This window comes from Podarcis erhardii (genome assembly GCF_964252035.2).
Source record: "Podarcis erhardii genome assembly, chromosome: 17".
Taxonomy (NCBI): domain Eukaryota; kingdom Metazoa; phylum Chordata; class Lepidosauria; order Squamata; family Lacertidae; genus Podarcis; species Podarcis erhardii.
The window spans coordinates 14,078,046-14,209,887 of record NC_138515.1 but is presented as its reverse complement, the minus strand read 5'-3'; the positions used below and the strand labels follow the sequence as shown (position 1 = coordinate 14,209,887).

At 43.1% G+C, this 131,842-nt stretch overlaps 2 protein-coding genes across 8 annotated transcripts; one reads left to right on the top strand and one right to left on the bottom strand.

The window, feature by feature from the left end:
* Nucleotides 1–42,617: 42,617 nt before the first annotated feature.
* TTC39B (tetratricopeptide repeat domain 39B) lies at nucleotides 42,618–96,604 on the bottom strand. Of its 5 annotated transcripts, XR_014152064.1 has the most exons (20): nucleotides 96,281–96,604; nucleotides 76,691–76,720; nucleotides 67,215–67,319; nucleotides 66,605–66,736; nucleotides 64,170–64,246; nucleotides 63,578–63,645; nucleotides 60,167–60,231; nucleotides 59,352–59,457; nucleotides 58,980–59,045; nucleotides 57,001–57,109; nucleotides 54,977–55,044; nucleotides 54,824–54,883; nucleotides 52,842–53,003; nucleotides 51,819–51,910; nucleotides 50,776–50,896; nucleotides 50,025–50,136; nucleotides 48,382–48,499; nucleotides 47,427–47,543; nucleotides 43,754–44,956; nucleotides 42,618–43,517 (listed from the first exon to the last, which is right to left on the bottom strand). XR_014152064.1 is itself a non-coding variant. In XM_081845196.1 (19 exons), the coding sequence occupies exons 1-19, from the start codon at nucleotides 96,346–96,348 to the stop codon at nucleotides 44,860–44,862; spliced, it is 1,773 nt and encodes a 590-aa protein (XP_081701322.1). In that variant the 5' UTR covers nucleotides 96,349–96,604; the 3' UTR covers nucleotides 42,618–44,859. The 5 variants fall into 5 exon arrangements, 4 of the variants coding, with proteins under 4 accessions (XP_081701322.1, XP_081701323.1, XP_081701324.1 ...); XM_081845196.1 differs by having other exon boundaries at nucleotides 42,618–44,956; XM_081845197.1 differs by having other exon boundaries at nucleotides 42,618–44,956; nucleotides 76,691–76,725; nucleotides 96,289–96,604.
* Nucleotides 96,605–102,041: 5,437 nt separating this feature from the next.
* SNAPC3 (small nuclear RNA activating complex polypeptide 3) lies at nucleotides 102,042–128,039 on the top strand. Of its 3 annotated transcripts, none has more exons than XM_081845348.1 (9): nucleotides 102,042–102,386; nucleotides 107,469–107,543; nucleotides 111,159–111,243; nucleotides 117,474–117,578; nucleotides 118,116–118,265; nucleotides 122,705–122,787; nucleotides 123,515–123,679; nucleotides 125,768–125,875; nucleotides 126,182–126,342. In XM_081845348.1, the coding sequence occupies exons 1-9, from the start codon at nucleotides 102,139–102,141 to the stop codon at nucleotides 126,255–126,257; spliced, it is 1,095 nt and encodes a 364-aa protein (XP_081701474.1). In that variant the 5' UTR covers nucleotides 102,042–102,138; the 3' UTR covers nucleotides 126,258–126,342. The 3 variants fall into 3 exon arrangements, with proteins under 3 accessions (XP_081701474.1, XP_081701473.1, XP_081701475.1); XM_081845347.1 differs by lacking the exon at nucleotides 126,182–126,342 and adding an exon at nucleotides 127,700–128,039 and having other exon boundaries at nucleotides 102,060–102,386; XM_081845349.1 differs by lacking the exons at nucleotides 102,042–102,386; nucleotides 126,182–126,342 and adding exons at nucleotides 103,776–103,861; nucleotides 127,700–128,039.
* The last annotated feature ends 3,803 nt before the right edge of the window (nucleotides 128,040–131,842 follow it).

Genomic DNA, 131,842 nt, shown 5'->3' with positions numbered 1-131,842 from the left:
ACCACTGAGCCTCTTGGGCTTGCCGATCAGAAGGTCGGCGGTTCGAATCCCCGTGACAGGGTGAGCTCCTGTTGCTCTGTCCCAGCTCCTGCCAACCTAGCAGTTTGAAAGCACGCCAGTGCAAGTAGATAAATAGGTACCACTGTGGCGGGAAGGTAAATGGCGTTTCTGTGCGCTCTGGTTTCCGTCATGGTGTTCTGTTGCTCCAAAGTGGTTTAGTCATACTGGGCACATGACCCGGAAAGCTGACTGTGGACAAACACCGGATCCCTCAGCCTTTGACTGGACTTAACTGTCCAGGAGTCCTTTTTACCTTTATCTTTACCTCCTCACTTGATGATCCAACAAATGCTTATTTGACTCTGTCTGAACGTATTGGATTTCATCAGAGAAAAGCAAGCAGAACTCTCCAGCGGCTCCTTCTCCTCCTTCTCCCCTCCCAAAAAACTGATTCTGAGGGTCAAGGGACTCTCTTGCACAGCGTGGAATGGTTTTCAGCAGACCAGTGCAGAATGGGCAAATTTGAAGAATTTGGTGAGCCTTCCTTGCATTAGCAGAAGAGCCTTTTTAGCCACATGACATGGAAAGCTGGAGATATAAAAAATAAATTTCAGGAGCCACAGAAAGAGGGGGAAGGAAGTCAAGTTTTGAAATGTCAAAATGATTGTAAAATTATGAAAAGTATAAATTTGAAAAGTATAAATTTTATTCTTATTAAAAAAAGTAAAACAAAAAGTTGACGAAAAAATACCTTAAAAAAAATATCAGGGAGGAAATGTCTAGTCTACACCTTTAGTGGGATTACTTTCCAAGTATCTGTTCCAATTATTCTTAGCTAAATCTAAAGGATTTAGATTTCATAAAAACTTGACAAGCAAAGCAATCGCTTATTTTTAGCACTACTTTGCTGCAATCCACAACTTTTTTGTGTGAAATTGGTATGATATGGGGTATTATTTGACATTATTATCTATCTCAAATTGTGTGTGTGTTTCACTTCAAGCAAAGTATTTTTCTCCTCATTTTTATGTTAATTAAATTTCGCTCTTCCATAATCCCTGCCTCCCTTCCCCACACTTTCTCTGGGCAGCTTTCTCTCCCCCAAACCCTGCTGGGCCCAAAGGGCTATAACAAACTAGGAAGGCTTCACACCTGCCCAGAAACCCCAGGAGAAAAACAACCTACACACTTGGGCCTGACCTATGAGTAGCAGGGGTCAGCTGGTGAGAATGCGGCTAATTTTTAAACGAAGCCTAATGACAGGGCAAGGCAGCCTGCTGATGAGAAAAAAAACCTTCCCCAAGCTTTCGATAATGTGAACAACCCCCTAAGCTGAGAGCCCAACAAAGTCATCGCTTCCTACTTTTGACACTGACTGAATACGACAAAGGTCACTGGGGGGGATGGGGGCAAGGATGAAAGAAGTGGCGTTAAAAAAAAGGTGTCGCTGATGACAGGCTGAAAAGATACCCCTTGCCCACCATATCAACTCAATGACAACCAATTAGTTAGACTAAACCTGCTGGATTTTGCAGATGTAAGTAGGATCTAGGCTTCTCTCATTCACCACTGGCTTTCAATGAAGATCCCTTCTCTGCCAAATCCCCTTTGGTTCACTGATTATACGGTACCCAAGTCGCAGGAGTTACAGGTACCGATATACCAAAGGAGCAGAAAATATTTTTTATGTGTGGAACAACAGCCCAGAGCTGGAAAAAAAGACAAAATCCCTACCAGAGAAGAATGGCAAACCAAGCTGGTGGACTATGCTGAGATGGCAAAGCTGACTGGAAAACTCAGAAACCAAGAGGGTGAAAACTTCATAAAGGAATGGGGAAAATTCATAAGTTACCTTGAGGTTTACTAGCTTCATTTACGCACTGAATGTATATAGCCATCCCAAATGAGCTTGCATTTAAGGAAGAGGGCCTTCTTGGTAGTGGCACCCGCCCTGTGGAACACTCTCCCATCAGATGTCAATGAAATAAACAGCTATCTGACTTTTAGAAGACATCTGAAGGCAACCCTGTTTAGGGAAGTTTTAAATGTTTGATGTTTTACCGTGTTTTTAATATTCTGTTGGGAGCCACCAAGATGATAGATTTTCATGAGGGCTTTTAAAAAAAATGCAAACTGATGTGGAAACATGGAGAACTGAATTTAGGGCTTATCCTCACTTACCTTCCCTCTGCACTTTCCGGGCGTGGCCTGCGCTTTAAAGCTCTGTTTCTGAGTGTACCTGGAGCTTTCCTGACAAAAACTAAGTCTTTACTGCTAAACTGGAGCAAACAGCCATCCGTGGTAAACCCAAATTGCCGTCCTTTGTGCTTCAGCTTTAAAGAGCTGCTTTGTGTGTGGCAAAATGAGAAAAGAAGAAAAGAAATGTTCAGACACAGAGCTTTAAAGTATGGATCTGGGCCTGGAAAGGGCAGGGCAAAAGATAAGTGAGGATAAGCCCTTTTAGATTGGAATAATGAGCAATGCGGGAAAACCACATTTGAGAGAAAGACCCAACCCTAGCCTCATCCTCTTAGTTCATGGATCTCATGCAATAAACTATTGGCGAAGGGTCATAAATAAAACCTATTGACCTTTAAGACATCCCGAAATCCAACATTTTTAACCTGAATTAAGAGATCTCTGCAGTGCTGAGTCTTCATTTATGAGCACAGAAGGAGTAAAAGCTAAGTGCTGTTGTTGTGCAAGTGGAGCAACCATGTAAGGCAAATAAATGTTTTCTTTTTTTTATGTGCCATCTTGTGTGGGTTTATGGGTGTGAGCAAATATACTCTTAGCCTGAAAGGGGTTTTGCAGGGCTTTCAGATTTGTGCTACTTGTTAAAACATCAACTAGTGCAACATGGAAAAAGAAAACAAATCTGTGATTTGCCAAGTTCTTAATAGGAAAAAAAAATCCAGGAAAAAATTTAAATACCGCACTGAAGAGTTATTAGGAAATACGAGCAAGTGAAATGCTTTTCATTTAATAAGTAACCTGTTTGAAAATACCATTTCATTATAGTCTTTACAGCCAGCAGTGAGAGACTGTAACAGTACTCCAACCAGACAAACAATGTTAGCAGAATTAAAATGCTAGAGTTACCCTTTTTTCCCTTATAGGTTATTAGTTGCTGGGAAGGTATCACATTTTGTATTCATTGCTGGAACAATGTGGAACCATGACAAAACCCTTCTGAGCATACAAAGACAAGCATTTCTTGGCAGCGAGGTTTGCTTGCCTTCGCCCCCAGCTAAGCCAAAGGTTTTTATGTAGAGATACAAGCATAAAAACAAATCTCTGAGTATATTTTGGCAGCCTCACCTCATTCCTGGGGCAAATACAGCAGACATCTGCAAGCCAGGAAACAAGGAACAGCAGCTCCTTACAAGAGAGGATTCCACAAGGAGGAGGAAGAGACTTAAGTCCAGGCCGCTTGGGAATTTCTAAGACCCAAGTCCACAAAATTATCACGTTTGGATGTTTTGTCTAAGAAGGCTCATGGTAATTTGGAGATGAGCAATGGTTTAAGTACTTGTCCATGAAATCATTGGATGCAGCCCAATTACATTAAAATCATCTTATCAAGCGCAGCATCAGGGCCCTAGTAGCATGTCTGCTGGTCTGACATCTTTTGCACATTGCTCATGTGTTCATTTATTTGCTGATAAATTCACTCTCTGGCCTAAACCACTGAGCCTCTTGGGCTTGCTGATCATAAGGTGGGCGGTTCGAAGTGCCACAACAAAGTGAGCTGCCGTTGCTCTGTCCCAGCTCCTGCCAACCTAGCATTTCGAAAGCACGCCAGTGCAAGTAGATAAATAGGTATCGCTGTGGCAGGAAGGTAAACAGTGTTTCCATGCGCTCTGGTTTCCATCATGGTGTCCCATTGTGCCAGAAGCGGTATAGTCCTGCTGGCCACATGACCAGAAAGCTGTCTGCAGACAAATGCCGGCTCCCTCGGCCTAAAAGCGAGATGAGCGCAGCAGCTCCATAGCCTTTGACTGGACTTAACTATCCAGGGTTCCTTTACCTTTACCTTATGGGTACCAGGCCCATAGCAGAACTGTCAAAAGTACCCGCCTGTCACAATTGCTCACTTTGTTTCAGCCCATGGTTTCTCTCAAAGGTCGTAGCAATGATGGTGAAGGCACCCAGAGTGGCTGGGCCAACCCAGTCAGATGGACAGGGTATAAATTTTAAAATTAGTAGTAGTAATAGTAGTAGTATGGAATAGGGCATCCCTACTTTTCTTGGAGAAATGTTGGAGGGTATGAGATTGACATGGGGGAATACCCAGTGGCTGGTGTCAATTGGCTGATGACCAGCAGCTTTTGACCACTGTGCTATTTTCCTTAGAAGACAAGAAAGGCGAACCCAATGACCAAGTGCTTTAGAACTCTGAATCCCATCAGTCCCAGTCACATTGGGAGTTGTAGTCCAACAACCTCTGGGAGGAGCCACAGGTTTCCCACCCCTGTTAAGATTGAACTGTGGTATGTGGCAGTAGGGTCCTGGTGCCACACAGTTTAGGTCATGAGGGCAGTTCATATAATTCCCTCCAGACCATTTGGAGGCACTAAGTTAAAAGAAAAGAAAAGTACTATATATGAGCCTCTGAAGGACAGAAGATACCATGTGTGGCCCTAAGAGGATGTCCTGGGAACAGACACTCTGCTGTCTGTTTTAAGGGATCTTCTGGAAAGGATTGCATCAGGATGAGAATTGAAATCCCAGTTATGCTGGTTCACACCATCCCATATAATTTATTACAAATCCAAAATCCTTTTTGGGGGAGAATCCAATAGCTGGACATCCAAAACAATGCTTATTTTATCTAATAAAGTAAAAACGAGATTCTGTTGCCTCAAAAAAAAAAAAAATGGACTGAAATGGAAATTTGTCTGGATGACATCTACCCAGCCATTCTGTGATGTGTGTGTTTTCTTTTTTTCTTTTCTTTTTTTTTAAAAAAAGACCTGAATAATCCTCTCCAATATGGCACACTCAGGATCCCTTATAACAGATGATTAGTCATGCTGAAATTGAAGGGAATATTCATGGAATTTATTCCATATCATGTTTTCCTGCATACATTTTATAGTTCATGGGTAAAATCACAAAAAACACATTCACTTACTTCACAGCTGCTTTGATTAATGTGCTTGATGATCTATGGCTGTAAGTAGCTGTTCCCTCTTTTCAATAAATATACATTTCCCTGAGCAGTGTAAATAACTTTGGCATTTTTTTCGCATGAGATTTTTAATAACACACTGTGTAGGCACGATGACAAAATCTTTTAACAGCATTACACTTTTGGTTAATTTGTAACATTATGAAAACGCTTCTCAAAGAAGGGAGTCTGCTTGAAGAAAAACTCCCTTTCTATATTTGTTCAGTGCTAATCCACAGAAAAATCCACTGACAGAAGCCAGACAAAAGACAAATTACATGGCTGTTGAGTAGTTTATTTTTCCAGATGGTCAACCTTCCACTATAGTTCACGGCTGAATAAAAGTCTAACAAACACAGTTGAAAACAGGCCCTTGCCATGTCATCCAAGTCAATTTAATAAATAGGGGGGAAAAGCACAACCTGTGCTTCTTCTAAGCAAATTATCTGCAAGTTTGAAAAGCACTCCTGAATTGTACTGGAGTCGAATCACACCAGCAGGACAGCATATTTGGTCTGTTCTTAACAAAACCAACTTGTAAAAACTTCTATCCGTTTCACTTGTTCCTGTGATTTGGTTGTCTTATTTGTTGGCTCATGAAATATACGCTGGTTTTGTTTGCATAAAAAATAAATGTCATCTTGCTCCTGATTCATTTGGTCGGGATTCTTGTCTGGGTTCTTCTTATTGCCTATTTTGAAACTTTTTAAATTCAAATGAGTTTTCATTTTTTTATTACAAGGTTTAGTAGGGTTGTGGAAAGGCTATGAATAGGTTGGTCCTTTCGGTGTCCAAACCAAGTGAGGGTTCTCCCTATTAGATTTCTTTTTTCCCTTTTTCTTTTAGTGCAGTGAGCATTAACCATCATGAAAATCAAATAAGAAAACCAATTTCTGCATTGAGAGCAATTCCCAAATTATTATTTTTTGTACATTGAGGTACATAAATGTAAGAAGGTAAAGGTAAAGGACCCCTGGATAGTTAAGTCCAGTCAAAGGTGACTAAGGGGTTGTGGCTCTCATCTCGCTTCAGGCCAAGGGAGCCAGCGTTTGTCCTAACCCTAACCCTAACCCAGTGTTTGTCCACAGACAGCTTTCCGGGTCATGTGGCCAGCATGACTAAACCACTTCTGGCACAATGGGACACTGTGACGAATGCCAGAGCCCATGGAAATGTTATTTTTGTGTATATATTTTTCTAGCCCCACATAACCTCAAATGGGACACTGATCCCTACATATTGATGTATTGTATTTAACTGAAATAAACCTATTTTTGAAGATTGGTCATATTGATATCACGGATGTGGGTGGTGCTGTGGGTTAAACTACAGAGCCTAGGACTTGCCGATCAGAAGGTCGGTGGTTTGATTCCCCACGACGGGTCCCTGCTCCTGCCAACCTAGTAGTTCAAAAGCACGTCAAAGTGCAAGTAGATAAATAGATACCATTCCGGCGGAAAGGTAGCTCTGGTTCGCCAGAAGCAGCTTAGTCATGCTGGCCACATGACCCGGAAGCTGTACGCCGGCTCCCTCGGCCAATAAAGCAAGATGAGCACTGCAACCCCAGAGTTGGCCACAACTGGACCTAATGGTCAGGGGTCCCTTTACCTTTACCATATTGATATCATTGTCTAACAAAAAACAACAACAACAACCCAAACATGTAGAGACAGGCTGTTCTCATATTCCAGGGATGTCCAACAGGATGATCGTGATCTACTGGTAGAACTCCAGAAGGTTTTGGTAGATCATGGTCGAGCACTGGGTCTTTTTCCTTAGCGTTGGTAAAATCGAATCCGGCCCCACCCTCTATTGTTGCATGATCTGCAGAACGGAAGGTGGAGCTTACTCAGTGAGGCTGGTTTTTTCCCCAGCAATGTGTTGATGAACCCCTAAAAGGGGGGGGGTAGATCACATGCAGATGACACAACATTGATGGCAGAAAGTGAGGAGGAATTAAAGAACCTTTTATTGAGGGTGAAAGAGGAGAGTGCAAAATATGGTCTGAAGCTCAACATCAAAAAAACGAAGATCATGGCCACTGGTCCCATCACCTCCTGGCAAATAGAAGGGGAAGAAATGGAGGCAGTGAGAGATTTTACTTTCTTGGGCTCCATGATCACTGCAGATGGTGACAGCAGCCACGAAATTAAAAGATGCCTGCTTCCTGGGAGAAAAGCAATGACAAACCTAGACAGCATCTTAAAAAGTAGAGACATCACCTTGCCAACAAAGGTCCGTATAGTAAAAGCTATGATTTTCCCAGTAGTGATGTATGGAAGTGAGAGCTGGACCATAAAGAAGGCTGATTGCCAAAGAATTGATGCTTTTGAATTATGGTGCTGGAGGAGACTCTTGAGAGTCCCATGGACTGCAAGAAGATCAAACCTATCCATTCTTAAGGAAATCAGCCCTGAGTGCTCACTGGAAGGACAGATCGTGAAGCTGAGGCTCCAATTCTTCGGCCACCTCATGAGAAGAGAAGACTCCCTGGAAAAGACCCTGATGTTGGGAAAGATGGAGGGCACAAGGAATCATAGAATCATAGAGTTGGAAGAGACCACAAGGGCCATCGAGTCCCACCCCCTGCCAAGCAGGAAACACCATCAGAGCACTCCTGACATATGGTTGTCAAGCCTCTGCTTAAAGACCTCCAAAGAAGGAGACTCCACCACACTCCTTGGCAGCAAATTCCACTGTCGAACAGCTCTCACTGTCAGGAAGTTCTTCCTAATGTTTAGGTGGAATCTTTTTTCTTGTAGTTTGGAACCATTGCTCCGTGTCTGCTTCTCTGGAGCAGCAGAAAACAACCTTTCTCCCTCCTCTATGTGACATCCTTTTATATATTTGAACATGGCTATCATATCACCCCTTAACCTCCTCTTCTCCAGGCTAAACATGCCCAGCTCCCTTAGCCGTTCCTCATAAGGCATCGTTTCCAGGCCTTTGACCATTTTGGTTGCCCTCCTCTGGACACGTTCCAGTTTGTCAGTGTCCTTCTTGAACTGTGGTGCCCAGAACTGGACACAGTACTCCAGGTGAGGTCTGACCAGAGCAGAATACAGTGGCACTATTACTTCCCTTGATCTAGATGCTATACTCCTATTGATGCAGCCCAGAATTGCATTGGCTTTTTTAGCTGCCGCGTCACACTGTTGGCTCATGTCAAGTTTGTGGTCAACCAAGACTCCTAGATCCTTTTCACATGTACTGCTCTCAAGCCAGGTGTCACCCATCTTGTATTTGTGCCTCTCATTTTTTTTGCCCAAGTGCAATACTTTACATTTCTCCCTGTTAAAATTCATCTTGTTTGTTTTGGCCCAGTTCTCTAATCTGTCAAGGTCGTTTTGAAGTGTGATCCTGTCCTCTGGGGTGTTAGCCACCCCTCCCAGTTTGGTGTCATCTGCAAATTTGATCAGGATGCCCTTGAGTCCATCATCCAAGTCGTTGATAAAGATGTTGAATAAGACCGGCCCCAAGACAGAACCCTGTGGCACCCCACTAGTCACTCTTCTCCAGGATGAAGAGGAACCATTGATGAGCACCCTTTGGGTTCGGTCAGTCAGCCAGTTACAAATCCACTGAGTGGTAGCATAGTCAAGACCGCATTTTACCAGCTTCTTTACAAGAATATCATGGGGCACCTTGTCAAATGCCTTGCTGAAATCAAGGTAGGCTACATCCACTGCGTTCCCTTCATCTACCAGGCTTGTAATTCTGTCAAAAAACGAGATCAGGTTCGTCTGACATGACTTATTTTTCAGAAATCCATGCTGACTATTGGTGATCACAGCATTCCTTTCTAGGTGCTCACAGACTGTTTGCTTAATGATCTGCTCCAGAATCTTCCCTGGTATTGATGTCAGACTGACTGGGCGGTAATTATTTGGGTCCTCTCTTTTCCCCTTTTTGAAAATCGGGACAACATTTGCCCTCCTCCAGTCTGCCGGGACTTCGCCTGTTCTCCAGGAATTCTCAAAGATTACTGCCAGTGGTTCTGAGATCACATCTGCCAGTTCTTTTAATACTCTTGGATGCAGTTCATCTGGCCCTGGAGACTTGAATACATCTAAACTAGCCAAGTATTGTGTTTCCTCTGCTGAATCATTTGCTCCAAATTCTTCAGGTCGGGCATTGTTTTCTGAGGCAAAGAAGGCATTGAGGAGTTCAGCCCTTTCTGTGTCCCCTGTTTGCATTTCACCAGCTTCTCCTCTGAGTGACCCCACTGTTTCTTTGTTCTTCCTTTTGCTACGAACATACCCATAAAAGCCTTTTTTGTTGCTTTTAACCTCTCTAGCAAGCCTGAGTTCATTCTGTGCTTTAGCTTTTCTGACTTTGTGTCTACACGTGCTGGCTATTTGTTTGAATTCCTCTTTGGTGGTTTCCCCCCTTTTCCATTTTTTGTACACATCCTTTTTTAATCTTAACTCAGTTAAAAGTTCTTTAGATAGCCACCCTGGCTTCTTTAGGCACCTTCCATGTTTCCGTCTCATTGGTATTGCCTGAAGTTGTGCTTTTACTATCTCCCTCTTAACAAACTCCCAGCCATCATGAACTCTCTTCCCTTTAGTATTACTGTCCATGGGATCTCACCCAGCACTTCCCTAAGTTTTATGAAGTCGGCTTTCTTAAAGTCAAGAAATTGAGTCCTAGTATGCTTGGCTGCTCCTAGTATGCTTGTACCAAGGAGAAGGGAACGACAGAGGACGAGATGGCTGGATAGTGTTCTCGAAGCTACCAGCATGAGTTTGTCGACTGTCCTCTGGTCCAGTATTGGACCACTTCGACCGGATATCCCCAGCCGATGTGGACAGACTCCTCCGAGCTGGAAAGCCCACCACCTGTCCTCTCGACCCGTGCCCGTCTTGGCTGATTAGAGCGTGTCCAGACGAGGTGCGGGCCCTCCGGGGGATATCATCAATTTGTCCCTTGGCACGGGGACATTCCCAGGGGAACTGAAGGAGGCAGTGGTGCGCCCACTCTTAAAGAAAACATCATTAGATCCTTTAGATCTATCCAATTACCGCCCGGTTTCGAATCTTCCGTTCCTGGGTAAGGTGATTGAGAGAGCGGTTGCTGAACAGCTTGGTGGGTTTCTGGATGAAACATCGGCTCTGGATCCATTCCAGTCCGGCTTCCGCGCTGGTCATGGGACCGAGATGGCTCTGGTTGCCCTAACAGATGATCTTTGTAGACAGCTGGATTGAGGCGGGTCGGGGCTGCTGATTCTTCTAGATCTGTCAGCAACTTTCGACATGGTCGATCACGAACTTCTGGACCACCGCCTTGCTGACGTGGGGATCCAGGGCACAGTCCTTCAATGGCTGCGCTCGTTTCTCTCTGGTCGGGGACAGAGGGTGGCGCTTGGGGGGGAATTGTCATCGCGCCACTCCTTGGTGTGTGGAGTACCTCAGGGTGCGATACTCTCCCCGATGCTTTTCAACATCTTTATGCGCCCCCTTGCCCAGCTTGTCCGGAGTTTTGGGCTGGGTTGCCATCAGTATGCCGATGACACCCAACTCTATCTGTTGATGGATGGCCATCCTGACTCGGCCCCAGACACACTGACCAGATGTTTGGAAGCTGTGGCTGGATGGTTACGTGGGAGCCGGTTGAAGCTAAATCCTTCAAAGACAGAGGTCCTGTGGCTGGGACGGGACGATATGGGATTGGGGGGGCAACTCCCATCTCTTGCGGGGGCGCAATTAGTGCCAGCACCATCTGTTAAGAGTTTGGGTGTAATCTTCGACACCTCCCTTTCCATGGAGGCGCAGATTGCAGCTATAACAAAGGCGGCATTTTTCCATCTCCGCCAAGCTAAGCAGTTGGCTCCTTACCTCTCTCGCCCTGACCTAGCCACTGTGATCCATGCGACGGTCACCTCCAGACTGGATTATTGTAACTCGCTCTACGTGGGGCTGCCCTTGAGACTGACCCAGAAACTCCAGAGGGTGCAGAATGCTGCAGCGAGACTCCTTACGGGGTCTTCGCTGCGAGATCACATTCACCCGGTGCTATACCAGCTGCACTGGCTCCCGGTGGAGTACAGGATCAGGTTTAAGGTGCTGGTTTTAACCTTTAAAGCCCTATACGGCCTAGGACCCTCGTACCTACGGGACCGCCTCTCCTAGTATGCCCCACAGAGAATCTTACGGTCCTCAAATAAAAACATCTTGAAGGTCCCAGGCCACAGAGAAGTTAGGCTGGCCTCAACTAGAGCCAGGGCTTTTTCGGCTGTGGCTCCGACCTGGTGGAACACTCTGTCACAAGAGACTAGGGCCCTGCGGGACTTGACATCTTTCCGCAGGGCCTGCAAGACAGAGCTGTTCCACCAGGCCTTTGGCCAGGGCACAGCCTGACTCCCTCCCTTGGCAATCTTCGCGGAGCTCTGGCCCAATGGTGGTCAGGGGCTTGAATTTAATTAATTTTATAATGAATGATTTTAGAGTGTTGTTTGTGCTGTACTTTTGTACTGTTTTATTGTTGTTAGCCGCCCTGAGCCTGGCTTCGGCTGGGGAGGGCGGGATATAAATAAAAAAAATTATTATTATTATTATTTGACCAAACTGCGGGAAGCAGTGGAAGACAGGAGTGCCTGGCATGCTCTGGTCCATGGGGTCACGAAAAGTCGGACACGACTAAACGACTAAACAACAACAACAGATCACTGCGAGTTTTTAATTCTGTAAGTAGATGACAGTCTCTTGGGAGTTGGCCACCCCTGCCATATTTGAAAGGATCAATCACAGAAATATAGACACAACACGTAGGCTGATAACTGTTAATTCATATGTAATAGAATAATGATATCATTCAAAAGATAGAAATAAATCTATTGGAGTTCATATATACAATGTAAAAGACTAGTGGCACAGAACATCAAGCCATGCGTTCTACATTCTGATACGACAGTGAGCACTGATCCATAGCATGAATCTTACTTGCATATTTTGTGAAACCTATTGGCTGATGAAGACTATACAGTTTAACAATTAACAATTCAAAACATTCCCAAAATTATTATTATTATTGTATGTAATTTTTATTAGTTTTCCATTGAATAATATACATTCATATCATTGTTATCCACTTTACCTCCATGGCTCTTTAGAGCCCCACAACTTCCTTCCCTCCCTCCTCGAGGCTTTCAAAATCAACCTTTATATCATTGCATTTTATACATTTTCCCATTCTAATTTCATTGATTACAAAAAAAATAAAATTTAAGTTAGAATAAAAAGGGAGAAGGTTTCTCATGACAAGTCTTCAGACAACCCTCCTAGTGTAGTTAATAAAACATTCCAAAAATGAAAATCAAGACTAAGCTAAAAACAGATGAACACACACACCAACAATCTAAATATATGAGTGGGCTTGTCTAAACAAAAATGCTTTTAGCAGGTGCCAAAGAGAATGCAGTGAATCTCAAACCACAGGGTGTAGGCAAACTCTCTTAAATCTCCATATGCATTTAGATTTAAGCAAATAAATATTTGTTGAAAAAGATTGAAGCAAAATAGTCACAGCATGAAAGAACAAGACGCATGAAACCTAGTATTCTAAATACACTGCCTTCTGATCCAAGTCTGTTATCCTAGTCATTTGAAGAATCATAGATGGTAATTGACAAACCTAGACAGCATCTTAAAAAGCAGAGACATCACCTTGCCAACAAAGGCCCATATAGTTAAAGCTATGGTTTTCCCAGTAGTGATGTATGGAAGTGAGAGCTGGACCATAAAGAAGGCTGATCGCCGAAGAATTGATGCTTTTGAATTATGGTGCTGGAGGAGACTATTGAGAGTCCCATGGACTGCAAGAAGAACAAACCTATCCATTCTGAAGGAAATCAGCCCTGAGTGTTCACTGGAAGGACAGATCGTGAAGCTGAGGCTCCAAGACTTTGGCCACCTCATGAGAAGAGAAGACTCCCTGGAAAAGACCCTGATGTTGGGAAAGATGGAGGGCACAAGGAGAAGGGGACGACAGAGGACGAGATGGTTGGACAGTGTTCTCGAAGCTACCAGCATGAGTTTGACCAAACTGCGGGAGGCAGTGGAAGACAGAAGTGCCTGGCGTGCTCTGGTCCATGGGGTCACGAAGAGTCGGACACGACTAAACGACTAAACAACAAAAGATGGTAATTATCCATCTAGAATTAAAACCTTATCTTCCACCTCCATTGAATATCAAGCTACCAACAGGCTACCAAACACTATGATGAGTGTTTCACAGAGATTGCTTCTTGCTATGTAGGGCCCCTCCTGGCTTTTAAGTGAAAATAAGTTTTGCCCCCTCCCTTCGTCCATTTGTACACACACCTCATTTACACAAGTCTTCCGTTCACTTTAATGGCTCTCAACTCTACTCTGCCTGCATTTCCCCTTTTCCTCTAAGCAGCTGTGGGCCATAGTTACCCAAGAGTAGTTATTGATTTTGGAGGGTGGGGGGTATTGATCATTCCGGGGGGAAACGTCTCAGAAAATATCAATGCAGGATTTCCAGGCAGGAAAACAACAGTTGACAACAAGTCTGCAATTACTATCTGGTTTATGTTTGGTACCTGACGCATGTTGGCAGCCTTGGAAGTGATCAGAGAAAGAAAAAAGTCTTGCAACAAATAGCTTGCAGTCTAACAAGGGAACCTCAGCAAGCATTTCAAAATGTAGATTTCACATTCAATGGGCAGCAGTAAATGCATGTAGCTGATGGAACTGGGGTGTTTCCAGATCACCTATTTGTTGAGCATTCATTCTGATTTCTTTTTCCAGGGAGATTTGATGATGTTGGCTACATAGTGAGTATTAATTTGTATTTGTTTCTGAGCAGCTTAGTTGATGATGCATCAAAAGCTCTACGCGGGCCTGCCCGTGAAGCTGTCCCAGAAACTCCAGCGGGTACAGAATGCTGCAGCGAGGCTCCTCACGGGGTCTCTGCCATGGGAGCATATTCACCCAGTGCTTTTCCAGCTGCACTGGCTCCCGGTGGAGTACAGGGTCAGATTTAAGGTGCTGGTTTTGACCTTTAAAGCCCTTCACGGCCTAGGACCCTCGTACCTCCGGGACCGCCTCTCCCGGTATGCTCCACGGAGAGCCTCAAGGTCCATAAATAGCAACACCCTAGTGGTCCTGGGCCCTAAGGAAGTTAGATTGGCTTCAACCAAAGCCAGGGCCTTTTCAACTCTGGCTCCGGCCTGATGGAACGCTCTGCCTCATGACACCAGGGCCCTGCGGGATCTGTTTTCCTTCCGCAGGGCCTGTAAGACAGAGTTGTTCTGCCTGGCCTTTGGCTTGGAGCCAATTTGATTCCCTCCCCCTCTTTCTTTTTTCTTTTTCCTTTCTCCTCCTGTGATGAGGCTGCATTTTAATATTTTAATGTTTCAATATTTTAATGTTGTATTTTAATCTTGCTTTTAAGTTGTATTCATTCAACTTGTTTTTATTATTGCTTGTTAGCCGCCATGAGCCCGGCCTTGGCTGGGGAGGGCGGGGTATAAATAAAAATTATTATTATTATTATTATTATTATTATTATTATTATTATTATTAAAAGAAGTGTTCTACACTTCCCAGTGCATTTTCCTGTCACTTTCCTTACTGCAAAATGTCCAATATTGGGAGCAATTGTTGTGCAAGTTCTGCCTATCAGCTGTCACCCCACAACCTGGATCTGCGGATATGTGATTGAACCCCACACGGAAAAAGTGACCCTTCATCACAGTTGCATTCAGCATGTTTTGTTTTAGGAATTCAAGCCATCTGACGTGATTCTTTTACAAAATGATCTGCAGCACTGAAAGAAGCTAAAGTTACAGTACAGCAGCCACACGCTGAAATTTCAGATTGCAATCTTCGTTGTTGTAAATAAATCACCCACATTGATTCATGAGCTCAGTGAGTTTTATTTCATTTCAGGTCTTAACAGGACTTCTGCCTGATGTATAAAAGACACAGTGAGTCACTTTTCCTATTCTACATGACATTTCCTTAAAACTTTAAAGTCATGTCTCCTGGCACCTGGGTAACAGTAATTTTACTGACCACAGTGATGTTTGTTCAAAATCAAGATAATCCTTTGTTACCCTTCTATCCATTCGTTTCATTTGCGGACAAACGCTGGCTCCCTCGGCCAGTAAAGTGAGATGAGCGCCGCAACCCCAGAGTCGTCCATGACTGGACTTAACGGTCAGGCGTCCCTTTACCTTTACCTTAAAGATCCCGATATATGAGATTCCTAGAATGTGTGTGTGTGAAACACATGCTAGCACTGGGCAAACAGAACCTGCATGAAGATTGGCTGTGCTGATTTATATATACATTTTGGACTCACAGCTGTCCATGGAGGTGCAGGTCAATTCTGTGTCCAGGGCAGCTGTCTACCAGTTCCATTTGGTACACAGGATGAGATCCTACCTGCCCATGGACTGTCTTGCCAGAGTGGTGCATGCCCTGCTTATCTCCCGCTTGAACTACTGCAATGCGCTCTACGTGGGGCTACCTTTGAAGCTGACCTGAAAACTACAACTAATCCAGAATAAAACATAAACTCCTACGGCTTCATTAAAAATAACCCCAGTGTAGGACATTTCCTAGGAATCCTCCCTCTGTCAGTTATTATTAAGCAACAAGGAAATGTTCCAAATGTTGCTGACAGTTAAAACCTGCGCCAATTACTTGGCGAATATCACCAATCCCACCCTTCGGAGAGCTTTCACCATGGCCCGTTTTCAAACCCTTCCTACGGTCTATCTGTCAGGCAGATATGCAAAAATCCCAGTAGAGCAGCGTATATGTCCTTGTCATATGAGAACCAAAGAGGATCTCACTCATTACATGTTGTATTGTCCCATCTATTCGGCCTTCAGGGATGCGATGTTACAAACTATTCCCAAATCAATAGTCAACTCTGAGGACCAAGTAAAGTTTTTACTGGTGGACGCTGATCCACGGATTTCTCACGTGGTAGCGGTCTTTGTGGTGAAGGCTATGAAAACTAGGGTATGGTTCCTGGATGAAATGGTGAGGTCCCTCCCATTGCTCTCCTAACCTGTTGCTGTAGCTTCTTTCCTGAATGGTGGGGTTTTTTGGGTAGTTTCCTTTGCTGGGACAGCATGGCATGAATTTTAGCTTATTTTTATAATTTTATTGTTTATCTTTTTAATAATGTTTTATGGTATTTTGTGTAAAGGCATGGACCTCAAAATTTAATAAACTTGTTGTTGTTGTTGTTGTTGCTGACTTTTAAACTGAACAAGAAAAAAAACCCTAGTTGCATGGAATATTTCTTTTTCCACCGGTAAGGACAGAGCTATCTCTGTTCGCTTTTGAGAAGACATACAAATAAATGCAATCCAGGCCCAAGCAGTGCCACAGAATGAGAGTTGTCAAGATGTCTAGCAGAGGTGCGAAAGATGGCTTCTCCTTACACTTGAGATAGGGAAGACAACTGAGCTTGTCTTCAGGATAAATCAGCAGCAGTTTTAATAATAATAATAATTTATAATTTATACCCCACCCATCTGGCTGGGTTTCCCCAGCCACTGTGGGCAGCTTCCAACCGAATATTAGAAGCAATACAGCATCAGACGTTAAAAACTTCCCTAAACAGGGCCGCCTTCAGTTGTCTTTTAAAAGTAACATAGTTGTTTATTGCCTTGACATCTGATGGGAGGGCGTTCCACAGGGCGGGTGCCACCACTGAGAAGGCCCTCTGCCTGGTTCCCTGTAACCTCACTTCTCACAGGGAGGGAACTGCCAGAAGGCCCTCGGCGCTGGACCTCAGTGTCCGGGCTGAACGATAGGGGCGGAGACGCTCCTTCAGGTATACTGGACCAAGGCCGTTTAGGGCTTTAAAGATCAGCACCAACACTTTGAATTGTGCCAGGAAACGTACTGGGAGCCAATGCAGATCTTTGAGGACCAGTGTTATATGGTCTTGGTGGCCACTCCCAGCCAAGTGGATCCCAGCCACATGATCTAAAGCATCATGTGAGCAATTCATTCTGGAACCCTCATCTGAAGCCATACTGTAGACTATGCACAGGGCAATGTGTATTTCTAATAAACCCAAAGGATAGTCACTGGTAACATTCAATGAATGTACAATATGTGTGCCTGTGCATAACCTCCAACATTTATCTCATAAAAATAGGGACATCCTATTCCATCATCATCATCATCATCATCATCATCATCATCATCATCATCATTTTATTATTTATACCCCGCCTATCTGACTGGTTTGCCCCAGCCATTCTGGGTGGCTTCCAAAACATATAAAAACATAATATATTTAAAAAAAAACAAACATTTCCCTAATACAGGGCTACCTTCAGATGTCTTCTAAAGGTTGTATCGTTACTTATCACCTTGGCTCGGGGGTCACATAACTCTATTCCCACCAACATTTCTCCGAGGAAAATAGGGACGTCTTAAGGAAAAGCAGGACATTCCGGGATCAGATCAGAAACCGGATCTGCTTCTGTAAATTCAGAACTGTCCCTGGAAAACAGGGACAAATGGATGGTCTGCCTGTGCAAACAACTGTTTGAGATGAACATTTTTTACAGTTATTATTCACATGTAAAGTTCAGTGATTGTCGAGTCTGCGTATCTGTGTGCACGATAATTCAGCTGCGCAAATTAGCAACTTTCACACAAACACTTCGCATTATAGAGAGAGATTGCACTCGTGATCTGTGGAAGGTAAGAATGAGCCACCAGGGACTTCATAAAACCAGCAAATAAATATGGGGAGAGGTCTCCCCTCAGTTGGGGTTGCCATATTTCCAACAGTGAAAATCCAGGCAGAAAAGTTTTTTGGGCAAAGTTGTTGAGCTTTCGTTTCGGTTTCGTTTGTTTTGTTTTATTACATTCGGTGTACAGTGGACGCTCGGGTTGCGAACAAGATCCATGTGGGATGCACGCTCGCAACCTGCGGCATTCGCAACCCACAGCGGCGTGTCTGCGCATGGGTGGGTTGTGATTTGACACTTCTGCGCATGCACAAAGTGTGATTTAGTGCTTTTGTGCATGCGCGACCCCCGAAACCCAGAAGTAACCCGTTCTGGTACTTCCAGGTTTCGGCTGGTCCGTAACCTGAAAAAAGCGTCTGTAACCCAAGGGATGACTGTATTTCTGGGAAATTCTGGATGTATGGCAACCCTACCGCCAATACACTGCTACACACAGGTCCCTGAAAGTGGGAGAGGCCTTTCTCTTTTGGCAACTGCACACATGCAGAAAGCTGCTTCCGATATAATTTCTGGAGCTTCAGGGTTGCTTTAACAAGTCTGTCCTGCATGTAGAAATGTTACACTGGAACCGTCACAGTCTCTTGGTGTATCAGTGAAGAAGTTCCAATGTTTCCGTTCCTAGACACATCTTTAGGATGCCATATGCCCACATTTCTTCGCAGAAGTGCTCCCCTGCTTGCTTGCTTGCTTGCTTGCCTTTAGAAGTCTGCTTGTGTTGTGTTGAAAGTAACACAACAAACCCTACCCACACGTACACATCAGCTGCTAGAAGTTGGAAACAAATTGACTGAAATATTATGGGATAGTTTTCATCCGAGAGCCAACTGGGAGTCCATCATCTTTTGGAAGATCTGAACATCTGGTCCAGAGCTGAACGTAGACTGCTGAAGTGCTGGAAAAATGTAGCTGAGGGAGTCATTAGGGTTGTAGTCCCACAAGTAATACTCTGAGAAGGAGCTTAAGTAGCAGCAGAAAAAATCCTACTGCCCAGAAAACCATAACAGACAGACCTGAGGGACATTGCAGTTTTATTCAGATGACTCTAGAGCCAAATCTTCAATCTAAGGTGGCAGAACATTGCCAAAGATTGAAAAAAGCCATATAAAACCAGTTGGTATGTGTACAGGATAGGAATTGCTTTTATGTGTGTGTTGTTGCTGTTTTAATGTGTGCATGTGCATGTTTCTGCTTAAAAAATGCTTTATATATGCAGTTGTGTTAACTGTTTTTATACGTGTTACTGTTGTATGCATGTTTTTATTACGTTGTAAATCGCATCGGGGTGCCAAATGGGAAGTGATTCATAAACGAAATGAATATTAATAAAACATTTGTGCCAACTGGAAATCAGCAAGTCTATTTTATTTTCTTTCCCCACCCAGACATATCAAAGATGGCCAAAGCTGAACATGGGATGCAGGCAAAATGTCGCAGAAGGCCTCAGTAGATGAATGTTGTTTTTCTACACAAAACAGCTTGATATGCTGGGGTCAGGGCTGGCCCACTCATGAGGCAAGGTGAGACAACTGTCTCGGGTGGTGGAATCCACAGTGGCAGCAGATCTCAATCTAGGTCCTTATTCCCCCTTGTTTCTGACATAGATCTCCACTCACCCTTCTTTCCTGGCAGTAAGTGGGGACACCATTTTGTGGTTCGCCTCAGGTGTCAAAATGTCTTGGACTAGCCTTGGCTGGGATCATAAAGGTTTTCCTCCTCTGGTAAAATCAAATACAGTGATTTGGATTTGCTCAACCACTTTGTTCCATGTGATGTATCTCGGGGGAGCCAACTTGGTATCTCCCAGATGCTGCTGAACTACAGCTCCCATCATCCCTGACCCATTGCTAGCTGGGGCTGATGGGAGTTGTAGTCAAGTGATCTATGGAGGGCACCAGGTTGCCTACACCTGATGGTTCACAGCTCGCTGGTCCATTCAGCACAACCAGAGCTGTTTGGTGAGTAATGTTTGGCCACGACAGAAGTTGTGATGGCTCAGAAAGTTGCCTTTCTCTCTCTTTCCATCCTGTTCAGTCCTGTGGTTCAAAGTTTGCTGCTTAGCATAAGTCATTTAATTGCATAAAACAACCTATCGACAGTAGCCTCAATCACAGAATGCACCAACACTCCAAATTATACAGGGAGCCCAATCCCAAAAGGTGTTGGGTGCCGCTGTGAGAAGCTAAATTCCTTTGTCTGCCATTGAATGGTGAGAGAAATTAGCCTTTCTTAGGAAGCATCTGTCACTACACAATATCAGGCCCCAAATTAGCATTGATGGCGAATGCTTCCTTGAAAACCGTGCAATTATGGTCAGCCGAACACATTCTTTGTCCAATTTCAGGATTAATATTACACTTTTAAGCAGCCCAGAAGCCAAAAGCGTAATTAAGGACTGCCATTTCCCATATTGTCCAAGTAACACTCCTCACAATGAAAGCATTGTGACCACTTTGAAACCTAGGAATCTTGGGAGAAAACTTTGAGGCTGGTGTTGGGAAACTGAATTCAAACACAGCTCTCGGGGGCCTGAACACTCATATTCTTCCCTGGGCTTTGTGCCTCTCAGCCGTTCCCCATTGCACCGCAATATCATTTGTGCACACATGAGTGTTAAGATTTTTCTACCCGACTGAACTTGAAAACCTTGTGCTCTAAGTACTAAATGTTTCCCTAAGGCTTGAATGGACTTAAAAGGAGAACGAAAGAAAGAAAGAAAGAAAGAAAGAAAGAAAGAAAGAAAGAAAGAAAGAAAGAAAGAAAGAAAGAAAGAAAAGCTGCTTGTTAAGTTGTTGCAATAATCTCACGCTGAGCATAAAAACTTTCAAGGCTAGGAAATGAAAAACACACTTCTAAATCAATCTTCTTTTGTTTCACAGGTGGAAATGCCTGGAAAGACGAGATATATGTTTGCACCCCAAAAGCATGATAAGGCTCAACATCTTGTTCAGTCTAGAACCTGCACATTTTTATATATGTTTTCCAAGATTTCTTTTTTGGGAAGCTAGCAGAGAAAGCTTTAGCATTTTAGTGCATGCAGGGAAGAGAAGTTCCATTGCACTGGAAGAAGTCATTGCACAAGCACTTGCATTAAATATTATATTAAATACATTTCACCCAGTGGTGCATTTAATGTATTTTTACTGAGCATTATGAATGAACATTAAAATGCTACAGAACATGAATCTCAAGCAGAGGCTTCAAACACTGATTGGAAAATTTGTGGTTTAGAATTTCAAATTTCACAATCCACACCTTGAATGCTTTTTATTTGTGTATCGATGTGCAGTTGCATGTCTTGCGGTGGATTCTTGCTTTGGGAATAATTTGAAATGATGTTCTTTGTGTGCTACACTCATTCGTTTTCTTAAGCCATATATTTTGAGTCACAAAGCTCTAATACTATCCCCCAAAGTATGAAAGTCATAAAACGTGACTTCAAAAGGAGCACCTCTCTCTGCAAAAACAATATGCAAATTTGTTGTTGTTGTTTAGTTGTTTAGTCGTGTCCGACTCTTCGTGACCCCATGGACCAGAGCACGCCAGGCACTCCTGTCTTCCACTGCCTTCCGCAGTTTGGTCAAATTCATGCTGGTAGCTTCGAGAACACTGTCCAACCATCTCGTCCTCTGTCGTCTCCTTCTCCTTGTGCCCTCAATCTTTCCCAACACCAGGGTCTTTTCCAGGGAGTCTTGTCTTCTCATGAGGTGGACAAAGTATTGGAGCCTCAGCTTCAGGATCTGTCCTTCCAGTGAACACTCAGGGCTGATTTCCTTCAGAATGGATAGGTTTGATCTTCTTGCAGTCCATGGGACTCTCAAGAGTCTCCTCCAGCACCATAATTCAAAAGCATCAATTCTTCAGCGATCAGCCTTCTTTAATAAGCTTCCCTAAAAGGTTCAAATCATATTCAAATATGGAATAATTTGATGGGATTTGGATATCACCAGATTTCCATTTTAGGGTTTCAATTCAAACAAGGAAGTATCCATGAATAACAACATTGATTCCAATGAGTTTAAGCCAGGCTTCCTCAACCTCGGCCCTCCAGATGTTTTTGGCCTACAGCTCCCATGATCCCTAGCTAGCAGGACCAGTGGTCAGGGATGATGGGAATTATAGTCTCAAAACATCTGGAGGGCCGAGGTTGAGGAAGCCTGGTTTAAGCCTTAATTCATTATGTGTTGGTCAAAACTGAATCTAATCTTTTAGCTTGTGAATGCATGCTGATCCCAGTCAGTCACTATGACCATGAATAATTTCTATTCCACTTATCACAGAAGGTATTGGGATTTTAAATAAGTCCTAAACAGATTGCAAGGGACGTGGGTGGTGCTGTGGGTTAAACCACAGAGCCTAGGACTTGCCGATCAGAAGGTCGGCGGTTTGAATCCCCGCAGTGGGGTGAGATCCCATTGCTCGATTCCTGCTCCTGCCAACCTAGCAGTTTGAAAGCACGTCAAAGTGCAAGTAGATAAATAGGTACTGCTCCGGCAGAAAGGTAAACGGTCTTTCTGTGCGCTGCTCTGGTTCGCCAGAAGTGGCTTAGTCATGCTGGCCACATGACCCAGAAGCTCCCTCGGCCATTAAAGCGAGATGAGCACCGCAACCCCAGAGTCGTCTGCGACTGGACCTAATGGTCAGGGGTCCCTTTACCTTTACCTTTAAACAGAGTGCAATATTAATGCTGCGCCAAAAACATCTACTGTGTTTTTTCTTCTGACTATTCTCAATTAATGAGAATTAATTAAAGTGAGGGGGGTACAGTGGTCCACATACGGTGTACCAGGCCCCAAAAATCCTATTGGCATCCCTGATAGCAGCTTCCCAATGTCAATCTGTGGGAAATCCCAAAGTACAGAGGCACTGACACAGAGGCTGTGAGATTGTGCAAAGATGCACACAAAAATATGCATTTATGAGGAGCAGTTCACACTAAAATGATGATGGATTTTCATGAGGACTTCTTTTTAAAACAATACTTACTGATAGGCAAATGCAGAGAGCTTCCTGTTCACTGCGCTTCCTTGTATTCTCCACATATAAGAGGTTTACATATAGTTGCAAAAGTTGAATTTAATATCCAAAGAGGTGCTAAGAGCAGGAAGAGTGGGTCTCTTGCACTTCCTATTCCCTTGCAGCATATAACATTTAAAGCCTTTCTGTTCTGAATTCAGGACGCATTTCCAACGTAAGTCTGTGTAAGTTGACGACACAGAGAGACACACACAAATTGTCAGGATAGTCCTGTGTTGTGTTGCTAGACTCTCCTTTTTCGCCATCCAAGGCACTGCAGGCTGGTTAGAGGTACAGATTCATAACAGCACCCAGCAAAAAGTGAGCCTGTGTTTCCATTCATGCACTTGAGTACAATAACAACTCATATATCCTTTTGCAATTAGATCTAGCTAGCTTAAGTCAGTGACTATCGGAAGGAGTTTCCTAGGCAGACGACACATTAAAAGAGTTTTCAATATACAGTTACATGGCTTGCAATTCTATCCCTTCCATCTCCAGCAGCTTGTCTGTTCAGAATATATAATGGGAGAGTATTGAGAACGTAAAGTGCTGTGCTACACCTCAAATCAATGATCTTCTGTACCTGTTTGATATTAAATATGGATTATTCCAACAGACTAAGTTGTCATTGCAGATGTTACAACATTTGTTTCCACCACTATCCTGTTTATTTTCAGCCACGCTGGTCAATAAGTATACAGCAAGCTTTTAGAAACAACCCTCTTTTCCACAATTAGCCTCTATAGAGAGCAAATGGACTTTCCCTTTCAATAGGGAAGGGGGGGATACTTTCCCCTTAGCAATTAGATCTTCGGTCGCTTAACTATGGACAGATGGTGACGATGGTGACACCATTGTTCTCATTTAAGTGCATTTAAGAATGATATAATTATGTGCAAAGAAAGATCTCCGCCTCAAAAGAACTAATTGATGGGAGACAGTGTCCTCAGTGTACAAGGGAAGATAAGTTTGCTGATCGTGGAGACACCTGTTTGAGATAGTTAATTTGGGGTTAACCACATAGAGCCTAGGGCTTGCCGATCAGAAGGTCGGCGGTTCAAATCCCCGGGACGGGGTGAGCTCCCGTTGCTCGGTCCCTGTTCCTGCCAACCTAGCAGTTCAAAAGCATGTCAAAGTGCAAGTAGATAAATAGGTACCGCTCCGGCGGGAAGATAAACGGCCTTTCCGTGCGCTGCTCTGGTTCGCCAGAAGCAGCTTAGTCATGCTGGCCACATGACCCGGAAGCTGTACGCCGGCTCCCTCGGCCAATAAAGTGAGATGAGCACCACAACCCCAGAGTTGTCTGTGACTGGACCTAATGGTCAGGGGTCCCTTTACCTTTACATATTGCTTACTATCATGAATTATTGCTCTTTGGCCTTCTTCTGCTGGTTTACCTGTTGTGCACTCAACTACTGCCTATTGCAACACACACACACAAACATTGCATCTCTTTTCAAATTTGGGGGGGCAAGCACTTTCACCTTCTGTCCTGAGAGGCTTTCCCAGTGCTTACCCATTCTTTCATAAATGAAGCATTTCTTTTTCCAGCTGGAGGGGCACATTTCCAAAGGCTATATGTGGGGTGGGGTCAACAGTGGGCGCACTGAAATCACCTGATATTATCCTGTCAAATTTGCCCTATAGAGCCAGTTCCCCAGACCACCTCTGCAGAATCCCATCTTACAGATATGAAACCTTCCAGAGAACCAAAGGTGTCCATACCTAACCCCCAATCTATAACAATATTATTGTTGTTGTCTCCACAGGCAAGCAGTTTAAAATGGTCCACTTTCTGACATTTTTCAGCTGAAAAAAGCATGTCATTTTCTTCAAGATCAAGTCCAGGATTTGACATAGTTCTGATTTATATAGTTAGCAGTAATTCAGACAATATTTTATTTATTACACGGGGGTAATGGCAGCTCAGTCTACACAGTGCTGTTTCAGTTTTCAATAGGAGTTGTGTCTCCAAACGCCACCATCAATCCATCCATTCTGAGGTGTAAGACCCAGAAACAAGCACACTTTCTAAGTGAGCAGTTGATTAATCAAAGTGCAAAACTTTAAATTCGGCTCGCTGAAGATGAGGTAGTTGGTTAATTTCAAGGCCAAAATATTAATTCTGTTTTCCTGGCATAAAAATGAGCTCTAAACCTACATTCTTGCCCACTTGCTTGGGCGCCATTGAAGCATTTTGTCAAAAGACAGACATGGTCTTTTTTGCCGAGTTACTTTGAAACGTCATTTTGGGTTTGTAAAACAGAAAGCAACTTGCTTCAATGTTTTTTCTGTTCTGTAATCCTGTTTGCGGAGAGAAAACGAATCTCTCTCTCTCCTTATATCCCCTAAGTCTGCAGCCTCCGATTCTGGATGCTAATTGAATGCGACTTTGTGTTTCTCTGAGGTAAACACTTGCCTTCCAAACATCCATTTAGCCAAAGTTGCTTGGTACGTCAGTGGGCTAGGCCAGCTTGCAATAGCTGGCAATCCCAATTAGCGAGGAACTTTTAATGACAACCATCTCTCCTCCTAACTTGTAACTTGTACTTTACAGATTCCCCGTTTCCTTAACACAACATTTTACATGTTAGCTAATATCGCAGCTATGTCCACGGGAGTGATGAATATGCATCTGAACAGCAGCTACATTGTATGTTACCCAGCCACTCTTTCAGAGTCACCCTTTCCTAATTTCCCCCCCAATTATCGTGTTTTCTCGGGAGAGAACACTGTCATGCATTCACTGGCAAACTATTTGTTATCTTCTGTCGTGGCTGTTTCCAACAAGAAGAGCGTCTGCTACAGTGAAGGCTTACATTGACACAACAGCTATTGACATAAAGCACAGATTACATTTTGTTTTGGAGCAACCAACATCAGCCATCTTCTTCTTTTTCTTTTCCAGAGCGGCCTACTTTGGATTATACAGCATGGTTGAAGCAAACACTTCTCCCCGCCTCCCTTAGGACAAATTCCTGGATGGTGACTTAAAATACAAATAATAAATAAGGATTGGGAAGTAACATAAAGTTCTTTCTCAAAGTACACCTCTTTATATAATGCAAAGCTCTGCTTGGCTGTGGAGCACATCTAGAACTTCATGTGTTCAGTAAAGAGAAAGGCTACATTTGAGCACAGATGTAAGAACATGAAAAGCACCTATTGGATCAGACCAGTGGGGTACTTGGATTATTGACATCCAATGCCCTTTTAAAATGTATTGGGGGTGCTATTGATTTGTTTTTGTTATGTATTTTGTGTTTTTATATTGTTGTAGGCACCCTGAGACCTGCAGGGATAGGGCAGAATACAAAATAAATAAATGAATTGTTAAGTTGTGAGTGAACATATCAGACGACACAGCGATTCTTCAAACAGCTCTTATTTATTCACAGGCCAGAACAGAACTGAACTGAAGGGTTCAGCCAACCTGCTTATATAGAGCTCAACTACAAAGCAACAGTAGCAACTTTCTGTAACTATCCAATCACTGAACGTCACTTTCAATTCCTTATTTGCATATGTGGACCTGAGTGAAAACTATCTCCCTGTTGGCCCAGGGTGAGAACTTCAGTACATAACATGAATGAAATCGAGTTCCATGAATGCAAGGGTTTATTATTCTCAACTTTCTTGTTAGTGGGAACACATCTTGCCAGCACTGGAAGAACTTCGTTAAATTCTGGCCCATTTCTGAGCACCAAGAAAAGTGCTGGTGATTTCCTCTGAAGGATTACATGGCTTCAAACCCAGGTAACTAAAGGAAAACCTGCTCCCCTGCCAACTTGCCCATGTATTGAGGGAATCTTTGTGTGCTCCTACTTATCCCCAACACTGGTGGTAAGGCAGGTTGGCAACCAGAGAGTGAGCCTTTGTGCAATTGTGTTTGTGCAATTCCCTCCCCAGGGAAGCCCAGCCAACACCAACATCAACAAACCATAGTTAAGCTGACGGGCAGGGCTCACACATAACACAAAGCTAGAAGTGAGGAACCTGTGGCTCTCTGGATGTTGTTGGGCAACAGCTTCCATGGGTCATGGGAGATGGGGTCCAAAATCACTTGGACAGCATCAGGCTTCCCATCTGTTAAACTTTGATTAATAAACCATGGTTTAACAAACCATAGCTTAGTGTTATGTGTGAACCAAGTCAGGATTTCTTTTCCCCTGTCCCTGCAATCTCTACACTGCACACATGCGGTTAAAGGCATTTAAACAGTCACACTGCCTGTCGAGTACCGTACTTCAATGTGATTTTGATGTTAGCTCTCTTCCATTGCTTCAACATTTCACATGTGTCCATATATATTAGCAGCATCATTTGGAAAGAATTAGGCAATCCTTGCCTTTCTTCCCTAGTTCCTTCCTTGATTTGGTCTCTACCTATCCGTCTTCAGTAAATATTATTTCGAACATCTCAAACCCAACGGAAAACAAAACATCACTTGTCAGATTCAGCATGCAGCTGGAAACATGGCCCTGTTTGCTTTTAGTACTAAAGCACCATCGTTCCCTTTTGTTTTCCTTTAGAAAAGCTACAATTCACATGGGTAATCCATTAGTCTCAATCAATGTACATGATAAAGACCCTACTGTTCTAACAAACAGGGGCGGGAAATCGCTTTTGGAGTAAACATGTCACAAGTAATCACAAGTAAATGTAAGTTTTGCCTTTTTTATGGAGAAGCCTGACTTGAACAACGATTAATGCTCCATGCACAATGAGGAATTCTCACTGTGTAACGCATGGCTGAAAAATGTGAAGCTATGCAGGAAGTGGTTACTGGAAAGCCAAGCAGCCTTTCTGTTGGACTTCCTATCATCAAGAAGTTGGCTTCAAGGGTTTCCTTATCTCCTTATCTTCCCATTCCCTGTCCTCCATTTCCCCCCACAAAGCCATGCTTCGCTCAGTCATCTTTGCCATAAGACTTGAGTTTTGCAAAAGTCCAGTTACTCCAACCAGATATTTTGAGTTCAGGTTCTACTGAACATTTTAGAATGTGTGAATATCTGATTGTTTGATTGTTGATTGTTGTTAGCCGCCCTGAGCCCGGCTTCGGCTGGGGAGGGCGGGATATAAATAAAATTTATTATTATTATTATTATTATTACAATCAAGGCAGGTCTGATGGCCTTCCTCACATTTATCCCCCTTTCAGAGAACTGGTCTCCAAGGAAAGCCAAAGGAAAGTCAAGATGATGAATAAGCAACCCAAGTGAATCTCATAGGAATGTTTGGAGAATTCCAGGTCTGAGTGTGATCTTGCCCTCTGGAAAACCACCAGTTTAGCCTGGCTGTACAGTAATGCCCATTCTAAAGGAAATCAGCCCTGAGTGCTCACTGGAAGGACAGATCATGAAGCTGAGACTCCAATACTTTGGCCACCTCATGAGAAGACAAGACTCCCTGGAAAAGACTCTGATGTTGGGAAAGATGGAGGGCACAAGGAGAAGGGGACAACAGAGGACGAGATGGTTGAACAGTGTTCTCAAAGCTACCAGCATGAGTTTGACCAAACTGTGGGAGGCAGTGGAAGACAGGAGTGCCTGGCGTGCTCTGGTCCATGGGGTCACAAAGAGTCAGACACAACTAAATGACTAAACAACAACAACAACACCCAAAGTCTTTTGCCCATGACTAGGAAATGAAACACACACGCATGTGTCTTAGAGTTCTGTAGGTGTGCCTGCTTTAGGATTCATATGTGAGATTTATACAAAGCAGGTAAATTAATATTTGCCTTTTGATTCTTATTTACTTTTGACTTTTTCCTGATCCATCCTATTTTATTAATATACAAGAAAAAAAGTATTTCTTAGTATATAATAAGATTGTAAGGCTGTTGTCACGCTGCAGTTCATGTGGCCCCCTATTGGCAGCCACACAAACTGCAGAGTGAAAGTGGATTGCAGGTAGGCAGAGCAAGCAGGTGAAGCAGATGAGCCAGGAGGTGGATGGAGTTGAGCGGACAGAGTGAGCGAGCAAGTCAGCAGGCAAGAAAACAGCCCAGGCAGGCCTCTCCATTCTCCCTTTGTCATTGACACTGCTGCCGCCACCACCACTGATGGCAGTGGAGAAGAGGAGGGGAATGAGAGAAGGAAGCCTGTACTTTAAAACTTTCTGCAGTCTTTGGAACTCCAGAGGCAGTGTTCTAACAGACCACCTCAAATTGCAAAGCCCATTGTGACCTGTAAAAAGGGGGGGGGGGAGTGAAACTAATGGGGTTTTAGTTGGGCTAATAACGGAATTGCCCTAAAATAAATTGTGGAGGATCTATCTGTCTGCAATGTGGCACGCTTAATCGACTCTAGAGTGGCTCCTGTGCCTGCAGATTTCATTCACTTTGGCCAAAGGAGGAGAAAGTGATATCCATTTTTTTAATTATCCATTATAATGATGCAGAGCTTCTTCTCTTTTTTTGAGACAGAGCAGCTCCTAATCTGAAACACAGATTAAAACAGAAAGAGTACAGAATGGGCTCAGGTTGGATTTTTTTGAAATGCACAGATAAAAGGCAATAATGCAGCCTGTCTACAACCCTACATTATGTACTCAATATTATATTGAATGTTAATGACACTTTCTCATGAAGCAGCAAACATCCATTACTGTATATGCATGCTTCGTGTTACGATTAAGCATAACTGATGCTATTGATATGGCCAGAATCTGTATACTAGGGAAATGAAAGTAATCCATTGAAGACTTTTTAGAAAGACAAAACAGATTGTTTGTTAAAACATACCTCCACCTGCTGGCTAACATCTAGAACGACACATAAATGATTCTCAGAGTGGTGGCAAACAGAACTCCTCTCTTGCAGCAAAAACAAGATCACATTCACACCATACTTCTAAAGCACATGGATTTGCCCATAGAATCATGGGGGCAAGGGTGGTGTTGTTTGTTACATGTTTTGGAAAATGTAGCTCTATAAGGCATAAACTATAATTCCCAGGGTGAATCCATGCACTCTAAATTAGGGTTGCCATGTTTCAAAAAGTAAAAACCAGGACACCCCAAAAGTTGTTGTTAAGTGTTGTTTTTGGTTTTGTTTTGTTTTTTTAGGAAAGCTTGGCTTTAGGTGATCTTTTCATTTCACATTCCATCTGCACTCTCATCTTCTGAGTTTGGCCTGTAATACATACCCTCCAAGTGTCCCTGTTTCCCAGGGACATCCCTGATTTAGAGAAGCCATCCCAGTTTCTGACTGATCCCAGAATGTCCCACTTTTCCTTAGGACGCCCCTATTTTCAGTGGAGAAATATTGGAGAGCATGGAGTTATTTGACCCCTGAGCTGTCTGAAGGCAATCCAGTATAGGCAAGTTTTTAAAAATGTTTTAGTATGTTTTTATATGTGTTGGAAGCAACCCAGAGTGGCTGGAGCAGCCCAGTAAGATGTGTGGGGTATAAATAGTAAAATTATCGATATGGAATGGGACCGTCCCTATTTTCATCAGAGAAATGTTGGAGGGTATGTTTTGTGTTTGTGTGTGTATCATCTATCTATCTATCATCTATCTATCTATCTATCTATCTATCTATCTATCTATCTATCTATCTATCATCTATCTATCTTTATATTGTACTAATGAATCAAGCAAGTTCCTGACTACTGTTGTAAATCCTGGCACACCAAACAGCTATTTGTCCCACAATATAGTTAAGAAAATTAAAAGTGGTGCAATAGAATAGCATTCACTTACCATTGGCAACGGCACTAGCAGCAGGGCCCAAGACAGTCATTATCTCTGTTGTTTTAATGCTCATTTTCCCGTTGGCTAAGCTGGAAGTGGAAAGACAGTCCCAGGGCTAATTTCAGACTTCACTCCATTTATCCAATGCAGGGCCAGTCTGCAGGCAACAACAAGCAATTATGTTCCACTGATGAATGTGCTTCAGTGCGTTTACAGGCTCGATGGGCCAAAGTCGCACCTCCGCTAGGTGAAATAATGAAGAGGAGATTGTTGGATTAATTAGCCAGTCAGACCTTTAACTTTTACCATATATATATATATATATATATATATATATATCACATAGGTACATGTGCCAATGCGCTAAGAACAAAAAGGAATAGCAGCTTAAAAAGGCCTCATCCTGGATTTGCTTGAAACAGAATGGCAGCAAAGGTGATTGAACTCACAATCCTGTACATGTCTCCTCTGAAATGAATCCCAATGAGTTCAATAGGCTGACTGTCAAGAAAGACGGCATAGGACTGCAGCCTCAGAAAAGCGTTTTAAATAATAAGAATAAGAATAATATTTATATCCTGCCCATCTGGCTGGGTTTTCCCAGCCACCCTGGGCAGCTCCCAACAGAATATTAAAAACACAGTAAATCATCAAACATTAAAAACTTCCCTAAACAGGGCTGCCTTCAGATGTCTTCTAAAAGTCAGATAGTTTTTTATCTCCTTGATATCTGGTGGGAGGGCACCACCACCAAGAAGGCCCTCTGCCTGGTTCCCTGTAACTTCACTTCTCGCAGCGAAGGAACTACCAGAAGTCCCTTGGAGCTGGACCTCAGTGTCTAGGCTGAATGATTTGAGTGGAGATGCTCCTTCAGGTATACTGGTTTTAAGTCAAGGGGAAATGTGCCTGGGATGACAGAGTAGTGCCTATCCCTCCCTGTGTCTCAATTCCTACAGGCATCAATAGCAAACCAAAATTAGAGCGAGTTGCAAGCTCAGTTCATATATTCACCTGAAATGAGATTAGGACTTTCCTGCCTTGATCTGAAATTCTGGGGGAGAAAGAGTCCGCCATCTGCCAGAATTCAGAATACAGTGGTACCTTGGGTTAAGTACTTAATTCGTTCCGGAGGTCCGTTCTTAACCTGAAACTGTTCTTAACCTGAAGCCCCACTTTAGCTAATGGGGCCTCCCACTGCCACTGTGCCACCGGAGCACAATTTCTGTTCTCATCCTGAACCAAAGTTCTTAACCCGAGGTACTATTTCTGGGTTAGCGGAGTCTGTAACCTGAAGCGTATGTAACCCGAGGTACCAACAGATACAAGAGCATCTTGGGGACTGTTTGGCATACCAGTACCTCCTCCACCTTTGGCTGCTTTTTGAAATCAAGCCCAGTAAGAGCTGAGTGGGTTCTGGACCTGAGAGTGTATCTCAGAAGAACATTGGGGGCATCCTCTCATTTTTCTCCGCCCATCCCTCTACTTCTGATAGGTTTAGGAGACCAGATAACCACCAAGTGTCCCTATATTCCAGGGACAGTCCTGGATTTACAGAAGCTGTCCCAGTTTCTGGTTTGATTCCGGAATGTCCCCCTTTTCCTTAGGATGTCCCTATTTTCATCGGAGAAATGTTGGAGGGTATGGAGTCATGCAACCCCCCCAAACCAGAGAGATAAGTAACTATACAACATTTAGAAGACATCTGAAGGCAGCCCTGTAGAGGGAAGTCAGGTATAAATAATAAATAGTAAAATGTTGTTGTAGAATAAAGGGTAAAGGTAAAGGGACCCCTGACCATTAGGTCCAATCGTGACCGACTCTGGGGTTGCGGCGCTCATCTCGCTTTATTGGCCGAGGGAGCCAGCATATAGCTTCTGGGTCATATGGACAGCATGACTAAGCCGCTTCTGGTGAACCAGAGCAGCGCACGGAAACGCCATTTACCTCCCCGCCGGAGTGGTACCTATTTATCAACTTGCACTTTGATGTGCTTTCGAACTGCTAGGTTGGCAGGAGCAGGGACAGAGCAACGGGAGCTCACCCCGTCACGGGGATTCGAACCTCCAACCTTCTGATTGGCAAGTCCTAGGCTCTGTGGTTTAACCCACAGTGCCACCCAGTGGTGTATCGTGGGTTGTCAGCACCCGGGGCAAGGCAAGTAATTTGCTCCCCCTAACCCGTGGATTTGCGCCCCCTAACCCGTGGGTTTGCGCCCCCTAACCCTAACCCCTAGATGTTGCGCCCGGTGCGGCCGGGCCCCCCTGCACCCCCCACGCTACGCCACTGGCGCCACCTGCGTCCCTGTTGTAGAATAGGAGGTCCCTATTTTCATCAGAGAAATGTTAAAGGGAACGGGAGACCCTGTGATGGCCTTTTCTTCAAGAGTTTCAAGGATCCCTGTCCAGTCGTACCTTGGTTGTCGAACTTAATCGATTCCGGGAGTCTGTTCGACTCCGAAACCGTTCAAAAACCAAGGCGCGGCTTCCAATTGGCTGCAGGAGCTTTCTGCATTCAATCGTAAGCCGCGTAAGCTGCACCGGATGTTTGGCTTCCAAAAAATGTTCACAAACTGGAACACTCACTTCGGGAGCCAATTTGTTTGACAACTAAGCTGTTCGGGAGCCAAGGTACTCCTTCATGATGGGGGAGAAGGAGCCTCCAGGCAACAGTGATCACTCTCCCATGTTTATGGCACCATCTTCATCATCATCATTATGTGGTTTGTGTCACGGTCTGGTTTACAGGAGAACAAAGTCCCAGCTGAGGACATCGGGACCGGGGGCAAGATGGCGGGGTGGGAGCAGGAACAAGAGTCCAGAAGCCAGAAGTGAGGAAACCAAGAGTCCGAGGGTCAGAGAGCCTGGAGCCAAGAAGCCAAGGGTCTGAGGGTCAGGAAACAAGGAGTCACAAGCTCAAGGGTCCGAGGATCAAGAAGCAAGGAGTCAAGGAGCCAAAGGCAGGAAACATGTTGCTGTGGCAAAGAACCAAATGGAAATGCTGACCTTATATCCCTTCCCGGCTCTTGCCACCAGGTGCTGTGAATTACCAATCGGCCTCACCTGTGTGGTCGTGCCTTGCCTCTTCAGAACAAACTTAGGAAGGCCCCAGTCCTGCAAAGTCCTGCTGGTCACAGGGCCCGGCTCCTGCATGCACTCCTGACAGTATGGGAACACAGCCTAAGGGTGTTCTCACACACGAGTTTCCAAGCACTTGTGTCCAAAACACCTTTGCAATGCAAGTTTAAAATCAACGTGGTCCAAAATGCTTGTTGGCATTTCCTAGGCTCCTTCTCCTCTGTATTATCCATGAACACATGTTAACATACCGTATTTTTCGCTCTATAGGATGCACCAGACCATAGGACACACCTTGTTTTAGAGGAGGAGAACAAGAACAAAAAATTGTCCCCCTCTCTGCTCAGCACAGAGAGGGGGAGATTTTTTTTTTCTTGTTCTCCCCCTCTAAAACAAGGTGCATTCAAGGTGGGGCTGGCGGTGGGGGGGAAGCGCTGCTTTCCCCCACCGCCAGCCTCAAAGATCCCTGAAGCCTTCGGAGCACAGCACAAGGTCCCGCTGCGTTCCAAAGGCTTCAGGGATAGCCACCTGAAGCCTTTGGAGCGCAGTGGGAACTTGCGCTGCACTCCAAAGGCTTCGGGTTCCTTTCGCTGAAGCCAGGAGACTCTCCCACCTTCAGCAAAAGGAGCCCAAAGCCTTTGAAGCGCAGCGCGAGGTCCTGCTGTGCTCCAAAGGCTTCAGGTGGCTATCCCTGAAGCCTGGAGAGCGAGAGGGGTCGGTGCGCACCGACCCCTCTTGCTCTCTAGGCTTCAGCGAAAGCAACGCTTTGGAGGCTTCACGTTGCCTGCATTCGCTCCATAGGACGCACACACATTTCCCCTTAATTTTTGGAGGGGAGAAAGTGTATCCTATAAAGCGAAAATGCAGAGGTGAAAATGTCCTTAGCCTTTTCTGTTTTGTAAAGGTGAGGTACATATAAGTGTCTACAAGGCCTTTGAAAAATGTTTGCCTTCATCCCAGTTGAAAGTGTGGTCTTTGTTAGAGGATATGACTAGCAATGAAACGTCCTAGAGAATGTTGATTCTGAAATACATCATGGCTCTAGTATTTCATCTTTTGGTGAGATGTCACATTCCATGGCATTGACTGACAATGCAAAAATGAGGTCCTTGGATCAGAACAGCATTAAGTTTCAAGTTCTGCCCTTTTACCTCTCAGACATAGATGGATGGGAAATTCATATCAAACAGAAGCAGTCAGTTTGACTCTGCGGGACCTACGTGAGATGTTTTCCATCCAAGAAGACTAGCACCATGCAAGACTGGCACAAAATATATACATGCATAAGCCTAACATCTTTATTCACATCTTTGCACATGCAAATTCCCATGCACATACCCAAGTTTAACACAGCATTGCTGGACCAGTTTCTCTCGCCATTTTGAATCGGCACCTCCATCGAAACTTCGTCTGACTACCGTCTGCCACCACATCAAACACCTGGCGAGCTCATGGGCTTAGAGAGATCACCTGAACAACTGAATTTTTGAGCTGCGGATGATAGCAGAGAGTCATGTGCCAACCTTGTGCCCCCATCTTCATGTGTTGCATCTCTACCCTCTCACCCACTGCCCTGACTGTCCCTGTGTTGAATGGGAAAAGTCTGCTGGAGTTTTCCACTTGCGCTTGCAGTGAGGGCTCTAATCTGGGGACCCAAGGTTGAAGAACACCGGAGTAGACAATACTGACCTTCATCGTCATCATCATCATGCCCCAGCCACTCCCAACATATATAGAAAATACAATAAAACATCAAACGTCAAAAACTTCCCTAAACAGAGCTGCCTTCAGATGTCTTCTAAAAGTCAGATAGTTGTTTATTTCCTTGACATCTGATGGGAGGGCATTCCACAGGGCGGGTGCCACCACTGAGAAGGCCCTCTGCCTGGTTCCCTGTGGCTTCATTTCTCACAGTGAGGGAACTGCCAGAAGACCCTCGGCGCTGGACCTCAGTGTCTAAGCTGGACGATGGGGGTGGAGATGTTCCTTCAGGTATACTGGGCCAAGGCCGTTTAGGGCTTTAAAGGTCAGTTCAGAAACATAATGGGATACAATGCAGGTCTTTCAGGACCTGTGTTATATGGTCCCAGTGGCTGCTCCCACTCACCAGTGTAGGTGCCCCATTCTGGATCAGTTGTAACTTGCAAGTCACCTTCATAGGCAACCCCAACAGTCTAACTCAGTATAAGGCTTCCTATGCTCCTATGCGCTTATGGTGCTACATCCACCCCCTTTTCATACCTAAAGCTATGGGCATTTATAGGTACAGTTAAAGGTAAAGTTAAAGAGGTCCCTGACCATTAGGTCTAGTCATGACTGACTCTGGGGTTGCAGCGCTCATCTTGCTTTATTGGCCAAGGGAGCCGGCGTACAGCTTCTGGGTCATGTGGCCAGCATGACTAATCTGCTTCTGGTGAACCAGAACAGCGCACGGAAACGCCATTTACCTTCCCGCCAGAGCAGTACCTATTTACCTGCTTGCACTTTGAGGTGCTTTCGAACTGCTAGGTGGGCAGGAGCAGGGACTGACCAATGGGGGCTCACCCCATCGCAGAGATTCGAACTGCCGAGCTTCTGATTGGCAAGTTCTAGGCTCTCTGTAGTTTAACCCACAGTGACACCCACATCCCTATAGGTACAGTTAGACACCTTCTAAATTCATTACGAAAACAGAGCAAGTTGAGTGTCCTCCTTTGGGAGGCGAGAATGCCAAAAGGTATAGTAAAGGTAAAGGTACCCCTGCCCAAACGGGCCTGTTGTGTCCGACTCTAGGGTTGTGTGCCCATATCACTTAAGAGGCCGGCGGCCAGTGCTGTCCGAGGACACTTCCAAGTCACGTGGCCAGCGTGACGAAGCTGCTCTGGCAAGCCAGCACCAGCGCAGCACACGGAAACGCCATTTACCTTCCCGCTATAAAGCGGTACCTATTTATCTACTTGCACTTAGGGGTGCTTTTGAACTGCTAGGTGGGCAGAAGCTGGTGTAGAAGGACAAAGCTGAGGTGAAATGTGACAACATTGTTGGATTGTTGCTACTGCTGCTATTTCCACATTGTGTTACGTTAAATTTGTTGTAGCTATGTGTTTGAAAACCCTACCGTCTACCAAAGGGAACAGAAGGTTTAAATGTCTGTATGTGATTTACAAACTCAATATACTTCAATTTGCAGGCTAAGCTGAAAGGGGTTTTGTGTGTATTTCACCCAGACTTTATAATCATTTACCAGAAGGGATGTGATGCATAATTTGTTCCAAAATGTTTTTGGAGCCTCCCTGCAGAAACCACTGCAAATTTGCTGCTTCCCCCCTCCCCATGTCCTTGTCTTCTCCCCGAATAGTAACAAATTGGCTACTCAATTTTAGGCGTTTGTACCCACGGGGGGGGGGGGAGATGGTGGGTCCCACTCATCACAATAATGCATCCAGTGATACGGAAAGGTTTGAAATCCTGTTAAGTGAGGGGGACTGGGAGGAAAGAGAACTGTTGCTTACAGTCATTTCTTTGTAGAGGCGAATGAGTGGGCCGTGAGATGATGTCATGGACAGAACATCTGAGATGTTTATACTGGTTGGGAAACATCTCACAAGTGTATCTTTCCTAGTGGTTGAAAATACAGCATTCCTTTTCCAGCAGGTAATTTCATATGCTGCTAAATGTATACCTATTTGTCCTGCAATGACACCTCAATCGTAATTGCTGTTCAAACAGGGGGAAGCAGGATTTGTTGAAGGCGGCGCTGGAAAATGTCACGTTCTGTGACACAGCCGTTGACGTACCCCGAAGTACATGCTGGCTGATGGCACTGCGGGTTTCAGAACTGCGCCGTACAAAATGTGACTTTATTTTTTGTTAATTGTAACTTTTTTCTTGTCAAAATCTAATAAATATCATTATTTAAAAAAAAATTAAAAAATGTGACTTTATATTGTAACTGCTGAGTCACAGCGCCGACCGAAATAAAATTATTACGGTCCTGGTTATAGCCACACGGGCATCTAGCCACATGGGCTTGAGACCATTGAGGGCTGAAGGGAGAGGGGAAAACATGAGGAGGCAATAGAACCAATTAATTCTATATTTACCCCAACAAGACAGAAATACTGGGGGGGACAGACCCTCCAAGTGTCCTTATTTTCCAGGGACAGTCCCAGATTTACAGAAGCTGTCCCAGTTCCAGATGTGATCCTGGAATGTCCCACTTTTCCTTAGGACGTCCCTGTTTTCATCGGAGGAATATTAGAGGGTAGGGATCATCGGCCTAACCTACCCCTAGCCCCTCTTGACTGCATTCTGGTGGCTGTTTTTACACAGCAGTAAACCATATTTAGTTCAGGGGAGAAATTGTAATTAGATAGCTAGCCGTGATTCGAAAGCTGCCACCATCCTAAGAACATCGTTTCTAAAATTCATGCAGTCCAATTCCACACCTTTCGTGTGTTTGTGAAAGGGTCGTTAGCGCCATCTAGTGCTCCTTTGCAAAAATTACCAGGATTTTAACATCGACGCATGCAGAAATCATATTATGCCTGCCAAATGTCCATTATCGTATCTTTTTTTCCTCATAGAGGTTGAAGTAGTTAATAGAACAGCCTTTACCAAAGGTGTCATGGGCTTTGAAGACACTCAAACTCAGGACAAAACAGAGAAACGTGCTAAAAGGAAGGCACGCTTGGCAAATCCACACTGTGATCAACTCCCGCCCGGAAACCTATGTCCCCACTATGGAAGGATGTGTGGATCCAGAATTGGCCTCCACAGTCATTTACGGGCTCACTGTTAAAGCCATGTTTATGGAAGACAATCTTACTCGGCTACGAGTGATGGCCAAAGAAGAAGTTATTAATCATATACAGTGATACCTCAGGTTACATACGCTTCAGGTTACATATGCTTCAGGTTAGACTCCGCTAACCCAGAAATAGTGCTTCAGGTTAAGAACTTTGCTTCAGGATGAGAACAGGAATTGTGCAGCGGCGGTGCGGCAGCAGCAGGAGGCCCCATTAGCTAAAGTGGTGCTTCAGGTTAAGAACAGTTTCAGGTTAAGAACAGACCTCCGGAACGATTTAAGTAACGAGGTACCACTGTATTTATTTTACTATTTCATATTTTTAAATGTTGGTTTTTATTGAATTTTCAAAGGTTTTAACAAATTTACTTCACAAACAATGTACCCTTCACTTATATTTCTCTTTTTGACTTCCCAACCCTCCAGCCCTGAATGGCTTCCCCCAACAAGGGGGGGGGGGCGAATTTTGAACAGCACCACTCCAGGGCTGGGATGATGACACCTTCCCCAGTAGCTCTTTAATTCAAACACATTGAGGGATTTCCCCATCTTTCAAGATAATACCGTACTTTCCCCCTCCATTTCTATTTCAGGATGCGTATCATCATCTCCAAATTCCTGGGATAGAATTCAAAAATAACACCTCCCATTGTCTATTCCCAAATCCGCACTTACCATCATCTTTATATACACATCACCTAAACAACCTGAGATTTTAACTCTGCCCAGTTCCAGAAGACCCTGCATGGTTTTAGAATGACTCAGGCCTGGACCAGAGAGAAGGAAGTAGTAATGGTAGATCTCTGTGTGATTTGCAGTTCAGAGAGGATTTCTGACTCCCAGTTGTCAAATAGCTAAAAGACTCTCCCTTGCCAACAATCCCATGCACACCCGAAATAAGACTCTGGGGAGGAAACTTTCTGCAGGAAATACATTTGTGGATTTTTGTCCTTGGTGCAGAGGTAGGCTCTGTTCTTCATTCTCATTTTTCATTACCCTGCTTTGGACCTGGCTGTCACGAGTGAACATTAAGGTAAGGAAAAAATAAATTTATGTAGATTCCACTAGCCTGAAATCCGGTCCACCTAATGGACTATAGGACCACAGAGATCTGGATTCCATCTTCATATCCTCCAAGTGTCCCAATTTTCCAGGGACAGTCCCAGAATTGCAAAAGCCATCCCTCCTTCTGATTTGATCCCGGAATGTTCCTACATTGGCTCCTAGTACATTTCGGAGCACCATTCAAAGTTTGGTGCTGACCTTTAAAGCAGGCTTCCTCAAACTCGGCCCTCCAGATGTTTTTGGCCTACAACTCCTATGATCCCTAGTTTTTTGCAGGGTGGTGAGAACCATGTTTTTTGTAATTGCAGAAACTGATTGTGAGTATTGGATGAGTGAAGTAAGTTCTGAGATCTTAGAATGGTTTCCACTGGAAATTATATTTAGAAAAAGTCAAGCTCAAGAGACTACACAAATCATGCTGAGCTGCGGAACAGCGAATAAGCTTGGCATATGGAGAAAAGCAAAGGTACAATGAGAAAAAAACATATTCGCCTTTATTTTTCATGAATTGTAATGAATGCCATTAAATAATACACAAAGATCTCATACAGTATACCATAGTTCAGGCTGTTTCGGCCCAATAATATAAACATGTCAGGACCTGCTATTCCTAAGGCATAAATGATCATGTAAAAGAAGAGAAAACGCTACATGGTATTCTTATACAAATGGATACAAATGCTTTAGGACTGAAGCTGAATTAAGTGGGAAGAAAAATGACATACAAAAATAGCTGCTATCAAAGATAACAAGAACCGAAAGTTTAGGAAAGGCTGACAGCATCAGGACCAGGACAGCTGGGAGGGTTGTACATATTCGGAGGCAGGCTGGTTTCCCTTTAAAACTGCCCCCAGCACAATGATTCTGAAACTCAATTGATATTATTATTATCATTATGGCTAAACAACGATTCGCCATGGCTATTTCTTTTCTATAGTTCGGAAAAAAAGCCGGGTGCAGTAAATTAGGTTTTATGGACCAGGGCTAATGCTTCTACCTGTGGACATTAAGCACATTTAGCATCAACTTGGTCATAAGCTTGCTGCCAAACGACGGAAAGATTCACACAAACACCCTTCTTCACATGTTGGGACAGTGGAGCCGCCCCTCGGTCCCACCCTCATTAGCAACGCTCGTGGGCCACGTGTTCAGCACATGTGAGGAGGAGCGCACTTTGAATTCAAATCTGTGTTGTGTCTAACAGTGCGTCATCATAAGGATGCACTGGGAGCGCAGCTGGGTGGGAGGAAGAGACACAGGGTGCGTGCGGTTGTGGTCGGGAACCCTTTTTCCCACCAGAAGAATTCAAATCACATTGCATTCGTGCTTCTGTTCTCTTGGGCGCTATTCTAACCCTGGCCAGGTAACAATGGGGTATAATGAAGACCCACGGCCGCCATCTGCAGTCCTTCCTCCCAGGGAAAGCCGATTGTTACACTAGGGTCCAGCAGATAGCTCAGCACTGGCCCCTTTGCTACAACTTGCAGCTCCCTGGGCCAGCCTTGGATCCAGCGATTCCTTGGCCGTATCCCGGCCATACCTGTTCTGAAATGCTGCTTCAAGGCTCTACACGGCACCTGTCCGCACTTCCATTGGGCGGAAGGAATAACTCTGTAGGAGCACAGCCTTCCTGTCTGCAGAGCCCAACACAACCAGACAGAAGGATACCTCTCTCTCACCCAAGCGCTTCTGGCAGGGGGGATCGGGCATCCCCAAACTCAGCCCTCCAGCTGTTTGGGGATGATGATGATGATGATGATGATGATGATGATGATGATGATGATAATAATAATAATAATAATAATAATAATAATAATAATAATTTCTTTATACCCCGCCCATCTGGCTGGGTTTCCCCAGCCACTCTGGGCAGCTTCCAACAGAATATTAAAATACAATAGTATATTAAACATTAAAAGCGTCCCTAAACAGGGCTGCCCTCAGATGTCTTCTAAAAGTCAGGTAGCTGTTTATTTCCTTGACATCTGATGAGAGGGCGGGCACCACCACCGAGAAGGCCCTCTGCCTAGTTCCCTGCAACCTCACTTCTCACAGGGAGGGAACCGCCAGAAGGCCCTTGGTGCTGGACCTCAGTGTCTGGGCAGAACGAAGGGGGTATACTGGACCGAGGCCAACTCCCATCATCCCTGACCACTGGTCCTCTTAGCTAGGGACGATGGGAGTTGTAGTCCCAAAACAGCTGGAGGGCCGAGTTTGCCTATGCCTGCTCTTGTCAGTTGCCTTTCCTTTCAAAGGAGGGCAGGGTAAGAGAACCCGATGGCAAAATTCACAGCGATATATGAATATGATTTCTTCCTAAATTCTGCTCAGTTGCACTATAAACCTATGCCTTGCTAGAGCTGCAACTCTGTGCAAATTTATTTGGATGTAAGCTCCCCTTGACAAAGTCAGACTTCTTTTCCAAGCAAATATGTGTATCATTGGACTGCACATCTCTCCAGGGTTTCTTTTTTAAAAAAAAACTACAGGTAAAGTGAAAATTCTTAGACAGCTTGCAAAATAAAACCGAGACAAAAAAGTATTTTGAGCTAAGAAGTACAGAAGCAAAAAACCCCCACTACATTCACCGTCAAATCCAGAATTAAAAATGGATACAGAGCGTGAATTCGCTCCTTATGGATTGTTATGTTGCAATTGGCAAAACCTTCTAAATTTATTTACCGTATTATTTTCTGACCTTGATAAAAACAGTACAAGAGAGCTGTAAAACATAACCATTATAATTTACACCAATGTAACCCTTCAATAAACTCTCAATAAACTATTAATAATTTCATTGATATTTCCATTAAAAGGTAAAAACAGTTGCCAGTTATTAGAAGCACAATGCATTGTGTGTGTATATAATAGATATATATATATTTAAGCAACACGTCACTAAAAGAATCAAACTTCTAAATATTAATAAGCATATAATTGTCATACTAATGTAATGCAAAATGATAAGTAGGATTGATTTAAGCATCTTGAATAACTGCATCCCTATATTTAACAGCACATTTATTTAAAACTAAAAGTGACTCCACATGTTTACCATGTTCTTGTCTAATAGGATGGATTAAATAACCCAGTGATATTAATGAGATTTTGTATATAAAACCCTGGACACATAAAAGAGTTCTAATTTGCAATGATATTTTAAGAATGCTTATATGGCATGAGTCGTTCAGAAACAGTAAGATTAAAACCGCCACTAGTTAGCAAACATAATAAAATGTATTTTTAGATCGCAACTGCTTGTCTGCGAGCCTCATATTGGAACTGAAAATAATGTGATGAACATGAAGCCTGTCTCATGGATTGAAACCAAAGAAGCCATAAGCGCCAGAATTTGTATGTGCTTTTCTTGGCAAAAGTATGAACAACTCAAATCTGAAAAGGTGGTTTGCAAAGTGATCCTTGGACGTGGCATGAACTCTCTTTCCTATTTGAATTTATCCTGAATGTTACTAGGCAGACCCGCTACCTTGAAATTCTATTACAATCATCTTAAAATGCCCAAAGAGAAATAGGAATGCCACCAAACGGAGGACATTAAAAGTTGAAAAGGAGCAGGTGGCAAAAGTTATTGCAGAATATGGCAAAATAAAAAAAAAAGGCTGTTGGCTTTCAACAGAAAACCTATTTGTTAAAGTTTAGGAAGCTGTGCTGAGAAACCTAGACTGAATTGTCCTTTGACTCCTGCAGCTGTTGCTTATGAATGTGGACTGTGGGTCCAGTATCAATTAGCACAACTGCGATCATAGATCATCTTTTAAAAATAAAAATCTCTTATAGTCCAATTTCCCCATTGATTTAGCAGCTCATAAATTAATAGTCCAACTTTGCCATTCATTTAGCAGCTTATAAATTAATAACCGAAGTACAGAGTTCCAAAGACGAAGAAAAATTTACCTTAAACTGCGTAATGACACTATAGGGAGGCATCTGATTACATCCTACTCAGAGGAGACCCATTGAAATCTGTGGATTTAGCCTTGGTTGACTTAAGCTCATTGAGTGAGGGTGATATAATCAGATGCTGACCATAACACTGTAAATACACAATAATAAACAGTGTATGTTCACGACAGATGACTTTGGTCCTTTACACTAACAGGAGTAGGACTTGCATTCTGGCATATTGAATTATACTGAGAAAAAGACCAAAAATAAAAAATGACAGAGAGACATTTCTGAGAGAATGTGCACACTATCTGTCTCCAGGTTCCATAGCATAATACACATAAGATGGTTGTATTAGTAAGGGAACGAACTGGGAAATAAGAAAGTTTAATTGTATTACCATAGAACTGTATTTTAAAAGGTACAGCAATTCTGGCTGTATTTATGAGTGTCAATTTCCTTGTGAATCGTTCACAATGAAATTGCAATTTCCCTCAAAAAAAATTACAGGAATCTCAGAATCAAATGGCATTTGGTGGTGAGAACTGAGGGGCTGTCAAATGTCCACAGGACAGTAGAAATGTATTTTCTCATCGTACAGTTCACTCCCAGTGACATCCCTTAATTAAATATATCTAGATATGGGGGAAATGACTGAATTGCTACCATTATCCAAGGGTTGCCCCCCTTTAACTCTACACAACTGACTTTGTGTATTGTAAAAAAACACAGCTTTGGAGGGCAACCCCGCGAAACCCCCATCTCTTTCCCTAATTTTTTTTAGCTGAATATTGTCAGTATATTGCACAGAATTCAAGCTAACATTCATGAAATGACTCATCAGTCCTTCACCTTTTGGCTACAATATGAAAAGTCATGTCTTTGGTACATAAATCTAAGCTTTAAATCCAAATATACAACTATGGCTACCGGCAGCCAACTTTTCTCAGTCTTAATTCATAATAAAAGTATTGCAGACATTCAAGCCTTCATGGACTGCTGAAACTACGAACAGAACCATCGCATAGTTCCGCACATAAACAATATTAGTCTTTGCATAAAAAAATAAAGTGTTTGAATTCCTCTTTTATTGCACCAGCAATTTTTTTTTTATTTTTATAAAATACTCTCCTTTCACGTCAAGATTTAAATTAATCCATTTATAAACAAAATATAAGATTTTTCCCTCTAAAATGTGAAGCGGAGATATGGAAGTGCGCCATAGAAAAAAAGAAGCAGCTCAAAAGGGGTGGCGAACATTCAAATATCACAAATGATAGAAAATATAAACTACATCTCTTTTGTTACATCATTTACATGATTTCTGTAGGCTTCCAAGCAGTAACTTGTAGACACTTGTGTTGTGCATCACCCTCAAATGACATCAAGGCGTCGGAGCAGGAGTCACTTTCATACTATTAAGAGCTGCGTGGATTCGGAAGTGTAACCTAGATTCCATGGAATATTCCTTGTAATTGTTTCTGTAAGAGACAAAACGTTAGTTGGGCAACTAACCTTTCATTCCCTGTTGTTGTTGTTTTTTGCTAGGCTTTTTTTAAAAAAACCATACAGAAATTCAATTCAAATCTTTATTACAGTCAAAGACCAGCATAAAAGGGTGGGATACAATCATTTAAAATCTAGAAGCGCTTTGGAAAGCTAAAAGGTATTAAAGCAGAAGGTGAATATAAAAGTCTGTAAGAATTGAAAAGAAGCTAAAAGAAGAGATAGGAGCGTTGGGCAGGTGTGGAAGAGCCTAAAAGGTTGATATACAAAAGACTTTAACTATTAATTTACAGAGCACTAAATCTACTTTCCCCCTTCGTGGATCACTGCCTTGTCATGGCAAAGGGGCTTGAATAACCCCAAGAAGCTGTGAGCTATGCTGTGCAGGGCCACCCAAGATGGAAAGGTCATAGTCGAGAGTTTAGACTAAATGTGATCCACCTGGAGAAGGAACTGGCAACCCACTCCAGTATTTTGCCAAGAAAACTCCATGGACATAAAAAGGAGCAGCTTTGAGAAGAAAGTGAGAGTTTCCAAGGCATGCTCTGGTTCATGGCGTCACGGAGAGTTGAACACGACCAAGATGACTAAACAACAACAAATCCAGTTTGTGGCACAGGTCATCCTCCAATGAATTTTGAGCGCTGCTGCACAGAATCTAGCAACGTATGTTGTAGCAGGATTGGTATCTGAGAGCAGCAGGGAGGTATAGAATTGTCCTGTGTGCCCTGAGTACTTATGGAGTAGTGGGGAAATCAGGTTAATACAAATGTCTCTGTAATGCAGGCAATGGAGAAGGACACGCTCTCCTGTTTCTATTTGTCCCGAGTCACGGGGGCATTGAGCATACAGAAATAAATGAAGAAACATGGAGAGAGAAAATGACAGAATAAGTATGCGGCCTTAGAGTCTGACCAGCTGCCACTGGAAACACGCCTGGCGGACACCAGGGTTAAGATCTCCTTATTAGTGTGCCATAATTTTTGAATTATGGTGCTGGAGGAGACTCTTGAGAGTCCCATGGACTGCAAGAAGATCAAACCTATCCATTCTGAAGGAAATCAGCACTGAGTGCTCACTGGAAGGACAGATCCTGAAGCTGAGGCTCCAATATTCATGAGAAGAGAAGACTCCCTGGAAAAGACCCTGATATTGGGAAAGATGGAGGGCACAAGGAGAAGGGGACGACAGAGGACGAGATGGTTGGACAGTGTTCTTGAAGCTGCCAGCATGAGTTTGACCAAACTGCGGGAGGCAGTGGAAGACAGGAGTGCCTGGCGTGCTCTGGTCCATGCGGTCACAAAGAGTCGGACATGACTAAACGACTAAACAACAATATTAGTATTTCACTCCTCCAATGCTGCATTTTGTGATTCGTGTAATTCACAAGCCTGTCTAAGAAGATGCGTGAGAACCAGATACAGTCCTATCTGTATGTACTATATAATGTATTGTCACTTTTACTAGATTCCTGTCTGTTCTCTCGGAGCTGGAGAGAACGGTCGCCATTATGCTGTAGTCTGTATATAGTGTGTAAATAAATAGTAGATTAGATATACGATGTTTCATGCTTCTTGCTGTGTTGTGCTAGAAGATTAGTGTGTATAAATCAAGCTGGTTTATGTCGCTGAGCACACTGGAGAAGAAGGGAGATGCCTTTTCCAGTGCTGCGCGCACCGGAGGACGCTCGGAGTTCTGGGGGCTTGCAGGCGGCCCCAGGGCATTTTCCCAACAGATCCTTCCATGGGTAGTTTCAACAGGTTCCCGCTTTCAGATGGGTTGTGGAAACTGGGACAAGCATTTGGGTATAAGCTGTTCTGCTGTTTTGTACAGCAGAATCAACTCCTGCACAGGTCTGAGTTTAATGGCAGATTGGGGGTACATGGGTAAAAGCTGTAGGAGTGGGAAACAACAATGACCTTGCTGTATGTGTCTGCTATAGACCTCCAAGCCAGACTGACAACTTGGATGATGCCTTCTGACAGCAGATTACCAAATATTCAAAAAGGACAGATATAGTGGTCATGGGAGACTTCAATTACCCATCAAGATCTGTTGGATCTCAAAATCTGCCAAGAATTGGGAGGTCCAACAAATTGCTCAAGAGCCTCGCTGACAATTTCTCAGAAGGTGGAAGAGGCCACAAAGGGATCATCAGAAAGGAGATTCTGACTAAACATCAGGAAGAACTTTTGGACAGTATGAGCGGTTCCAACAGTGGAAGGGACACCCTCAGAAGATGGTGGGCTCTCCTTCTTAAAGCAGAGGTGGGATGGCCATCTGACATGCAATTCCTGCATAGCATGGGGTTAGACTAGAAGACCCTTGAGGTCCCTTCCAAATCTACAATTCTATGATTGTGTGATATACTAGCTATAAGTGAGCTAAAGTAAATAAGCTCATCTGTTTTGAGCAAATAATTGTATAAAGATTATCAGCACTTACTTTGCAGCTTCTATGAATCTTATTGCTTTTTCTCTTTCATCCTGTTGTTTGTACAGAAGACCCAATTCGTACATAGTGTACGGTATCAGGTAATTATCATACTTCAGCTGCTTCTCACTAAGAAATCAATAGGACATCATGTCAGTATTCAAGGGAACCAAACATAGCGCAGAACCCAGGCAAGCCAAATGCCCCCATGCTCCCTTGCTTTAGGGTTTAGCAGGTAAAACTTTCCCCATATACAGTCATACCTCATGTTACGTCTGCTTCATGTTACATTCTTTCAGGTTACGTCCCGCGGCAACCCGGAAGTACCAGAAAGGGTTACCTTCTGGGTTTCGCCGCTCACGCATGCGCAGAAGCACAAAATGACATCACGAACATGCGCAGAAGAGGCGAATCGCAACCCGTGCATGCGCAGACGCACCGCTACGAGTTGCACTCTTTTCATGTTGCGAACAGGCCTCCGGAACGGATCCCGTTCGCAACCAGAGGTACCACTGTATATATATATTTCTCTCCATGCCAGGAAAAAAACCTAACTGCTTAATTCCTGCTTGTCTGACAGCTGTTAAATGCATGGAAGCTTTGGGGGGGGGGAATGTTAGGAACCCTAATCCATGCCCCCACCCCACTTTACACTGCTAAGAATCAAAGATGAACATTGTTCAGGAAAGCACAGAGGAGTCAATGGAATGTGAGAAAGAGGCTTTTCCTTTCATTCAATGTGTTATACCTTCAAACAGTGAATAAGGATTTACACCATTGAACCACATATCAGCTGGGGAAGATCAGTTTTGTCTATTTCAGAAACTAAAATAAGATTCTTCCACAAAATCCAAATACTCTAAATTTAGGTGCAAAACAAACAAGCAAGCAAGCAGCAAATGTTTTTGGATGCTTTCTGATGTCACAGGTTATCACTGTTTCCAAAAATCCCACTTCCTGTTTTTACCTTTGAATAACTTGATTGAAGCAGAGTTCTGCTTGTAAGCATCTTCCTAAATGTTTCAAACAGAGACCTTTTAGCAGTTGTAGCAGACAGATGTCATCCATGTAGTATTCATTGTGATCTGAAAATAAAGCAGCACAACATTTAAAATTGAAAACGTAACAATGGATGTGTACGTGGGATGGGTGGGAATTACTGACTCATCTGCAAAAGATGTCAAATGGCAACAGTGAACCTAACAGAAATGTGTAATACATTTAACTATCTATTTTTCTTATCAAAAGCAATTAAATGAAAAAACTGCTTGTTTAGCAATATTCTGACGCAGCAATGTAAAATATATCGTTCCACATTTCCCACCTGCTTTTTAATTCATTGAAACCTGGGAACCTGCACTCCAGCCTTTTAACTGATTGAAACATGTAGCTGCAGATATACATAACTAATTATCATGTCAGATCTGGAATGAAAATAGTTGATGAGTATGCCAAAGTTATCTATGCAATATTCATAGCACTGCCTCACAGGGATCTATGCAACTGTTAAAAAGTTAGTCAAAACCTAGGTCCTTGAAGGAGCGTCTCCACCCCCATCGTTCAGCCTGGACACCGAGAATCATAGAATCATAGAATCATAGAGTTGGAAGAGACCACAAGGGACATCGAGTCCAACCCCCTGCCAAGCAGGAAACACCTCCGAGGTCCTTCTGCGAGGGCCTTCTGGTGGTTCCCTCCCTGCAAGAAGTGAGGTTACAGAGAACCAGGCAGAGGGCCTTCTCGGTAGTGGCGCCCGCCCTGTGGAACGCCCTCCCATCAGATATCAAGGAGATAAACAACTATCCGACTTTTAGAAGACATCTGAAGGCAGCCCTGTTTAGGGAAGTTTTTAATGACTGATATTTTATTGTATTTTTAAAATCTGTTGGGAGCAGCCCAGAGTGGCTGGGGAAACCCAGCCAGATGGGCAGGGTATAGATTATTATTATTATTATTATTATTATTATTATTATTATTAAGAATTCTCCCACAACTGAATTTTGTCAGCCGCAAAGGACAGTAAAAGATGCTGAAAAAGAGGCTGAACCAACAATTCAGGGGACCAATCACCTGTTGTACATAGAGGCTGTCTATCAAATAAGACTACAGTACTTTACATCTTGAAACTTAACTTAACAGACTGTTAAGAATTTCTCTCTCTCCTCTACACTCCAGCACCTGTTTTACCCTAGATAAACAGAATTCTGTTTCACAGTGAAAGCAAAGCAGAACTGAAATTTTACATCCTTTGCAGGAATGAAGAGAATTTATTAACAAAACTTCTTCTGGAAGACTGGTGTTCTTCTTGCTCTGAACTCAGCTTCACTTCACGCAAGTATTGCATATTGTCAAACAAAGGATGTATGGTATCATGGGGATTTGTGAGTGTGAATTTCTGTGGGTTATATGAGGACTGGGATTATACGGAAAGGACAGCTTTCTATTTATCATGGCAACCAATGCAGTTTTGATGAAACTATGTTGCACTGAACAGACATCCATCGAGATTAGTCACTTCTTCCTTTACAGGATATAGTTAGAGGCCCCAGTAGTATTCATTACAAACACCCCTTTGCAGTTTTCAAATCACTCGTGTAAAACATTACTCACTGGTTTCATTTTTTAAAGCCGTTTCTTCTTTTTCAATTGTTACTAGTAAATTCTCGGTGAGGTCAGCTCTCATGCCAACAATTGAAAAGCCGTTCCAGACGTACATCATTTCCTGACAAGAATAAGAAACAAATATAGTAATAAATATCTATAGTATGCTATCAATTGACTTGAGTGTCTGAACAATCCCTGGATGATCTGCAGGAGATCAGGCAGAGCTTCCAACTCCTAATTAAACAAGGGCAACAACAAAAGGATGTTTCTTTCCTCTGCTAGAATCCTTTATGAGCTGTAGTATCTCAAATGTTTATGTGTGCTTAATGTTTGCATCTCATCCCAGCTCAGGGGACTCAATATGTGGTTAGCATATTTTGCTAATCTTGCCCCTGATCACCACCATTATGGCTCTGGCTAGTGGATCTCAGGGTTCTAGATTCCAAAAGCCTGCCATGACTGATGTGCAGTTTATATCCAGAACAGAGCTGTTGCAAAGTATTCATAATCCCTCAAGCAAAGGCACATTCAGGCTGTACCTGATTCAGTAAGGCTGCCTGTACCTATAGACAAAGGTGTCTATAGCTGCCTTTCATTTAATAAGAGGTGAAAAGGTAAAAACGTAAACAGCTGATTCTTCTTTGAAAAAGTCAAGTGGAAACGTACTCAGCCTACATTATTCACAGAAACACATACACACAAACACATATTTACTCTGCCACGCAAAAGATGATTGAAGTAAGTCGGGTGTAAATACCAGAGCAGGCACTATGAGCTTCACAGGCTGAGAGCCTCCGTAGCGCCGAGCCTTTCTCACAGCAAACTTCTCCGTTGGGATGGATTTTCCTGCAATTCTTTGCTTCAGGCCTTCTACTTGCCTGAAAGAGATGGAACCGTGGAATTCTCAGTACAAAAACCAAACCTTTGACAGCAGAAGTTCAATGGTCTGCTGTCGAGAGATTTTGATGAAACCAGCAAGTTCCAAACCTGTAACTATTTCTTAAAAATTGAACTCTATATACTAGTAGAGTTCTTAGCAATAAATACACATGTGGAATTTCAGGCAAGGTAAGAAAGGTATTTTTAAGGCTTATGAATTTATCTCATTTTTAAGTACTACAAGATGGTGAGCATAGCGTCTCTTCTCCCCCTTATTTTTTAAAACAAGAGACACAAATATTAGGTAAAGGCAGTGCTTTTTCCTGGGGGTACGCATTTTGTGAATCTTTGTACTTTTGTCCATTGTCCTTTTGTATTTGTTTTTCCCAATTTGAACTATAACATGGTGATTTTCTTGAATCAAAAGAAGAGTGCCCCTAAACATTTTTATTTTTTTTTAGAAAAAAAGCACTGGGTAAAGGTAAAGGATCCCTGGACGGTTAAGTACAGTCAAACTTGACTATGGAGTGCAGTGCTCATCTCACTTTTGAGGCCGAGGGAGCCAGCGTTTGTCTGCAGACAGCTTTCCGGGTCATGTGGACAGCAGGACTAAACTGCTCCTGGCGCAACGGGACACTCTGATGAGTGCCAGAGCGCACAGAAATGCCGTTTACCTTCCCACCACAGCGGTACCTATTTATTTACTTGCACTGGCGTGCTTTCGATCTGCTAGGTTGGCAGGAGCTGGGACAGAGCAACGGGAGCTCACCCAGTCGCAGGGATTTGAACTGCCGACATTCTGATCAGCAAAGCCCAAGAGGCTCAGTGGTTTAGACCACAGCACCACCAGCGTTGTGAGAATAGTTTGTGAGAATGACATAATGAAAAACATTTTTTTTAAAAATATATATATATAAATACCTAAACAAAGCTACAATGTCTTCTCCTGTTGTTCTCACTTCAGCATCTGAAAGCATACACAAAATGGCAGCTTTCTGGAACACGTATATTGCCTATAAAAAACACACACAATCAAAATACTTATCATTCATTGTAACACATTTGTCGATGAGTCTACCCTTTTCAAATCATTTGTACACCAATTGATATTTAAATAAAACAACCTAATGCCTTAAATACTGCAAGGTTTACAAACGATTTGAATTTATTTTATACATTTTCTTCCCATACAATTCCAATTCATATCACTTCCAGAAGGATAGCTGAGGAGCCTTATGAAAGTGCACAACTAGTCTAAACCCAAAGGCCTCTCTGGTGTGGTGACAGGAAGTCTGCAGCAGCAGGGTGTTGCGGGGAGGCCATGAATCCTAAAATGCTGCTATAGGGACAGGCATTCTGGTGGCCATAAAAAAGAAGCTTATTTAAAAGCTGCCCTTATCATGCCATCATCGAGAGAAGTGTGTTCAAGTAGAGCTAAGGATGCTAAAATGTCTTGCCATTGCATTACTTTCAGGGCTGAAAATATTTCTTAAAAGTAGTCTTTAACAGACATCTTGTTAAGAGTGGGCCTGTTTTTTGACAAACTGTTACGGCTAAGAAATTAGATATTGATATTCTGTCTTTTGCCTTGGGTTTCTTCTTGTGAAAACACTTCACTCAGAAGTATTTAGAAAATAAAATAAACATTATTTATTAAGTGTAAAGTAAATGGAATTGGCTATATTGATATCAAACAAAATTATCTTTCTAGAACTTGTTATAACAGGGTTGTAATACAGGCAAAGCATCCCCTTTGCATCCCTCCCACCCCCCCGGCAAAAAAATTAACTGTTTTTCTGAGAAAGAATGGATATAATCAGCAGTACCACTGTATTTGAATTTCAACACCCAAATTAAATAAGGCATATGCTGGGAAAGCAAGCATCAGCTGTAACTATGAAGGGGCTCTCGCCTCTTCATGACGATATCTGATCACCCATTTACCTTTGACCACCTGCTTTCTTTGCAAAGCAGATCTGCATACCGATATGCCTGAAGCCAGTTCTGCTGGAAGGAATAGCACCACATCAGCTCCCAGTAGCAAAGGTGATGGATCTGCTTCCACTCCTGCTGGGCTGCAATGCATTCCTGGAATGTGACCTGAGCCTAGAATTCAAAAATATGTTGCAGAAGTTGCAGGCTGTATAATTAATAATAATAATAATAATAATAATAATAATAATAATAATTTATTTATACCCCGCCCATCTGGCTGGGCTTCCCCAGCCACTCTGGGTGGCTTCCAAAAAATACTAAAATACCATAATACATCAAACATTAAAAGCTTCCCTAAACAGGGCTGCCTTTCTGCTTGACACCAAGCCTCTCGCTCCTATTCTGGTTTTTATTTGATAATAAAAGGCTACAGAAGTTGTCAAGCTACTTGTTTTTGAACAGCAAGACAACAGCCCAGGTGTTCTGGCCCCAAAGATACTTGGGAAATTATCAGGAAGAATCTTACAGAAAAAAGTGTTGTCTCCACTCCACAGCACTTGCTCTCCTCTCTATTTAAATCTCCCTTTGTATAGAGATTTTCAAAAGGAATACATGACAAATCTGAAGAATCATGAATTGTGCAGGCTGTGTATGTTAGCTAGATTTAATATGTTTCCCCTGATGATAGTGAGAGGAAGATATTTAGCTCTCCCAGAATCAGAACGTCTCTGAAAATGTAGTAAACAGGAACCTGATACTTTGGAGCATATTTTCTTTTCTTGTGATTTTGGCATTTATGCCAGAAGACAATTATTAGAGGCTTTACAACTCAATGGGCTGATTTCTTTGCCATCAACGGTTCAGGACCTGCTTTCGGACAGGAATGATCAAATTACTTTAATAGTGGCTGAATTTTTGAGTGCTGTCCATGTAGAAAGATTGGGTCACTATAAAGAAAATTAGTGGTTCTTAATTGATCGGGGATTCGGTAGTGCTGTATTGTATTATTTATGCAAATTGATTTTCTCTGGAATTAAAGATTTGACCGGGACAAACCTTGTTATGTTGAGCTCGTATTCTGCACAATTTGTATACGGTGTCTGTTTGATAATGTGTGGTTTGCTATGCCTAATAAAGGATAACTATTTAATAGCCCAGGTGTGGGGAACCTTTGGCTTTCCAGGGGTTGGTGAGCTACAAGACCCATCCGCTGCAGCCAGCACAGCCCATTGCCAAAGGTTCACCGCACCTGCAATAGCCCATGCCTTCATAAAACTGGAGTGAATGAGAAGTGGGGAGGGGGGCACACTAGGCAGGAAGAGTACAGGGCCATTTGATGATCCAACAAGGTCTTGAACAAAGGGTTTTGAAGAGCAACATGAAAGACTCTTATTCACTTGGCAAAAACCTAAGCAAGGATCTTACATGTTTGATACATAAGTTTATTTAAATTGATCGGGTTCAAAGTATAAGCAAGATGTTCATAGCACAGGCAGTTCTGTACAGATGATGAACATTGGAGCCCTCGGCCCAATTTATATTAATTGAACTAATAGCCATAGTGGGGACTATGCTGTCTTTACTTGAAAAATATTCCAGGTGTGGAATAAACAGAGAAGAGGTTATTAAATTCAACATGTACATTGTGAATTGCTCTTGCGAGCCATTAGCATCCTTGAATACCCATAGAAATGCAGAATTGTGAATGTGTTATAGAACAGGATTACTTTCTGCCCAATACGTCTACTTCATGTTTCCTAACCAGACTCGAGTCCACTGGTTGGCAGGGAATAATTTCCCATACACTTGTTGTTTTTTTAAAAAATGAATTAACAGTTACGTTAGAGGCAACAGGCTTCCCCTGGCTTCAGTTAAGCTTCAGTTAAGCTAGAATACAAGACAACAGAATAATATAACGAGCTCAAAAAGCTAAAAGCAGCTTTAAAACAGCACTTCAAATTTTACTGTTAAAAAGAGTGGGGATTTATTACCTTTTCAAAATTTCCTTTCAATATGTCTATTCTGGCATCATAAAACAGAATGATGGCACCCTTGAGAGAAAGAAAAGCAACACATTAGAGTGTTTTTAATTGCAACAAAAATATCATGTTATAAGGAAAAAGAAAAAAAGAAAAGAAACCAACCTTTGGAAACTTTTGAAGGTAAGGCTGAAGGAGGGCCTCTGCTTCTAAAAGGTTGGCTTCCCCTGTTCCTGTGAAAATAACAAAAGTTTCTATCAGAGCCCAAAGTTGCGGGTTAATCTGCATACCCAAAGTCATGAAAACCTATATTATTGTTTTCTTGATGTTTTCTTGATGTTTTAATATTCTGTAAACCGCTCTGAGATTTTTCTTAAAAATATAAAACGGTATAGAAATGAAATGAAGGAATTAATAAACAAACAAACAGAACAATAAAAATATTAAACTGCTATCAATAAGTTGCACAGTAAATGAACAGGACAGAAATGGAGCAGAATACATACAATTATTTCTGCACTGAAATTCTGCATTCTTTACCATGCTTATCTTATTTATCCTTGAGGGGCTGGTGCAACCAGGTTCTGACCAAAAGGCAGTTAAATAATTAGAAGCCCTGGGAATGTGTGCTCTCAAGTCCTCCCTAGAGCAATGTGGAGCAGTTCCATCTCTCAGCTTTCACCTGGAGCAGCTATTCTATCAGGCTTATAGAAATGACAGGGCTGTGGGCTGAAAAACCAGCTCCTCTTATATTATATATTTGATGTTAGCTGCCCTGAGGAGGGCAGGATATAAAATACAGTGGTATCTCGCAAGACGAATGCCTCGCAAGACGAAAAACGTGCAAGACGAAAGAGTTTTCTGTTTTTTGAGTCGTTCTGCAAGACGAATTTCCCTATGGGCTTGCTTCGCAAGACGAAACGTATTGCGAGTTCTTGCAAGTTTGTTTCCTTTTTCTTAAAGCCGCTAAGCCGCTAATAGCCGTGCTTCACAAGACGAAAAAACCGCAAGATGAAGAGACTCGCGGAAAGGATTAATTTCGTCTTGCGAGGCACCACTGTAATAATAATAATAATAATAATAATAATAATAATAATAATTACTATTACTGCTACTACTACTACTACTATTCCCTTCTAGAAATCCTATCACTCCACTGGTCATTATAAAATTTCTTTAATAAGTGTTATGAGTTTGCTTTTTTCATCCTCCCTACCAATCTCTTTTCCTTTTCTATCTTTTAGATTATCAACCTGAAGATATGGATCGTCATTTCACTGGCATTTGTAAGGTTCTCCAAAGAGCAGGATTTTTTTTTTTTAAAAAAAAGCTTTAAATAAAGAAATAAATAAAATACTGCAAAGCAGTTCACTAGCACTTGTGGTGGTTCCGCCATTGCAAGAGGCGAGGTTACAGGGAACCAGGCAGAGGGCCTTTTCAGTAGTGGCACCCGCCCCGTGGAACACCCTCCCAGCAGATGTCAAACAGATAAACAGCTATGTGATTCGCAAAAGAAATCTGAAGGCAGCCCTGTTCTGGGAAGCTTTTAGTGTGATGTTGTATTGTGTTTTTTCTATTTGGGAATGGGGGGGAACTGCTCAGAGTGGCTGGGGCAACCCAGTCAGATGGATGGCATAGAAATTAATAAATATTTGTTGTTGTTGTTGTTGTTAAGGCTAACTAATCCAACATCTCAAACCCACTTCAAACGGTGAACTTGCTGGGCTACAACAGAGGTAGAGAATCACGTTTGCTCTGTAGGCCAGATCCTTATCAGGATTTGCCTCGTGGCGCTGCTCACCTGTCAATCACCCAATATTACAAATGACATCAGCTGATTTGCTGCTCTGAAGCCCTGACTTTCAGCAAGGCACAACAGAAGGGTTTCCCCCTCTGCTTCCGTGCAAACCTCTTCAGGCGGCCCAGTCAGCAGCGCCTGCAAAGCCCCTGTTCTTACCTACGCAACACCTGAAGTCATTCATGACTCCAGGTATAAGGCAGGTGGTCATGGCTTGCCCCAAATGGCCAAGTGGGCAGCCCAAGTTTGGTGACCCCAACCCCTGGGTTACAATGATGAAAATACAGTGCAAGAAAACAAGTAAATGCCCCATTGAAATATATTAGGGGTTGGATTAAAAGCTTTGGTTTTCCCATGTATCTCACCCAGGAATTTATTTTTCAGTTCTTACCTAGGATTAATGAAACGTAAGTGTGGTATAGCAGCAAGGTGAAAGTACACAGTATGGCTCTCAGACTGGCACCAGAAGCTCCTTCCCGTAACTGCTGGAGACCCACCTCCTAAAAGCAACCAAAGATCGCACAAGATAAGATGCAGAACTAATACTAATTATTTCAAGATGCAGAAAAAAGGAAGGGTTGCAAGAGGAAGAGATTGGGGTTTTTTTAACCACCCTTCAACAGTACCTAAACCGAATATAAGCCACACTTTTAAAATGCAGTGGGGGGGGGAGAAAAAAACAATACCCGAATATAAGCCGCTCCCTTAAAACTCCGCAGGCATTCACACCCATAAATGGCAAATGTAGAAGAAAATCCTACGGGGACTAGAGAGGACCCGCAAGTGGGTTAAACACCTGTTCGTAGCACCGTAAGTGCAAATAAAGAATCAATAATGCACTGTAAAATACAGGGAAAGGGATGAATAACATCAGAATTAATTGCACAACAGTCTCAAGCTCGCAAGTCAGCAACAAAACATTTTTTTGTTCCGTTTTGTCGTATGTCTGTTTCAGCAGCAATATCGTAAATGCCAATTTTTGTAAGGTCGCGTTTTTAAGCCACACTTGAACTTTTCACAGTCAGAATTGGGGGGGGGGGAGTGTGGCTTATTCTCGGGCCAATATGGCAGGTCTCAGGGCAGTTATAGCAATATAAAATGCAGCACTAAAAGCAGTTTTTTAGGGCCACGGGTGGTGCTGTGGGTAAAACCTCAGTGCCTAGGACTTGCCGATCGTATGGTCGGCGGTTCGAATCCCCGCGGTGGGGTGAGCTCCCGTCGTTCGGTCCCAGCTCCTGCGCACCTAGCAGTTCGAGAGCACTCTTAAGTGCAAGTAGATAAATAGGTACCGCTTTATAGCGGGAAGGTAAACGGTGTTTCCGTGTGCTGCGCTGGTGCTGGCTTGCCAGCTGCAGCTTCGTCACACTGGCCATGTGACCCAGAAGTGTCTGTGGACAGCGCCGGCTCACGGCCTCTAGAGCGAGATGAGCACGCAACCCTAGAGTAGGACACGACTGGCCCGTACGGGCAGGGGTACCTTTACCTTTACCTTTAAAAGCAGTTTAAAACAAAATTCAATCACAACCTGAGTGGGTCCTGGAATAAAAAGGTAAGGGGACCCCTGACCATTAGGTCCAGTCGTGGCCGACTCTGGGGTTGCAGCGCTCATCTCATTTTATTAGCCGAGGGAGCCGGCGTACAGTTTCCGGGTCATGTGGCCAGCATGTCTAAGCCGCTTCTGGCAAACCAGAGCAGCACATAGAAACCCCGTTCACCTTCCCGCCGGAGTGGTACCTATTTATCTACTTGCACTTTGACATGCTTTCGAACTGCTAGGCTGGCAGGAGCTGAGACCGAGCAACGAGAGCTCACCCCATTGCCGGGTTAGAACCCACAGTGCCACCCACGTCCTGGGTCCTGGAATACACACCTCAAAATTCAAAGGCCAGGGTGGAGAGATGCATCTTCAGCATACAATAAAAGCTGGGCAATAAAGGTGCCAGATGCACCACTGTAAGGAAGCAAATTCACAATGTAGGGGCTGCTACAGAATAATGCCCTTTACCCTGGGCGTACCCAGGGTTTATGTTAGGGTGAGGCCACCTGCCATCATCCTCTGTCTGGCTCTGTCTAGCAGATTTGGAATGAAAGGTCTCAACAACATTTGTTTAAATTACTTTCTTTCTACCCCAAGTGCTCAGAATAAGGTGTCAAAATCTTTCTACAATTTCTTTTAGTTAATAATTTTTATTTGTTTACTTGATGGGGGGGCAGCTGCCCCTGCTTGTGCCTGTAATTAATCTTGGCACTTGAATAGTTATGAAATCAATTACTTAAAAGTTTACCAAAATGCCTCCCACATTCAGCAGCCTGCACCTATATTTCCCCAATCCACGTTTTAACATCAATGGTGAAAAGAACTTTTAATACCCTGTTGCCTGAAAACCCAATAAATTCTAGAAGTCGGAGGATTCTTCCTGGTAAAAGGGACAGCATCTGCAACAAAATTAGCAACACAAAATCACTAAAATGTTTAAAAGAAACTGCAATATCTTAAAAACCTAAACAGCATAAAATAATAACAAAACACTCTAATATTTCTGTGTTCAAATTAACTTTGATAGAATAAAATTATAAATTGCAGCAAATGTGTATATAAAAACCACAAACGTTTTCTATTGCTATAATGGAAGTCTGCAAAATTACAACCGGCTTTTAAATTTTATTATGCTTTAAAATTACAGCATTACAGGCCATGTTTTACGTCACAATTTGTACACCAAAAACTGAAAAAACCCATACCAAATTGAATGCTCCTATTCCTAGCTGCACGCCCCCTTCAAACTGGTAGTAGGTTTCATTCTTGTTTTTGCTGCCCTGGGTCATCTGAAGAATCTGATGACATTCTCTTTTTGAGTAAAAAAAGAAGAAGAAAAGTTTTCATGTTAAATGGAATGAAAGGTACTTCAATTACTATGACATGTAACTGGAAATTAACAGAATTGCACTTGTCTCCAACTGACTGCAATTATTTCGAGGCTTAGCTTATTATTCAATATTGCCTAAAACAAGGCTCTCCGAAAGTATTTCTCCTCGCATGCCTAATATTATTTTAAAAGCAGCGTCAGAGTGCATGGTGCTTTACAGACTAACAACAAAGGGCAGGGATTTAAGAGTAACCTGCCTGCTCCTCTACTTCCACAATATATGATATCAGGGATATTTTACAGATATAGTATCTGTAACAGTGTCTCACTGTTAACAAATCCCCACCTTCTATATTAAGCTTTTGTATACTGTCTCTAACATCACAGAAAGCCATGGGACTTACTCCTAAGTAAGCATGTATAAGATTGCAACTAAGAATTATAAGTGCAGGTAAATATGCTGTCTTTCCCACTTTTATTTCTCACATCCTTCCTCTGCCATCTTGCTAATGCCCCTCCTGGGAAGCATGTCTCTTTTGGGGAGGGGTGAGGCAAGACTGAAGTTCATTGCCAAATGATTTTTAAAAACCTGGTGTCATTTTTTCTACTATCTAAACAGTTACCAGGGCATTAAATTGCTGAATACATAAACAGAAAAGCACAAGTAAAAAAAATGTTACAGAAACTGACTTGTATATTTGGTAACTTGTCCTGATTTTGAGGCCACCCTTGATGAAGTTGATCATATTTTCATCCTGGGGGGAAGGGGGGAATTAAATTAAACAAATCATTAGGTGATATTCAACTAGGTTTTTGTGTTTGTGCAAGGATTAATGCTGGCACAGCAGGACTTTGCCCCTTCTCCTTCCTCCCCCAATGCTGTCCCCAGATCTGCTGTGGAGGGTTGAAGAAGCCCCCATAAGAGATTCAGGGAGCACATGAGGGGGTCAAAATACTACTTAACAATGCATTTAATGCAACCCATTGCATATATCATACCTATATCACTTGAACAGTTTTACCTGTGTAATGTAAACACTGCAAAATATGTATACATGAAGCTGAATGTATTTATTAGGCTGTGCATGCAACTCTTAATCAACGGAACACTATTTGTATATAAATGCTTTATACAAACATTTCCAAAACAAAACTTCACAGGAAAGAAGCATTTATATGTATCAAGCCAAACTGAAGAAACACCACTAGATGGTGCTACAAGTATCCAATAATAATTTGATGCATTACTGGGATAATAACGGAATCATACAGTGGTACATTTGCAGTACACAAAAATTGAATCAGGAATAGCCCAATCCGAAGACTTCATCATCCACCGTAATAAATATTGAGTGCTTCCACCAAGTGCATGCATCATCCTTGTTTGGCATTCTTCTGCATCCTTCCAGTGTGAATATTGGAACCTACTGCATCTCCAACAGGTATTGTATCATGATTTGGAGACTGGAAACAGCAGCATAATGATTCATAAATAGCAATGGACTATTTATTTAGTGGTTAATGTGCATTAAATAAGTTTCCCTTGCAATATAAGGACTAAACAGCCATTTCAAAGGAGCAAAATCCTTTAATACTCTGGACAAGTCCCCAAGTTCTATTAAATCAATATTATTGTTTGCCTGGAATGGTTGGATAGTGTCTTCGAAGCTACAAACATGAGTCTGACCAAACTGCAGGAGGCAGTGGAAGACAGAAGTGCCTGGTGTGCTCTGGTCCATGGGGTCACGAAGAGTCGGACACGACTAAACGACTAAACAACAACAACAAATTGTTCGCCTGAAATTTCAGTTGTTGCCAGGTTGTAGCATACAGTGAAACACTAGTTCCCAGCTGAGCAGCCTTTTTTAGCTAGACTGTGCGTCTGAGTGCATAAAAAGGCAACAGATGACCTTGTCATATAGCTACGCTGACCTCTTTTAGTGCTGACATGGGTCTGAACTCCTTATCTATGCCACGGCTAGCCTCCTCAAAAGCTCCGCCTGCAAGCTGATCTTTGAAGCTGTAGTGCTGATTCTCATTATTAAAAATTTCTGCACTATTGCATATGGGGGGGGGGCGGAGCTAGCATTAATGAAGCTGTATAGAGGAAGATGAGAGCCATTTCCACAACAGCAGCGGCAGTTTTCTCAACAACAATTGTGAACTTGGCTGCCAGTTCCCCACACATACAGCCCAATCCATGCTAGTCTTTTTCATGCAGTAGTGTACTTGTGTACAAGATCATGTAGAAGAAAATGGCAGGGATTTGACAAAAAAAAGTCTTATTGAAGGTCTAAAACCAAAAGCTCTGGGGTATGTAACAGCTTCATTATCAATAGGAAGCAGAATGCCAAGAGCTGTAATCTATGAAAATGTTAAGTGATCCTTATTTTGCAAAGATAACAGTAAACAGCTAAGTCTTCTAAAACATTTTTTAGAGACCTACTTTGTTAAGGTTTATTACATAAGGTTTGGAACAAGAGACGGCAACATTTACTGCACAAATGCATATGAATAAAAGAAAAAAGGAAAAGCAAAGACCTGCGGTACTCTGCTAAAGCGTTTTATAACAGAAGGGCTGAACAGGCAAAGTGTGCCGATAATTGCAAAATGCATTCTTGGAAATAGATCTTCTTGAACATTATTGCGCATAGCATCATTGTTTCTGAGACTCTTCCTTTACTGACCAATGGAAAAACTTCATGGATGCATTAGCAGATACTAATTAACATTAGTAGACAGTTAGAAGCAGAGGCCACTTATGCTTCTGAAAACCCGCATCATCTTAAGGTTTAAAATGTTGCATGTGGTAAACCTGTATCATTTTAAACATTAAACCAGTGTTTTGACCTGCTCTTAGTGGTGTGTGTCAGAAACAGAAACACGGTTTTAAATGTACTTGTATCAGATTTTTAACACAGACTGATAGCCAGGAAAATGGATTTGCAAATGCAAATAAATTCTTTTATTTTTGTTGCCTGTAAGTACTCTATCTGAAGTGTATTTTTAGTCCCCTGTGTTCCATTTTTCACAAAATTGGAAAAGTCTGTGGGTTTTTTTAATTCTCCTTTCTAGAAGTGTGTGTGTGCGTGTGTGTGTGTGTGAAGCCTTATCAGTTTCACTGCTGCTGGGAAAACTTAATCTTCCGATCCCTTTCCCCGACACCATTTCTCAGGCTGCTCTATGGAAGGAAGATGGGAGTTCTTTAGTCTTTTCCTTCAAGTGCTTACGTTCAGAGTAATACTTTCATTTGAAAACAAAACACAGTCTGACAATCTGTCAGCAAAACTGACAAGGCTTTTCCTCAATCTTGCCAGGGTCACCAAAGGGCCGAGAGGCAGTAAAGGAAAAGTCAGTGCTGCTTGCTAGAAGGAGATCCATGACAATACATCAGAGTCGAGTTGCATGGCAAACTGTAGGAGTTTCTTCTTCTGAACTAACTGGAGGTGACAAGGTGGCATTTAAAGTGGGAAAAGCTTAGTTTGTGAACGCTGGTACTGTAATGTACTTTGATTGATGTGGGGAAAGGTTTTCCTGTGTGCTCATTAAAACACTTGTAAAAGCACCAAATTTCAGCGTCATTGTTTGCTTTGGAGATAAAATATACCATGGGCACAAGTTTCAACAGTTTTCATTAATATAGTATTTCAGGCTCTGGATTTTTATAAAATGCACACAGTGGACTGTCTTGAAAGAGAGGGGCAGGGAGTGCATCTTTCTTTCTTAAGACACAATAATCATTATTTTTGTGAAATGAACTTGTTCCATAGCATTACTGACAACCCCATTTTCACATAGTCTGCTGATGTGGGACTCTAATGTTATTCCTTCTTTATCAATTAAATTTATATTCCAAAGGAATATTGGAATTTTATATTCCAAAGGAATATTCTTCCAAAGGAGCACAGGGCAGAAAACAACCAAGAGATAAACACAAATAAATAAAATTAAATGTATTAGAAACATTATAATACAGATGCAGACTGGCAAAAATCTCCGCTTATAAGGCTTGCTGAAAGAGGAAGGTTGTCAGTAGATACAAAAAAGATAGCAAAGACAGTGTCTGGCTAATATTCCAGGGAAGGGCAGTTTGTACATTACCTGTACAAATGTCAGTGCTGCTTTCTGTAGTAAACATTCAGCATAACAGATTTCTGCATGCATTTCCTCTATTAAAGATAAAACAAAACAAATTAATACAAAGCTAAAATAGTAGCAATGAAAAGTACTAAAGGAACGGTAATAACAAACGTTATCAAATACTTTCCTGCAAATTTTGCCCCATAACTAGAGTCTTTTTTAAAAAACAAAAACTAAAGCTCAGCATCTGGGGCATCTGCCCATGGGCACCACCAGAAGCCTTCACAAGTACCATGGTGCCCATGGGCACCAGGTTGGTCACTCTTGGTCAAGATAATAGATATCTCCCATAATTGACATAATTTGATCTGCTACCAGAAGCAGTACTTTTGGAGGAAATAAAAAAAAAAAAAAATTCCGTACTGAGAGAAGACAGCAAAAAAAGAGAAACCAAAACACTGTGCTTCTTTGAGTCCCAATGTATTAAGCTGTACAGTCTTTCTACAATTCTTTGCCCCCAATACTATGAAATAGGTTGCTTATAAATTCACAAAAATGAGCACTGAGTATATAAGCTTACAGAGAAAACACCCCCACCCCATATTCTTCTTACCTTCATTCAGCTGATCTACGGACTGCTTCGAAACTAAACTGGACAATGATTCTACTACTGTGTTCCTTTTCCTGAATCTACATGAAAGAGAAAGAGACAAACATTTAATTTTAGCTAAAGAAACTGAGTCATTCATCAGACATTTGTGCCAAAGCTGAGAGAGAAAAGGAATGCAATCTACAGAACCTTAATACAATAGGCCACAATATTACAGTGGCACCTTGGTTCATAAACTTAATCCATTTTGGAAGTTCGTTCTTAAACTGAAACTGTTCTTAAACCAAGGTGCGCTTTCCCTAATGAGGCCTTCCACCACCGGTGCCCTTCTACCATTTGGCTTCCATTCTTAGTCCGAGGTAAAGTTCGCAAACCGAGACACTACTTCTGGTTTTGCGGAGTTCGTAAACTGAATCGTTCATAAACAGGGCTGTTCTTAAACCGAGGTACCACTGTATTGCACAAACAACGTCCCATAATTTAGTGTCCAGAAACCAGGGCTCTAACCACTCAGTCATCCAGCCCACCTGTCATAGTAAACATAGGAAGAACTGAGCACCTCCTGCCCCTGGCTCTTGTCCTGGGAATGTAGCTGATTCCCTAGAAGTGCATGAGGCTAGTGAAAAGTAAATATTAAACACCAAAGGGCCATTTATGTAGCTTCCATGCAAATATGAAGTGTTATTTGTCATCTTTGTATCTAGCCGTACCTACAAGGTTGTTCTTCAAGGAAACATATACAGAGAATCAAGGAGAATAACTGAAAATTGCCTCACATAACTACCAAAAATCAGTGCAGACTGGCCTCTCTCCTCTATACAAAGAAGGCATTCCAAATAATACTCGCATCCCAGATTAATGTGAACTTTTCTAAGATAAATGGTAATTTAATACGTTTGTGTATTAAAGCATCTTAATTTTTGTTACATAATACAGTTGTCTAAAGGGTTTGGGTCGCTTTTTAAAAAAGCAGTTTCGATTAAAAAACACACACCATGGTTGTGTATCTAGCACAAATCACACCATTTCCAGGGAGCGAGTACATGAAGGTGACCCTAACTGCAGACCTTATTCAGATTCTATCCTATTTCTCTGCTACAATGCCAAAAGATTATATTTATCAGTTTCTTATCAGCAATTCCATCTAACAAAGAATACAGTATGTCACATCTCTAGATATTATTCTGGTCATGCCTAAAGAACCTATTCTTGCAGTCAAATTGAGTAAATCTATGTGACACCCCCCCCCACTTACATCCTACAACAGATATTAACGTCTGAACCAACCTGGACCATGCGATCCTCATTTGAGGCCCTTCTTCATGTGCCTGCTCCATGAGAGTGGAGTGTGGCAACACAAGAATGGGCCTTTTCTGTGGTGGCCCCCCATTTGTGGTGGCTCAGCTGGTGTCTGCATATCTTTAGGCACCAGGCAAAAACATTCGTCTTCTCCCAAGCCTTTGGCTAATTACCAATGTACTGTTGTGTTTTCATATTGTAAACCAACCCTGTGATCCTTGGATGAAGGGTGGTATAGAAATTTAATAAATAATATTAATAATAATAATATTCTGTAGGCAACCACTGCAGAAGCAGTCAGGAAGTCTGTCTATTTCCAGCACAGGCTCCAAAATAAGTCAATTCATCTAGCCCAAATCCAAACCTCTTAAGTGTGAATAGATGGCTTCTGTTTTTTAATTTAGCAAAAGATGCTGGACTTTGGAATTTTAATGATTTGCTCATTACTTCAAGTGGAAAACTGGTACAAGACTCTGAAAGAGATTTGAGTGAAGTGGTAACTTGTACAAAGCTATGAAAGTCATCAGAGGCTGTGTGAATATACATATATAAATAAATATATACATATATATATATACACATACATTGCTGCCATTGAGACTGCAAACATCCTCTGACATCACAAATGACTCAGGCTCCAATTCGAACCCCACTTACCTGGGAGTAAGCCCCACTGAATTCAACAGGACTTACATTTGAGTAAGCATGGTTAGGATTAAACTCTTCTTTGCAAGACTAACTGCACACCCATTTTAAATGTTAGACTGACACTATGGCTACTACCACAATTCCAAACTATATAATGCGTATCCAACAGTTATTCAGTTAAGTTATTCCTAGATTCACCAAAATGAACTGAATTTAGTCACGCCCATGGATTTCAATGGGCTTACTGCAAGCAGGACTAACTTTGGAGATCTTCTGATTGAGTACTGCTCTAGTAATCCTAAATGGCAAGGACCAGGATCATATTCTCTATTGAGTAAGTGCATATCAAAATTACAAAAAAGTAACTTTTCTCTACATCTCTTTTCATTACTAGTTTTTTTCCTGTTACTTGCTAAGAAAAAACGTACACGTGATTTTGAACAACCCTCCGATACCTAGCATTCAACAAATAAAAAATTAATCATGCTTACTTTTGGCAAGTTTGTAGAGCTTCTTTCATTGTAGCGATTCCCATTTGGATATCCTGTTGCTCAAAGGTCATAGCAGCCTGCATAACTAAAATAGTACTATACCCTAGGGCATGGTACATGCTACCTTTAGACCTGTTTTGAAAAATAAAATAAAATGGGCATTTCAATCAAAATGGTAGTTCCACAAAAAAATTAGTATTCTTCAAACACAAAATTACATGTTTCATAAAAGTAACTTTTAAATGCTATACATCTTTCAATGTATTCTGCACATAAGATGATTTCCCTCAAATCTCTTCTATAATTATGCTTATTCTGCAACTTAGTTCTGTTCTGATAAAATTACAAATGGGTCTGCACATTTTTCCTCTTCACGTTAACATGCACAACGGCTCTTATTACACCTCAAATTTTGAACTAAAAGCCACTGACCAAAAATAGGTCACTTTAGAGGGTTTAAAGAAATACTTGCAGAAGACTTGCTTTGGGGAGGGGAACAGAGCTAGAAATAATGAAAGCTACTCTGTTCAGAGGCCTTAATCTCCAGCAAACAGATGGCATGCCTTATAGCATCGCCCTGTACTGCTTCTAGCAAACAAAATAACCTCACCAGGGACGAAGCAATTCCAGAGCTTCCGAGAATTTGTTGTTCAGAAATAAGTTCAGTGCCATGGTGCACTCTTCCAGAGAACACTTCAGATCCATCTTGGTGGCCCTAATGGAAGGATTGGAAGAATAGTTAGAATTGTGCACTATGCCTAAGTGACCACTGACATTGCATTCAAACTAGCAGACAAATGCCATGGTACAGCTCAATTGCTGGATATACTCAGGTTTTTTAAATACCAAAGTAAATGGACTTTCCACACTGCTGCTGAAACTTGTTCATAACCTCTTTTGGCAAACTGAAAACTCAAACCAACAGAAAACATACAGGATAGCCTTCATTATCTACTTTCTAAATTAAAAGAAGCCTGTTTCTTGTGGAAAAAGTGATAATAAACCTAGACAGCATCTTAAAAAGCAGATACATAATCTTGCCAACAAAGGTCCGTACTGTATAGTTAAAGTTATGGTTTTCCCAGTAGTGATGTATGTAAGTGAGAGCTGGACCATAAAGAAGGCTGATGGCCGAAGAATTGATGCTTTTGAATTATGGTGCTGGAGGAGGCGCTTGAGATCCCATGGATTGCAAGAAGATCAAACCTATCCATTCTGAAGGAAATCAGTCCTGAGTGCTCACGAAGCTGAGGCTCCAATACTTTGGCCACTTCATGAGAAGAGAAGACTCCCTGGAAAAGACCCTGATGTTGGGAAAGATTGAGGGCACAAGGAGAAGGGGACGACAGAGGACGAGATGGTTGGACAGTTTTCTCGAAGCTACCAGCATGAGTTTGACCAAACTGCGGGAGGCAGTGGAAGACAGGAGTGCCTGGTGTGATCTGGTCCATGGGGTCACAAAGAGTCAGACACTACTAAACGACCAACAACAACAACAACAACAACAACAACAACAACAACAATAGTATTGCTAGTGCTACTTTGTAAATCATTAGTATTTTTATATTGAAGGGGTGGTACTGTGGTTGAGAAAGCATGGTTTACATCAGCCCTACAAAGTACCCCAGCTTTGCTACACTAAGACTGCCACAGCGTTGGAAAGGGGGGGGGGGAGAGTTGAGAGGGAATAATGACAACTCTGTGATGTATTTATCAGATTTATCAACTGTTTTACAGCCAAATCAATCAATGCAGTAAGATAAAATACAAAAGATGTCTAGTCTAAAAGCAATAATTATACAATTGGTATTCTTTGAAATGACTGGGTCACACTCCAGGGAAAGCCTTCTTAAACAAAAAGGAGCTGCCTAAACATCAATACGTTAGGTGCCAGGTTAACTAGATGGTTAGAGAGGGCTGATGATGCAGTGGAACCCAATGGTTTGGTTGGTCCATGGCCCAAGGACACTGAACTGCTTAGGCTGTTACTGCAAAATACAGTTCAGCGGCTTACCACACATTGCAACAAGAAAACCCAAGGCTCCCAGTTCAAGCCCTGGCAGTAGAGAACCCTAGAGTATGTTTGTAAAATCCGCTTTTCTCCTGATATATGCCCAAAGCTGTATATGCCCAAGGCAGAGTGTTAATATGCATATGGATTGCATGGATCCATTTTTTCCAGGTGCATTTCTGTGCATGTTTGTCCATAGGACAAACTTTCAACTGAACTCTATCTCATTGTTTCCCATCCACACTAATGATAGCTACTTGAGAGGATGTATCTGCACTTTGTTTTGATCCAAGAGCTGCGTTGAAACCTTCTGAAAGTGCAAAAAGCAGGATGGATAAGTTCGGATCAGCACATGAGTCTGGTTGGCATGGATGAGGTCAGGCCATATTGAAATTCACAAAGACTGGATTTCTCAAGCATGCCTACATAAAAGTAGTACTACTTTGGCACTTCCTTTAGTGATGATTTGGTTCTTTGCGGAAACCCTGCCTAGACCTTATCACCCTGAAGCAGTCAGTAGGTGGTAGTAATAATCATACAATCACAACAATATATCTTCAGTACACCAATTAAGGAAAAAAATCACTATTTTGTTAACAATAAAATATATAAAAAATAGAAAAAGCAAAAGGAAAGGATTAAAATAAGCACATCCATAGAGAATTTTTGTGGCATAAAAGCATTTCATTGGGTAGAGTTTCAGCGAACACAAATGCTCTGAGAACTGAGCAGGAGGTATCTCCATGATAAATTGTGCTCTGTTTTTTGTTGCAACACTTTTGCTTGAGATTGTTCCCAAATTACCTCCTTTCTATTTTGCCAGGAGGAGAAAAACCAAACCTTTTAAACTATTCTTTCAAAATACTGTAGCCATCCTGTTGGGACCTGCACATGCCTTGAGACCAAGTACTCCTGTGTCTTAAAAGTAAATATTGTAATTGATGTAAATCAACAACAACAACCACTAATGCAACTTTATACTAATGAACAGCTGGAGCTGGGAAGAAAGTACCTACAGCTGAGCTCATTTTAAAATTGAGAGTGGGGGTGGGGAAATCCTGTTACCCTACATAGAAGTCAACACAATCTGGCCTGATGTTTTTGGTACCAAGACTGCGTCATTCAAATGCTGGCCCAGATCCAGACCTTATTAAGGCCAAATGATCCTTTTTCTATGACTTCCTGCAAGTTCACTGTAATTCATATTAAGTTTACTATAACTGAATCTTATTGTAGTGAATCACCTTCTAAATTTGCTGCAAAGTCATTTCAGGCTTATCCCCCCCCCCTTTGATGGCATTACAAATAAACAGCTATACTAAAACTAAACACCAAAGTCACCAGATAACGGAAGCTATTAGTTCCCTGAGAATCAAAATAAATCTCATACATGATAGATAGCTCCGATTTATTTTTTTAATAGTGTGACAATTTCAGCCATTCATCCAGCTATACACACCTTGCAGTATTCTGCAACCTATAAGATTGGCATCAGCAAAAACACAATGATAACTGCTAGAAATAAGCTATGAATGGAAAGGAAAACCAATCGCTTCTGAAATAATTCTGAATGTTAATCTCTCCCACGAAAGAGTTCACAGATATGCTGAACTTGCTTTTTTTTACAGAATGCAATAAATTTTTATTAAGACAACCTCATAAAGCAATTTCGCCATAAAATTATTGTAATTACACCCTGACTTTTGCCATCGATTGTAGTAACCACTTAGCATAGATAAGACATGATATACTCACAGAATTAAATGAGTAGATAACTTTAGATGAATAACTGCAATTGCTACAGAAAGATAAGCCTCTCTCAGGCACGTTTTGTTTCCGTCAAGAGCCAGACAAGGCAGCAAAAAACACCTAGATAATATCCCATTTCCTCTGTTTTATTCCTCAATACTCACGAGGCTCTTATTAATTAGTTATCAGGCAGGAAAAAGATATAAAAGTTCACACAGACGCAGCTGTCATCTCAGGAGCCCTCCATATTGCAATTTAAAAAGAAATGTCAGTTGAAATAGCTGCAGCTACAGCAATGCTGCTAGATGATGCCTCTGCAGGAAGAGGATGCTGGGAGATTTTCCCAATCTATGCTGCAGCCTAATTCTAATCCATCACTGCCTAACTACAAAGGGGGAAATGAAGACCAAATGCAACCCAGTGATTTGTGTTTGAAGGATGAAAAAGATTTTTGTGCTCCAGATTTCTGTGCTCCAGTTAACATTAAATGTTTTAAATCTGATGAAAAGGAGAACCAGGCTATTTTACGCCGCATTTAAACAGAACAGAGCGCTAGAAACAACGGAGCTATTTAATAATTCATTGCCTGTTCTAAAAATAGTATAGCAAGAAGTATAGAATGGTAGTTATTTACTGGAAATTCAGTCTGTTATACTTTATGTTTGAATTTCTCTTAAGTAGGTGTTACGTATGATCCATAATAGTGAGTTGGATAACTATATAGCATGCAATACAACAGATATCTAAGGAGAAATGTTAGAGAGGGCATGGAAACTCGAAGAAGCCAACAGTATGAAATATTATTCCACTGATCATAGAATTGCAAAGTTGGAAGGGACCCCAAGAGTCCAGCCCAACCCCCTTCAATGCAGGAATCTCTCACTCAGAATGGGGCTCAAACCCTGGGATTAAGAGCTCCATGCTCTCCTAAGAAACTACAGAGAGAGCAAGTGAGCTTTCTAGAAGTCTTCACAAGCCATGTTAAGTCATGGGTAGGCAAACTAAGGCCCAGGGGCCGGATTCAGCCCAATTGCCTTCTAAATCTGGCCCACGGATGGTCTGGGAATCAACGTGTTTTTACATGATTAGAATGTGTCCTTTTATTTAAAATGCATCTCCAGGTTATTTGTGGGGCATAGGAATTTGTTCATTCCCCCCCCCAAAAAAAACATAGTCCGGCCCCCCACAAAGTCTGAGGGAACAGTGGACCAGCCCCCTGCTGAAAAAAGTATGCTGACCCCTGTGTTAAGTATTTGGTTCAAGTGCTATCAAGCTCCAGATTCTTCAGCTGCATTACAAGCATTTTAGGTTCTCGCGTGATTGTGTCCAAAAATGTGCTCTCTTCAAAGATGTGCAGATGCATCTTGGCTTTTCTTTCCAGACTACAGTGGTGCCTCGGAAGACGAAATCAATCCGTTCCGCGAGTCTCTTCGTCTAGCGGTTTTTTCGTCTTGCAAAGCAAGCCCATTGACAGCTTAGCGGATTAGCGCTATTAGCGGCTTTTAGCGGCTTAGCGGATCAGCTGATAAGCGGCTTAGCGGCTTAGAAAAGGGGGGGAGGAAAAAACCCCCGCAGGAACTCGCAAGATATTTTTGTCTTGCAAAGCAAGCCCATAGGGAAATTCGTTTTGCGAAGCGCCTCCAAAACGGAAAACCCTTTCGTCTAGCAGGTTTTCCGTCTTGCGAGGCATTCGTCTTGCGGGGCACCACTGTATTTGGTAGTGCCCCAAATCTGTAAACCCGTGTTGCAGTTGCATCCCACTCCACAACAGTAGCAAGTTATGGTGGTGGTACCACATTGGCAGTCATGGTGGAAAAAGGAGTGGCAAGTACCGTATTTTTTGCACCATAACACTCACTTTTTTCCTCCTAGAAAGTAAGGGGAAATGTCTGTGCGTGTTATGGAGCGAATGCTTGCGGGTGGCGGGTGTGGATCTGCTGCAGTCGTGAGCAGAGGATCCATGGTTCCCCTTCCTTCCCTCCTCCGTGGTTACAAAGAATGGATCCACATGGATCCTCAGGATTTTTGCATTGGGCTACTCCAAACTCACTGTCAGATCACATGTCTGTGGCCACAGCACGAACCACAAAAATCATATATCCACTATTTTGTCTAGAATATTTTTTTTCTTGTTTTCCTCCTCTAAAAACTACGTGCGTGTTATGGTCTGGTGCGTGTTATAGAGCGAAAAATACGGTAATTAATGGGAAAAATTGTGATGGAGCTAGATTTTCCCTGCAATGCAAGGGGTTGGACTAGATGACCCTTCCAACTCTAAAATTCTATGATTCTAGATTTGCTGGTTGGGGCTGGAAGAGAGACTAGAGCAAGAAAGGAAAGTCTGGCAGAGAAGGAATTTGCTAAGAAGCAGCTAAGCCAAAGTCTCTCTGTGTGAGCTTCACTCTTGCTGACCAGAATAACATGTCTTGTAGGCAGAGGAGTGATGTGACCAAGAATGGGGTCCAATAGCAGGATCACTGAGCGTGGGTGGAAGGAAAATCCCAATAACTGCATTTGTTGGAGCACTTACTGAAAGTAGCCTCCACCAAAGCAAATTTGGCAGCCTTGAAACACTTTACGAAGGTGGAGGGCTGAGCCCAGTTGTCCTCCCAGGGGCCATTGCTACTAAGGGTTAAGTGGTTGCTATAAAAACTAAGCAAGCAACAAAACATGCCCTTTGTCGTGACATCTTCAAAGCTTTTGCCTAGTCTCAGACTCCTGATCCTGTTCTTGAACTCTCTAGCCAGGGCTGGCCCAACCATGAGGCAAGGTGAGGAGACTGCTTCAGGCAGCAGGATCCACCAGACAGACAGATTCTGATGCCAATCACAGGGCGGTTTACAACATGGAACACAAATGTCAAATGTGTACACACAACATAAAAATATAAATATAAAAATCAAAGCAGTTATATAAATGCAGTTACAATATTAAGAAATACATGGGTTATTTTCACTTTTCTTTATGATGTCTGCAGCTTATGCATGTGGTTAGACAAACTGCAACACATCCAGGTCTCCTATAAGCACAAACATTTATTAATATAAATCCAGGCACAGAAAAGCTAAACACACACTCATAGAACTCGAGTACCAGGCAAACACAACTTGGCTTATCAAATACTTTAACCAGTAATGGAACAGTACTCCACATTCTTGATGGTATTTAATTTTGTACACCTTAATATGGATTCCTTTATCAAGAGATAATAGTGAAAACTTTAACCACAGTTTTGAGATTAAAAGGCTAACCTTTCTTAAACACTTCTGGCTTCTATCTCTGCAATAATACCACACAGAGCAGCTTGGGTAGGATCAAGGATTAAGAATATCCAACTTCAGTATGAGGAAAGGAGAGGGAGAGGGAAAGGCACTTCTAATGTTTCTTCATACCTGCACTTTGTGATTTTACAAGAAATTCTATTTTTTAAAAAAAAAAAATATTTATGATATATCTGTATTTCTACTTAATGTATAGATGCAGTAAAAAACAATTTAAAGCCACTGATATTGAAATTTTTAATGCTGAATAGTTAGCATCTTATGGCACCTTTTCCATGCATGAAGTGCCTCAAATACACTCTCAATAATCCTTACAACCAGTAGCAGTGGGTGGAGCAGTTGGGGCCGTGTTGCTACCCTGACTTACTAACACTGCATGTCCCTGCTGTTTATTGAAAGGGGAAGGGACAAGACTCCAAGAGCTCAGTGTAGTGTCGACATAGCCAATTCTGCCACTGTGCCTGCACCATAATCTCAGTGAAGTAGCATCAAAGCATGGTGTTGGGAAGTGAGGTGCCCCTCTACCCACAACACCCTGCCGCTGCTTACAACCAGTGCCAGATTTACTTATAAGCTAAACAAGCTACAGCTTAGGGCCCCACTGTCTTGGGGGCCCACCAATCTTTCCCATGCAACAGTCACCCAGCTGAGTCATCCAGTCTGAGATCAGCTGAGATCAGCATTATCCCCATGCTGTAAGAACAGTGGTTTGCTTAAGGTCACCTATTACATTTATGCCTGAGAAGAGACTGGATCCAGGGACTTTGCCTACAGGTGTCCATCATACATACAGAATTGCAACTTAGGCCACAGCCTTTTCCTCATTTACCTGGGAGGAAGTAAGCCACATTGAATTCAAAAGGGTGTCCTCCCAGGTAAATGAGGAAAAGGCTGTGGCCTAAGTTGCAATTCTGTATGTATGATGTTGATAAATGTGTTCCCTCAAGGGTTCCTGATAGTAATGATGGAAGAACCTACCATGCAGGCAGCCACAGTGCTGGAAAAAGCCTGAGTCTACCCTCAACCAACTTGAAGTTTATCTACAGCCATTATGCTCTCCTTACTCTTTCCTTACTAATGCAGGACCTTAGCAATAGGTGGGGTCAAAATATTTCACTTTTGACTACAAGCTGCGAAAAGAAGGTGGGACTTATATGCACATGGACATCTGCAGATCAGCTGGAAAACACTATCTATGCAGTTCAGATGGTGTAGGTAAGACTCATAAAGGTCAATGGCGCAATTTGAGTAAATTTGCATAGTTGTATAAGTATGGCAGAACAACTCATCAAGCTTGAGATCTTTAACAAACATATTGTTCTAAAAGACCTTTCTGCACTAATTAGACAGACACATCCTAGCAATGATGACATTATTTTCAGTGTTTATTTGATTGCCATATTGGCTGTGATGCGTAAGGAAATCTGATATTGTAGCTGACAGCACTGCGCTCACAGTTATTTTGCTGTATTGGATAAGCATGCAGCAAGCATGAGCAGCATACGGTTCATGTGCAATTCAAAAAAGTGAACAATAACAAATGTACCCTTTAGATGAACTACCAAATAAACGAGACCACACAGCTGAATGGGATCAAATCAGGCTACACCTTCATTGACTACAGATGAAGTGGTTTGGCATAGGCACTGGGCAAGCATTTATTTCCGGCCCGTCTGCTAGAAATGACATCAGGGTCAACACAGCAGCAGGGATTCCTATGACTTAGATCATATAGGAGGATCCCTACAGGGATCGCCGCCTCTAAGAGCACTGAGGCCCAAGCCCCCGCAAGGGCAAATGGACAGAAGCAACTCCATCATGAATCCCTTTAAGGGGATAACCTGTTTCTGGAGGGAAAAGAGAGAGTACAACAACCCTTCCAACCAAAACTAAGGTTAAATGGTAAAGGGACCCCTTACTGTTAGGTCCAGTCACGAACGACTGTGGGGTTGCAGCGCTCATCTCGCTTTATTGGCCGAGGGAGCCTGCATACAGCTTCCGGGTCATGTGGCCAGCATGACTAAGCTGCTTCTGGTGAACCAGAGCAGCGCACAAAAACGACGTTTACCTTCCCGCCGGAGCGGTACCTATTTATCTACTTGCACTTTGACGTGCTTTCAAACTGCTAGGTTGGCAGCAGCAGGGACTGAGCAACGAGAGCTCACCATGTCGCGGGGATTTGAACCACCAACCTTCTGATCAGCAAGCCCTAGGCTCTGTGGTTTAACCCACAGTGCCACCTGCGTCCCTTAAAACTAAGGTTACCCAGTGCCTAAACTGCCAAAGTTGTGATGATTGCTACAAGGTAAGTAAAACCTCCAGGGCATAGCCAATTCACCTGATAGACAAATTGCTATTCAGCCCCCAAAATACAGTGACCACTGCAGCCATAGCAAAGTCAATTCAATGAGTAAGTGCAAAATTACAGGAGTGGGTGTTGGGGGCTGGCGTAGGCTGTTTTAAACCCCCTGGGAGCGGACCTGAGGGAAGCCTGATTGTTCCCTCAGGCCTGCCCCTGGAGAGCCCCACCCTCCGTGCCACCCTGCCATTGGCCAATTCGGCAGGCTGATGTGGGGCAGGATTTCAAGCCAGGAGTGTCAGCCAAAGCTCACGCTCCGGCAAGGATCAGACCCGAACACACAACCCTGTATCATCGGCGGGACGGAGGTGTTGGCCATCCCACAAGGCCGCCACACCCCTAAAAGGGGGTAAGCAGACCTATGCACACTTTCTTCTCTCTTTTCTGAACCACAAGCTGAGATGAAAAGAGACTGGGACCGTGCTGAGAAGCCCTAAGTTAAAAGTCATTACAATAATAAGCTGACGAAATAGGGAAGAAGCAGTAGGTTAACTACGTTCTGCAGATACAGAAGGAAACAAGTAGCCGGAACATGAGGAGTCAAGGAGAAGCAGTGTTGGAAGTAGGTGATGTAAGAAGAGCAGAAAGGATAATACTACATTTAATTTAAATGTATACTTCTCACTTCCGCCTTTCTTCCCAGCATCTCTATTAGGAGAATGAGGTTTTTAAAAAATCATACTTACACGGGGATGTTTTCAAAGGCATCCTCAAAGCTTTCCTGCAAATTAGTAAGGATAAATTGTTAGTAAGCTGAAATTGGTTACACTACATTTCAAACTCTTGTTGGCCGGAGCTGACATTCAGTTTGTGTAAACAGACGCATTCAGAACCAGCTGAACACCAATTTACTGGATCTGGGAACTATACAGTGGTACCTCGGTTTACAAACTTAATCCGTTCTGGAAGTCTGTTCTTAAACTGAAACCGTTCTTAGTCGCTTTCCCTAATGAGGCCTCCCCCGCCAGTTCCCTTCCACTGTTTGGATTCCATTCTTAGACCAAGGTAAAGTTTGCAAAATAGATCACTATTTCCGGTTTTGTGGAGTTCGTAAAATGAATCGTTCTTAAACAAGACTGTTCTTAAACCAAGGTACCACTATATATACCGTATTTTTCGCTCCATAGGACACACTCCCCCCCCCCAAAAGTAAGGGGAAATGTCTGTGCGTCCTATGGAGCGAAGCCAGCAAGAGCCGCTGCTGCTGACATGAGCCGGGGAGGAGGGAGGGAAGGGGATTCCGTCCATCCCTCCCTCCTCCACGGCTTGCTTTGAAGCAGCAAAGTGGGAGGGGAGCAACTTACACTTGTGTATGCTCCTCTCCCACTTTCCTGCTTTAAAGTGGAGGGAATCCGCTGCAGTTGCGAGCAGAGGATCCATGGCTCCGCTTCCTTACCTCCTCCGTAGCTTGCTTCGAAGTAGAATAGATGCCAGGCAGGAAGACACAACCACACTTTGACCACTGGAAAGTCCACCTCAGCCTCCCCAGATTTCCACTGAGAAGGCCAGGCTAATCTCGATGGCCATAAATCAGGCTCAGCATTATTAACTGGACTTAGATAAGCCATGGTTCCCCTTCCTACCCTCCTCTGATGCTCGCTTTAAAGCAGCAAAGCGGACAGGAGCCGCCCGCTTTGCTGCTTTAAATAGTTTAGTGCAATATTTGATTCAGAATATTTTTTTTCGTGCTTCCCTCCTCTAAAAACTAGGTGCGCACTATGGAGCACTATGGAACGAAAAATACGGTGGTTTATTGGGTTTCGCCCAGACCATCCAGGCACTAGCTCAGCACCTTCACAGCCATGCCAGACTCAGATGACAAAGAGAAATGTAGAGCTGAGTGTCTTTGGCATACTGATCAGTGTTTCAAAGGTCCATTGTTTTAGGCGCATTTTACAACAGGAAATTTCATTAGCGCAAGTAGTTTCTGAGATCTGGGTGCAGTACTGCACCTAAGATTTCAGATTGAAACTGCAGAGTGGAAAGAAAGGGGGACCTTTTTCTGTCTCCCTACTTCCAGCTACTCTCTGAAGACTGGAGAAGAGATCTTCTTAAGAATATTAGGGTGGTGGGCAGGGGAAGCACTAGACCATGTGAAAAATGAACATAATATTTTAGCTGCAGTTCACTCATTTTCAGCTTTGTATTCTTGTTATAAAAAACTACAACTAGACATTCCATTAATGCACCCATAACCTAGGTTTAAGCTGCCATTTAGCTCCTAGCTTTCATATCTCACTTTCTAACACTGATACCGATGGTTCTCTAAAAAAAGCCACAAACGTGCATCAGATCTGTGGATCTTATTCATCCCCCAATTGACAGAATGGACATGTTTGCAAGGGGGCAGGGATCAGTAAAAATAATTCCAAGAGCGGGGGGGGGGGGGCACAACAGCTAGTTATTAGCCCTCTAGCAAATTATTAAACCATTTCAACTTGAATTTCAGAGGGTTTGTACACATAGCAGTCAGCTTATAAATGTATTGATTGTCTTAGACTAGAGACTTAGATTTAATACTGCTTCATGAAAAAAGACCAAGCTGGGGACACACAAGTAATCTGGGATTTGTTTACTTTTGTATTTAGAGGCAGAATAGGATAATGCATTGCTATGTTACCTAGACTGCATTTCACCTCTTATGAACTTAGATCAGATGCTCTAAAAAAAGAGGAGCAATTCTAAGAACTTGACTAACAGGACAATCTGTTACAGATACCATCCCCTGGTGTGCCAACAATTGGATGAGTGTGTCACATAAGGGCAACATACAGTTCATTCATTTGGCATGTCTTTGTTGTTAAATCAGGGCACAATTTTCCCTTCCAAGGATAGAAATGTAAGAATATATATTTACAACAATGGGTAATAAAGTTTTATGGCAACATTACTTAAACATGTTTAAGAAATGTTTATGTTCGGGTATTTTTATTATTTTTAATTAATTGATTGATTGATTAATTAATTAATTAATTAATTAATTGGGGAAGTATTTTGGGGGTATTTTTATTAATTTATTTTTTGTTGTAAATCTCTTCAAGCCTTTTGTTGCGAATTCATGATTTTAATTAACTAACTAAACAGTGAGTAGGGACAAGTGATGTAACTCGTGATATTTTCCCACTTTTCATTTTTTGCCAATTACTGAGCCCATGTTGTTTCACGGCTCATTCTCTTTTGATTCTCTTTCATCAAATTTCATAATTGCTTTCAAAAATTATGTGTGTTATGCAACATGTATTTGGGCCACGTAACGGATAACAAGTTTTGATTTGTGTAATTTTACTACAGACATACAATGTATGTGCATTTGGAAAGGCTATGACTTGTATTAAGTGACAGTAATGTAGCAGGATTGATTATTACAAAAAAGGTCCCCCTCCCATTTTATTTCTTTTTGAAAATAATATGAACCAACGCATCATAATCCAACAAACACTCAAGGAATCTTGCTCAATGTGCGCACAAAATAGCAAATTTTGTAATATTTCATAGGCAATTTTGAAAAATACAAACATCATTCACATCCCTAGTAGGAACACACCATTGGGTCACAAGAAATTATGGACACTGGCTGCCAAGTAGCTGGCAGTAGAATTCTAAACTTGGCAAGCTCTCTATATGCAAACTAGGTACCAGTTACTGCTATCTGATTGAAGCAGATACATAGGGATTTATGTTTGCTGTGTTGAGACTGCATATTTATTCAACATTGTATTCAATATTGGGCAGAAAAGTTCAAGAAGGATACTGAAAACTAGAAGAGGTTTCATAGAGAACTACAAGGATGCTTTTAAAAAAGACCCAAGTGGCAGTTTAAAGAATAAACTAATTTATTGTGTCATGAACTTTCGTAGTCAGGAGACTATCAGATACAGCATGGGGTGCAGGGATTGTTTTGGGCAGGAAATTAGCACAGAGACATAGCTATGTTCCATCAAATAGTGTGTTCAGTTTATGCACACTTTTAAAAAAGCAGTATTATTAACAACAATTAATTGTTGTTCTTGGCCCTAAAACACTCCAAATACAACTTTCAGGGTGTATGTTTCTCTTCCTGGGCTACACCTGCATCCTTCAGGGCTATTGCTCACCAAGTCTGAGAATCTCTGTTGCAATGAGCTTCCTTGAAAAACTTGCTCCACCCCTGCACCAGGCAGGATATTGAACTACTTTCTAAAGGTGCATTGTCACAAGATCTAATGGAAGAACTGAAGGAAGTGATTAGTTTCCAATTACTGGGGTTGAACTATTCTTCCTCATAAGGTGGGGAAATTCGCAAGAGTTCTAGTTGTGTAACTTATTCAAACCACAGTTCCATCATCCTATGATGAAACAGCATATTAAATTTTTAAAACTGGGTCTGTAAATGTGTTTATCTGATGTTATTTTAAACACAAAGTATTGTTTTTATGAGAATACTCATATCCTGCCTTTCAGGAAAAGCTCTTGGTATTATCAGTGGGGTATACATAACAAAACTGGGCAACAATTAAAAAATATCCTAATGTTTTTGCTAGAGTGTCATGTGCACCTTTGAGTCTTATTGGCTTTACTGTGAATTCTTTACTGAGATAGATCTCTGAATACTCAGCAGAAGAGACTCTTGGAAATGTAGAGGGAACGATGATGTATGAAGTTCTCTATCTACATCTCTATCTACATGGCCTCACCATGCCCATGGCAGGAATACCCACTCAGTCCTGAGGGTATGCTGACACCATATCTGGCTAAAACGATACATGTCCAAAGGAGACAGGAGGCATTTCTTGGTATCCTCTTAATGGGCTGGCGGCATCATCTTACCGTGCCATTTACAAAAATATGCCTAGGACTAACAAAGAGTTGGCTACCATGGAGAGTCCTTACAGTCCATAATGATGGATTCTTTATTGAAGCAGAAACAAAATCATACAATAGGATTTTTAAAATCTACTTGTACTAACAGTGAACATGTTATTGCTATGCACATTTCTCACTACACACTAATAATGCCTCATGGACACTCTTGCTATGATGCAATTCTTGCTATAGCCCCATTACATTGTTTCGTCTCCACTGCAAACTTCTAATATCTTCAGAGACCAGCCTAGGTAGCAGTGTTGTTATAAATTTAAATTGTTATAGTGAAATCAGTTATTTCCAAATATAGGACTAAAATAATAGTTATCTTGAGCACCTACTATTTAAATGAGGGGGGAAAGGAAGACATTACTTGCTTGTAAAAACATGAACTCAAACTGTTTTCAATCTAAGATAACAGTCTATCTTCTAAATTTAAGCCAACTGAAATAATGAGAACATAAGTGGAGATCTGAACTGGAAAATGAAAGATTATTCCAATGACCCGCTTCAGATGTCACACCCAGGCATGTCCAAAGTCTGTTTCAGGGGCCTAATCCGGCCCACCGGTCGGTTTAATTCGGCCCCTTCGGTTGGCCCTCACGACCCTTCATTTCATCACATCTGGCCCTCTTTGAAAAAAAGTTTGGACACCACTGTGGTTGGTGTCTGCTCAGTGTGGTTGCAGCTGAAGGGGTTTTGGTAGTTTGCTTATATCATGCAAAACCAACAAACTGTGCTTAATCTTAATTATTGCTTGTTTCAAACAAACCAGTTACCATTAATAAGAATAAGAATAAAAATTTGAATTTATATACCCCCCCCCCATACCCGGCAGGTCTCAGGGCAGTTCACAGAATAATCAGAGCGGTTCACTGTCTGGGATTTGGATGACATACTGAGTTGTTGAAAATCAGAAGCAAAAGCTTCCACTCTTCTCTGGTGTGGCTGCAAGGAGCTGCAAGTGAGCAAGTCCAAAGCTTGCAGTGTCTCATTACTGCCATCGACTATGGTATTCTTCGGGAGCAGCTGTCCTAGTTGGCAGTGGGTGGCACCACTTTATGACGGTTCTGGTCCTACTTAGATGGTCATTTCCAGAGGGTGATGCTTGGGGAGTGCTCTTCAGCCTACTTCTGCTTTACATCTTCAGGTGAGGCAGCGGATGTGCTGGACCGTTGTCTTGTCTCGGTAAGGGACTGGATGAGAGCCAACAGACTGAAGCTGGATCCAGCCTGAGGCACCAGACCAAATGGTTGAGAGTTTTTCCAGGAACAATGCTTGGGTGGGTGCTGCCTTTTAATTTCTAAAGAGAAGGCAGTTCTCTCTCCTGAGCTCACTGTTCAGCACTACAGTACTGATATTAGGAAATAAAGCTGTGGGGGCTGGTGGGTCTCTTCCTGTAGCTTGCGGGGTCATATCTGGTCCACAGGTTAGCCACCCCCACTGTAGACATAGATAACACTCAAATTCAAGGTACATTTCTGCATTTAGATCAGGGGTGGGGAAACTGTGAACCTTCTGATTTGTTGGTTTCCAATTCACTCCACTCCTGCTCAGAATGGTCAGCAATGCTGGGAGTTGTGGTCAAGCAACATCTGGATAGCCACATATTCAACCCCCCCCCCCCCCCCCGATCTAAAGACTGTTGCCATCTTCATGAGAAGAGCATTTGGGTCTTCAATGCTTATGAATTGCTGCTTGTCTTCTTTACCTTTGTTCTACTATGGAGATACTAGAAGCAAATCCTTTTGCATTGAGTGCTCCCTTGTGGTCAACCTTTTTACTTCTCCCTCAGAAGACTGTGGCACAAGCAACCTGTTGTAAAACTAAATAGTGAAATTCATGCAAACCCAGAAGTAAAGCCTATTGAATCCAATGGGACTTACTCTGATGTAAGCGTGCATAGGATGGCAGCCTAAGGCACTTAGACTTTCAATGCTGTAACTCCATGTGTTTATGCAACAATTGCCCAAATGTTGCCTGGTTGAAGCAGCCCTTTGTAGCACTCACACAACAATTTTTAATACTTCCCCATTCCCTTCATCACATTCAACAGAGCCCATCCATCTTCACTGCTGTGTGGAAACAAATTGTGCAAACGTCAAACGTTAGTATCAGTAAGAATCATTAGTCACCAATGGTATCTATCTTCTTTTAAAAGAGTTTAAAGGTTGAACATGTACTACCTACTCCAGCTTTCATGTTTCTATGTAGCAGTTGGTGTTGTTTTTTAAGGGCTTCTTCTTCTTCTTCTTCTTCTTCTTCTTCTTCTTCTTCTTCTTCTTCTTTGGCAATCACTCGTAGCCAAGTAAGATTGTCTTCCATAAACATGGTTTTAACAATGAGTCTGTAAGTGACTGTGGAAGCCAATTCTGGATTCACATGTCCTTCCACAGAGGGGAGATTGGTTTCTGGGCGGGAGTTCATCACGGTGTGGATTTGCCAAGCGTGTCTTCCGCTTAGCATGTTTCTCCCTTGCGTCCTGTGTTCAAGCATCTTCAAAGCCCATGACACCTTTGGTAAAGGCTGTTCTCCAATTGGAGCGCTTGCAGGCAAGTGTTTCCCAATTATTGGTGTGTAAACTACATTTTTTAAAAAACTGCCTTGAGAGAGTCTTTAAACCTCTTTTCTTGACTTTTCTTTAAAGGCAGTACCAGCAAGACTACCTTGGAATGGTTTAGTCAAATTATTATTAGTTTAGGTGAATAAGAACAATCCCAGGCAGTTTAGAGAGAAATGTCCAGATTTTTAGCCACTGATGTGCCATCAGTGACCCAACCCAATAATGCATTATCAGAAAAAGGATTAGAAAAAAATTATGACCTTTGTGGACTTACAGTGCAATCCTTAACATGTCTACTCAGAAGTAAGCTCTACTGAACTCAGTGTGGCTTATTCCCAGGTAAGTGGGGTTAGGACTGCAGTCTTACCTTCTGAGTCCCATTGATTTTGAGCAGGATGAATTCAGGCATGTGTTTGACTCTAATGAGATTTAGAAACTGGATTGAATTCTGATGGATTAAATTCTTTGCTTTTTTTTTTAAAGAACGTTCACAGTGAAAATCGACTTAAGAGTTTTCCAGATTAATATAGACTGTATATAATTTTTGCTTAAAATCATTGTTTTCAAAACATTAACCTGAATTTTAAATTCAGAGTCTTAGAATATAGTCCATTTACTATCCAATTATTTTGTTATAGTGGTCTGGACATTTCAGGTGGAAGACAATCTGTATGAAGAGCATATGCAACTGTAAAAATCCAGTTAAACCTACCTGCCTGTGTGCCACTAATTGACACTTAACACTAAAGTAGCTGGCACTATTAAGCTCTTCTGCTAAGCTCAAAAGTCTCTCTAAAACCTTGAGGGAAGGGATGGTTACAGCTCAATGTCTGTGTCTTTTAATGTAATTTGGATTAAAGCACTATATCTGGACACAGCTTTGATTTTGTCAAGAAACAGCAAAGAATAGCCAGCTGATTTTGGCACAGATTCAGTGTGGCCAGTCTGAGAATGTAGAGAAACAGCAGAAGTTCATTTGTCTTCGCATGTTTTACTTAAGCTCATTGTCTATTTATACATGCCATCTGCTTCCAGCTCTATCCACATTTTTCTTTAGCTGTTATGACAACAAGACTTGTCTTCTACCCTCCAGTAGTAAAAAATCTCTAAATAGATTTATGGTTGCATTGGAAGACGACGACCACAAATTTATGCTATACATTTGCTGAACTGGGAGCTGGGCAAAAAAACAGGCTCATGTGTGTCCCCCAGTCTTTGTGCAGAGAATGAGCAGACAGGAGCAGGAAAGTTAGAGAGGAACCAAAGTCAGACCACCTCAATCCAAGTACATCAAACGGCCAGACTGATGATTGAGGTGGAATACATGCAATCCACCATCTGCATGTGTTCGAGCCACATGTGACCACTGACACATGCACCATTTTTGGCCCCAGAAGCAGTTGGGTGCGGAACGGCGTGGGCTTACACACATCCCACCAATGTATGCAGTGCCTCAGAATGCAACCCCCACGTAAATGGGGAGTTGGCTCTATTTAATGGACAACTTTGGTCAGTTCTGTACTGTAGTAGGGCAGCCTTTCCCAATCTGTTACCCTCCAGATGATTTGGGCAATCCCCATCAGCCCCAGCCAGCCTGTTATATATAAAAAAGAAAATATAGATGGCAGCAGGGAAGCTTTCCTGTCTTGAAATATATGAAATCTGGAACCAAGCCACAGGGGGTACTACAGATTTTGGGGTATTTTCAGTGTAGACACTGCAGGTCGGTTATGCAAAAAGTTTTTTTTTTCTATTCCAAACATGCAATGTTTAGTCAAGGCAATGATTATTCATTGACATTACAGAAGTTAAATATTACTAAGGGGCTTTCTTGCCACTGTGTTTGGTTTGCATGAGAACTATTCCATCTGATCCTTTCTGAGCTGGGTAGCAGACAACTTTCACGGCAATATGCAAAAATATCCTCTGGGTGCTTGTTTGCATAGAGGAGAGAATGAACAACTTTTTGGAGACCATGAAATACTGCATAGCTTGTTTTCTGCTCCTCTCCTTCCACTACACTGTATTGCATGTTCCAAAAAAAAAAAAAAAGAAAGGAAAAAAACCCTCATGTTGGCTTACCAACATCTTTCCTTCCTGTCTTCCCTTGGATCTCCATAGGTCATGCTGCTCTAGAAACTTATTCATATGAGCCTTTGTGCTTGACTGCAAGGCCACTTCCGCCTTAAGGAGGAGGTGGTGTTGCGGGCTCTCACGACCCCTCCACGTGTGTGCGCAGGGGGTGGGTGGCCAGCCCTGCGCAACTGGGGGATTCCCGGCTGTGTCACTGGCCAGGCCAACCAATCTGGTTGGTCTAGGGCTGTGGCCTGCCCAATAAAGGCAGGACGCAGCCGGGAGATCTCTCTCTTTCTGGCTTTCAGCTGCTTCGGTTTCCCCACCCTCCCGTCTTTTAAGGTTTTCATCTCTTTTGACCTTGCTATGGACTTTGGTTGGTCGCCGTTGAGGGGCCTGATAGGAATTTTTCCACTTGGCAAATTGGCACCAGCCACTTGGTTTTCGCCTACCTCGTAGCAAATTGTCACAACTTTTTAAGGTTTAGTGGTTAGGCATTGAAATATTTCTGGAGAAGAGAAGAGGGGAGGTAGCGCCTTCACCTGCCCCACATATTGAAGGGTATTCCGTTAAAGGATTCCAGGGGGCGTGGCCCTGTCCAAAGCCTAGGGAGGTTAGGGCCTAAGGCACGACCCCTATCGGTGACCCCCAGGGGAGCTCCTAGTTGATGTGCATCAGGGGGACTCCCCCTATTGGTGGTTAACCCTTCCCGGACTCCCTGCAGACAGGCTGGAGTCAGATATGGTTGGTTAGATCCAATGCCTAAGCCAATACCGCTCATCATCTGTAACCAATAAAGTTGTGGCCTTTTTTAGCCCATTAATCTTAAATATTTGAGTCATGTGTCTTTATTCAACCAAGTGGGGGGGGTCAGGACTTGCCACACAATGTAGCTACCTCACAATTTCTCGGCAGCCCCCCTTTTGGAGTAACAGATGGATAAAAAATAACAGAGTGAGGTTCATGGGTCCCCCCCCCCAAAAAACGATTTTTAAATATATAAATTCAACCTGCTCTGTAATGTTTTGATCTAGATTTTTATTTTACTAGATGCACGTGATTTCCAGCTTCACCTGGTTCACCAGCTATGGCCTTTGCTGGACAGGGGCAGCTTGGTCACTGTGATTTGTGCTCTAATAACTTTGTGTTTGAGCTATTGCAATGTGTTCTATATGGGTCTGCTGCTGAACACAGTTCAGACGCTGCAGCTAGTACAAAATGCAGCTGTGAAAATCTTGCTATGCTTCTCATTTAGGCACCGTATAACTCCAGTCCCAAAGCACTGTCAGAACAATTTCATTACTTGTTTTATATACTGTACATTTCTTACCTCTTTTAGCTTTACATATTGTATAATAAATAAATAAAGGAATAAGTTGGGCTTCATCTCAATAAATAAAAAGCCCAGTGTGCTGAAGCAGTTTTGGAATCAAATATTCTGTACTCATTAACAGAAGAAGAACATTGTTTCTGTAATGGAAAATCCTATATTCCACATTTTGTACATTGATGCACTTTCATGTGAAGTCAAAAAGCAGCAGAAATAACGGCAACTTTAGCAGGTTCTTAAAATAAGGTTAGTACAAAAAAGGCAGTACAAACGTCATTTTAGTTGAAACGAGGTACAGTGGTACCTCGGGTTAAGTACTTAATTCATTCGAGAGGTCCGTTCTTAACCTGAAACTATTCTTAACCTGAAGCACCACTTTAGCTAATGGGGCCTCCTGCTGCTGCCACGCCGCCGGAGCACAATTTCTGTTCTCATCCTGAAGCAAACTTCTTAACCCGAGATACTATTTCTAGGTTAGCGGAGTCTGTAACCTAAAGCGTATGTAACCTGAGGTACCACTGTATAGAACTTGCAGCATTGGCCTAGAATCCTTCTTCTCAAGACCAGTCTAACCATGTCAACAGTGTGATGCAGCACCAAAAAAAAGCTAATGCTATTCTACGCTGCATCAATAAAAGTCTAATGTCCCAATCAAGGGAAGTAATAGTAGCACTCTGTTCTGCCTTGGTCAGACCACACCTGGAGTACTGTGTCCAGTTCTGGGCGCCACAGTTTAAGAAAGATATTGACAAGCTGGAATGTGTGCAGAGGAGGGCAACCAAGAAGATCAAGGGTCTGAAAGCCAAGCCTTATGAGGAATGGTTGAGAGAGTTGGGCATGTTTAGCCTAGAAAAGAGGAGACTGAAAGAAAATATGATAGCCATATTCTAAAGGGCTGTTGAATAGAGGATGGAGCAAACTTATTTTCTCCCGCTTTGGAAGCTAAGACTCAAACCAAAGGATTCAAGTTGCAAGAAACGAGCTTCCATCAGGAAGAACTTTCTGACAGTAAGAGCTGTTTGACAGGGGAAAGGTTTCCCTCAGGAAGTGGTGGACTGGACTCCCCTTCACTGGAGGTTTTTAAGCCCCCCCCCCCCCCACACACACACAGCTTTATTGTGGCCCATAGACCCAAAATACAAAGTACAAGGTTTATAAGCAGAGATTGGATGGTCATCTGTCATGGATGCTTTAGTTGAGATTTCTGCATTGCAGGGGCTTAGACTAGATGACCCTGGGGGTCCCTTTGAACTCCACAATACTATGTTTCTATGATGGTTACTCTACAATTCTGCGATTCTATGACAGTTACTTTTTAGTTTTTACTAAACCTTTGCAAAATATGAAGCTTCACGCAGTTCTGACTTTTCAGAGATTGTTACTCAGAGAGCCTTAAATGACATTTATTGTGTTTAAATGACACCATGTAGAACATTCTTTAATCCAAAACAAAAACTGGGTCCAAAAATATCCTTTAATAGCCTTCAACAAAGGTCAGCAGGCAGTACATTTTAACCAAGGCAGAACTACACAAGTTCTCTGTGGCTTCCAATTATTTTATATCAAGCTGCTCAGTTACACCACAAGAGAATCCCCTAGTGGCCAATTATTGCCACATGAAACCTCCCTTACAACACTGGCATAGTACACATTGGCATAATAAACTGCAATGTGCTGGCTGACATTTTCAAAATACATTCTTGGAGCATCAAAATATTTTTTGTACTTCCTTCTAGAAAAGAAAGAACTATTACATTAAGAGAAGTGTTAGAATAAGGGACATAAAGCAGGGATGACCAGGTTAAATTCTCCCTCACCAATAAAGTTTATTGGGATAATACTACGTAATCACCTTGAGCTACTTTAAGGGAGAGCAGGATAAAATTATATAGTTTTCCAAAACTGGTGTTCCTTGCTATTTGAGTTATCACTTTGAAATGGAAGTTGCAGAATGCACAAAAAGTGTACATTTCCTATAAAAGAGACACACCCGGATGGCTGTATATTCAGTTGCACAGATATATTCAGCCACATGGAGAATGGGCCCTACACATGTAGAAGGGGAATCCAGGATTTTCTTTTGCATGGTGGAGCCCTTCATGCACAGGGCCTGTTTTCTTTGAGGCTGAAGATGGAGTTGCCAGCTGATGGTTGAATGGTACATCAGTGCCAAAGGGGTATGACCAGCTGTCTTGAGTCCATTTCTCACTTCAGTGCATAGGGATGTTTGCCAGAGCACTTTTATACAGCTGCACAATTTCAGGATTTATGGTAATTATAGACTCCACGAGTTATGAAATCTGAATAAAACCAACCCTTTGGCAGTTTAAGACATATGAATGAAAACCTTTCTTTGTTTATGTGTTTATGATCTACAGTCACCCGGCATATTTTATCTGGGCGGTTTACCAAAATTAGCAAAATAAAACAACATTAAGAATATAAAATAAGAGCAGCATAAAAGATGGTTCTTTTGGCAGATTTACTATATATTTTAGAAAGGAGGGAAGGAGTCCTATGCTTGCCATTAAACCATCATATTTTAACTGGAGTGTGGTAGCAAAACTGGTCTTGAATTTTATTCTGCAAGTAGAATTACTTCCACTTCAAAGTAATTTATGCAGCCCAAGCACATCTTGTTTCCCAATTTCAGGCATTAAAATCAACCAAGGAACTCTAAACCAAGCTACAGCAAAGCATGAATGCGTGTGTGGGTACTCCAGCAAAAAACACAACCTCTTCAGTCCTCCCCCAGTCTTCCTGCTGCAATGCGACTCTGAGCTAAGCCATGGTTTGGCTTAGCGTTGTGTGCAAACTGGGTTAATGGTAAGCAGAAAAGTAGAAAGTGTTCATGCTAACATTAGATCAGTCTACTTGTCTTTCATTAAAAATTCACTTTAGGAGAGAAAGACAAATCACAGAGTACTGTGCATAAATGACTCCTCTTCCTTTCTAAAGCTCAGGATACTCTCCTCAGCCTTGTCATCATTTTACCTTTGACGCCATTTCCAAGAGCCATTTCCAAGAGAACTTTTCCAGTTCCATCCGCTTTTGTTCTCCAGTTACTTCATTTTGAAAGGATCTTGTGTACTTCAACCTTTACTCCAACGGAGAGACATCTTTAGAGCTGTTCTTTCATACATTTTTTCCTCTGGAGTTCTTATTCACATGTAGAGCATCAGATCCAAGTCATTATGCAAAGAGATGCTATGTCTGCCTCCCATCTCTTGAGCCTTCTCTTTAATCCAGACAGTTTTATGACCATCTAGCTTAAATTCAACTTCAACTTGTCCAAGCACCGGGAACTGCCTTGGAAATGTATTGTGAGCAAATAGGAGAAGATTGACATATTTATGTTCACATAGTGTCTGTGATAATAAGACATGAGTCCAGGATTCATGGACATGAGCATTTCCCCTGCTTGGTGGCAGCAGCTAGTTAATTGTAACAGGGGAAAACAAAGTTTAAAGACAGATTACACAAGGTGTCTTTTTAAACTTCAAAGGGGCAGTTTCCTCAAATGACCTTGGCACTATTGATTGTGTCTTCCATCATATTTAATTTGTAGGAAATAGTTCATAGCAGGCAAGTCAACTTGGTATTGGGCAAATAGATGCATTGCACAAGGGTAAAAGGCTATTTTAATTTGCTTTCTAATTTGACTTGAAGATATGTAATGCTTCCATCAAGAGGCTTCAGTTTTCTTAAAGATGGAGGAATCTTTATGTTGTCCCCTGGACACCAATTGCATGTCACAAACATGTACTCCTTAATATTATGCTCAACAGACATAATCAACACTGTATTATATATTGTAGTAATGCAACGTAGGCATTTATTGTTCTCTTTGATAGCCCCTTGCTAGTTTTTATTTTTAAATAGCCAAGGCTTTATTACATGCATTTCCTAAAAAGCAAAACGTATTTTTAACTACATTTTATATGAAAATGCATGTAGCAGAGCCTAGATTAAACATAATGATAAGAGGAACAGACGAGGAGGGGAAAGAGGGGTGGTGGTTAACACTCTCCCTAGCCATGACATTTTTCTCTGCTCAAAGTGTCTCCCCATGGCTGCCTTTTCTTCCCGCTAGGTTCACACACTACTCTTGCATAAGCCTTGTAATAATTACAAAGGATCCAGTGTCGCCTGCACTGTTCAATGTGTTGTGCAAGTTGATATATGTAATCTATGTGAGAAACAGAAGTGAATAAAAATTGTGTAAGTTAGCCTCAGGGTTAGGTTAACATTCAGGACCTAGAAATGTTCATGGCACCATTTTATCCAAAAGGTCCAGAAGTCAAAATAAGTTTAATTTAGGCAACTACATCCTGTATACTTCATTTTAGTGATAATTTTGTCAATTCTCACATTAATTAACTCTTAAATGGGGGGGAGTACTTCAAAGACTCAAGTTCTCTCTCTCTCTCTCTCTCTCTCTCTCTCACACACACACACACACACACACACACACACAAAAATAATATACCGTATTTTTCACTCTATAACACGCACCAGACCATAACACGCACGTAGTTTTTAGAGGAGGAAAACAAGAAAAAAATATTCTAAATGAAATAGTGGATATATGATTTTTGTGGTTCATGCTGTGGCCACAGACATGTGATCTGACAGTGAGTTTGGAGTAGCCCAATGAAAAATCCCGAGGATCCATGTGGATCCATGCTTTGTAACCACAGAGGAGGGAAGGAAGGGGAACCATGGATCCTCTGCTCACAACTGCAGCAGATTCCCCCCCCCCCGCCACCCACAGGCATTCACTCCATAACACGCACAGACATTTCCCCTTACTTTCTAGGAGGAAAAAAGTGAGTGTTGTGGTGCAAAAAATACGGTATTTCAATAACCAATCCTTACATCTTTCAATTTCTCCAGTCAAAAGCATTCTTAGAAAAAAGAAGGAACTGCAGCCTATTTTCTACCTGCTTCACCATTAAAGCCAAGAGGCAAATAAGACATTATGGAATCACAATTGTGTGCATGGCCATGAATCAGCCTCATGCATGCCTACATATGCAGGGTCCTCCCAGAAACCTGCAATTATACTTGGAACTCTTTAATTAACCATAGTTTCTCATTATATCTGAACCAAAAAAACAATAGTTACCAGGTTCGGGACAATTTGGGAATCCTGCCTTGTTTTTAACTCGATAGGAGTAGTTAACAGGTTTGGAACCACTGAACTTTTAAAGTATGGCTAACTGAACACTTCCTGGCTTACTGCAAGAAAGAAAGGAGCATCACAATGGCAAAAGACAGTCACAAGCCTATCTCATTTTATTCAACTGAGATAAGATATTCCGTACTTTTCTGTGTATAAGACTAGGGTGGTCTTTTTTACTAAAAATAATTTTAAAAGGGGGGTAGTCTTATACACGGGGCAATCCCCCCCCATTTTCTTAATTTTGGGTCCCCAAAAACAGGAGGTGTCTTATATACAGGGGCGTGTTTTACACGGAAAAATACGGTAATCCAAATGTGGTCTAGGAACCAGGTCTTAATTTGTATAAGACTGGTGGTTGGATACATTTTAAGTATTCCATAGGCAGTTGGGATGTGGAGTGAAACTCTCAGCTTGCGGCAGGTTTAGGGAGGGAAGCAGAGACAACTGTTCTTCCCCTCAGTGGCGGATATTTCCAGTCTGGGAATCCTATCTGCAAAAAAGACAACTTGGAAGAAGTGTTTTCAACAAGAAAACTCATATTGTGGTGAGGGTACAGCTTTCCTGCCTGTGCAGTGCTTTAAGCTGCGGTCTACTCCACCATGATCCTTTTTTATATTGATTCAGCCCAGCCCAGGTGAAGGCAGCCCACCAGTATCTAAGTGTGGGCGTCTGTCCTACAGGAAGATGAAAAGGCCTGAGATCTAGGGTGAGCTACAAACAAGCTTTAACAAATTAACATTAAGGAGCTAGATTTAGACCACTGTCTACTCCAGCAGAGCATCATAAAACTGCCTACCAAAATCTAGCATATGAATGGATTCTGACTAAGAAGATTTGCAGAAAGGCAAGTTGCTGAACTTTCACTCCCTGGATAGCTTGACAAACTTACAAGAGACCTGAAGGGGAAGCTTGACACAGAATAGAATCCCAGAGAAAATGGTAAATTAGGGGGAAAGTTAAAACAAAACAAAACACCACAGTATGGTTAACTTCACAAAGTGAAAAATATGTGTTACACAGATTTAGAAGGAAAACACAATTTACTGAAGCTTTCTGGACAGTATCCAAAATACACTGTTTTTAAAATAACCAATACTCCCGTTGTTACTCTTCTCTTCATATTCCTAAATGATCTACTAGTATTATTAAAGGGACACAGGTGGCGCTGTGGTCTAAACCACTGAGCCTCTTGGGCTTGCTGATTGGAAGGTTGGTGGTTCGAATCCACATAATGGGGTGAGCTCCCATTGCTCTGTCCCAGCTTCTGCCAACTTACAAGTTTGAAAGCACACCAGTACGAGTAGATAAATAGGCACTGAGGTGGTGGAAAGATGAACCGCGTTTCTATGCACTTTGGCATTCACCATCGTGCCCATTGCGCCAGAACTGGTTTAGTCATGCTGGCCACATGACCCGGAAAGCTGTTTTCAGACAAACTCTGGCTCCCTCAGCCTGAATCAAAATGAGTGCCTCACCCCACAGTCACACTGGACTTAACCATTCAGGGGTCCTTTACCTTTACTTTTTACTTAGTGTTATTATACAGTATGTCCCAATATTTAAAAGATTCATTGAAGCAAAGAAATTTATGTGATGAGGTAGCCCTAAAAAGCAGTCAGAACAGTTATAATAGCCATCCTCATTCAATAAAATGGCTAGGATATAGTAGAATTGGCATATCAAGCAATTTGCCAAGTGAAAAGGAAACCTGCAGCAGCACCACAAAGGCTGCTTAGGCATGACTGCTGAGTCACCTTTCTTCCCCTGATAAAGTCTTGACAAAAATCTAGATATATACCAATGTTGTACCTATGCTGGGCAGGGCACAGTTTACAAGCAGGCCAGGATCTCACGCACAAGTGTTGCTGCTATGCATGATCCATGATAAGAATGATCTCCTTCATCAAACCACTAGTACCAACTTCAGGTTGTACATACAGTGGTGCCCCGCAAGACGAGTGCCTCGCAAGACGGAAAACCCGCTAGACGAAAGGGTTTTCCGTTTTGGAGGCGTTTCGCAAAACGAATTTCCCTATGGGCTTGCTTCGCAAGACGAAAATGTCTTGCGAGTTCCTGCGGGGTTTTTTCCCTTCCCCTTTTCCTAAGCCCTAAGCCGCTTATCAGCTGATCCGCTAAAAGCCGCTAAACCGCTAATAGCGCTAATCCACTAAGCTGTCAATGGGCTTGCTTCGCAAGATGAAAAAAACGCTATACGAAGAGCCTCACGGAACGGATTTCGTCTTGCGAGGCACCACTGTAGTGCCATTAATTACATTTTTCCAGGTTAAAACTAATAAAAAGCTCAGACAAAACACACAGAAATCCAGCTATAATATAAAAGTAAACTAAAATTCATCTCTGATTGCTCCTATTCAGGATAGATGCCTACTATATCTGGTTCCATATTTTTCATATTGCATCATTTGTCCACTTGCTCATCTGGATTGTTTTACTAAACTCTCTTTTGAATTATGCAAGCACCTCTAGCATGAGGTATTCTATTTCCTCCTGCTCTTTACAGCACAGTATCTGGGTGACAGGGGTCATATGTAGGTGGTTTATTATTACAGAGTGTAGAATTTCAATGGTACGAGCACTGACTTCCTAAATGACCTAAAATATTGCAGTCATGGTTCCCATAAGGAAATAAAATGTACAGCGGAAGAGGGCCACTCTAGACTACTTTCAAAAACATAAAAGAAACACCATGACTTCAGCTTAAAACAGCTAGCTGCAGGAATCATACATAGTGACGACTTAACATGAGGCTGCTAGAGATATTCTATCTGATCTACCTTTGGGGTCTTCCCAGATAAGGGGCATTCTGACAGCCACAAACATATCAGGTTAGAAGACACTGTTGGAGTCATTGTGGTTAAAGTGTTGAACCAGGACCTGGGTTCAAATCCTCATTGAGCCAGTCACAGTCTCTGATTTGTTGGGAAGATAAAAATCAGGAGGGAGAAAACATGCATGCTACCCTGAACCCCTTGGAAGGTGGGATATATGTGTAATGGTAAATATAATAAAAAGAGACGAGGATACTTGGGCATGATGTCTGCAAGCTTTGTATCATGAACTGCTATCACTTATTTGCAGGCTGCAACTCTGGAATTCTTTTCTGCGCTTCAAAGCAATTCCTGAACAGATGAATTCAGGGGGCAGCTGTCTAGGCCAAATCAAATGAATAAATAAAAATACTTAACTAAAAGTAGAAACGGTAGGGAGATCTTGACAGGGGTTTCTTTTCCTGAGCACTTGGGCTCAAAAGAAAATAAAACAACTGTGGCCGAGACGTTTCATTTTGAATCTGCTAAGACAGAGGCAGACAGAGGGTGATGACAGGTGGGTGTCCTGCCCGTGACACACACACACACACACACACACACACCCCGTAAATCCTGGCTACACCCCTAGACGAATTATAATAATGACACGAAGGATGTTGTACACCTAATAAATAATAACGAAAGCACCTCGAGGGATAATGAGATCTCAGTTCTGAATGATTCTATGTAATTTTGCAACACAGCATCGCTGCTGACCATCACATTAAAAAAAAAGATGCAAGAGTTCCATTTTGTCTTTTTATTCTGCGCCCCTCCCCCAATCCTTTCAGGTGAGATTTGAATTTACCATTATTGAACTTAACATTCGATATTTATGAGGTCACATTGGGGCTGGATTTCGGTTTGATGAGGCCCTAAGCAACTGAAGGTAATGGGGCCCTTTATATGCCCAGCTGTCCTTTGTCAACAACAAATTGTCGCTGTTTTTTAATGTTGAATATATGCTATATGGTAATTTACAGACCTAATAGGTATCTAAAACCATTTTCACATAACAAATATGAGCCTACAACACAAAACACTGTTGCTGTATGTAGGTTTTATTTTATTTGTTTTTTATCTTATATTTTGGAAATGTACATCCAGGGTTTTTTTTCTTTTTTTTGGGGGGGGGGTCTCCAAGAGAGTGGGGCCCGAAGCTCTAGCTTGTTTAGCTTTTACGTAAATCCGGCACTGCAACACAGCAGCACCTGTTGGTCGCCAGGAGGCGAGAAAGTGAGAGCAGGAGAAAACCTTCTCTCCCTTTCTCCATCCTTTCCCCCGCACCGACCTTCCGACCCATATCGGAAACTCGACGAACAACCCGACGCGCCTTGCCCATTCATCACCTACGGAAGGGATTCACGCGTTCGGCACCGGCGTAACGGCTTTCACACGTTCACGCGTGTGTGACACGCAACTCTCGCCCCCCTCTCCCCCTCCCCCCGCGCCCACGGCGTTACCTCTTCGCCTCCTCCTCCTCCTGCGCTCGTCCCTTCGGTTCCATTTCTGACACTCGCCATATTCCCCGCGGGGCCGGCTCGTCTCGTGTGAAGGGCGGTGAGGCTCTCTCTCTCTCGGGTCAGGATGTGAGGGGATCCAGGAGCGCCGTGGCAGCGAGACCCTCCCTCAGCCCTTCGCTTCCAGGATAGAGTCCGTCAGGTCGGTTGGCGGCGGCGGCTCTTCTCTGACTGAATCCACCTCAGGCGGCTGTTTGCCGGCGTCCTCCTACCCGCCCGGCTCGCGCCCGCTCCTCATCTGCATATCACGCCCCGCCCATCGCATTTAAAAGTCACACACGCAAAAAGTGGGGGCAGTCGACGTTCTACACACACACACACCGAGCTCCGCGTCGTGTCGACTCCGCCCACCGTATTTACATGACGAGCAGGACCGACCTATGGAAGCGCCCGCTCGTCCGCCTGCATTTCACGCCCCGCCCACCGTGCATTAAAAAAAAGAAAGAACGAAGGAAGCGCTTCGTCTGCCTTCTGTCTGCAGCCGGCGTTCTGTTTCTACACACGCTCACACATCCCGACTCCACCCACTGTATTTGCATGACGGGCAGGACCAACCTATAGAAACGGCCCCCGCGCTCGTTATCTGCATATCACGACCCGCCCGCCGTGCCCTTTAAAAAAAGAAGAAGGGGAAGCGCGTCGTGGGCTTCCTGCCAGCATCCGAGTTCGACTCCTCCGCCCAACTTTATTTGCATGACAAGCAGGACCGGCCTGTAGAATTGCTCCGCCTTTGCTTCCTATAGGCGCGCGGCGGAGGCGAGGCGCAGTTTGCGTATTCCTTTGGTGGCAGCCTCATAATGATCTTAATTTGCGTCTAAATGCAAAAATGGCCTGACCGCAGAAATTAAGAGAAAAAGAAATGTTCCATTATCCTTTGTTCTATGAAAGCTACCTCCGGGTAATCATTTTGTGTTATTTGACATATTTCTAGACAGGTCTGCATTTAGGAGGTGGTTTCTAATAAATCCAATGCAAAAACACCCCCCCCCCAAAAAAACCCCCGACATATCAAAATGCCATAGTAGAACAGTAGAGTTGGGCGGGCCGTTTTATTATTATTTATTTATAAAATTTGTATACCGCTTTATAGCCGCAAGTCTCAGGACAGTTGCAGCATAAAAACACAAAATACATAATAAAAACAAAAACAACCCAATAACATAACAACCCAATAAAAAGTGCACCTAGACATTCCGTTGTTGCACCCATAACCTAGGTTTAAGTTGCCATTTAGCTCCTAGCTTTCATATCTCGGTTTCTATCACTCACATAATACAGCTAGACCCCATTTGATCTGCTGCAATGAAAGAGATAGGTGTTGCGGTTGAAGTGATAAGTTCATAAGATCAAGAACAAGCAGAAAAGGCAGCACAAATAAAATTCACCCTCATCCCTTGTTGGGTTAGCACAGCCTTTTCCTTTCCTTTCCTTTCCTCTCCTCTCTTCTAGAGAATCATCTGCCACGGATGCTTTAGCTGAGATTCCTGCATCGCAGGATTTGGACTAGATGACCTCCAACTCCAAAATTCTATGATTCAGGTCCAAGCTTTCATCAGCTACTTAACTCTATATTGTGCAAGGCTGATTTATCCCACGTTTTAAGCTCTTTTTACACACTCCACTGTTTCCTAATTCCCAACAGCTGAAGGAATCGTGTGTAAGATTCCCAGGCAACCTTCCCACTTCTCTTAAAATGACCAGGCTTGCTTAACTTCAGAACGGCAATAGTTTACAGTCCTTTGCAAACTTTCAGGCTGCAACCCAACACCTGTGTTGTTTCAGGTGAGGCATGGACTCAGTAAGGAATGATGGGAAAGCTTTCTCCTATTTCTTGCCCAGTTCTCCATTCACCCAGGTGTTAAAAATAAATAAAAAATATGAGCGGTGCAGTCTTAGACTTCTAAGAGCGGAATTCAGTATCCACGGCTAGAAAATTATCCTGAAAAAGACCTCACCACTCCTTAAAAAGGTAAAGGGATCCCTGACCATTAGGTCGAGTCGTGACCGACTCTGGGGTTGCGGCTCTCATCTCGTTTTATTGGCCGAGGGAGCTGGCGTACAGCTTCCGGGTCATGTGGCCAGCAGGACTAAGCCGCTTCTGGCGAACCAGAGCAGTGCACGGAAACGCCATTTACCTTCCCGCCGGAGCGGTACCTATTTATCTACTTGCACTTTGACGTGCTTTCAAACTGCTAGGTTGGCAGGAGTCACCACTCCTTACTACAACATAATTTCATGTTCAGTTTCTGTCAACCTCACATCTTCAATTTCAACTGCAATTGTTAGGCAGATCCAGCCTTTGTTTGCATTGTTTTTCAGTCACACTCCCTACTGATGTTTCCGGGGAACCACACCCCAGATGATTGCAGCAGGCTCAAAGATGTGATGTATGCCCTACTTTTATTATGGGATATATTACCTGGGTGTTTCCATGCCTTCTAATTAGTTTCCAGCAACTGCATAACTAATTTCAGACATGGTGTACTTTTTCCCCACCCCCTGCCCAATGTTTTGACATTAACACTCAGTGCCGGATTTACGTTTAAGCTAAACAAGCTATAGTTTAGGGCCCCACTCTCTTGGGCCCCCCCAAAAAAAAATATTAAAGGAGAAAAAACACCTGGATGCACATTGCCAAAATATGAGATAAAAAACACATAAAATAAAACCTACATACAGCAACAGTGTTTTGTGTTGTGTAGGTTCCTATGATGTAAGTCATGGTGATGTTAAGTAATGCTGGCTTGCTCCCTAACATATCACTGGTTTGCTCATTTCTATATACAGTGGTACCTTGCTTCTCAAACTTAATCTGTTCCGGAAATCCGTTCCAAAACCAAAGTGTTCCAAAACCAAGGCACGCTTTCACATAGAAAGTAATGCAAAACAGATTAATCCGTTCCAGACTTTTAAAAACAACCCCTAAAACAGCAATTTAACATGAATTTTACTATCTAACAAGACCATTGATCCATAAAATGAAAGCAATAATCAATGTACTGTACTATAAAATAAATAAGACAGTATTGTCGTGATAAAAAAAAAAATTCTTACCTGCACTGATGATAGTCCATTAGAGCTTAATAATTATTTCGCTATTAATATACAGTGGTACCTCGGGTTAAGTACTTAATTCGTTCCGGAGGTCCATACTTAACCTGAAACTGTTCTTAACCTGAAGCACCACTTTAGCTAATGGGGCCTCCTGCTGCTGCCGCGCCGCCGGGGCACAATTTCTTTTCTCATGCTGAAGCAAAGTTCTTAGCCTGAAGCACTATTTCTGGGTTAGCAGAGTCTGTAACCTGAAGCGTATGTAACCCGAGGTACCATTGTACTTCTTCTTAATTGTATTTCAGTTCAACAATTACTTTGATAAAATATGTATCTTGTTATGTTCAAATGGCTTTAGATACCTATGAGGTCCATAAATTACCATATAGCATCTATCCAACACAAAAAACAGTGACAATTTGTTGTTGACAAAGGATACCTGGACATATGAAGGGCCCCATTACCTTCAGGAGCTGAGGGCCTCATCAAACCTCAATCTAGCCCTGTTACCACTACTCAGAATCTGAACTTGGCAGTTCCATCAGCGACTACACATGAGGTAGAGATGCTAGGCATTTCATCAGGTTGGCAAACATCCATAGGCCTTTTTTGCACATGCCAAACCATGGTTTATTAAACCATAGTTCCATTGGTAGCCTGAGCCCTGTCCAAAGGCTTAACGATAGTTCATTTATTGCCACCAAACCACAACCTGAAGCCATGGTTTGTTGGTTGCTCACAAAACTTGGTTTAACTATAGCTTGGCATGATGTGTGACTCTTGTCGCTCTTTGTGAACCATGGTTTTCTTTGTCCCCCTGTCCCAGCTAAGCTAAAGCAGGAGCTGCTTAGAAAACAAGGCCAAGCTTTAGAGAAACAAGCCCTGTGCTTTCAGTAATCTGTGGGACAACTTATGTTTAACTTGTGATTTAATAAACAAGCCCTAGCCTGGGGTTACAGATAAATCAGTCTTCCTTCATTGGAGTAATTTTTATGTTTTATGAAATCAATGAAATTTGTGTCTGGGCGGGTTGCCATATTTCAAAATCCAAAAAGAAAAGTTGCTGAGCTTTTTTTTAATTTTTGGGCGAAATCGGCAAAAGCAACACTTCCGACATGGACTGCCATACAACTACTGGATTTTCCCGGACCTTTTGCCTATTCGCACCCGGACACTGCTTGCGGGTAAAGTATTCCGTGTATGTCCAGGAAATTCCAGACATATGGCAACCCTAGAATCTCTCTGCCTTTCCTTTCCTCACACCCGTTTCTTTCTTTTCTGCCTTGGTTATTGAGCAAACCAAATTATGCCAGCGTTTAATGACTTGTAACATCATTGACTGGTTTTGTTTTTTACGAACTAATTAAATTGGTCTTGGTCAAGGTTGCCTGTCCTTTACACAAGCAAGTTCTCCAGATCTTCTTCAGAAGACTTGCCAGCTCTTTAATCCTTTTCACGAGTGAGTAAACTATCTTTGGAAATGCTGTTGGCTTGCCACACCTAGGCGTTTAATGTGTTTTGTTTCTCCAGAGCTGATGAGCTTCCTGACGTTTTTGCATTGCCTATGAGGACAGCTGCACCTCCATCATTTTTAAATATATATATATATATTAACAGGACAATCCCAAATCCAAATAAAAAAGCAAAGAAATGAGACTGATCAGTAGAGAATTCTGAGAACACCCCACTGTGTTTTCTGCACAGTGAAGCAGTGTGAAATAAATATGAAGTAGTATTAGGAACAAAAAAAACTCAGTTGTTCATTCCTGTAAACATGTTTAACAAAAAAAGTGAACAAAAATATTCCATTTAATTTAGTTTTCAGATTTCAAGAGCAAAGGAAGAAGCTTTTATGTTCTGATTTGGTTAAAAAGGATACTACCACAGAGCCTAGAACTTGCCGATCAGAAGGTTGGTGGTTCAAATCCCCGGGATGGGGTGAGCTCCTGTTGCTCGGTCCCTGCTCCTGTCAACTTAGCAGTTCGAAAGCACGCCAAAGTGCAAGTAGATAAATAGGTACCGCTCTGGCGGGAAGGTAAACGGCGTTTCCGTGCGATGCTCTGGTTCACCAGAAGCGGCTTAGTCATGCTGGTCGCATGACCCGAAAGCTGTACGCCGGCTCCCTTGGACAATAAAGCAAGATGAACACCGCAACCCCAGAGTCGGTCACGACTGGTCAGGGGTCCCTTTACCTTTTTACCCCTTTGATGCACAGAATGAAACTACCGTTTCCTCAAAGTGTGATTCATGGATTAATGGATGTTTGTGTTTTCCAATTATTATTTATAAAATATTTCTACCTGGCTCTCATAGCCCTAGGGTAATCAGGACGGCTTAAATGGATATAAAACAGAAAACAAATTAAAATAAAACAAACAATGACAAGCTCCCCACCTCCTGGAAAAAAACACCCAACCTCCCCTAGTTCAAAACCGTAAATGTGCGCACTGGAATCTGGGTGCGCCTTTACGCTTACACTAAAACACATTTCTAATTTCCTTATGGCAGGAATGCGATCTCGGCAAGCTGGCTTCCTTAGCAATTCACTGCAAAAGCAAGCGAGAGTCGTGCAAAAGCAGACAACATCCGTGCATGCATTTTTTTTATTTTTGGGAGGCGCTGGAAGAATCAGAAACTACAAATCCCACAAGCCACCGCGCTCTTGCTTTACGACTTTGTTTATTTTTTTCATTCCCCGGGCCTTTCTCTCTCTCTCTCCATCCCCGGCTTGCCGCTGCAAAGATGGCTGGGTGCAGCAGCGGCAGCAACGGATCTGCTTCCCGGAGGAGCGACATCCCCGAGTACGAGACGCCGGAGCTGAACACGCGTCTTTTGCACGTGGGAACCTTCGGGGATCTCTGGAAGGAGCGGCTGCGCGAGGCGGAGCTCTCCCTGCAGCCCGAGGCGCCCGCAGACGAGGACGATGCCGCGCTGGTGCAAGAGCTGGGCTGCACGCCGGAGGTCGCGGCCGAGCTGAGGGCGGTGTGCAGGTGGGACGGCCGGGTCTGGGGCTCCGGCCCCCGAACAGTTGGGCTGCAAAGTTCCTCGGCCCGTCCTTCACCCCGCATGGAGATGGCAGGACTCTAGGGCGCGCACCAGTGCCGGATTTACGTATAAGCTAAACAAGCTATAGCTAAGGGCCCCACTCTCTTGGGGGCCCCCAAAAAAATTCAAGGGGGGGAAAACTAGATGTACATTTCCAAAATATAAAATAAAAAGCAAATAAAATAAAACCTACATACAGCAACAGTGTTTTGTGTTGTGTAGGCTCCTATGAAGTAAGTCATGGGCCCCACCTGCTAGCCTGCTCCCTAAATTATCCCCGGTTTGCTCATTTCTATATATAGGGTGCCTACATTCTGCATGTGCAAATGGCTTGAGATACCTGTTAGGTCCATAAATTACCATATAGCATATATCCAACACCAAAAGCAGGGACAATTTGTTATTGACAAAGGACAGCTGGACATATAAAGGGCCCCATTACCTTCAGGAGCTTAGGGCCTCACCAAACCTCAATCCGGCCCTGGTGCGCACAGCCTTCCCAAACCACGCTGAACCCTCTTGCAGAGAAAAGTCTCGCTGGCTTTCCAAAACAGGATTGCAGCAAGGGTTGCCACCTTGGTTCTGGCAAAATGCAGGGCGGTTGGAGGGCACCCCCCCGCGTGACATCAAAGCAATCCATTGCAATCTATTGCAGCCTAACAGGATGGCCTCTTTGGAATCTTTAAAATTTCATTTATGGTTTTCACTATTATAGGTACTTTACATTCATAAAAACAATACATTAAACATTGCCTTCCTTCCCCCCCTCTAACTATCAATTGCTGCTGCATATTCTAGTCCTTCCATAACACCTCTCTCTCTCTCTCTCTCTCTCTCTCTCTCTCTCTCTCTCGTTTTATCTCGGCGGGATTTATACTGCTGAATTTACTCTTACCCTGCTAACATTTTACAGTGATTCTTCATATATTCTGCAGACATTCCCCATCCTTCGATACCCTTTGTGGCCCCTCTGGAAATTGTCTCTCTTTTACACACACACACACACACGAATGTACAAATCTGCCTGTGCTTGACAACCCAGAGCTTAAACACATGGCCTAGTGCACGCCTTTTCTGACACATGCGTTTGGAGACGATCCCTAACTTGGCACACACACACACACACACACACAGAGAGAGAGAGAGAGAGAGAGAGAGAGAGAGAACCTGAAATACAGGACAAAACTGTACCAATGCTAAAGTACCTAGCATTTTGCACTGAAATACGGGATTATCCTGTATTATACAGGACAGGTGGCAACCCTAATTGGAAGCCTAAAGCCAGTATCATGGCTCAGGCCCATGGAGGTAGACAATGCAAAAGGCTAGAGAGGCTGCAGGTAGGCTGAATGTCCGGTTGCCATGGAGCTGTCCAAATGAATGGCGGCCTGGTGGCCTTGGCTGTTGTTGTGACTAAGCAGTGGGTGATCTCCCCTTATCCTTAGCAACAAGTGCTTCTGCTCTCTGTCTTTCTTTTACTGTGGGTTTTATTTCATTGTTGTTGTTTAGTCGTGTCTGACTTTCCATGACCCCATAGAGCATGCCAGGCACTCCTGTCTTCCACTGCCTCCCGCAGTTTGGTCAAACTCATGTTAGTAGCTTTGAGAACACTGTCCAACCACCTCGTCCTCTGTCGTCTCCTTCTCCTTGTGCCCTCCATCTTTCCCAACATCAGGGTCTTTTCCAGGGAGTCTTCTCTTCTCATGAGGTGGCCAAAGTCTTGGAGCCTCAGCTTCAGGATCTGTCCTTCCAGCGAGCACTCAGGGCTGATTTGCTTCAGAATGGATAGGTTTGATCTTCTTGCAGTCCATGGGACTCTCAAGAGTCTCCTCCAGCACCAGAATTCAAAAGCATCAATTCTTCGGCGATCAGCCTTCTTTATGGTCCAGCTCTCACTTCCATACATCACTACTGGGAAAACCAAAGCTTTAACAATATGGACCTTTGTTGGCAAGGTGATGTCTCTGCTTTTTAAGATGCTGTCTAGGTTTGTCATTGCTTTTCTTCCTTTAAATAGTGACCCTTTGAAACCTCAACACAGCTTCTTGTTGCCTTTAAGGAGAACAGTCCTGTTCCTCACAGCTGAATTTGAACGGAGAGGAAGTTGGAGGGAGCAGTCAGCTGCCTGTTACAGCAACCCGGGCAGGGAAGGGGTGGTTTGGGGTGATTTGGGGCAGGAAATCTAAAGTTGCCCGATCCATAGCTCTGGCCCGTGCAACGAGTGGGGGGCTTGCTGCATTACAAAGTTATTGGCGCTTACTCTCTACCCCCAGGCCTTTTGAAGTTTATCCACACACCCCCAAAAAGAAGAGAGATTATTTTCGCACATAATACCCAAGTTTGGGTTGAGGTCCAGGGTTGGCATCATTGGGCCCATGGTCCAGTGGGCAGCTCCTACTGCTCCTTGGGAGTTACCAGGCCCTGTTTCTCTTATGTCCCTACAACCTGCACTTTCCCCCTTGAGTAAACAAGCAGTGGTGGAGCCACATGGACCTTGCTGTAAGGATAGGAGGGCCAGGCGACACAGTGGCGTGCCTGGCTTTGAGTTTCTCTGCCTTCTCTCTGCTCCTGGGTTTGGAGCCGGTTTGCAAGGAGAGGCTCACTTGGTTAGACCCTGGCCAGCGAAGGGACTGACCGCTGGCCAGTCCACCGGGGGGAGCACAACACATGCCCTGCCCCGGGGCACCAGCAACCCATGCTACGCCCCTGTAAACAAGCAAGGAGAAAGCACAGTGGGAGGCTTCTCGTAGTTCGTGCTCTTCGTGAGAAGCAGATGCACATTGGGTCCAGAAGGAGAAGCGAGTGAATGGGCAGTGGCAAAAGGGAAGAGGGCATCTGGACCGAAGGGCTCCCCAATCTAGACACGGTGCTGGTGGCAAGCTTTCATTCCCACTGGTGCAAAATCATAGCTGCTTCACCAATCCAGCATTTTTTTCTAGTCTCGAAGGAGATTCTAATAAAGGGTTACTCCAATACGAATGTCCTCTCCAGCGAATGAAACAAATTGTTTAGATTATTTCAGTGGATCTGTCATTGATTGCACGCTTATGCAAGAAGGACATCTTACAAGAACACCACTTCGCTTTTCTTAGAAAAAGCTCTTCATTGCTCCTCTTGGTCCGATCATAACATACTTTACCTTCACCCCCTAGACCAGTCCTCCCTTGTTTCTAGGAATGCATCACAAAACGGTGCTAAATTTTAGGGTTTTGATGCCTGCCTATGCTTTTTCCTGCATGGAAGATGGCCAGCATCTTACTGGCATGTGGGGCCCACCAGCTTTGTCCAGGGGGTGTGAGAATGTCCTCCGTCTTTCCAAACATCCAGATTATGCGAGGAGTGTGACGCGGCAAGAACATTTCCCCTCTTTGGAATGGCAAGCACTGTAATGCCAAGCGGGAACACTGTACAGTGGTACCTCTGGTTACGTATTTAATTCGTTCCGGAGGTCTGTTCTTAACCTGAAACTGTTCTTAACCTGGAACACCACTTTAGCTAATGGGGCCTCCCGCTGCTGCCGCACGATTTCTGTTCTCATCCTGAAGCAAAGTTCTTAACCCGAGGTACTATTTCTGGGTTAGCGGAGTCTGTAACCTGAAGCGTATGTAACCTGAAACATATGTAACCCGAGGTACCACTGTACTAGCCAAACAGCCTTCACTGACCTGGGGCCCTCCAGAATGTGCTTCCGGGGGCTCATTGGAGTTGTAGTCTAAATCATTTGGAGACTAGCAGGTTGGTGAAGACTATAGTAGTTGCAACCAGTTGGCTCCTGTAGTGTCTATACCATGAGTAGGCAAACTAAAGCCCAGGGGCCGGATGCGGCCCAGTTGCCTTCTCAATCCAGCCCGTGGACGGTCCGGGAATCAGTGTGTTTTTACATTAGTAGAATGTGTCCTTTTATTTAAAATACATCTCTGTGTTATTTGTGGGGCATAGGAATTCATTCATTTTTTCCTCTTCAAAATATAGTCCGGCCACCCACAAGGTCTGAGGGACAGTGGACCGGCCCGCTGCTGAAAAAGTTTGCTGACCCCTGGTCTATACAGAGGGTGGATCTACACACGGGGAAAAACCACATGCTATAAATAAGTCAGAAATTAAATCATTATAACAAAAGGGGGGGGGGACACTATGGAAAACTGCATAGAATTTTTTTTTTTACTCTCCACCACCACCTGATGTTTCATATTTATAACGCATTCAAAATGCTGTTTTTTGACCACTGTAGCTGAGTCCTGAGTTTATTTCTCAACTGTGCTATTTCAGATTGTTATTGGGACTCATTATTGACTCATTATTGGGGGGGGGGAAATCAAACAGACTCAACTCTGCCTTTCAGAGTTGGGTTAAGTAAAAATAATTTCCCCTTGCATGCTAATTTTCTAACTTCAGTTATCTTAAAGGTAAAGGGACCCCTAACCGTTAAGTCCAGTCGCGGACTGGGGTTGCGGTGCTCATCTCGCTTTAAAGGCCGAGGGAGCCGGTGTTTTTCTGCAGACAGCTTCCGGGTCATGTGGCCAGCATGACTAAGCCGCTTCTGGCGAAACCAGACCAGCGCACCGAAACACCGTTTACCTTTCCCCCTGGAGCGGTACCTATTGATTACTTGCACTTTGACGAGCTTTTGAACTGCTAGGTTGGCAGGAGCAGGGACTGAGCAACAGGAGCTCACCCCGTCGCGGGGATTTGAACCGCCGACCTTCTGATCGGCAAGCCCTAGGCTCTGTGATTTAGACCACAGTGCCACCTGCATTATCTTACTATTATGTTAAAAACCTCCTTGTTGGCTCTTAGTGATAACTACGCTGTAGTTTTGCTTGTAGCCCAAATAAAATGTCTGTTTGCAAGAGACAAAAATCGAACACCTGGCCCTGAAAACATTTTGTTTGCAGTTGTCTGTGTTTACTCCCATCCTAGCCCACAAATAGTTATTTCTTGAAGACTAGCTCTTCCTATGCTTTTTACATGATGACTTTTTATATGGAAATAGACCTGGGGTTTTTATTTTTCTGTTTCTCTTCTAGAATTGATGCACTAAAGAGTTCTGGGAAAGAAGACACAGAAGTTATACCCGAAGACACCAGCTTAATAACTCTTAGGTAATACTGAATTTTATTACAGTCACAATCCTGAAAAAAACCTGGTAACTATACTAATGCTGCGAACAAGTTTTGCTTAGGGCGTTCTTTTAGCAAATGTCTGGAGAAGATGCTATGGTGGCTTTTAACTGTGTGTGTGAAGAGGAATGTTTTAAAATTTGTAGGGAAAAAAGGATACATTTCTTTCCCCTTCTCCCGTGTAATGATTATTATTTCTTTACTACATCATTCCATCTGTTGCTCCGCTTTTTCTCGTTCCCCACCCCCAGAGCCCTCTGCACCCCACGGAACATTCTTTTTCTCTTTTCCACCATCTAGATGTTGCTGAACTACCAAGTCCCATCAGCCCCAGCAAACATGGCCAATGGCAATGGATGGTGGGAATGGCAGCTCAACAATACTGGGGAGACCAAAGTATCCCCACACCTTCTAAAAGTAGAACGCCCTCTTTTTCCTCTCTCTCTCTTTCCTTTTCCTCGCCCACACCTCCTTTTGCACTGCCTGTTGCCCTTGTTCACCCTGTTTTTCTTCTCCCATCCCATTCCTTGGTAGCTCTCCTTTCTCAGTTTGTCTTCCCTAGTGTTAGGTTGTGGGCGAACATAGCAGGCGACACAGCGATTTCTCCAGAGCAGCTCTTTATTTGGAAGCTGGACAGAACTGAACAGCAAAGAGCTCAGCCGGCCTGCTTTTATAGGCAGCCAGCTGTCAACATTGTAGCAACAACAACCCAGGGTTTCCTGCCTAAAATAAATGACGTGGACCTGAGTGAAAACTATCTACAGTTTCCCCCTGCTGGCTCAGGGCGAGAACTTCAGTACATAACACCTAGATTCCTCCCTTGGCACTTTTGCACAAGGCTAGTTCTCTCCAAAGAAAACACGTGCTGGATGTTGCACAGCTCTGAGTTGATTAGGGTTGTCATACATCCGGGAAATATTATTAATAATAATAATAATAATTTATTATTCGTATCCTGCCCGTCTGGCTGGGTTTTCCCAGCCACTCTGGGCGGCTCCCAACATGATAAAACATCAAACATTAAAAACTTCCCTGTACAGGGCTGCCTTCAGATGTCTTCTAAAAGTCAGATAGTTGTTTATTTCCTTGACATCTGGTGGGAGGGTGTTCCACAGGCAGGCGCCACTACCGAGAAGGCCCTCTGCCTGGTTTCCTGTAACCTCACTTCTCTCAGTGAAGGAACTACCTCAGAGCTGGACGTCAGTGTCCAGGCTTGACGATGAGGGTGGAAAATTCTCCTTCAGGTATATTGGGGCTGAGGCCCTTTAGGGCTTTCAAGGTCAGCACCAATACTTTGAATTGTGCTCAGAACCGTACTGGGGGCCAATGGAAGTCTTTCAGGACCAGTGTTATGTAGTCTTGGCAGCTGCTCCCAGTCACCAGTCTAGCTGCTGCATTCCTGCATGTCCTGTTTGCGGGGGAGGGGGGGCAAACAGGCCCATCTGGGTGGATTCTTACATTTTAAAGGGAATGTCCGGGATTTTTTTTGGGGGGGGGGTATTTATTTATTTGTTTATTGGTTGGTTGGGCTCGGGCAGCTCTGCATGCCGTGGCCGCTGCCAGCCCGAGCCAGGGAAAGAGGCGTGCCCCAGCTCAGGCTGGCAGCGGCTCGGGTTGTCCTCTTTTTTGCTCTTAAAGATATGTCAGCCCTGGAGTTGATGGGGAGGAGGAGCGATGGAGGCATTTTCTAATCCACGCTCTTTTGATGGGCTTAAGTAAGCCTTGTGTGTCCTCATTAAGAGTTTGGAATGCGTTGAAACACAGTCCTTGGAGTTCGATTCAATTTATTATATCTATATGCTGCTTTTCATTTGCGTGAATCGCAAAGCCACGGAAACAAACAATTAACAAAAACATAATAGGACACTGAAAACACGGCATAAATCCTATGTAATAATTAACAAATCATCAGTAAAACAGTAAAAAATCGTCTGTAGAACAATTACAAATTGTTAGCAAAATAACAACTGCCTATAAAACGCTATTAACAAAACAGATTAAAAAAATTAAGCTAAACGGTTAACAGCATTTTATAGGATTCACAAAATACTGCAGTTGGTCTGAGGCACTTTGAAAAGTGTTGTTAGCTAATTCCCCCTCTATAATATACAGGAGGCAGCCATTTTGCATGGGGGTCCCGTTCCTGGCCCCCACGTGTGCTGCCGGAGCTTTCGTAAGCCCGTTCTGTCCTCTTCTGGGTTCAAAGTGATCCATGCGTTGGCAGTCGTGCATCAATTGGACACACGCAAAATGATTGCCGCATGTATATCAGTAGCGTTATCATTAAATTGACTTGAATACCTCTCTTTTAGGTCCATCTATTTAGAAGCAAATCCAAATCAATTTGGGATCCTCTTGCAAAGTTCACATCCTGTCCCGTCCCTTTGGGTCTCGTCTTAAAAATGGGACGTTTTGAGCACTGTGCATTTCAGGAAGTGAAAACGTGAAGTTGAGTACATCACGTAACATCAAGATAAACTAGGCCATTCAGGTTACGGAACGTGTGACACCCTGTCCTGCCCATTTGAAAAGCACAGAAATAAAATTTGCAGAAAATTGCCCTTTTTTGGTAATTACATCAATCTGTAGTTATGGCTGTGGGTGCCTTTGAAGTTCAGGAACTGCAGTTAGTCCAAAAGGCAGCTGTCTGATACATTAGCATCATATCAGAAGTGTGACTGCTTGTCACTACATGTGCTTGCTCATGCTCTGATTTCCCCCAATTTGGAGCCCTCGTACAACTTCCATTATTCCTGACAATTGGCCTGGAAGTTGTGGTCCAAGACAGTTGAAGGCTAATCTCCTCAGATGTCCTCAGCGTGGATGTCAAAGTCACCCAGGGCCTGAGTTCCTCCAACATCTCACGGGAGACAACTTTGCTCAGATAGTGAAGAAGAGAGGTTGTCTAGTGAGAGAGAACGGACTTCTATGAATTGCAGCGACATCTCCTTGCCCCCCTAAATCCTCTAGTCCGGGCTGATGTTGCGCCGAGTAACCAGGCGCACAGAGCTTTCATATTCTCAGAAGTTCCTGTTTAGAATGCTTCATTAACTTTGCTAAGGAAATACACAACAACAGATAACTTAGATATGCTGGCCATCCACTCTGAACCAGTTTAATGACTTATCTGGGCAGAGATCTGCGGCGCCTAGTTAGCTGTTAGTTGTGGTTGCTTATAGAAGACTTCCTGGTTATTTGTTTTTTTTTTCTAATTCCCTGACGACAGTTGCTTTCAGAGAATGCTTTGAAACGCCAGCCAGCAATTTGCAGGCTCCTGTTTGGGACAGAGGATGTCAAAGCCTTGCTTGGGGGTGCTGAGTGTTTTTTCTCAGTTCCTAACTGTTGAGAAACACTCAACTTTATTTAATGACCAAATGGCGGCTTCTTCTGCCGGGTGGGATTAACTACAGTTGTACAAGAAAGGCAATACAGAAAAAGGCAAAAAAAAAAAACCCCAATGTTAAACTCAGATTTCAATTAAAAATGCCTGCTGGAATATATAAAAAAAGGTATTCAGTAGGTGCCAAAGTTTCTGTCGTCTGCTGCCAGGAAGACACAACTCCAATACGTCATTCCCCTTCTTCCCTTCTTCCATAGGATTAGACAGAAGGCTCTGACCAGACGAAAGGAGACGGTCACTGTTGATCGGGCATGCAGACAGGAAACGTTTATTTACGAGATGGTAAGGCTTCTCTCACCTCGCCGTCACCCAGCCGACACACTCAAGCCTACCAGACAAACTCACGTAGAATAATGGCAGCATATCATAAGCGAAGGTCTCTTTTCAGGCTGTGTGCATGTGGGGAACACTTGCTACACCTGTGGGGCTGCATGGATTGTAGAGCTGTTTAGGGACGTTTTAAAATGTTTGATGCTGTACAGTGGTACCTCGGGTTAAGTACTTAATTCGTTCCAGAGGCCCGTTCTTAACCTGAAACTGTTCTTAACCTGAAGCACCACTTTAGCTAATGGGGCCTCCCACTGCCGCTGCGCCGCCGGAGCACGATTTCTGTTCTCATCCTGAAGCAAAGTTCTTAACCCGAGGTACTATTTCTAGGTTAGCGGAGTCTATAACCTGAAGCGTCTGTAACCCGAAGCGTATGTAACCTGAAGCGTATGTAACCTGAGGTACCACTGTATTGTGTTTTTAATACAGTGGTACCTCGGGTTACATACGCGTCAGGTTACAGACTCCACTAACCCAGAAATAGTACCTCAGGTTAAGAACTTTGCTTCAGGATGAGAACAGAAATTGTGCTCCGGCGGTGCGGCAGCAGCGGGAGGCCCCATTAGCTAAAGTGGTGCTTCAGGTTAAGAACAGTTTCAGGTTAAGAACGGGCCTCCAGAACGAATTAAGTACCGTATTTTTCGTACCATAGGACGCACTTTCCCCCTACTACATAGTAAGGGAAAATGTGTGTGCGTCCTATGGAGGGAATGCAGGGGGGAGGCAGGCGGGAAAAGCCCCCAAGAGCCGCACACAAGCTTCGTGCGCTCTTGCGGGCTTTTCCCCAGGAGGGAGAAGGGACTGACTGGCCGCATCAGTCCCTTCTCCCTCCTCGGGGAAAAGCCCCCAAGAGTGGCGCCCCCTTTAAAGGCTGCGCGGCTCCTGCAGGCTTTTCTACGAGGTGGGGGAATCTCCCCACCTCCCAGAAAAGCCAGGAGAAGCCACGCAGCCCCTTTAAAGAGCGCAGCCTCTTTAAAGAGCGATGATGTAAGGGAATGAAAGTTAGAATATGGAAATGGTATGATGTATTTTTTTTAATTGTTTTTGTTTTGTTTTGTTCAAGTTCATTGTGTTGGGTGATGTGTTGGGGTTGTGTATTGTATTGTTTTATTTTTTCTTGTTCTTGGTTTTTTTTTCTTTTTTTTCTTTTCTCTCTTTTTCCTTTTTAAAAAAGTAATAAATATTATTTAAAAAAAATAAAATAAAATAAAGAGCGTGCGGCTTCTGCGGGAGGTGGGGTAAGCTGCAGCAGATTCCCTCCTCCCGGGCTCCCTTTGAAGCAGCAATGTGGGAGGGGAGCAGCTTACACTCGTGTAAGCAGCTCCTCTCCCACTTTCCTGCTTCAAAGCAACTACGGAGGAGGGAAGGAAGGGGACCATGGATCCTCCGCTGCTGACTGCTGACGGCTGCAGCGGATTCCCTCCTCCGTGATTGCTTTGAAGCAGGAAAGTGGGAGGGGAGCAGCTTACACTCGTGTAAGCAGCTCCTCTCCTACTTTCCTGCTTCAAAGCAATCACGGAGGAGGGAAGGAAAGGGACCATGGATCCTCCACTGCTTGCGGCTGCAGCAGATTCCCTCCTCCTGGGCTCCCTTTGAAGCAGCAAAGTGGGAGGAGAGCAGCTTACACTCGTGTAAGCAGCTCCTCTCCCACTTTCCTGCTTCAAAGTGGAGGGAATCCACTGCAGTTGCGAGCAGAGGATCCATGGCTCCACTTCCTTCCCTCGAAGCAGGGTGCGGGGGTGCAGGGGGGAAATACGGCAGGAAATAGATGCCGGGCAGGAAGGCACAACCACACTTTGACCGCTGAAAGTCCACCCCAGCCTCCCCAGATTTCCACTGAGACGGCCAGGCTAATCTCGATGGCCATAAGTCTGGCTCAGCATTATTAACTGGACTTAGAGAAGCCATGGTTCCCCTTCCTACCCTCCTCTGAGGCTCTGTAGCCTTATTGGAGTTCACCGACTGGGTCTGCGTTGCTCCGGGACAGGAGGAAGGAAGTCAAAATGACACCGAGGTTGGTTTAAAGAAAGAGTTTATTCTGCTCTCCGGATAGCAGAAGGCACCTGCGTGGTGAGTCCACAGCAAGTACAAAAAAATGACAGGTTTCATGCAGTTTATATATCCTCCAGGCACCCTCTCACTCCTCCCCTAGGAGCCCAACCACGTCGGCGTACGTACACAGGTTGACATCACATATGTTCCTGCTCTGGTACTCTCAACCATAAAAGGATCTTCCTTCCTGTACTTCTGACCATAAAAGGATATTCCTGTTCCTACTCCTATCTTGGAGCAAGAGGTCACTACTTCCGAGAACATGCTCTGGCGTTAGTCCCAGACTTGGGTCTCTGCGTCATTTGTGGTCAGGACATAAGATATGTCTGTGTCTGTTCTACTGGTAAAGTCAAGGCCAGTCTTGCCGTCAAACTGATAAGGGAGAAAGCTGTGTTCTTGTTTTGCATTTGCTCAATGGCTAAAGTTTATGCATTTTAGCTAAGGAGAAATGGGGATTTTGGTGCAGTTTAAAAACTGCCTGCACAGTCAGTTTTGAGGTTTGGGAAACCCATTCCTTCAGTTCGATTTAAAGCAGTAAAGCGGACAGGAGCCGCCCGCTTTGCTGCTTTAAATAGTTTAGTGCAACATTTTATTCAGAATATTTTTTTCCGTATTTTCCTCCTCTAAAAACTAGGTGCGCCCTATGGTCAGGTGCGCCCTATGGAGCGAAAAATACGGTACGTAACCAGAGGTACCACTGTATTCGGTTGGAGGCTGCCCAGAGTGGCTGGGGAAACCCAGTCAGATGGGTGGGGTATAAATAACAACAACAACAACAACAACAACAACAACAACAACAACAACAACTATTATTATTATTATTATTATTATTATTATTATTATTATTATTAGCGCTGGAAATGGAGCTCAAGGCCAGTGGTTGCAGAGTTTGGTCATAACAGAGGTCATTCCACCTACACAGGGGTGGCTAACCAGGTTTTTCCTTTTCTCTTACCATGTCTTTGGTAGAACTGACACAGAAAACAAAGCCTGCCCTCCCTTATTTTTTTGCATTTTTATAATTTGACTTAGCCAAGGATGAAATTTCTGATATGTAATGGCCAGGACAGCACTTTGGATAATGATGGAAAGCATGGATTGCCACTCCCTATGCCTCATCTATCCAGCTTGATTGCCACGTCAGATTAGAGATATTCCCAGTATCGCTTGAGTTCTGCCTCTCCTGTTAGCAAATTTCTCCATTCTCTCATGGGCGATGGCAATGTACTCTTCTTGATATTGCTTCATTCTGCCTTGTTTAGGGCGATGGTGTTGTAATAATTTGTGCAGATTTGTGGGTGAAGTAATGGGTTTGGTTTTCAATATATACTGTTTGGAAAGAAGGGAGTTGATAGTATTGTACTGGTTACTAGCAAAGAAACCATTGCAATTGTTTTTTTTATATATATGAAAAAAGCAGAGCCAGAGTTTGATCATTTATAGACAAAGAATTTCTAATTCCATATAAACGGTAAAGGGAACCCTGACTATTAAGTCTAGTCGTGACTGACTCTGGGGTTGCGGCACTCACCTCGCTTTATTGGCCGAGGGAGCCAGCGTACAGCTTCCGGGTCAGGTGGCCAGCATGACTAAGCCACTTCTGGCAAACCAAAGCAGTGCACGGAAACGCTGCTTACCTTCCCGCTGGAGCGGTACCTATTTATCTACTTGCACTTTGACATGCTTTCAAACTGCTAGGTTGGCAGGAGCAGGGACCGGGCAACAGGAGCTCACCCCGTTGCGGGGATTTGAACCGCCGACCTTCTGATCAGCAAGTCCTAGGTTCTGTGGTTTAACCCACAGCCCCACCCGCATCCCTAATTGCATATACTAATACTAAAATAAAACAGTCAATATAATGTGGCAAACTGGCAAATGCAATAAACTGGAGTCCTTTGGACTTAGTGTGGTCTAGACTATCAACTTAACAGGTACAACAGCCTTAGTGGAAAAATCCCGCCGAATGCTGTTTTTGCAAATAATGCCTTTAAAATGGCAAAATGCTTACAATATTTTAAACCTGCAAAACTCCCGATAAGGCATTTATATTTATGCCTTTTATTGTTTACTGCGATCCACAACTCTTTGCGTCAGAATTATTTCACTGGCATGCGTGCCTGTTAGCTTTCAGGTTAGTCAAGCTTAGTAGAAATATCACTCGCCTGCCCTGCACCCCAATGCAGTTTAGTAGACAGGACGGCTGCAGTCTTCAACACACTTGCCTTGGAGAAAGCCCCATTTAAGCCAGTGGGGCTTGCTTTTGATTAGACCTGCATACGGTTGTACTGCCTTTAGTGTCGTTGGCAATCAGGGCACTCAACAAGTCACAATGGAAAGAGGGAGGTTTTTCTCACCCTCCCATCCTAGAGTACAGTGGTACCTCAGGTTACATATGCTTCAGGTTACATATGCTTCAGGTTACAGACTCCGCTAACCCAGAAATAGTGCTTCAGGTTAAGAACTTTGCTTCAGGATGAGAACAGAAATCGTGCTCTAGCAGCGCAGCAGCAGCAGGAGGCCCCATTAGCTAACGTGGTGCTTCAGGTTAAGAACAGTTTTAGGTTAAGAACGGACCTCTGGAACGAATTAAGTACTTAACCCGAGGTACCACTGTACTTGTTCTCTCTAGGGACGCTGTGGTCTAAACGACTGAGCCTCTTCGGCTTGCATTTAAATCATCTTATCAAGCGCAGCGCCGGCGCCTCAGTAGCATGTCTGCTATTCTGACATTGTTTGCACATTGCTCATGTGTTCATTTCCTTGCTGATAAATTCACTATGTGGCCTAAACCACTCTTGGGCTTGCTGATGGGAAGGTTGGCAGTTTGAATCCCTGTGAGGGGGTGAGCTACCATTTCTCTGTCCCAGCTCCTGTCAACCTAGCAGTTCAAAAGCACAAAGTGCAAGTAGATAAATAGGTACCACTTTGGTGGGCAGGTAAACAGCGTTTCCGTGTGCTCTGGTTTCCGTCACAGTGTCCCGTTGCCCCAGAAGTGGTTTAGTCATGCTGGCCACATGACCCGGAAAGCTGTCTGTGGACAAAGTCTGGCTCCCTCAGCCTGAAAGCGAGATGAGCGCAGCAACCCCAGAGTCGCCTTTGACTGGACTTAACCGTCCAGGGGTCCTTTACCTTTTTTTTTACCTTTATGTGTTCTCTCTCTCTCCATTGTTGAGTGCACTTTTGGCTAACGCCACTAACGATGCAATCCTTTGCATGATTTAAGGAACAACTTCTTCACATAGCACATCTGAACCTTTTCTTGGCTGCCACAAAGTGTGGCAATGGTCACCAACTGAGACAGATTTCAAAGGCGCTTTGATAAATTCACGGGGGACAAGGCTCGAAATAAATAAACAAACTAAAAAATTGTCAGTAGCACTTTAGAGACCAACTAAGTTTGTTCTGGGTATAAGCTTTCGTGTGCATGCACACTTCTTCAGATACCACACGAAAGCTTATACCCAGAACAAACTTAGTTGGTCTCTAAGGTGCTACTGGACAATTTTTTAATTTTTTTATTTACATCGACTGTGTCAGACCAACACAGCTGCCTACCTGAATCTAGTAGGATAAGGCTGTAATTCACTACCAGCCATGATGGCTGTTTATACTTCCAGGGTCAGAGGCCGTTGCTGTGGAATAACTATTGCCTTTGTGTCTTGCTTGTGGGCTTCCCATAGACATCTGGTTGGCCACGATGGGACATGGGATACTGGACCAGATAGTCCTTCAGTTTGCTCCAACATGAGTGTTCATTCATTGGCCATGGTTTAGGAACATCCTTCTGGTAATCCCTTTCAAGTCTGAACGTCTCCTAATCTCGATGCTTTGACTCCACCTCTCTTTATAGATAGCTGTAAGTAAAATTCAGGGAGACTCTGCCGAAACCAGATGGCACAGTTCTAAAGCTAGCGAGGTAAACGGGGTTGTATCCCAATTAGGTTACATTCAGAATAGACCTACTGAAATCAATAAGCAAAGATAGTTATGCCTGTTGACTTCAATGAGCCTATACCAAACATGACTAGCATTGCGCCCAGTGATTATAAACTTGTGTGTGTGTATTGAACTTCAGTTGTTTTGCGAGCATCCAGCAAGCTTTAGAATAATATTCTAATGTCTTGCCTTGCCAGGAGTCCCAAGCAATTGGAAAGAGGCCAACAGATCCAGAAAACTTAGTCAAGGAGGGACAGCTGCTTTTAACCCTGAATATTTTCTACCCTGTTATATTACAGAAGGTTGGTGGCTTCTTTTACTTATTTTCATGTCTTTGTTGAGTGGCTTGACATCATTCACTAGTGAAGTCAAACTCCTCTTGGAGCACATCTTGTAAGAAAGTGGAGTTGCTTTGGTTAGAAGGAAGAGTTTACCTGGTTTCCTTAAAGTAAAAGTATATGTCAAATAAGTTAGTTTTGAAGAGATAAGCTGGACATACTTAGCCAGTAAAAGCCCCGTCTAAAGCCTAAGGCAGGCATCCCCAATCTGTGGCCCTCCAGATGTTTTGGCCTACAACTCCCATGATCCCTAACTAACAGGACCAGTGATCAGGGATGATGGGAATTGTAGTCCAAAACATCTGGAGGGCTAAAGATTGGGGATGCCTGGCCTAAGGTTTGGCTAAGTGCCTTGCTGCACAAGTTTTAGAGATCACCCTTTATTTATTTTTATTTAGGCTGGAACATTAACGCCCGCTGCACGCTTAGGTATTCAGTAGCAACAACAGCTCCACAAATGCTCAATTTTTAGCTGATCTTCGTTCTTTGTGTCCTTTACAGCATAAGCTGCGCAAGCCCTATCAGACCATGTTGGTTCTAGGCAGCCAGAAACTTACAGAGCTGAGAGACTCAATTTCCTGCGTCAGTGACTTTCAGATTGGCGGGGAGTTCAGCAGTCATCCTGATCAGGCCCCGGAAAACATCAGTAAGGTAGGAAAATTTCCATTTTCTTATGTACAGTGGTACCTCAGGTTACATACGCTTCAGGTTACAGACTCCGCTAACCCAGAAATAGTGCTTCAGGTTAAGAACTTTGCTTCAGGATGAGAACAGAAATCATGCTCCGGCAGCGCGGCAGCAGAGGGAGGCCCCATTAGCTAAAGTGGTGCTTCAGGTTAAGAACAGTTTCAGGTTAAGAACGGACCTCCAGAACGAATTAAGTACTTAACCCGAGGTACCACTGTTCGACTTCTACTATGTACTACTTCTACAGTTCTATGACATTTGGCAAGGCTAAACATCAGCTGAAATCCTTTAGCAGTTGCTAATATTTTAGCCCCATCTTAACAAGCATATATGTGGGCAATCCTTTGCATCAGGACTGATGAACTGAAGCTTCCCTTCTGAGTGTTCATTTGCTGCCAGTCACGGTGGAAAGGGCACAACGTTTTCAATGATTTGTGGCTTCCTCTCATCAGATTTCTTCATCCTAGCTCCTTTGTACATGAAGGAGAAAAATGGGAACAACTTTGCTCTAGAGCGTTGATTTTCAGTATCAACCGTGAATGTTCAATGGTTAGTTTGAGTGTTTCTCTAGCCACCGCAAGATTTCGCAGGCTTTGGAGGCTGATAGTTATGGCGAATGGAAAACTGATTGCTTTGGAAACTGTGGTTTCTGTGTTGATTCCAAAATAATTTGACAACGAAGCTAGTCTTACTTATACAAAGGCCTACTTTATGATGAATAGCGGGAACCACAAAGAAACTGCGTGTAACCATTGAAGTGCTGTATGTATTTCAGTGCTTGGCGTATGTAAAAAGCATGCGTGTTATGTGTTGCGACCATGACTAAAGACCAACAGACTCTTCATGAGTAGTTAGTAAACAGTTAGAAAGGTTAAAATGTGCATTCCAAGAAGGCCACAGTACCTCTTGGCCTTAATTGGCGGAAATCTCCGCACTGAAACCAGAGATATGATTCTAAGAACAGCACATGAACAGTTTAGGAAATGCCTTTGGGGCTCAGCAACACCAAGAATATCCTTGCAGAGAAAGCAGCTACAAATTAAAGAAGGTGGATTCGGAATCCCCAATTTGGAATTATATCATTATGCTTACCTACTGTCAAGTAGGTAACGCGGGTGGCGCTGTGGGTTAAACCACAGAGCCTAGGGCTTGCTGATCAGAAGGTCGGCGGTTCGAATCCCCGTGACGGAGTGAGCTCCCGTTGCTCGGTCCCCGCTCCTGCCAACCTAGCAGTTTGAAAGCACGTCAAAGTGCAAGTAGATAAATAGGTACTGCTCCGGCGGGAAGGTAAACGGCATTTCCGTGTGCTGCTCTGGTTCGCCAGAAGCGGCTTAGTCATGCTGGCCGCATGACCCGGAAGCTGTATCCTGGCTCCCTCGGCCAATAAAGCGAGATGAGCGCCGCAACCCCAGAGTCGGCCACGACTGGACCTAATGGTCAGGGGTCCCTTTACCTTTACCTTACTGTCAAGTACTAAATATTGGGATCCTACAGTTGGCCCTGATTTCCTGATGTGGGCAACCCTAGAATATATACATGGCACCTTTGGTTGGTTGGATAATACTAGGATCGAAATATTTGAAATTTCAGGTGACTCTGGAAACAAATCACTTAGAAGAATATGGAATATATTGGCTACTAAAAACTAATTTGATCCATTTTCACATGCTAAATTTACTCTGTGGGGAAACCCCATACTAAGAATTGCAAAAAAGATGGTGATATGGAGAAATTGGATAGAAGTAGGTGTATTGACATTGGACCAACTGGTAGATGGGGAAGATGAATGTTATACTTCTGCTATTTTAAGTCAAAAAATATCATCTATCAAATGCAGCCCAGTGGCGATATCTTCAATTACAACATCTCCTAACAAGTGTGTTTGGGCCGTCGGCCCTTTCAGCTTCTGAGATACCTGAGATATTGGAGTAATTGGGCAATTCATTCAAAAACAAAAATCCAGCAATTCCTATTTATAGATATCTATTAGCAATACTCAAGTTAAATATGCAGACTATAAGAGGACTGGAATAAAGAACTGGAACTTTTATTAGCTTCAATACCTAAGGTGTCATTAGATTAAAAATTAATAGTAATACAGTGGTACCTCGGGTTACATACGCTTCAGGTTACATACGCTTCAGGTTACAGACTCCACTAACCCAGATATAGTCCTTCAGGTTAAGAAATTTGCTTCAGAATAAGAACAGAAATCGTGCTCTGGTGGCGCGGCGGCAGCAGGAGGCCCCATTAGCTAAAGTAATCTTCAAGTTAAGAACAGCTTCAGGTTAAGAACGGACCTCCGGAACGAATTAAGTATGCAGCCAGAGGTACCACTGTACAACAGAAAATGATGTTTAGAGTTTATTGAACTCCTTTACTGTTGTATAAAAAAGGGTTAGCTAAGATAGTTCAATGCTGCAGATGTAGCAAGGACAATGCCTCTCTGAAACACTTGTTTGTACAATTCTCTTTACATAACAGTTACTTATTAGTAACCCACATTGTGAAATATTTGTACAGTGCTTACAGAACTGCAGCTGCCAAATGGCTCCTTAAACCAAGGTTGCGGTTGCCAAACAGATGGTCTAGTTGCGATTTTGGGGCAAGACGGCTGTAAAGCTTTTTTTTCCAAATGATAGACTGACTGCGATTAAGTCTCAGTTAAACACCTGGCTAGTTCAGAGGACTACCTTGAGCTAGGTTAAGAACTTTGAGAACTTAAAGAAGAAAAGTCTCTTGATCCGGGGACAGTCTGCATATATACCTTATTGGCCCGAATATAATCCGCACCCGAATATAAGCGGCACCTTTAAAATTCAAGGGGGGGAAAGACAATACCCGAATATAAGCCTCTCCCTTAAAATTTCTCAGGCACATCCGTTACGTTTTACCATATGACTGTTTCAGCAGCGATATCGTAAAAGCCAATTTTTGTAAGGTTGGGAATTTCAGCCGCAGTTTAACTTTTAGCCAGTTTAACTTTTCACGGTTGGAAATTTTTTTGGGGGGGGGGGGAATGAGGCTCATATTCAGGCCAATACAGTATTGGCCAACTCCGACCACTTTTTCTTAATGGTGACACATATCATTCATAACGTAAGAATATTCTTTACAACTGTGAGCATTGCAGCTGGATGAGGCAAGTGAAGACAAGCGACAACAATGAAATATAACGTTGCTCACCATTCCTTCTCGGGCTGCATAGAAAAAAACCCATTTTGGTCAAGATCCAAGGATTGCCCAGGCATGCAGCTTCAGATGCTGGAGATGTCAGGCTCCATCCTGGCACCCGGGCGTCTTCACTTGGTCGCAAGTAATCAAAATGTGCCTGGTGCCTGGCTAATTTTGAACACAGCGTTCCAGGATCCTTTGTTGCCAGGGATTCTCAGACTTTTGCCCTTTGGTGGCTTTCCTGTAGAAGGGGAGGCAGATAATTGTGGGGCAGTCGCCAACAATGCCAGCATAATCTTAATGAACAGTTAGAAAATATACGGTATTTAAGAAGTTGTGTGGTTGCAACTTGAGCTGTAGAAGGTATTGCTGTGATGAGAAGCTTAAAGGTAAAGGGACCCTTGATCATTAGGTCCAGTCGTGACCGACTCTGGGGTTGCGGCGCTCATCTCGCTTTATTGGCCGACGGAGCCGGTGTACAGCTTCCGGGTCATGTAGCCAGCATGACTAAGCCACTTCTGGCAAACCAGAGCAGCGCAAGGAAACACGTTTACCTTCCCGCCGCAGTGGTACCTATTTATCTACTTGCACTTTGACATGCTTTCAAACTGCTAGGTTGGCAGGAGCAGGGACCGAGCAACAGGAGCTCACCCGGTCATGGGGATTCGAACCACCGACCTTCTGATCGGCAAGCCCTAGGCTCTGTGGTTTAACCCACAGTGCCACCCATGTCCCATGTAGAAGGTATTGCTGTCCAATTATAGTTGGACTCCCAGCTCCTATCCCTGCTGAACACGGGTGATGCAGGATGAGGCCAATAGGACTTGGACTCCAACAGTCTGAGGAAAAACACAGGTTCCTCACCCCCAGCTAAGATGATGCGCTTAACTGGTACAGTGGTACCTCTGGCTGCATACTTAATTCGTTCCGGAGGTCCGTTCTTAACCTGAAACTGTTCTTAACCTGAAGCACCACTTTAGCTAATGGGGCCTCCTGCTGCTGCCGCACCGCCGGAGCACGATTTCTGTTCTCGTCCTGAAGCAAAGTTCTTAACCCGAGGTACTATTTCTGGGTTAGCGGAGTCTGTAACCTGAAGCGTATGTAACCCGAGGTATCACTGTATTTGAGAATATATATGAGACATAAGGAAGGATGTGGTATTTGAGGCAAACTGGTTGCGAGCTAATACTTTCCCCTCTTCTCTCTTTGTATTTCTCCCTTTCCCCCAGGACCTTTACAAGTCTGCCTTCTTTTATTTTGAAGGTGTTTTTTACGACGACAGAAGGTACCCCGAGTGCAGGGACTTAAGCAGGTAGAGCTTTTACATTTTCATATGTTAGATCCCATTCTCAAGGGCCCAGAATGCCTTTGTAGGACTGACTTGTTGACTTGAGGAGATGCCAGGAGTTGGAACGCTTCCAAGCTAAGCCAGAACTAGATGTCATCCTGACCAATGATGCAACAGACCTGGGAAAGGAAGCTATGTGGGCGCTTGTCTGGTAGGATCCCCTCTGCCTCATCCTACTTTGAGGCTGCCTTTCCTAACCCCAGAAGAGGACATCTATAGGGAGCAGTCAGCAGACAGGAGAAGGATTAAACAGCAGCCTTCTTCTGTCCGCCAATCTCCCCTGAAAATGTTGTCCCCTTCCCCAGTGTCTGGCTCTGATATTATTTATAAAATGACCCAGGCACATGTGCAAGTGCCTCTCTGAATTCATCCCAAGCAGTTTCTAAAAGCACAAGAATATATTGCAGTGGAAAAAATTTAATGGACTCTTGGAGTGAGATGGGACCCAAAGGGCTATTGGTTTGTCATACAGAGTCTGCCCTAAGACAACAAAACTGCCATTATTAATAAATGTGTGCACATACCCCTCTGCCTAACCGGTGCATAGTTTTCATGGTCTTGGGCTTATTTAGAATGCAAAAGGATTTTGGGAACTTGCCCTGCCTTGTATCTTGAGAGAAATGGTTTCTGTCACCGACAGCATCGTATCATTGATGTAACGGAAGTAATGCTGGCTTACCGTCATTTTCAGGACCATCATTGAGTGGGCAGAATCTCGTGAAAGGGGCTATGAGAATCTTCAGGCTGCTAAAATGGAAGACTTCACATTTAATGACTTGAACATCAAAATAGGTTTCCCGTACCTTTACTGTCACCAAGGAGACTGTGAGCACATTGTCATCATCACAGATATCAGGTAAATCACCGTTCATTTCCAGGGCCTCTGAAACACTTTCAGCTAGGGGCTCCCTTCGTAATAATACCTTAGCTTGCTTTCTCCGTCCCATGATGTCTTGCCAAATGCGGGGTGGTTCTTTTAAAATTAGATTCAGAAGCAACACAAACGCAAGTGGTGAGAAGATTACAGATTTTATTCCAAACAGCAAGCAGTATACAGTGGTACCTTGGGTTACATACGCTTCAGGTTACAGACTCCACTAACCCAGAAATAGTACCTCGGGTTAAGATCTTTGCTTCAGGATGAGAACAGAAATCGTGCTCCAGTGGCGCGGCAGCAGTGGGAGGCCCCATTAGCTAAAGTGGTGCTTCAGGTTAAGAACAGTTTCAGGTTAAGAACGGACCTCCGGAACAAATTAAGTACTTAACCCGAGGTACCAATATATACATTACTAAGCAAGCACTTCAGTCTGCCATGGGGAAGTCCCAAAGATGTGGTGAAGTGACCCCTCCCCCAACAGCCTTCTTTTTGCACAGCTCTGTGGCCAACAGCCTGCACGTGGACTCCCAACTAAAATATTCAAAACTAGGCATTTTTTAGATGCTGGCTCAGCTATGAGCCACCCTGCCCTTCATCAAACACACATACTGGTCAGTGCATGTTTTTAGCCATTTGCCACCAGACCACACATCAAAGGCATCTATAAAAGACATTCACAAAGGATAGGATAGGGATGTAATACACATAGATAAACAGAGCCAGGAAGAGATGGACAGAAGGAGTTGACCGTGTCAGATTATCTCCTCGAAATCACAATAATCTTCCGCAATAATGATCCCATACACATGTATTCCAGTTTGTTGGCGTTGCAGAGATTCTGGTGTATAGACTGCTGTTGCGTGCCAGTGGCAATCCATAGATTGGGCCAGGCATAGGCAAACTCCAGCCCTCCAGATCTTTGGGACTACAATTTCCATCAACAGGACCAGTGGTCAGGGATACACGTTCGCAACCCGCAGCGTTCACAACCTGCAGTGGCACATCTGCGCACGTGCGGGTTGCGCTTCTGCGCATGCGTAAAGCATGATTTAGCGCTTCTGCGCATGCGCGACCCCTAAAACCCGGAAGTAACCTGTCCCAGTACTTCTGGGTTTCGGAGGGTCCGTAACCCGAAAAAAACACAACCTGAAGAATCTGTAACCCGAGGTATGACTGTATAAAAAAAGCTTTCAGTTTCTGAAGAAGTGTGCATGCACACGAAAGCTTATACCAAGAATAAAATTGGTCTCTAAGGTGCCAGTGCACATTTTTTTATTATTTTTAAATATATTTTGATTATTATTATGATTATCTCATGAAAAGTGTGCAATTAGCTCCTAGGTTGCTTCACTTACTAAAGAACGTTTCCTAAACTAAAGCAACAGCAGAATAACATTTACAATTGAGCCACCTTGTCATTGCTTTGTTTTTAGATGCTTTCAGGAGCAGGTATAACAGCCATAGGCAAACTCGGCCCTCCAGATGTTTGGGGACTACAACTCCCATCATCCCTGACCACTGGTGTCCTGTTAGCTAGGGATGATGGGAGTTGTAGTCCCCAAACATCTGGAGGGCCGAGTTTGCCTATGCCTGAGGCATAATATATGCTTTTTCTCCAGCTTTGTGCTCCATAACATTTGTTGTCACTTCACCATCATCATCATCATCATCATCATCATCTTAGTTGTATGTCGCCTTTCCATAGTTGAAACTATGCTCAAGGCGGCTTCCAACATAACATGATTTACATTAATACAAACATAACAGACGCCATAAACAATAAATAAAACACATCAAAAAGTACACAACCAAATGGTAGCGATTTCCACGTAAATTGTAAGATCTAAAACTAAAGATACAACAATAATATCAGCTCTCGCGACCTCCCGTGAGCAATACTCCAACCCAAGAATCTGTTCAACAGCCTCAGCTTTTGTAGCTGGAGTCAGTCAGCACTCCACTCTCTTAACATAGAAATGTTAAGATAGAAGATGGGGAGGAGACATAGTTACCAATGGAGTGTTTGTGTTCCAAGTCGGCCCTTAACACAGTCTTTCTCTGTACAAGGCTTATTCACCGGGACGACTGCCTAGATAGGAGCCTCTATCCCTTGTTAACCAAGAAACACTGGCTTTGGACCAAGAAATGCTTTGTGTGCAAGATGTACACAGCAAGGTAAGTGGTCAGAAGTACATTTCACCTTGAGGCACGAGTTTTCGATCACGGCGCTCTTTAAAGGTTTTGCTCATTTCATTTAATACCACTGACAACTGCTAGAGACTTCTGATAGTGCCAGAACAAATAAAACAAACCATTATCTTTTTTTGCAGTTATTTACTATGGCTAGTAAATAACTATTTGAGGGGTTCCCAAAGGAAAGGAAGGATTGAACTCTGATTAATAAGAATACACACAGAGGCTTGAACCAGCAAGACTCTGGGAAGGGTGCATATAATAATCTGTCTCTCTCTCTCTCTCCAGCCCCTGGCCCAGGTCGTTTTATTCACAAAAGAGCTTTTTACGGAGTGTTCGTAAGAACCAATCAGATTTCTTCTGAGCATTTCAACAAACCCACGTGGGGACAAAGTTAAACTACCAAAACTAATTAAGCACACATATTTCTGGGGTAAACAAAGAACAGAACTACAAAGGAGAGCATTTGGCAATAAACAAGCAATATACCGTACATAATGAGGAGGATGGCCAGGAGGACAGCAATCATTATCACCTTCACGTGAGATCTGTTTCCTGGCCCTAAGATTAACATCCTAAGATTAACATATTAGAAAAGCTACATCAAAGAAACTTGCCCACTATCTTTATGGCCCAGGGTGCCTTCCTGGCAAGCAACTGTGGCAATGGACGTGACTGGTCAAGAAAGAGAAATGGAACAGGGATGCAGAGGTGTGGATTGATCAAGAATCATATCAAAATAGTTTATACCCCGTCAACGCAATGCTTTCATTGCTGACACAGATGGCTTACTCTATATTTGTTATAATACCTCATAGCAATCCCACCTGATCACTACACTATTTGCACTAGTGCCTCTAATATAGGATACATACATACATACACCACGTTTTTTGTTTTATACGTGTGGAGCTGTGGTCTCGCTCTCTAGCTAGCTGCAGGTTACAAAAAGTGCTACGTATTTACCACATTCAGCGGCTGAAAATTCTGCACCTTAGTGGGAAGGGGTATGAGTTGTGGGCAAAGTCAGTGGGGCTGGCACTTCAGTCCTTTGGGACCCCTGCTTCAAAATTTGCAGGCAATCAAGGAATTCACACTTTTGTTTATTGAGTTAGATATTTAAGAGCCCTCATTATAATCACCACCTTCCTTGAGCTGGCAGGAGAAATCCGCATCAGCTAAAGCTCCGTTTTCTAGTTAAGTTACAAGTGCCATGAATAACTAGCGCAAAAGCTTAACAGGTTCAGTTTTTATAAATTTTGCAATTGTACCTTCTGCGTTTAGAAGGTAAAGGTAAAGGGACCCCTGACCACTAGGTCCAGTCGTGACTGACTCTGGGGCTGCAACGTTCATCTCACTTTATTGGCCGAGGGAGCCGGCGTACAGCTTCCAGGTCATGTGGCCAGCATGACTAAGCTGTTTCTGGCGAACCAGAGCAGCGCACGGAAACGCCGTTTACCTTCCCGCCGGACCGGTACCTATTTATCTACTTACACTTTGACGTGCTTTTGAACTGTTAGGTTGGCAGGAGCAGGGACCAAGCAACGGGAGCTCACCCTGTCACGGGGATTCGAACCACCGACCTTCTGATCGGCAACTCGTAGGCTCTGTGGTTTAACCCACATCGCCACCCGCGTCAAGAAGATACTGCCTTCATTTCTTGTCCTTAATTCAGCTATGTTGGCTGTTCAGGAGCTCTTTATTAATTTTGGGGGCATAATTTAATTTCAGGGAGTGGCAGTAAACAGGGTTTGGTGCTTGTGTTACAGATTGCCTGTTAACCTTTTTTTGTCTTGGAACCTACAGATGGGTGACTAATGATGACAGCCTTGCTCCAGAAGACCCCTCTTTCTTCTGTGACGTCTGCTTCCAAATGCTGCACTATGATGCCGAGGGCAAAAAATTAGGAGAGTTCCTTGCTTATCCCTATGTTGATCCAGGGATTTTTAACTAAGGCTTTGTCAAGAAGGAAGATAGCAGGCGTCGTCGTGATGTGCTTCTGTAGCTGCTGGACCAGCCAAGTGCTGTACTTAAAACTGTTGTTCTTTTCAGCTAGTAGTTACCATTAGAATTGCTACGCAACCTGGAAGAATCTACATCATCTTTTTTAAACATATTTTTATTAAAGATTTTTTGGTTTACAAAAGTATGTGCAGTGTCTCTTTTTTCAAGTTACATTCTGAGTCTCTTCATCTCAAGTCCAGTCAAGTTGCCTCTCAAATCGGAAACCTGGAAAAGGCAAAAATACATTTCTGCAGGGAAGCTCGCTCTACGTTTTGTAAATCGTGGTATTAGAATGCTGAGCAAGAATCACTTGGATTGCACTGTTCATCACCTAAAGGCGAAAGGGGTATGTTACTGAAATCATATTTTGTTGCTGCGCCTGTTGCACCTCAGATACAGTGACCTTCAGTGCTATATTGAGTTTACACAATGAATGATAAATTACAGGGGGAAAACATTGCTCCCTTAATTCCATGAGTCCCTGGAGCTTCTGCAGGACAGATGGGTCTGTTTTTCATTTAGTATTTTCTTTTGAACGAGTCCACTGAGTCAAACCTGGTATTGGACCCAGCTGCCAGGTTCTAATTAAATTTCTCTCACACCAGCTGGGTACTAATGTTTTGGCTACTTGTTTAATGACCATTTGGTGGTCACAAAGTCAAAGCCCATATAGTGGGGAAATAGGATCTTTAAAAAATAAATAAATTCTGGGTTCATCAAGAACTGTCAGTTTAGTTTCCTCTGTCTACCTGACAACTATGGCTGTTCATAATCATGGCCGAGTGTCCTCTCACTACAAATCATTCTATACCCAAAGAGCTATATAATCTCAGAGCTCTGTGAAGTCATGCATGGTGTCAAATTGGATTGGGGACGGTATGTTGAGATTCCTGCTTTTCTATGATTCTATAGTTTTCACCATTTATTCTGCGTATGCTGGCCATGGAAATGGATAACAAGTCTCTCTTCCAGGCCAATGGAAGTACTCATTCGGCCCCCAGCTTTAGGCGGTAATTGCCTATGTATTTTTACACCTAGCTGCAGATAAGCATCCCCGGAATTGTTAAGTGGTAATGTTTATTCTTCCTCCTGTAACGTTCTACTACAGTTGCCTTTTGCAGAGGTGCGAAATCACCAAAAATGCAGACTATTAAGCAGAATTTGTTGCTGAAAGTAACAGGTAAATTCAGTTTTAACAGGTAACATTGAAAGATAAAAGGGGTTTGAGGAAAAATTTGGTCGTTCTGAGATTGTAGGATGTGCAAATTTTAGTCACTATAAGGGTGGGCATTTGCAGAGAGATTCAGTGGGCAGTAAGGAGAGCTTAGTCCCTCCTGCACCTGTTGATTTTATCCCTTAAGCATTCACCTGCATGGTTTTTGAAACAGCCAGCCTTGCTTAGTTTTGGAGTGTGGCTGGAGGAGAAATTGCGACACTAACAGACCTCTTCTAGAAGCATTGTTGCTCTTCCATACATAGAAGTTGGGTGGCCATGGCAGCATAATATGTAGTGAATAGAAGAAAGGTGTGAAGAATTTAGACAGAGATAACAGGGCTGGAACCATCAGCCTTGGAAAAACTAGGTTAGAAAGTGCCACTGGATATTCTTCACTAGTCTATTATGCATAAAATCCAGGCTCCATGGTTCCATAAGCAATGCAATTACGGGCTGGGGTCTATACAAATGGAGGCTAACCTAGAATCCACCAAGACCCATGGAGTACTGAGACAAGTAAAACATCTGCAGTCGACTAGAGATGAGAAGACAAAACCTGACCTGCAATCAAGCTTTGCTGAAAATTTTAATTACTTTAAATGGGTGCTATTTCAAGACACTGGGTGTGTATTTTGAAGCACAGACTTATTATAATGTAATGGTGCCACCTGCTGTCTCAGAAGCAATATTAGAATACAGCTGTACCTTGGAAGTCGAACGGAATCCATTCCGGAAGTCCATTTGACTTCCAAAATGTTTGAAAACCAAAGTGTAGCTTGTGCAGCCAATTGGAAGCTGTGGAAGCCCCATCAGACATTTGGGTTCCAAAAGAACATTTGCAAACCAGAACAATTACTTCCTGGTTTCGATCGTTTGGGAGCCAAGGCATTAGAGATCCAAGGTACGACTATATATCATTACAGGATATAATCCTGTTCAGAATGCATTGATGAAATATATCCAAGGTTTCAGGCATCACAAAGTTTTGATATTTGTTAAACCCTAAAGCTTTGATTTTCTTCTCAGTGTTTTAACTTCTACATCACAATAATTCAAATCAAAACAGAATACTGGATTTTAACTGTAAGATGAGCATTGTGTTATCCCAAGTGAATGTTACTTTGTTTTAATGTCTTTTAGCCAAGGTTTTCTTTTCACAGCATGTAGACCAGTGATGGCCAAACATGGCCCTCCAGCTGTTTTGGGACTACAATTCCCACCATCCCTGGCCACTGGTCCTGTTAGCTAGGGGTGGGAGTTGTAGTCCCAATACAGCTGGAGGACCAAGTTTGGCCATCACTGATGTAGACCTATGTATGACGTGCCCCAACATGTTACAGGCTGAAGGTAACGTATATTGAAGGGATACCTGTGATCAATATGCACATAGTATTTAACATCTGTATCAGGGCTGGGGAACCTGTGGCTCTCAAAAAGTTGTTAGAACTTTTTTTAGATTCCCAAAAGTCCTAGCCGGCATCAACAAAGATAACAGTTGGGAGTCCAAACAATATCTGGGGAGCACCATATTGGTTACCCTGTTTTAGAATGTTTCCTGAAACAAGTTTATCAGACATTGATTGTAGGAGATGGGCTGAAGTTACATGAAACAGTAACCTTGATGAAGCTAGGAAAGTTTGAGTCCAGTCAGTGCTGGGCAAGAGCTTCATTTGAGGTCCCCCACACCTGAGCAAAATGAAACCACTGGATCAGGTCACCAGGAAGGGCAGATGAGGTTGCAGTGCTTGTGGAATCTCATCCACACTGAACTAAACCTGACACTCTTCATTTGGTTGTCTGCCTAAATCACAGCTGTTTACTCAAGCCTTGGAATGATTTGGGGTCATGGTAAGATCATTCCATCAGCACAAGCATTTCAGCTTGCCGGGCAGAATCAGCAATGTGCTCTTCTGGGATTCTCCAGAGCAGATGAGGTGTGTGTTGCAGAAGAGGAAGTAAATGTCTCATTGTGCTAACAGCACTGTTGTGCAGGCTTCTGCTAATGCAACAACTTCTTTGAATCCAGACCTAAGTGTTCAGCTTGGGATTCCTATAGATGGCTCTGTAAGCTGGGGCCACCAGCACAGGTCCTTTACCTTTTATTTTTATAGGACCTTCAGGCACCTTACGCCCACTGGTACTTCCTATGGCACTCACAAAAGCTCTCAGTATTTATTTCCTCTTTTGTGCTGCCTCAGCCTCTCCAACCCTGAACAACCCCCCTTAAACATTTTTTTTTAATGACTGTGCAATGCCCACAGTTCACTGGTTGGGCACCAATCACCTCTTCTGCTCTGAAGCAATGAGATGTGCAAAGAGCTTCTCTTTGTCAGCGAGTGCAGCAGCAGCAGCAGCTGTAGGCTCTTCTTTCCACTGACCAGGGCAATGCTTGCACCATTCTATGGCCACGGCACTTTTTTTGTGTTCTGCTACACCCTACAGTAGCCATCTTCTTACTAGCACCCACTTCCTCAAAATTCCCAATGCTCTCTTGCCCAAAAAGGTTATCAACCTCCATTCTAGCTTGAATTTTGATTTGTAATTTTACATGCTTGCATCATGTATTTTTTTCCTATCAAGTTCTTCTAACTGTCTGATATATAGAACTATTTCAGTAATAAGTTTTGTGAAAAGAAATGCCAAATGAGAGCTAAAGTGTTATAGTAGTTAGAATGTCTCACAGCGCCCAGAAAGACCATGTTCAAATCCTTACCTCGGCTACGAAACAC

Coding starts and splice junctions, on each gene's coding strand:
- TTC39B (XM_081845196.1), bottom strand. CDS start 96,348: ATGGCGAGTGTCAGAAATGGAACCGAAGGGACGAGCGCAGGAGGAGGA. Junction 55,045..57,000: donor TTACGTTTCATTAATCCTAG/GTAAGAACTGAA, acceptor TTATTTTCACAG/GAACAGGGGAAGCCAACCTT. Junction 44,957..47,426: donor AGATTCATAGAAGCTGCAAA/GTAAGTGCTGAT, acceptor TGTCTCTTACAG/AAACAATTACAAGGAATATT.
- SNAPC3 (XM_081845347.1), top strand. CDS start 102,139: ATGGCTGGGTGCAGCAGCGGCAGCAACGGATCTGCTTCCCGGAGGAGC. Junction 118,266..122,704: donor CCCCGGAAAACATCAGTAAG/GTAGGAAAATTT, acceptor CCTTTCCCCCAG/GACCTTTACAAGTCTGCCTT. Junction 123,680..125,767: donor GTCATCATCACAGATATCAG/GTAAATCACCGT, acceptor TCTCTGTACAAG/GCTTATTCACCGGGACGACT.